Below are 103,690 nucleotides of genomic sequence, written 5' to 3' on the forward strand. Positions count from 1 at the left end.
TGTTTAGCAATTGAAGAAAATGTAAAGTTAATTAGAGAAAGAATACACTGTGATACTTTTATTGTTTTCACCTTCTAGCCATATTTCTTTTGAGCACGAAAATACGAAAATGAAGGAATAAATGTTTAGCAATGTAAAGTTAATTAGAGAGAATAAAATAAACGAGATTGAATTTTTCCATAAATGACTCAATTGTAATGGATAGAGGGAATATTTAATTTGAATACAATTGTGCGAAATAATATACTAGAGCATACATATGTTATTAAAAGAGGATTGCATCATCTTGTGCACTTTCATCTTGTGACTCAATTGTAATGGGACAGAGTGAGCATTTAATTTAAATTTAATTCTGTGAAATAATATACTATTACATGCAAATGTGGTCCGTTTATCTTATCCGGAAAAATGAGGTGGCTCCAATTGTTTCATGCCACGTGTGATGGTATATCTACGTTCGATTAAATAATTGCCGTTCCCGATTTGTTGTGTTGGGGCTTATTTAGGCCTCGAGGCAGCCCAACGTTTGCGTAGGGCTGAAAGAGACGATAATTTGATTGGAAAAGAAGACATACCATACTTGAAGTTCTAGGGATGGCGTTCTCTTACTATTCCTAAGTAGTAATATAGGGTGAATTTGAAAATTATGGAAGAGAAGAAACCAAAACCCTAGTTGAGGTGCTAGGGTTTTGAAGAATTGTGGATGAGAAAAATAATCTTTATTCTTAATAATTCTAACACCTAATGGAATAATGGATTATTATATTTATAGAATCTTAACCCTGCTTGATTCAACACGACTAGAGAAAAAATTAAGAAGATAAAAGGAAATCTAACAGTAAGGTAAATATATGAAAGAGATTTACAAAAAGTAGAGGTGAAATCTTTGTATCTTGCGGGTCTCGAAAGAAGTAAATGCCGGTGAAGAAGATTGTGAAGAAACGGCAGAACAAGGAAAGAAGAGAAAAGAAAAGAGGGGAATAATATTTATTGATTAGATTGTGAAAAAAAGTACAATATCCAAATTACAATAAAAGGCCTTATATAGAGGCTGAGAAAGGTGCTAAAGAGTGGAGATAGTTTTTTCACACACTTTATTAACTGATACAGTACTTGAGCATTCTGTTGCGTTTAGGACTCCGTTGATACCTTATGAAGGAAATCTATAGATAAAGTCGCTTGAAGGAAGTGAGCTCGAGGGACGACGGCGCGAGCTTGGAGTAAACAATGGCCTCGAAGTTGTCGCGATCGCCGCTTTCATCCCTCGTAGTGAACACCAGCTGGTAATTCGTACCGTTCACCACCTGCGTCTCAACACTTTTCACAGTGTCCAAAATCCAGGATTTACTATTCTGTTTGTTGTATTCCGACACCGCGAATGTCGCCAGTATAATATACTCCGGTGCACTTGGATTCTTCACCGGTGTATACCCGCCGGGAATCCTAAAAAAAGTGTAGTACATTTTTAAGATTAGATTAGATGGATATAAATAATAATAGTATAAACAATTCAATATTTATAATGAACCGTACGCTGTCGCGGCTTTTGTGACGGATGATGCTGCTACTGCTGCCATCCCCGCCAACACGAGGCCCCGCCTCGTGTTGGTGGTCTCTGCAGTTGCTTCCACCACCTTCTCCAAGTCCATCGAGGCCCTCACCGCCAGCTGGCTGGGACGGGTGGTGGCTATGGCTGGCTTTGTGGCGACGGCGCCACCAAAGAAGGAGGTGGTCATGGTCATGGATGATGCCATTGGGAATTGATAGTGTAATTTAATTAGAAGTGTGTATGTGTTTATGTGTGTTGATTTTGTGATTAACTGTTTAATATGTAACTCTTATATATAGAAGTTGGGAGCTAGGGTTTCATGCAAAATTTATTCTATCCGGAAATGTGAGGTGGCTCCAGTTGTTCTGTGCCACGTGTGAAGAGAATCTAGGTTGGATTAATAATTGGTTTTCTGCTGTGAATTTTTTTGTTATGTATTTTTAGCACGTTTTTAGTTGTGATTGATACATGAGTGTTCGAGGCAGCTCTGACGGTTTTCTCCACTCAATTTCTGTATATTTATAAATTATAGATTGTCTACGATATTTTTAGTGTATTCTCCTTCTGCCCATATTTCATTTTTGTACGAAAATTAGGAATAAATGTTTAGCTAGTGGGTTCCAATTATAGAGAATGAATCACATTGGAGTGAAAATAGAATGAATTATAGATAAGATATATTTCATCTGGTTCCAATTAATTGTCCTATTTTTACTGGTGCACGTTCTTAAAACTATTTAACTTTGTTATGATAAGTGTAAGATAAAAGTTTGTGATTATATAATTCCTAGTTTTATATATTAAGTTTATATAAAGTGATGCTAAATGACTATAAATTTGTTAGGACTGTTATACCCTTCTATTTAAAATACACTGTATTAACGATTTATTGTTCCTCATTTTTTATGGTGGGGCCTATTTTTGTTTTTTCGTGAAATTGTCACTACTCGATTTTTGTATGGATATACTGCTTTTGTACAACGTTGTTTTGCTGTGATTAAAGCACCTTTTGTGAAAATGTGTCTACATTCTCGCGTACTCAGTGGTTTATCTGTGTGGGAAATTGACTACACTCAATTTTGGTCTATTTTATAAAAGAAGTACTATGATGATTTATAAATTATACATTTTCTATGATATTTTTATTGTATTCTCCTTCTGGTCATGTATCTTTTGAGTACGAAGATTAAGGAATAAATATTTAGTGGGTTGACTAAAGTGAATATAGAATGAAAGAGGGAATAGAATAGATAAGTAAAGAGAAAAAAATACTAAGAGATAATTGAAGAAAATATAAAGTTAGAGAGAGAATAAGGTAAAGCCCATCTACGCAGGCCCAATCGACATCGAGTGAGAGCAATGAAATTGAAATCCATGAGCCCAAAGCCTGCGATCATGAGACCGGCAAGATGAAAAGATTGTGTGACCAATTAGGAAGATAAGATCGAATCTTGCTCGATTCTCGAGATTTATTATGGAGTCTGTATTAGGCTTACTTTCATGTTTAACTTCTTGGGTTTTCTTTGATTGTTCCTTCCCGAGTCATATTAAGAGAGTCGGGGTCAGGATTCTATAAATCCTAGAATTCACGATTCTCTCGTTTGTCTCTCTTCACAAGCTTTCAAAACCCTAGTTTGCTTCGGAAACGCAGATGCTCTTTCGAAGGCTAACTCGAGGCACATATCATATCCCAGCACTTTTGTGAAAATTGGAGAAGTAAAATGCCTTATTCACACACTTGGAGGTAGTTTTTTCCCACGGTTTAATAACTACTCCCTCCGTCCCTGAAAAATTATCACCTATTTCCTTTTTCGTCCGTCTATAAAAATTTGTCACCTTTCACTTTTAACATTTTTGGTAATGGACCTCACATTCCACTAACTCATTCCCACTCACATTTTATTTTAACATTTCACTTTTAACATTTTTGGTAATGGACCCTCACCGCCAGCTGGCTGTTGCGACAGGTGGTGGCTGTGGCCGGCTTTATGGTGACGGCGCCACCAAAGAATGAGGTGGGCAAGGTCATGGATGATGCCATTGGGAATTGATGATAGGTAATTTAGAAGTGTGTATGCTGATTTTGTGATTAACTGTATACTAGTATGTAACTTATTAATATGGAGTTTGTGTAAAAGTGGAGTTTTTTTTTTAGATTATTTTAGATGGATATAAATAATAATATAATATTATAAACAATTTAATATTACGTGTCAGCCGTTGCAGCTTTTGCGACGGATGATGCTGCTACTGCAGCCATGCCTGCCAACACGAGACCCTGCCTCGTGTTGGTGGTCTCAGCGGCTGCTGCCACCATCTTCTCCAAGTCCATCAAGGCCCTCACCGCCAGCTGGATGCAACGTTTGGTGACGGTCAGTGGCAGATCCAGGAATTTATATTCGGGGTACGAGTCATGTGATAAATCATTATATAACGTAACAAAAATAAAAACTAACACTAAAAAGCAATGTATTTTGAAATATTATAGTCATACGTTTCAAAATATAAAAATAAACTACATTATATCTAATTTATTTTCGACGAGTCTTCATTTCTTCAAAACGTTTCACTATATCGTCATCGGATACTTGTAGAAACACATATTTCTCAATGAAAGTGACCAAACAATCATTCAAAGGTTGATCACCCATACTATTTTGCAACTTATTCTTCACAAACGTCATTCCCGAAAACACTCTCTCTACACTCGCAGTGGCAATCGGAAGAATCAAAATCAACTTGATAAGCAAAATCACACGCCAATAAACCACATCTCTTTTTGTTTCAACAAGCTTCACCAAAAGAGAACTAATATCTGGCAAATTCTGAAAGTCTTCATCACTTCTCATATCTCCAATGAATATATCAAGTTGGCACTCAAGCTCTAACAAATCAATGTTTGAAAAATTGGAAGGATAAAAAGTGGCAAGTTTGAGTACGTTTTCCTTGTCAAATGAAGAGAAGCCATCTTTAGGATTGAAGCAAGCCATACATCTGATCAACTCCAAATTAACTTCATCGAATCGGTTATCAAGTTCTTGAAGTAATAAGTCAATCACTTTGATAAACACATCAACACGAAAATGATGAAGATATGAAACTTGTTGAACAAAACGTTTTGATCTTCCATGAGGGCTATAGTGAGCTTTCATATCTGGAACAACAATGTCATGTTTATTGCAAATTGAGATTACCTTGTTCAAGTGAATCTCCCATCCATCCTCCCTCATTTTCTGTAGTTGATCTTTGGTCAAAGTGACGAGCCTCATAGCATTAATGATATCTTGATCTCTTCTTTGCAAAGCAAGACACAAATTGCTAGTGTACCCAAATATAGTAGTCATTAGTTGTGCCATAAACACGAAATCAAATGACTCTAGTAAGTACAAAATGCCTTGAGCTTTTCCCTTATCATCGAAAGTGGAATATTTCTTTCCAATCATCGTAAGAACTTCAAAAATTGTAGAAAATAAGTCCATGATATTCAAAAGAGTCTTGTAGTGAGAACTCCAACGAGTGTCTCCGGGCCTCTTCAAATTAAGTTCTTGATTCAACCCCGATTCCCATTCAAGTTTCTTAAAAATGGTAATTGAGAGAAACGAGATTGGTATTGAGAGAAATTGTAAACAAGCGTATGAGAGAATTGGGTTTTGATTTCAGTGTGTATTTTTCATATACAATACATCCTAATATACAAGAGAGGAATACAATGTAAATATGGAAGAATATAATCTTATTTTCAGCCATACCAATTATATATTAATGTTGTTCCTTAGTGTAGCCATTTAATTTGGGCAGAAGCTTATGAGGTTTAACCAAATTTCTTGCATTTGATTATTGTGGTAAAACTTGGTTTGGTTTGCTATTACTGAGTTTGCGTGTAAGGGCAGTAGCATGTCGTTTCTCTTATTTCAAAACGTGGTAAAGCTTAAACTTGTTGTCTTAAGCATGATGTTCGAACGAGAAGCAGATGTGGTTAAAAAATTGGTTTTGTCTGTGCTCTGCAGAGTTGCCGAGTATAGTTAAACTTGGAGCTTAGGATTCCTTCCTTTGGGATTCCTATTATGCTGTGTCTTTTTCTTCAAGTGTTCATGCTTCTATGTTCCTATGATATGGAGGAAAGAGTGTTACCTCTTGAAGTAGCTATTCTTTTACAAATTTCTGCTCCTAACTCTTCCAAGATCACTTTCCACTCTGGAACTCCTTGTTGTGAAGTAAGGGAAGTGGTGAGTTTGTGTCTTAGTATGTAAAACTTGTGGGGAGGAAGGAAAGAGTTGTTACCTATGGAAAGTAGGGCTGCCTGCAGGAACTCTGTAGAAAACTCTACTCGAAGCTCTCAAACTTGCTCTCAAATTTGCTCTCAACTTGCTGAATTTCTGATGTGTGTGAAAGGGAGAAACTTATGCATATGATGGGGTTTTTATAGACCAACTTGGTGTACTTTGGGAGGATTAAATGGGCTGATTTCTCATTTTATTTTCTATAGGCAGCATATCTTCCTTTCTATGCTTCTGCAGCACTTTTAATTTAATGTAGCTTGGTGTCATTTGTAGTACTAGGTACTTGATCCTTAACTCCATTTGTTCCCATATGATTATCTAGTACTTTGGCTATTAACTTCCATTGTTTGCTTGTGGCTAGTGAGAGAAAACAGGTGCTGCCATAGTGTGGAGGATTTGCAGGCTTTGACTTACCTTTCTTGGTGAGTTTTTGGTCTTCTATTACTAAAGGAGAGTGTCCTCTATCCTTGCTTGTGTGGAGTTGAGCTTTGGCACCTTACAAGACATTATTAATATCTTTGTTGGTTTGTGCAGCACGTTAGAAAGAGACTCGGAATATTCTGCAAAATCAAGGAGAAGATCACGTAGTAAATGAGAAGATTACGTAGCATCTTTACCGCATAATTAGGAAGATTTGATTGAGATAATATCTTACCATGTATAGTGATTTATCTAGCCTATATATGATGTAGTATACCTTTGTGAATATCAAGCAATAAAATTACCCAATTCTACATGGCATCCGAGCAGGTTTGGCTCAGAAAAATATCATCATAGCCCTAGCCCCAAATACACAATTCTCGACCGAAACGGCGAGAAACCAACCACAATCAATATGACCGATGAAAATAAGGATGGAATTGAACCAATTGCCGAAAAGATCAGATCGAGCAAAAGCGTTACCGTGGCCTTCAAGTTGAATGGATCGAATTACTCACTATGGGCACGCCTGATAAAGGTGGCCATTGGCGCTAGGGGAGTCTACCGTCACATCACTGGTATCCCGACTCCACCAAGACCGGGAGAGAAGGGATACACCGATTGGGAGGAGATAGACTTGATAGTCTTCTCATGGATCATCGACAACATGGAGACGCATATTATATCCGATTTCGTGCATCATCAGATGGCGAAGTCCCTATGGGATACGCTCGCCGTGACCTTCGCGAGTTCAGCCGATTCGTATCTAATCTACGACCTGCGAGAGAAAACAAGCAGAATCGTTCAGGGAGACACAAGTTTAGAAGCCTGTTGGAGTAAACTCCATGGATTATGGATGGATATCGACCGGTGCCCACACAAAACCATCGACTGTTGTGATAAAGGAGTCTCACAGTATCGAAGCATCAAATCTGAATTGAGGCTATTTAAATTCCTCACCGGACTAAACGAGAGATACGATTGGGTCAGACGTGAAATCTTCAAAGAGGATCCATATCCCTCAATCGATGAGGCGTACGGATGGGTGAAACGGGAGGCAGCTCGATTGAAAATCATGTCACCGGCGTCCGAATCACCCACCGCCGCCGCTGGAAACGACTCATCATCGGGAGTAGGGTTCGGCTTTGGAGCCAGAGAACACCGCCAGTCGCAACCCCAACACCGCAGCCAACCGCAGCCACCACAGCCATCGATCCAGAGCACCATCCGCCGGGGAAACACCAAACCGAATAAGTCAAAAATGTGGTGCTCCCACTGTGGAATGCACAAACACACCAAAGATACTTGCTTCCAATTAATCGGATATCCCGACTAGTGGGAGGAGGAGAAGGCAGCGAAGGCGAAAGTGGCGATCGGGACAGACGGTGGACGAAATTGGGATGGAACAGGGGTGGAAGGGAACCGAGAAATGGTGCAATTCCAAGAACGGAAGCCTGAAGCCGGTGGCCTCCAGACCGGCGGAGGACGGCGTGGCGACGGCGGAGGAGGGAGAACGGCCGAGGCGATGGTGGCATCGCTCAAAATGGAAAGCGGCGCGGACGAATGAGGTAAAGGGTTGGGGGAGACTAAACCCAACCCTAATACTACTAATTTGCTATTAAGTCCCCACAAGTTTCTAAAATTTCAATTGAGTCCCCGAATCATGCCTGTTCACAAAATTAAACCCCAGACTAAGAAAGCCTTCAAAAATGACCCCCAGACTAGGAGATTTCTCGAATTTGACCTATTTTGTGTAAAAATTCGCCTGCCCCCCTAGAAAATTTGTCATATGCATTTGAGGCCCAAGATGGTGATGAATTTGACGATACATGATGGATTTTTGACTGTGGGGCCACTGATACCATGACCTACGATAAAGGGATTTTGTGAAATTTTATAAAACCCATAAGTCACATATCCAAACAGCCAATGGGGGGTTAACTCCAGTTGAAGGAGCATGGACTATAGAAATATTCCCGAATGTACAGATTACGAACTGTCTCTATGTGCCGAACGTATCTCAGAAATTAATGTCAATTAGTCATGTGACTAAGGAATTGAACTGTACCCTGCTGATGCAACCAAACTTTTGTCTCTTACAGGATATCCGGACGGGGAGGATTATTGGACGTGGCACTGAACGCCGTGGGCTCTATTTTGTAGATGAGATCGCTCGACACGATGGTATGGCGATGCTTGCTCACGGACCCACCACTCAGGAGACTTGGCTCTGGCACCGAAGAATGAGTCATACTTCTCCGGGTTATCTGAAATCTTTATTTCACAAACTTTTTGTCCCTAAAGATTTCTCTTGTGAATCGTGTGTTTTGGCCAAGATCCACCGTAATTCTTTTAAACCCAATGATACACGTGTTGAGATTGTTTTCTCTTTAATACATTCTGATGTGTGTGGGGCATGGCACCTATTGGTACTAGTTCAGGGTTTAAATACTTTGTTATATTTGTTGATGATTGCAGTAGGGCTACATGGGTATATTTTATGAAACATAAGTCAGAAGTTGTTGAGAAATTTATTTTGTTCTATAAAATGGTCCAACCCAATTTCAAACAACCATTAAAATCCTGCGGTCAGACAACGGGGGGAATTCGTGAATAATTATATGTCTCAGTTTTTTAAGGATAACGGGTTAATCCACCAAACTTCATGCCCTCACACACCAGAACAAAATGGGGTAGCAGAGATGAAGAATAGAATCACCCTTGAAATGACTCAAGCACTTCTTTTTTATTCCAAAGTCCACCAGTTTTTTGGCCTGAAGCCGTTGCTACTTCTGTTTACCTTCTCAACCACATTCCCACAAAAACACTACATAAAAAAACCCCTTTGGACCATCTGGCTACCTTAACACAAATCCCCGCAGCCTTATCTCTTCCCCCCAAAATTTTCGGTTGCACTGTCTATGTACACGTCCCAAAACAAGAAAGAACTAAATTTTCTCCGTGTGCAATTAAGTGTGTATTTATGGGGTATGGGATCAATCAGAAGGGCTATAGATGTTATGACCCTAAAACTAAGAGAATTATCACTACCATGAATTGCAACTTCCTCGAAACAGAATTCTATTACCACCTTGGGACTCAGGGGGAGAGTGAGAGACATGGGGAGACCCAAGAAAGCGACTCCCTTCGGTGGCATGTGCCAAGTCACTTCGATATGGGGCCACCAGAGCAAGTTGGTACCATCCATGAGTCAACTTTGTCTACAGAAACGAGCCCTTCGGCGCTTCCGCCGCGATCCTCTGATCTAACCGTACCGAAATCCGAGGTAATCTCTGGCACACATTCTGAGGATACGATTATTACATCTAACCCCCTGATACAGAGGAAGACACCACTATTGACCAAGACACAGGACAATACGTACTCCCGCTGCGCAGTACAAGAGGAGTCCCTCCCAAGAGATATTCACCAGAGAGGATAGGAAGAAGAAGTAGAAACTCAATAGCAAGCTTTGTTGAAGCTAATATCTCCAAAATGGCAAGGGCATTCCAAACTGCACTATACGAGGAAGAGATACCTCGAACGTTTGAAGAAGCCGTAAAAATCAAATATTGGAGGGAAGCAATGCTAGTTGAGATGAAAGCCTTGCAGAGAAATCGCACCTGGGAGATCAGTTCACTACCTGAGGGGAAGCATAAAGTAGGGTGCAGATGGGTCTTCACTATCAAAAGGAGACCAGATGGAAGTATTGAATGATATAAAGCTCGACTGGTGGCGAAATGATACACTCAAACTCAAAGTATCGACTATTCTAAAACTTTCTCTCCAGTTGCCAAAATGAATATTGTAAGAGTACTTCTATCTATAGCGGCGAATAAAGACTGGCCTCTCCATCAGTACGATGTCACTAACGCTTTTCTTCATGGAGAATTGAAAGACCCGATTTACATGGAAGCTCCACCAGGATTCTCAGAAGAGTTCGGGCGAGAGAAGGTGTGTAAGTTGAGGAAAACCCTATACGGGTTAAAACAATCTCCAAGAGCATGGTTCGGCAGATTCACAGAGGTGATGAAGAAATATGGGTATCAACAAAGCAGTTCTGATCACACACTCTTCATCAAACGAGAAGATGAGAAAATTACTTGCTTGATAATTTATGTGGATGATATGATTATTACTGGAGATAATGGCGCCGAGATAGAGCGACTAAAGGGCCTTCTAGCTACGGAATTTGAAATGAAGAACCTAGGTGACCTCAAATACTTCCGCGGGATTGAAGTACTCAGATCTGGAAAAGGGATTTTCATCAGCCAACGCAAGTATGTACTGGATCTCTTGGCAGAGATATGAATGTTGGACTGTAAGCCAGCAGACGCTCCAATCGTTCAGAATCATGGGCTCCAGATCATAAAAGGAGCAAACCCTACTGATCGGGGAAGATACCAGAGACTCATTGGGAAACTCATCTACCTATCCTATACTAGGCCAGACATTACCTACGCTGTAGGAGTCCTCAGCCAATTTATGCACAGTCCTCAAGAAGAACATTGGGAAGCAGCGCTTAGAGTGGTACGGTACTTGAAAGGAACTGCCAGACATGGAGTACTGTTTCGGAAGAATGGGCTAGACATTCACGGATATACTGATGCAGACTGGGCAGGAAACTTGATGGACAGACGATCCACCGGAGGATATTTCACCTTCATTGGAGGAAACTTGGTAACTTGGATAAGTAAAATGCAGAAGGTAGTGGCACTCTCAAGTGCCGAAGCTGAATTCCGAGGTATCAGAAGTGGCTTAACCGAAATACTGTGGCTTAGAAGATTGATGAGGGAGTTGGACTTGCAGTCACAGAAGACTTGCAAGCTGTTATGCGATAATAAAGCTGCAATCAGCATTTCAGAGAATCCAGTGCAACATGACAGAACGAAACACGTCGAAATTGATCGACATTTCATAAAAGAGAATCTTGAGGGGAAGATAGTGGAGATCCCGTATGTAAAATCAGAAGATCAACTAGCAGACATCTTGACTAAGGCCGTCTCCGCGAAGAACTTCCAAGAAGTGTTGGGCAAGTTAAGTTTTGGAGATCCCATCACTTAACTTGAGGGAGAGTGTTAGAAAGAGACCCGGAATATTCTGCAAAATCAAGGAGAAGATCACGTAGTAAATGAGAAGATTACGTAGCATCTTTACCGCATAATTAGGAAGATTTGATTGAGATAATATCTTACCATGTATAGTGATTTATCTAGCCTATATATGATGTAGTATACCTTTGTGAATATCAAGCAATAAAATTACCCAATTCTACACAGCACTCGGCTGTTGTAGAAAGGCTGTGTAGGGGCTGTTGTGAGGAGGTTGCAGGGTTGACTTGCCTCCTTTGGCAGGTCCTTGGTCCTCCATCACTAAAGAGGATTGTCTTCCCTCCTCTACCTGGCAGGCTCATGCACAAGTTCTTTAGGACTTAGTTTTTTTTTGTTTTAACATTGCAGGCATTGAAGAGTACACAGCCGACTAACTGCATCGGGGCCCGCAAGGCCGATCAGGCACGGGCCAAAAATTTGGGCTTAGAAAAAAGAGGCCCAAAGTGCAACTATTTTTATTTCCTTAAGCTTTTGGCTCAAGAGTATAGTAGTATCCCATATCCCTTTCTTCCAATTTTTTTTGTAAAACGACCATGTAAATTAAGTATTATTCGATATATATGTGCGAACACTTTCATTCGGGAAATACCTTCGTATCCTTGTACACTTTCATTTAATTATATTTTATTTATTTATTGTATATACATTGTTTTGTGTTTTTAGCTCGTCCAATTCTCTTTAAACCTTTATTTTACAAACTACGACGTTAAGCATTAACGAAAGGTGAGAATTTTAAATGTTAGGGGCCTCTGCTGTTAGATCCCTGTGGTGGGATTTTTAAATGTTAGGGGCCTCTGCTGTTACACCGCGAAAAGTTAGGGCCCTTTTGTGCAGTTCACTCTTTAAACAACGAAACAAGAGGGCTACAAAACTCTAGTTCGATAAGATCATTGTAATAATGGAGTGCTCATTTCAGTTGGAAGAAGAAGGCAGAAGAAGGAAGCTCGGCTTTGAGCTGGAACTAGCCGAGAAGGCAGAAGAAGGAAGCTCGGCTTTGAGCTGGAACTAGCCGAGAAGGGAGTTCGGTCTTGAGCCGAGAAGGGAGTTCGGTCTTGAGCCGAGAAGGGAGTTCGGTCTTGAGCCGAGAAGGGAGTTCGGTCTTGAGCCGAGAAGGAAGAAGCAACCTAGCCGAACTAGCCGTTGGAGCAGCAGTTAGTTAGCTGAGATGTAGCGGTTATTCTTCTTGTTTTCTTGATTCTTATTGTAGTTAGTTAGTAGCAGTTGCTACTTGATTGTAGAGCTTTAAATAGCTCATAAACCGTGTATGTAGTTAGTAGGAGTTTAATCAATAAAGAGTTTTCCAGTTTCTCTCCAAGATTATCATCTTCAATACTCAAAGTGTGAGTGTGTGTGTTTCTGCATTGTGTGATCTCATACAACAGTGAGTGTGTGTGTGATCTTCTTGAGTGTGTGAAAGCCTTGTGTGTGTAAAACCCAACAAGTGGCGCCGTCTGTGGGAAGGGATATTGAAGCTGATTTGCAGAGGATCAAACGGTTTCAGAGATGGCAGCAAGGCTTGATGCAGAAAAGTTCACAGGCAAGAATGATTATAGCCTGTGGAAGATGAAGATGAAGGCGGTTTTGATTCAACAAGGCTTGGCCGCAGTTCTTGCAAAACCAGAGGAGAAAGGAAAGGCTCCAGTGCTTGATGATAAAGCTCAGGCAAAGATGGAGGAGATGCAGCTCAAGGCACATTCTGCAGTGATTCTGTGCCTTGGAGATAAGGTCTTGAGGGATGTTCAAGAAGCCAAGACTGCGGTGGAGATCTTGGACAAGTTGGATGAAGTTTACTTGGCCAAATCCTTGGCTAACCGGCTGTATCTCAAGAAGAGGCTGTATGCCTATAGTTTTTCTGGAGATAGGTCCATCATTGAGCAGCTAGAGGAGTTCAACAAGATCATTGATGACCTGGGATCTGTTGATGTCAAGATTTCAGATGAGGATAAGGCCATTCTCACATTGAATGCCTTGCCTAGCTCGTATGACCAGTTAAGTGATGCAATTATCTATGGAAGAGATAAACCTATCACCTATGCAGAAGTCTATTCAGCCTTGATGGCCAAAGAACTCCAGAAGACAGCCAACAGAGGCTCTGCAAGCTCCAATGTTCAAGCTGCAGAGGCCTTGAATGTGAAGAAGTTCAAGAAGCAGAACTTCAAGAAGAAGTTTGAGGGCCCTAAACCCTCAAGTTCTGATGCTCAGAAGGAAACCAGAGCTTGCTATTGGTGCAAGAAACCTGGACATTTGAAGAAAGATTGTCATGCATGGAAGAGAAAGATGGCCTCTGAGGGACACAACCAATCTGATTGTGTGGAGAGTGCTGATCCCCCGGCTCAACTTATGAATATTAGTGACAGTGGGGTCAGTCACAGGTGGATAATGGACTCGGGGTGCAGCTTCCATATGTGCCCCAATAGAAGCTGGTTTCATGATCTTCAAGAAGCATCGGGTACGGTTGTTCTTGGAAATAATCATACTTGTCAGATAAAAGGGATAGGGAAGGTGAAGCTAAGCCTACAAGATGGCTCTGTGAAGATCCTGACTGGAGTGAGGTATATTCCAGAAGTGAAGAGGAACCTCATCTCATTGGGAATGCTGGAGCAGAGGGGGTTCACTATATTAATGAGTCAAGGAAAATTGTTTGTGAAATCTGGAGATGCAGTGATGATGGAGGCTGACAGAGAGCATATTCTCTATTATTTGAAGGCTAAGGCTGTTGATGGAGAAAGCAATGCTGTGTCAGATGATTCCCTAATGCTATGGCACAAGAGGCTGGGCCATCCAGCAGAAGGAAGCTTGAAAGAACTCATCAAGAAGGGCCTGATCTCTGGAGATTTCAACAAGATGGACCCCTGTGAGCAGTGTATACTTGGAAAAGCAAAGAAGGCACCCTATCCTACAGGTATTCACTCTTCTACAGCCCCTTTAGACTACATACATAGTGATCTTTGGGGGCCTTCACCGGTGTGTTCAATTGGTGGAGGAAAGTATTATCTAGCTATCATTGATGACTATACAAGGAAGTTGTGGGTATATATTCTTAAGGAAAAATCTGAAACACTCACTAAGTTCAAGATATGGTGTAAGGAGGTGGAGCTAGAGAAAGGAAGGAGTATTAAATGTTTAAGAACTGACAATGGCTTGGAATTCTTGTCTGCTGAATTTGATATATTTTGCAAAGAGAAGGGTATGAAGAGGCACCGTACTGTTCCTGGTAATCCCCAGCAAAATGGTGTTGTGGAGAGGATGAATAGGACTATCCTAGAGAGGGTGAGGTGCCTGCTTCTTGGCTCTGGTTTGAGCAGCAGGTTCTGGGGAGAGGCGGTGTATACAGCAGCCTATCTCATCAATAAATGCCCATCTACTGCCCTGAAATCTGAAACTCCTGATTACATGTGGTATGGAGCTCATAGTGACTACTCAAAATACAAGGTGTTTGGGTGTGCAGCCTATGCTCATGCTAGGCAAAGTAAGCTTGAAGCTAGGGCTCTGAAATGTATCTTGCTGGGATATCAGAGGGGTGTTAAGGGGTATAGGCTCTGGTGTATTGAGCCTGGTAGGCAGAAGGTGGTGGTGAGTAGGGATGTGGTGTTCTTGGAGGATCAGATGCCCTACTTGAAAGATAAGCTGGACTCCAGTAACTCCAGTGAAGTTGAGAGTGATTTCTTCAAGGTGGAGCCTATGGGAGTTGGCCTAGGAGCAGGTGGAGTCACTGACTCAGAAAATGAACCTGATCCAGAGGGTGATGGTGCTCCAGCTCAAGGTAGAAGAAATGATAAGCCCACAGCAGATCCTACCAGAGAGTACCAGATTGCAAGAGATAGGGGAAGGAGAAATGCAAAGCCTCCTGAGAAATTTGCAGATATGGTCTATTATGCACTGTGTGCTGCTGAGAGTATTGATATTGCTGATCCTCTCACCTATAAAGAGGCCATGAGAAGCAAAGACAGAGAGAGATGGATAGAGGCCATGAATGAAGAAATAGAGTCTTTACTTAAGAACAAAACCTGGATTTTGGTGGACAAATCCAAGCTGAATACAGATGGAAAGGAGAGGAAGCTGATCAGTTGCAAGTGGTTGTTTAAAAAGAAGGTAGAGACCACTGATAAAGACAAAATCAGGTTTGCAAAGTGTTGTTGCTCTCTCAACAACAGAATCAGAGTATATAGCTCTCACTGCAGCTGTACAGGAGAGCTTTTGGATTCAGGGAGTGATTTCTGACTTTGGTTTTGACCAAAAGACAATGGTGATTCATTGTGACAGCAGCTCAGCTATGTGCTTGGCTAAACATCCGGGTTTTCATGAAAGGAGCAAGCACATAGACATAAAGTTGCATTTTATTAGAGACGAGATTGAGAAGGGGAGAGTGAAGGTGATTAAGATTAACACCTTGCACAATCCGGCTGACATGCTAACAAAGTCTCTAGGTAGAGACAAGTTTGATCATTGCAAGAAGTTGATCAATGTTTGTGCAAGAACTGAGATGAGCCCTCAGGTGGAGAATTGTAATAATGGAGTGCTCATTTCAGTTGGAAGAAGAAGGCAGAAGAAGGAAGCTCGGCTTTGAGCTGGAACTAGCCGAGAAGGGAGTTCGGTCTTGAGCCGAGAAGGGAGTTCGGTCTTGAGCCGAGAAGGGAGTTCGGTCTTGAGCCGAGAAGGAAGAAGCAACCTAGCCGAACTAGCCGTTGGAGCAGCAGTTAGTTAGCTGAGATGTAGCGGTTATTATTCTTGTTTTCTTGATTCTTATTGTAGTTAGTTAGTAGCAGTTGCTACTTGATTGTAGAGCTTTAAATAGCTCATAAACCGTGTATGTAGTTAGTAGGAGTTTAATCAATAAAGAGTTTTCCAGTTTCTCTCCAAGATTATCATCTTCAATACTCAAAGTGTGAGTGTGTGTGTTTCTGCATTGTGTGATCTCATACAACAGTGAGTGTGTGTGTGATCTTCTTGAGTGTGTGAAAGCCTTGTGTGTGTAAAACCCAACAATCATAATGAAAGAGGTTAGTAAAGGGGCGAGTATTACAGAATGTGTTTGTGTGTGTTGATTTTGTGATGAAATGTTTAGAGCATTCACAATGGGACGGATGTCCCGACGGATGTCCCGGCGGACATCCCGGCGGACTTCCTAAAAACACCTCCTGCTACGTCATAAGGACATCCCACTACACAATGACGGACATCCCGACGGACATCCACAAAAAACAATAAAAAATTGGGACGTCTGCCGAGACGTCCGTCGTGTCAACGCAATGGCGGACGTCCCGGAAAGCCGCGGAACTCCGGTGTCCGCATCGGATGTCCGTATCCATATGCATGCTGCCTAATGGCGGACGTCCCGCGCGGACGTCCGACACGCCGGTCCGACGTCCTCCGGGACCTCCGCCATTGTGGATGCTGAGAAGTTTGTTTAAATGTATTCTATCCGGAAAAGTGAGGTGGCTCCATTTGTTTTGTGCCACGTGTGATGGAATATCTATGTTGTAGTTTTTTTTTTGAAATTGTCTCTACACCTTTTGTAACACGTTTTTTTGTTTTGATTAATGAACCTTTTTTGAAATTTTGTCTACATTCTCATCTACTAACTTTATCTGTGTGGGAAAATTGTCTCCACTAAATTTTTTTATGCTATATGAAATAAGTCTTATTTATAAATTATTATCTGTCAATGATATTTTTATTGTATTTTCCTTCTGCCTATATTTCTTTTGAGCAAGAAAATTAGGGAATAAATGTTTAGTGGGTTAATTTCAGATTAATCACATTCCAAACGCAGCAGAAAAAATTGAGATACAATCTAAGTTGTTTTGACGATACTATTGTCTACACAGGTTAGCTAAATATTGAAATTCTTACAACATGATATATTTGACTAGCTACCAAATCACTCCAAATAGTATTAATCTATTAATTTGGGATTAACACATATAAGAGAAATTATAAGAATAGAGAGTAGGAGAAAAGAGATTTGGCAATTTTGAGGAGATGGAAGAGAACCATAGAATGATAAATTATTTTATTAATTCATTATTCTTATAATAATCAATGACTCCACATATTACACTGTAATATATGTGGTACAAAATGATAGGGAAATAAATCAAACAAATTTGGCCAGAAAATTTTATTATTCACCTATCCTGCCAAAGTGCCAAACAAATTCATTGATGGTAGCAATAAATCACATGCTATGATTCGTCCTTACCATGGGAATAGATGCTTAGCAAGATTAATCTATTGAAAACTATTACTCTCTTAGTTTCTTCACAGTTGAGTCATTTTTATATTTCAGAAAGTTTCTTTATAGTTGAGTTCAGTGGCCGATGCAGGATTTTATCATTGGGGGTTCCAAACTATTGTTGCATATTTTTAGTGTTAATGACCACCGAACCAATCCCGATATGATGAGAGAAAAAAATTTATAATTAGCAATATAAAGATACATTTAGTGATAGTGTGGTTCTCGAAACAATTAAAAATGCATATTTATGGGGCTAAAAAAAGTTAATTTTTATTCTTCAAAGTATAAAGAATATTAGTTTGTATGTTAATTATTAAAACTTTTTATTCTTAAATGCATATTAGTTTGTATGTTAATTTTTATTCTTCAAAGTTAATTATTAAAACCTTTTTTGATAAAAGCCCTACCAAAGTTAATTAAGCAATGTTAAGTACTCCAGCTGTTCCAATGAAATTCCCAAAGGAGATTATCGAACTCAATTATTGAGTTAGGAATAATTTAACAGAAATTTATCAAAAGAGTTCAATGGTAGGAGATGAATTTGAGAGAATAGTTCAGCACATAGAATCCAAACTACATTCTCACCTACTAACTAGGAGATCGTTTTTCTGTCTCCACTCAATTTTTGTATGTTTATATAAAAAAAGTCATATTTATAAATTATCAGTTGTCTATTATATTTTTATTTGTATTCTCCTTCTGCTTATATTTCTTTGAGTATATATGAATGATTAAGGAATAAATATTTAGTGGACTAATTGGAATGAGAATAAGTTAAGAGAGAAAATGAAATAGATAAGTAGCACGTGATTGAATATTGCATATATTGAATTTTTTAAGAATGAACTAAACTGCAATGAAACGACTTAATTGTACTAGGACGAAGGGAACATTTAATTTAAGATAATTTTCTGAAATAATACCCTCCCTCCGTTTATTCTAAAAGTGAGGTGGCTCCAATTGTTTTGTGCCACGTGTGATGGTGTACCTTATTAAATTGGATTAAATAATTGGCGTTCCTCATTTGTTATGGTGGGGCTTGATTGATTTTTTTTGTAAAATTGTCTCTACTCAATTTTTGTATGGAAATACACCTCGTTTTTGTTGTGATTAGTACATGACTGTTCGAGCCAACATGCAGACTCGATTTCAACATTGTCACGTACTAACTAGGAGACGTTTTATATGCGTGGGAAATGGTCTCCACTCAATTTTTGGATGTTTATCCAAAAAGAATTCATATTTATAAATTATAGATTGTCTATGATATTTTTATTGTACGTATTCTCATTCTGCTAATAGTATTTTTTGAGTATATATGAAGATTAGGGAATAAATGTTTAGTGGGTTATTTGGAGTGGAGAGGGATAGAAATAGATAAGTACTTAAGAGATAACAAAGCATTAGATGACTGGATAAAATATAAAGTAAGAAATAATAAATCAAACGAGATTAAATGTATGGAGATTTTGCAAGATCTAACTCAATTTAAAGTAAGAAATAATAAATCAAATGAGATTAAATATATGGAAATTTCGCAAGATTTAACTCAACTGCATTGGAACGACTCAATCGTAATAGGACAAATGGAACATTTAATTTAATGATAATTTTGTGAAAAAATATACTATTACAACCATATGCGGTTCAACTCTTTTAATATGACTCAGGAAAGAACCGACAAAAAATCAAAGAATATAAATATAAATATAAATCTAATCTACTACTCAAACGGTAAAAAGACTACAATTATCACGATCTCTATGATCTAGAGCCATTATCTTTGTATCGAGTGAGAACAATGAAATCCATGAGCCGGCCCAAGCATGCGACCGTGAGACCGGCAAGATGGAAAGATTACATTACCACGTAGGAAGGTAGGAAGATAAGACCGAATCTTGCTCTATCCGAAAGATTCATATCTAGTCTAGATTAGGTTTGATTTCATGAATATGTATTTTCTTTGCCTGTATTTCCCAAGTCGTATTAAGAGAGTTAAACAAGTTTCAATAAATCCTAGAATTCTTTAGTCTTTAAATCGTTGAGAAATAAAGTTAGTACTTTAACATGACCATCGAACAAGGAAAGAGAGAAAAGTAGGGAATATCATTTATTGAATATATTGTGAAAACATCTATCTCCAAATTACAATAAAATGCCTTATATAGAGGCAAGGAAAAGTACTAAATAAACAGTGGAGATAATTTTTTTACACACTTTAAATCCGGTGATCGGAAAAGCTAGCGAAGAAGTGCCACGAAGGAAGAGAGCTGTATCGTTGTAGGCACGTTCTGGCCGTAAACAACGGCTTGGTAGTTGTTGGAGCGGCCGGTTTTACTATCCCTGGCGACGACCACGAGCCTGCAATTCACACCTTTGACCACCTGCACTTCAGCCCTTAACACAGACTCCAAAACCAAGGACCCATTGTTCTGTTTGTTGTATTCCGACACCGCGAATACCGCGATTAGAAAAATCTCCGATGTATCTGCTACGACCGGCCTCCACCCTCCGATCGTCCTACCCAACACCAAATAAAAGAGCGGTTAAAAATAATACTTGCTTCGTCAGCTAATAAATGTCCTATTTTTTACTTGCTCAGATTTTAAGATATTATTTGACTTTATAGGAGAAAGTAGTAGAAAAAAGTTAGTTTTACACTCCCTTCATTCCCTAATAATTGTCTGACATTGATTCCGGCACAGGTTTTAAGATTTAAGAAATGTAAAGGAAAGTGAATTGAAAAGTTAGTGGAATATGGATCCCACTCTTATATATTAATTAATTTTATAATAAAATGTGGGTGAAATGAGTTAGTGGAATGAGGTCTACTAATCATTTATGGTACAAAAAGTGATAGTGAACAATTAAGGAGGGATGAAGGAAAATGACAAAAGTGTGACAATTAATGAAGGAGTAATAAAATGTGATGGAAGTGATTCACAGGAATATGAAATGAGACCCTTTTATTGGTGGATGGGTTTAAAAAAAATGAGATATTTAATAGCGGGGACGAGGGAGGTAGTACTATAAACAATTCAATATTTCAATCTTTATAATGAAACGCAATAAATGGTAATACTCTTAGGCACTGTAACACAAATAGGCGCATACGTGTTATTAGTATCGTCGGCCGATGCGACTTTCGCGACGGATGACACTGCTGCTGCGCCCACGGCCGCCATCACGATGCCCCGTCTCGTGTTGCTGCTCTCGGCCACCGACTTCTCCAAGTCCATCGAGGCCCTCACGGCAAGCGGGCCGCGACGGGTGGTGGAGGAGGCCGGCTTCGCGGCGACGGCGCCACCAAAGAACGAGGCGGTCAAGGTCATGGATGATGCCATTGGGAATTGATAGGTATTTATTTTACAAGTGTACGTATGTGTGTGTTTGTGTTGATTTTGTGATTAACTGTTTATGCTATTTATAGAATTTGGGGGCTGGGGTTTCATGCAAATGTGCATCGTTTATTCTATCAAGAAAAGTGATGTGGCTCCAGTTGTTTTGCGCCACGTGTGATGGTATACCTGATTGGATGAAATAATTATTCCTCAAGCTTATTTGATTTTTTTGTGAAATTGTCTCTACACAATTTATACACCTTTTGTAACACGTTTTTTTGTTGTGATTAATGCACCTTTTTTGGGGATTGTGTCTACATTCTCACGTTTATATGTGTGGGGAAATTGTCTCCACTCAAAATTTTTATGTCTATATATACAAAATAAGTTGTATTATTTATAATTTATATATTGACTATGATATTTTTTTTGTATTATCCTTTATCCATATTGCTTTCTGGTATACGAAAATTAAGGAATATATTTTTAGTGGGTTAATTGGAGTGAAAATAGAATGAAAGAGAGAATAAATATATAAGTAAGCGATGATAATAAAGTAGGAGACGATTAAAAAAATGTAAAGTAAGAGAGAACAAAATAAATCAGATTAAATATATTGATTATTTTTTATAATTGACGCTAAGTGCAATGGAACAACTCAATTGTAATGATACAGAGGGAATATTTAATTTAAAGATAATTGTTTGAAATAATACACTCCTTTCGTTTATTCTATATGGAAAAGTGAGGTGGCTCCCGTTATTATATGCCACGTGTGATGGTATACCAAAATTGGATTTTTTTTTTCATTTGTTATGGTGGGGGCTTATCTGAAATTTTTTTTTGAAAATTTGTCTCTACTCAAATTTGGTAAGGATATCCACCTTTTGTAACACGTTTTTTGTTCTGAATAATATCGGGTGTTCGAAGAGGTATATCTTTGTGGTGAAGTGATCTAATATAAAAGAAGTCTTATTTATATATATTGTCTATTACTATAATTGAATATATTTTCCTTTTGTCCACTTTTATGTATGAAGATTAAGTAATAAATATTTAGTGTATTAATTAGAGTAAAAGGAAATGAAATATATAAGCAAAGAAAGAATGAAATAGAAGAAAAAATAAAATAAATAATAAAAATAATTTAAAGTAAAAAAAAATAAAGGAAATGAGATTATATGTACTATTGAATTTTTCCAAAAGTAACTGTAATGGGCCGGAGAGAAAATATAATTTAAGAATAAAACTTACATGAACTTATTAAGAAAAATAAAAAAAGAGCCAAATAAATGGATCTAATTTTGCAAGACTATACTCGTCAAGCCCAATGTAACAGCCCATACTTTGGCCCAATTTTAGCAGGCCATATTTCCTTTACATTTTTTTCTTGTGGCATTATATTTTGGCCCACTATACTCGTCAAGCCCAATGTAACAGCCCACATTTTGGCCCAATTTTAGCACGCACAGACGCACAGCAACTGTTCGATAAAAGTCCGATTAAAACTTACTCCGTCAAGCCCACCAGCTGTTCGGTGAAATTCCCGAAGGAATCATCGAAGTCATTCATATAAGAGTTGAATGGTAGAAGATAAATTTTAGGGAATAGATAAGCAACATAAGATCCTCATATATATATTTATTTCACTTCATCTAAGTGAAGAAGATTGTAAAGAAACGGCCGAACAAGGAAAGAAGAGAAAAGTGGGGAATGTCATTATCATTTATTGACGAAGATAACTATCTCCGAATTATTACAACAAAAGGCCTTCTTATATAGAGGCAAGGAAAGGTGCTGAATAAACACTGGAGATAGTTTCTTTACACAATCTGGCGATCGGAAAAGCTAGCGAAGAAGCGGGTCGAAGGAAGTGAGCTGTATCGATGTAGGCACGTTCTGGCCGTAAACAATGGCGAGGTAGTTGTTGGAGCGGCCGGTTTTACTATCCTTGGCGACGATAACGAGCCTGAGATTCACACCTTTGACCACCTGCGTCTCAGCCTTTAGCACAGACTCCACAACCAAGGACGCATTCTTCTGTTTGTTGTGTTCCGACACCGCGAATACCGCGATTAGAAAAATCTCCGGTGCACTTGGATCTGCGACAGGCCTCCAGCCACCTAGTAACCTAGCCAACACAAAATAAAAAAGTGTATATTTTAAGATTAGTTTAGATGGTTAAAAATAATATTCTCTCCGTCTGCCATAAATGTCTCATATTTATTGGCTCCAACGTTAAGATATGTTTGACTTTGTAGAAGAAAATAGTGGAAAAATTAGTCTGAATGTAGAATACAATTAACAAATATATGTCCTATTTCTATGAGACAAAGTGAGTAATAAAATGTTAGTTAGGCGACTTAGCGTAATTTAGAGTTCATTTACCAAAAATAGTAAAAATGAAATAAAATATTTAATAGTAGACAGGTAAAAAAAAGAAAAAATGAGACATGTAACAGCTAAACAATTCAACATTTCTATCTTTATAATGAAAAATGAAATTGTAATAGTAACACTAATAGGTGCATACGTTTTATCATCGTCGGCCATAGCAACTTTCGCGATGGATGGCACTGCTGCTGCAGCAGCCACAGCTGCCAGCACGAGACCCCGCCTCGTGTTGGTGGTCTCTGCCACCGCCTTCTCCAAGTCCATCGAAGCCGTCACCGCGAGCTGGCTGCGAGGGGTTGTGACCGCGGCCGGCTTCGCGCCACCAAAGAAGGAGGCGGTCAAGGTCATGGATGATGCCATTGGAAATTGATTGGTATTTTACAAGTGTATATATGTGTGTGTGTGTTTGTGATTTTGTGATCAACTGTTTATGCTATTTATAGAATTTGGGGGCTGGGGTTTATTCTATCCGGAAAAGTGAGATGGCTCCAGTTGTTTTGCGCCACGTGTGATGGTATACATAATTTGGATTAAATAATTATTCCTCATTTGTTATGGAGGGGCTTATTTTATATTTTTGTGAAATTGTCTCTACTCAATTTATACATCTTTTGTAACACGTTTTTTTTGTTGTGATTATTAATGCACATTTTTTGAAATTGTGTCTACATTCTTATCTGTACATGTGGGGAAATTGTCTCCACTCAATTTTTGTATGTTTTTATAAAACAAGTCACATTTATAAAATAGAGATTGTTATGATATTTTATTATATTTTCCTTCTGCCCATATTTCTTCTAAGTTTTAAGTATGATGATTAATTAGGAATAAATGTTTAGTGAGTTTTTGGTGTGAGTTTATATAAAAGAAGTCTTATTTATGAATTATAGATTGTGTATGATATTTTTTTATATATTGTATTCTCTTTTGGCCTATATTTCTTTTGAGTATGAAGACTAAAAAGTATCTACAAAATAATGTATAGTGGATTAACTCCAGTGAAAATTGAACGAAAAAAGGGAATAAAATAGATAAGTAAAGAGATAATAAAGTAATAGAGGATTGAAGAAAATATAAAAGAGAATATAAAAGAAATGATATTAAATGTGTATGAATTTTTTCTATAATTGGCTGAGCTGCAATGGAATTAGTGTTTTATTGGATTTTCTAGCTAATTCACTTGTCTTGCAACTAATTCATTTATAAAATTTTATATTTTCTCAGATTAGCAATTTTATATTTTGTTTATTTTTTTCATCTGTGTAAATATTATTATTGTCAGATCTTAAAGTAATGATCTTTATAATTTAAGTTAGTCTCATAATTGTCATGTAATATTAGTAAATTAATTTTAAAGTATGCACTTTATTTTAAAAAATCTCTTCTTTATTTATTTTGAATGTGTTTAATTTTAAAGTTATGCTTTTTTCTTCAAAATTTTTTTATTCGTTCATTATTTCAACATCGATATTGTTATCGTATGTATAGTTAACTTATATTGCTCATTTTGAAATGATTTCCCTCATATTATCCGTCAATGTCGGAGCTTTATAAAATTTATGCCGGAGCTGTTTCTGACATCGTTGAGACTAAATCATGGGTTTGCCACTAATCGTGATCTCATTGGTCACCAAAGAACTAGGCGATATTGGGAATTGATACGTATTTTAGAAGCAGGGGCGGAGGGAGGGTGGGGCTAGGGGGCCCATGGTCCCCCCACTAATTCTTAAAAAACTTAGGGGTATTTTAGTAATTTCACAATAATTATAATTTATAATAAATATAATATTAGAGATAGGTTTCAGCAAAATATATATGAATCGTGCCTCTTAATTTAGCGTATTCATTCTGCCGTTCCAATCCAAGTCTGAATTTAGCGTATTCATTCTGCCGTTCCAAGTCTGAAATCTGGTAAACTAGAACTAGGTATATTCAAAACTCAAATATAATTCAATTAATTTTTCTACATAGGTTGTTTTTTTGTTTGGCTGCAATAATAATTCAAAGGGGGAGAAAGAAGATAGCTTATGTAATTCAATGGCTACGGTGGTTCTGTAGTTGGAATTTTATAACTCCAATTCTTTATTTGATGTGTGTGTTAATAGTTTTGCATACAGAAAATATCAAATATTTTGAACTTAATCAGTGTTGACTATTTTTGTAGGTATATGGATCGTTATTTCAAGAAACTTTCTTCCGTTGATTCTTCATCAGTTGAACCTTCACTTCTTCAACCTCAAGAATTATCGAATGAAGATAAAAGTAAGGTTGATTTAGAGAATCTTCCAAGTGATCCAGGAGAACGACCTGATATAATGAGTTATCCACCAAATTTAATAGAACAAGTTCGCAGAGCTTACTTACTTAAAGGTCCGTGTCAACCACGTAATCATGATTTTTGTCCTACAGTAGATGGAAATCGAAAACGTAAATTTGTCTCACATTGGTTTGATGAATTTAAGGATTGGTTGGAATATAGTGTTACAAAGGAAGCAGTTTTTTGTTTATATTGCTATCTTTTTTCAAGACTCCACGGAAATGGACAAGATGCTTTTGTATCAGGGGGATTTACGGTCTGGCGCAAGAAAGAAAGATTAAGAGATCATGTTGGAAACCATAAAAGTACTCATAACAGGTGCAGATTAGCATGTGAGGATTTGATGAATCAAGCCCAACACATTGAGGTCTCTTTGGCAAAACAGTCAACACAGTCTAAGCTTGACTACCGCCTGCGATTAAATGCAACGATTATTTCTCTTCGTTATCTTATAATGCAAGGATTGCCTTTCCGCGGTCATGATGAGTCAGAAGAATCATTAAATCAAGGTAATTTTCTTGAGTTCTTGAAAGTTATTTCTTCTTGCAATGAAGAGATAGCTAGTGTTGTGCTAAAAAATGCTCCAGACAATCTCAAACTTACATCACCAGATATTCAGAGAGATATTATAAATGCATTTGCTGTTGAGACAACGAAAGCTATTGTACATGATATGAGAAGTGAATTTTTCTCCATATTAGTTGATGAGTGTCGAGATGTATCTGTCAAAGAGCAAATGGGTGTTGTGGTGCGATATGTGGACAAGAATGGATGTGTTATAGAACGTTTTCTTGGTGTTGTTCATGTTAGTGATACAACTGCAACCTCACTTGAGAAAGCACTTGATTATTTGTTATCTACTTATGATTTAAGTATATCTAGTTTGAGAGGTCAAGGATATGATGGCGCAAGCAACATGAGAGGAGAATTCAATGGGTTGAAGAGTTTGATACTCAAGAGAAATTCCAGTGCTTATTATGTACATTGCTTTGCTCATCAGCTTCAGCTCACGATTGTTGCTGTTGCTAAAAAACATAAAATTGTCGGATCTTTTTATAATTCTATCTCTCGTTTGTGTAATACTGTTGGAGGTTCTTGTAAGCGCAGAGATATACTTCGGGAGAAACAGAGAGAGAATATTATTAAAGAGATTGCAAGTGATGAAATAAGCACAGGAAGAGGACTAAATCAAGAATGTCATTGAAGCGACCTGGAGATACTCGTTGGAGTTCACATTACGGTACTCTTGTCAACTTGATACATTTATATTCTTCTATTGTTGATGTTCTTGAGTATGTGGGGAGAATGGTCATGACGATTCAATAAGGGTTGAAGCTGATGATGTGCTAGAAATTATAAATAGTTTTGAGTTTGTCTTTGTGTTACATCTTATGAAGCAAATCTTGGGAATCACACATGAACTCTCCCAAGTGCTACAAAAGAAAGATCAAGACATTGTTAATGCGATGAATCTTGTCAAGGTAGCAAAATCACGTCTGCAAATAATGAGGGAAAAAGATTGGGATGTATTGCTTGCTGATGTTTCTAAGTTTTGTAGCAAATATGAACTGGATGTGCTTGACATGGAAGATGAGTTTGTAGCTCGAAAAAAAGGAAGACGTAGAGCTGAGAAAATGAAGAATCTCCACTATTATCGAGTTGAGCTCTTTTGTTCTGTTATTGACTTGCAAGCTCAAGAGTTGAATCAACGTTTTGATGAAGTCAACACAGACTTAGTTTTATGCATGTCATGTTTTGATCCTAGGGATTTATTTTCTGCATTTGATTTGGAGAAGCTGCTTCGTCTTGCACGGTATTATCCTTCTGAATTTTCTGAAGTTGCTTTGTCCGAGCTTAAAAGTCAACTTGAGAACTTTATTTTCGATGTGCGCATAGATGAAAAGTTTTCACAAATATCAGGAATCAGTGGTCTTGCTCAAAAGATGGTTTCTACAAGGAAACATGAAGTTTTTCCAATGGTTTATTCATTAGTTAAGTTGTCATTGATCTTACCAGTTGCCACTGCATCAGTAGAAAGAGCCTTTTCAGCAATGAAGATCATCAAGACTTCTCTACGTAATAGCATGGGAGACCAACTATTGAATGATTGCTTAGTTCCTTATATCGAAAAGGATGTGTTTGTTAAAGTTACCAATGAAACTATTATGCAGCGGTTTCAGAAGATGAATAATAGAAGACAAATGTTATGATGTGATTGCATTTGACTTTTACATTTTGAACCTTATAATTTAATTTATGTAATTTTTTTTTAAGTTTAATTTTGGACCCCCATTGTGAAATCTCTGGCTCCGCCACTGTTTAGAAGTTAGGTGATGGAATTTCATGCAAATGTGATCCGTTTATATTTAATCCAGAATAGTTAGGTGGCTCCAGTTGGTTTTTGCCACGTGTAATGGTATACGTAAATTGGATTAAATAATTGTTTTTCATTTGTGAAATTGTCTCTACTCAATTTTTGTATGGATATATTCCTTTTGTAACGCGATTTTTATTGTGAATACATGAGTGTTCGAGGCAGCATGCAAACTCGCTTCTTACATTCTGACGTACTATCTAGGACAAATGTATCCGTGTGGGGAAATTGTCTCCACTCAATTTTTGTATGTTTTTTTTATATTCTCCTTCTGCCCATATTTTATAAAAGAAGTACTATAAATTATACATTTTCTATGATATTTTTATTGTATTATCCTTCTGGCCATATATGTTTTGATTAAGAAGATTAGGGAATAAGTGTTTAGTGGGTTAATTAGAGTGAGAATAGAATGAACATGAAATAGATAAGTAAATAGATAATAAAGTAGGAGTTGATCGGAGAAAATGTAAAGTAAGAGAAAGAATATAGTAAACGAGATTGAATTTTGCCACTAACAGCCCCAATCGAATGAAATTGAAATCCATGAGCCAAAAGCCTGCGATCGTGAGACCGGCAAGATGAAAATATTATGCGACCAAGTAGGAAGATAAGATCGAATCTTGCTCTATCCGTAAGATTTGTTATCGAGTCAATATTACATTTAATTTTATGTTTATCTTCTCAAGTTTTCTTTGACTGTTCTTTCCCGAGTCGTATTAAGAGAGTCAGGGTCAGGATTCTATAAGTCCTAGAGAATTCCATAGTCTTTAAATCCTTGAGAAATAAAGTGCAACATTTTCTCATTCACCATTCTCTTGTTCTCCTCTCTTCACAAACTTTCAAAACCCTAGTTTGGTGAGGAAACGAAGGCGCTCTCCGAGGCGTGTCTTGAGATTGAATGGAAAGAGGGAAATTACTTTTATATATTGATGAAAAAAGTATCTCCAAATTATTACAATAAAAGGCCTTCTATAGAGGCTAGGAAAAGTGCTAAACACTGGAGATAGTTTTTCCACACACTTAATAACTGATAAACTTGAGCATTCTGTTGCATTTAGGACTCCGCTGGCACCTTATGAGGGAAATCTATTTAAGAAGTGGATTGAAGGAAGTAAGCTGTAGGGATGTCGGCGCGGCCTGGGAGAAAACAATGGCCTCGTAGTTGTTGGATTTGGGACGTTGATCCCTCGCGGTGAGAATCAGCCTGTAATTCAAACCAGACACCACCTGCGTCTCAACCTTTAACACAGACTCCAGAGTCAAGGGCAAGAAGGCCTCATTAATCCGTTTGTTTGCTTCCGACACCGCGAATGTCGCCACTTGAAAATACTCCGGTGCTTTGGGATTCTGCGGCGTCCACCCGCCTACTAACCTACTCGTCAACAAATCAAAAAGTAATGTATTAGAAATGGGCTACTCACCCCTTAAAAGGGAGGGTTTTTTATACTTATACAAAATAGAAGAATCTTCACCAAGTCGAGACAGAATTTAAGAGATTTTAACATGGAGGAGTATAATTTTAAGATTAGTTTAAGTGGATTTAAGTAATACTCTCTCGGTCCCACATTAGGAGTCTCATTGACTTTTCTACATTCATTTTATAAAAATTATAGGAGTAATAAATAGTTAAAGTGGAGAAATGGTAAAGTAAAAGCTCGAACAATGTAGAGAAGAGAGTAGTATAAACAATTCAATATTTATAAAGAACCATACGGTTCGGCCATCGCGGCTTTCGAGAAGGACGACACTGCTGCGGCGGCCATCCCCGCCAACATGAGGCCCCGCCTCGTGTTGGTGGTCTCTGCCACCGCCTTCTCCAAGTTCATCGCCCTCACCGCCAGCTGGCTGCGACGGGTGGTGGCCGTGGCCGGCTTCGTGGCGACGGCGCCACCAAAGAACGAGGTGGTCACGGTCATGGATGATGCCATTGGGAATTAATAGGTACTTTAGAATTGTGTATGTGTTTGTGTGTTGATTTTGTGACTAACTATTCAAGTTATATAGAGAAGAGTAACGAGGTTTAATTCATGCAAATGTGATCCGTTTATTCTATCCGGAAAAGTGAGGTGGCACCGCTTGTTTTGTGCCACGTGTGATAGAATAAATAATTGATGCTCCTCATTGGTGGTTGGGGCTTATATGTGAAAATTGTCTACTCAATTTTAGTAATAAATTTTTTTTTGCGATTAATGCACCTTTTTTGAAATTGCGTCTACATTCTCACGTACTAAAGAAGTCTCATTCATAAATTATAGATTGTCTATGATATTTTTGAAAGAAGTCTGTTTTATAGATTGCCTATGTGTGTGGGGAGGTATGTTTAAAAGAAGTCTCATTTATAAATTATAGATTGTCTATGATATTTTTTTGTATTCTCCTTTTGCTAATATTTCTGTCGGTATGAAGATTAAGGTATAAGTAAGAGATAGTAAAGTAAAAGAGATAATAAAGGAAATGACGGAATAAAGGTAAAGTAAACGAGATTAATGTATTTAATTTTGCCAGAAATAACTCAACGGCAATGGAACTATTCAATTGTAATAAGGTAGAGAAAACATTTAATTTAAGATAATTGTGTGAAATAATGTACTCCCTCCGTTTATTCTATCCGGAAAAGTGTGGTGGCTCCAGCTGTTTTGTGCCACGTGTGATGGTATAGCAAAATTTGATTTTCTCATTTGTCATGGTAGGGATTTTTTTTGGAAATTGTCTTTTACTCTATTTTTGTATGGATATACACCTTTTGTCACACGTTTTTGTTGTGATTAATACACAAGTGTGAGTCAGCATGCAATTGTCTCCACTCAATTTTGTATGTTTGTGAAACAAGTATTATTTATAAATTCTAGATTGTCTATGATACTTGTACAACTGTAATGAAATGACTCAATTATAATAGGACGGAGGAAACATTTAATTTAATTAAAGATATTTGTGTGAAATAGTATACTATTACATACAAATGTGATTAATTGTTTTTGTTATATCTGAAAGTTGGATAGTGTGGTTTCAATATTTTATGCATATGTAATCCGTTTATCCTATCCAGAAAACTGAGGTGGCTCCAATTGTTTTGTGCCACGTGTAATGGTATATCTAAGTTTGATAAATTAATCGGTGTCCCTGATTTGTTATATTGGGGCTTTGTTAGGCCTCGAGCTAGCCTAACGTTTGCGTGGGACTGAAAGAGACGATAATTTGATAGTGATTTTTTTTAAAAAAAAGTCTCATTTATGAATTACAGACTGTCTTAGGATTTAACTATTCCTAACTTGCAATATAGGCTGAATTTGAAAATCATGGAAATGATATTATATCTCAATGAATTAATTCTAGGGAATTGTATTTATAGAATTTCAACCATACGTGATTCAAAAAATTACTCCTATAAATCTAATCTACGACTCAAATAATATCTTGCAACGAAAGCAAGATGTAAAAAAGGAAAAAAAATCGAGAGATATGGTAAAGATAATAATTACAATGACTATAATCTCTATTTAGAGCTATAATCTTTGTATCGACCAGGTCTCGATACGCTTGGGGCGTGCATGGGCTGGGTTGTGGGTCTTATCGAGCTCTGCTCGGGTTGTGTTCCTTGCTCTAGCTCAGGCAGCTGGGATATATCGTGGACGGAGGGAGTATATCGAAGCAGGCTTGTTGATCTCTTCTAGCATTTTGCAATGTTTCATGTTTAGGTATCTTAGCTGAGGGAAGCATCCATGTCTTGGTTCCCAAATCACCAAATTAATCACTCTCTTCGATTCGAAGAAACTTAAGTTCCATAAGCCTTGCTCTTCGTGCTTCCCTCCGTGAACCCCAAAAGGCATAGGATCGTAGTTTCAAGGCCTCGAGAAATGGCAAAGTGTCAATGACATCCATGTTCCGTCCATGATTAAATGTCACATATTTGATCAGCAGGAGTTTTAAGAAATTGTTTGACTCTATGTATTAAAGTGAGTAAAAAAGTTGGTGGAATGTGATGCCTACTTTTATATATTGGTTTTATAATAAAATGCGAGTGGAATGAGTTAGTGGAATGTACACTTACCAATATAGTAAAAGTAAAATGAGACATTTAGTGGCGGATTGACGAAAAAGAAAAAAACTAGACATTTAATGGCGGACAGAGGGAGTATGTTTTTGTATCTAGACAAATTATAAATGTGAGTGGAGTATTTGATCAAAATTAAAAATAAAGCTATTAAATATTTTTATCATTCTCTTATTACGGTTTCTCTCTTCCTCTCAAAGAAAAACGCATTCCCGCTTTCTCTCTTGAAATAATTCTCTGATACAATTTCTAATTAATAATGCAAACGTAAACCAAGAAACCCTAGTTGGGGTGCTAGGGTTTCAAGGATGAACTCGAGGCATATCATATCCCAAGGAAAGAAGCGAAAAAAGGGAATATAATTTATAATGAAAAAAAACTATCTCCAACTTATTACAATAAAAGAAACTAGGAAAAGTGCTAAACACTAGAGAGAGTTTTTTCACACACTTGAATTAGCATGATGTTGCTTTTAGGAGCAGGAAAAGCTAGCTAAGATGTGGGTTGGAACGTGAAGAGATATATGGACGTAGGCGAGTCTTGGGTGGTGACATTTGCGGTGTACTTCTTGGGGCTTGGGTTTAAACCTTCCTGAGCCGAGATCACGAATGTGTAAAACACACTAAAGAACTCCTTCTTCTCAGCCTTTAACACAGACCCAAAAGTCAAGAGCTCCACATCCTTTTTGCCTGCTGCCGACACCAGAATCTGATTGTTGTATTCCGACACTGCGAATTTCGCAAGTGTAATGATGTCCGGTGCAGTAGGATCGACGGGGACCGGCTTGAGGTCCGGGGGAACACTACCCATCAGCAAATAAAAAGGATTTTTTTTTAAGATTAGTTCATAGATAAAAATAAGGACTAGAATAAATGATTCAATATTTCAATCTGTATAATTAATAAATGTCTAATATTTTCTTATTTGGACTGTTTCGATTATTATCTCATTTTACTTTTACTATTTTAATAGATGGACCTCACATTTCAATAACTTATTCTATTAACTTTTTTTTTACTTATTTTTCTTTACAAAGTTAAACAATTTATTAGACCTCTATTGTAAAGCAAATAGGGGCATACACTGGTAAAACGCCGGAAATGGAAAATGCGGCTTCTGCGACTTTTGTGACGGACGACGCTGCTACTGCGGCCACCCCGGCCAACACGAGGCCCCGTCTCGTGTTGCCGCTCTCCACCACCAACTTCTCCGAGTCTATCGAGGCCCTCACCGCCAGCGGGCTGCAACGGGTGGTTGCCTTGGCCGGCTTCGCGGCGAAGGCGCCACCAAAGAAGGAGGTGGTCATGGTCATGGATGATGCCATTGGGAATATTTGATAGGTATTTTACAAGTGTGTGTATTTGTTTTAATTTTGTGATTAACTGTTCATGCTTATATAGAAGTTGGGTACTAGGGTTTCATGCAAAGGTGATCTGTTTATTCTATCCGAAAAAGTGAGGTGGCTCCACTTGTTTTGTGCCACGTGTGATGGAATACCCTAATTGGATTAAATTGTTGTTCCTGATTTGTTAACATTTAATTCAAGATAATTGTGTCAAAATAATATACTCCCTCCGTTTAGTATATCAGAAAAAAGTGAGTTGCTCCAGTTGTTTTGTGCTACGTGTGATGGTATGCGACTGAATTGGACTTATTTGATTTTTTTGTAAAATTGTCTCTACTCAATTTTTGTATGGATATACACCTTTTATAACACGTTTATTTTTGTGATTAATACATGATTGTTCGAGCCATCATGCAGACTCGCTTTCTACATTCTCACGTATTAACTAGGACAAGTTTATCCATGTGGGGAAATTTTCTCCACTCAATTTTTGTATATTTAATAAAAGAAATACTATAATTTATAAATCATACGTTGTCTATGATACTTTTATTATATTCTCCTTCTAGCCATATTTCTTTTGAGCACGAAAATGAAGGAATAAATGTTTAGTAATTGAAGAAAATATAAATTTAATTAGAGATATATTCCCTCCGTCCACGATTTAAAGAACCATTTTGCCATTTTAGTTTGTCCACGATTTATAGAACCATTTACTTTATTCCACTTTTAGTATGCGGACCCCACATCCACCAACTTTTTACACTCACAATCGAATATAAAAATAATACTTTAAATGAGTCTCACATTCCATTCACTTTCTCCCTTTATTTTTTTCACAAAGTCAAACAATTTCTTACAATCCGTGCCGAGTCAAAATGGCTCTTTAAATGGTGGACGAAGGGAGTAATAAAATAAATGAGATTGAATTTGGCTAGAAATGACTCAATTGTAACGGACGGAGGGATTATTTAATTAGAAGATAATTGTGTGAAATAATACACTAGAGCATACATGAGTATGATTAATTGCTAACTTTTTAAGTGGCTAGAGGTCAGCCCATAAACAAGCAACAACCCAAGCCTAGATGTGGAAAATGTCATGACGTCCAGAAATGCTCTTTCGTGGTGAAATTGTCTCCACTCAATTTTTGTATGTTTATACTCCCTCCGTCCCAAGATAAGCAACTCATATTCCTTTTTTGCACGTCCCAAGATAAGTGAGCCATTTCCTTTTTTAATATTCTCTCTCTTACTTTTTCTCTCTATTTTATTAACTCTCTTACTTTATTCACTTTCCACTTTATTAACAAAACCTCAACAAAAAAAGTATCTCCAAATTAAATTACAATAAAAGGTCTTACATAGAAGCTAGGAAAAGTACTAAACAGTGGAGATAGTTTTTTTGACACACTTGAATAACTGATACACTTGAGCATTATAGGGGAGGTACATTATATGAAGGAAGTGAGCTGTAGGGATGTCGGCGCTGCCTGGGAGAAAACAACGGCCTCGTAGGTGGTGGATTTGCGGCGTTCATCCCTGGCTTTGATAAACAGCTTGTAATTCACACCAGACACCACCTGCGTCTCAACCTTTGACACTGACTCCAAAGTCAAGGACTCATTAATCCGTTTGTTTTGTTCCGACACCGCGAATGTCGCCAGTATTAAATACTCCGGTGCACTTGGATCCTTTACCGGCGTATACCCGCCGGTTTTCCTACTCATCACCAAATAAAAAAGTGGAGTGTATTTTTTAGATTATTTTAGATGGATATAAATAATAATAATAATATAATAATAATATAAACAATTCAGTATTACGTGTCAGCCGTCGCAGCTTTTGCAACGGATGATGCTGCTACTGCGGCCATCCCAGCCAACACGAGGCCCCGTCTCGTGTTGGTGGTCTCAGCAGCCACTGCCACCACCTTCTCCAAGTCCATCGAGGCCCTCACCGCCAGCTGGCTGCGACGGGTGGTGGCTGTGGCTGGCTTCGTGGCGACAACGCCACCAAAGAACGAGGTGGTCATGGTCATGGATGATGCCATTGGGAATATTTGATATGTAATTTTAATTAAAAGTGTATGTGTTTGTGTGTGTTGATTTTGTGATTAACTGTTATGTTATATATAGAAGTTGGGGAACGAGGTTTCATGCAAATGTGATCCGTTTATTCTATCCGGAAAAGTGAGGTGGCTCCACTTGTTTTGTGCCACGTGTGGTGGAATAAATAATTCATGCTCCTCATTGGTGGTTATATGTGAAAATTGTCTTTAGCTACTCAATTTTTTTAACACATTTTTTGTTGCGAATAATGCACCTTTTTTGAAATTCCGTCTGCATTCTCACGTACTAACAAGGAGAGGTTTATTTGTTTGGGGAGGTATGTTTTAAAAGAAGTCTCATTTATAAATTATAGATTGTGTATGATATTTTATTGTATTCTCCTTCTGCTCATATTTCTTTGAGTAGGAAGATCAAGGTATAAATGTTTAGTTGGTTACTTGGATTGAAAATTGAATGAAAGAGGAAATGAAGTACTCCCTTCGTCCCATAAAGTTTGTCCCAGCTTGACCTAGTGTGAATTTTAAGAAATTGTTTGACTTTGTATTAAATGAAGGTGTGTAGTCAGGGGCGTAGCTAGCCTATGTCTAGATGGGGAAATTGCCCCTCCTCATCCCCACTCATCCTTCTATAATTTGATACAAATTTTCAAATATATATCAACTTTTTCACTAAATGCCCCCTTATTAAAATTCATAAAATTACTTTGGATATAATTTTGCCCCCTGTGGCGTGATTTTCTGGCTTGTGTGTAGTGGAATAATGGTCTCACATTGATGAGGTTGAGAGTGTATTTAATGTCTATTTTTGGAAAGATTCCAATTGGGACAAACGAAAATGGTAAAATGGGACAAACTTTATGAGACGGAGGGAGTAGATAAGTAAGACATAGTAAAGTATATAGATAATAAAGGAAATGACGGAATAAAGGTAAAGAACAAGATTAAATGTATTGAATTTTTCCAGAATTAACTCAACGGCAATGGAACTATTCCATTGTAATGAGGTAGAGGAAACATTTAATTTAATTAAGATAATTGTGTGAAATAATGTACTCCCTCCATTTCTAGTAACTTTATCCACGTATTTTCTTGCACAAAGTCAAACAATTTCTTAGATATTGTAAGCGACTTTCGCGATGGACGACGCTGCTGCTGCGGCCATCCCTGCCAACACGAGGCCCCGTCTCGTGTTGCTGCTCTCCGCCACCTCCTTCTCCATGTCCATCGAGGCCCTCACCGCCAGGTATATAGAAGTTTTGTTACGGGGTTTCGTGCAAACGTGACCCGTTTTTACTATCGGGAAAAGTGAGGTGGCTCCATTTGTTTTGTGCCACGTGTGATGAATATCTTAGTTCGATTAAATAATTGGTTTTCCTCATATATTATGGTGGGAATTTTTTGTGAAATTACTCTATTTTTGTATGGAACATGATATACACCTTCTGTAACGGGTGGTGGCTATGGCCTGCTTGGTCGCGACGGCGCCACCAAAGAAGGAGGTGGTCGTGGTCATGGTCATGGATGATGCCATTGGGAATATTTGATAGGTATTTTACAAGTGTTTGTGTGTTTGTTTTGATTTTATGATTAACTGTTTAATATGTTACTCTTATATATAGGAGTTGGGAGCTAGGGTTTCATGCAAAATGTGATTCGTTTATTCTATCCAGAAAAGTGAGGTGGCTCAAGTTGTTTTGCGCCACGTGTGATAGATTATCTAAGTTGGATAAGGGATTGGTTTTCCTTATTTGATATGGTAGATTTTTTTGTGAAATTGTCTTCTACTCTATTTTTGTAAGGATATATACCTTTTGTAAAACGTTTTTTTTGTGATTAAGACATGAGTGTTCGAGGCACCATGCACACGTACTCAATTTTGTATGTTTATATAAAAGAAGTCTTATTTAAAAATCATAGGTTGTCGCAATTATATTTTTTTTTAGTATGAAAATCAAGGAATAAATGAATAATGGGTTGAATGGAGTGAAGTAAAAAAAGATAATAAAGCAAATGAAATTGCATGTTTTGAATTTTGGCATAATTGATTCAACTGCAATATAAAGATTAAACTGTAATAGGAGGGAGGGAACATTTAGTTTAAGATAATTGTGTGAAATAACACTCTCCCTCCGTTTATTCTATCCGGAAAAGTGATGTGGCTCCAGTTGTTTTGTGGCACGTGTGATGGTATGCCAAAATTGGATTTCCTCATCTTCTACGATATTGTCTCTACTAAATTTTTGTATGGAGATGCACCTTTGTAACACGTTTTTGTTGTTATTAATAAACCATTGTCCTAGTCAGCATGTACGTTTTCCTACATGGCTTCTAACTAGGAGGAGAAGATTGTCTCCACTCAATTTTTGTGTGTTTATATAAAACAAGTCTTATTTGTAAATTATACTTAGATTGTCTATGATACTTTTATTATGAAATGTTTAGTTAGGGAATGAAATTGATAAGTATGAGATAATAAAATAGAGATGATTAAAGAAACTGTTATAATCCAAAATAAGTTACAATACTTCAGTACATGTGACAACACAATGATGATTCATTTTATGGAAATCAAACCAAAATACCAAGAAATCACTGAAGTTGTTCTTTAATTCGTTGAGAAAATTCACACTGTGAGTTACATGTGGATTACATCAGAGTTAAAGCCTCAAAGAGGTCTCTGTTAAGAGCCTCTTACTCTCAACGCGCACACACACCACAAGATTGATATCTCCGATCGATTGTCCGACGTCCAAGACTGGATCGGCGGCTGATAGAGGTCGACTGTGCGTGGGTTTCGTCCTGTCGGGCAGCTCGACGTCTAGGTTTTCAGTTTGTCAACACGAGATGGGCCAATAATTAAGTTTATTCATAGTTTGGAAATATGAACAAAGGCCTATTTATAGACTAAGGACCCTAGGGTTTGGTTCGACTCCTAAACCTAGTTCATCTCAGGAAAGAACCAACAAAGAAAACCCGAAATGGAGCTTATAATTACTCTCGACACTGACGTAAATTAAATAAATAAAACAATATTCTTGGAAAGGAAATAACTGAAGAAACAAAGGAAATAAAATAAAAGGTAACATGCACGCCTATTTGGAAACAAAATCTCCAAGCCTCTCGGGGGGGACGTCGAAGCCTCACTGGCCTCGTCGCGGCGACGGACGTCCTCTGCTGCTGCTGCTGCTGCTCATCGCGCTCCGACTCTCCCTCCTCAGAGTCCCGCGACGCCTCTACTACCGCCTCATGATCAGGGCGTTTAGGGTCCGTATCTGTCTCCTGCAAATCAAAAGTTGATTACATCACTTTTGTTCACTTTCAACTACTAAGAATCATATCTTTTGCTTAAGCTTACCAATCTTCTTCAACACTCCTCTCCCCAAACAGCCAATCGGGCATTTCATCACAACATAAATGAGTTTCAAAAATTACAAAGTTCATCATTTTAAGGGAGTATGATTCTATTTGGACTAACCTTTCAAATTTGGTAGTTGTCGGTTTCTCGTATAAAGAAGAAGATCCAATAACACGAAGCGTATTAAACCGTCCTAGTTTGTAATGTTTCTGATGGTTGGACGAATTTTTGATGGTAATAAATGCAGGTAAAAAATATAGATCACGACACAAGGAATTACGTGGTTCGATTTACTGAGGTAAATCTACATCCACGGGAAGAAAGGAGGGCAAGATTGTATTGCTTGATCTGGTTTACAGCTTACAAATACAGACTTGCTATATGATATTTGATGTCTAGAGAGCTTTTTCCTCCTTTAGTCTATCTGATCTAAGTTCTATTTATACATTGAACTAAGATCGTGGCTTGCATCACCACTAACTAGGTCGTGGATGTCGTGGAGGTCATGAGATCCTGCATGGGTCCACTATCTCTTTGTTTGGTCCGCTATCCTGCATGAGATTCTGCATGAGTTGACACCACTAAATAGATCGTGTAGTGGAGGTCGTGGAGGTTCTGCATGAGTCCACTATCTCCCAGTTCGGTCGAATACTGAGACCGAACTGCTGAACTATTGCCGAGCAGCTTTTGCCGATCTGAGAGTAGAGCTTGATTGGTCGGCTTTTACCGAGCTGTAGGCTGGGGCCGAACTCTTTGGTAATGCCGAACTGATACTCTTCCTTGGGCTGATGGGCCGTCACTGCTATTGGGCTTGTTTAGTACGTACCCCATCACTACCCCCCCGAAAAGCGAAGTGAATCACTTCGGCGAAGCGAGTCACTTCGGCATTCTGGATAAAGGTACGGGGGAGGCTGACGTCAGGGGACGTGCCTTGCGCGTGACTGCATTAAATGCGACAGTAAAATCCGGCCGTTGAATCCTGATAAGGTGGGATTCGAAACGGTGCGATGATTTTGAAATCTACTCCGAATCTGATAAATACGTCCTTTCTTCATCATTTGAACACTTTTGCTATTGCTTCTTCTGCATCCTCTCTCTTTTGCGTAAAAATTTCCTTCCGCTTTCAAGAATTTCTTCAGAATTTCTTCAGACTTTCAAAGAGTAAGAACCATGTCTTCTTCTTCTTCTTCTGAGTCAGGTAGCGGTAGGAAAGGGGGTAAGGGGTCTTCTAGCCGGAAAGAATCCGGGGAGAAGACCGTAGAGTATTTTCACAGCATCTTGAGTAAGGATACTGTGATATCCCTACACGAAAAATATTTTTTTCCTGGGGGGAAGGTTGCGATTCCCGACGACCTTCATAGGGCTGACTCGCCGCCGGAGGGTTACGCCACCGTTTATGAAGCCGGCTTGGAATGCGGGCTTCGTTTCCCTCTTCCCCCTGCCTTTGTAGAGCTGCTTGATTTTTTTCAACTCCCTTTAGGTCAGGTGACTCCGAACTCTTGGAGGCACTTATCGGCCTTTGCTACCGAACTGCGTAGGCTAGATAAGGATCTGTCTCTGAGGGCAATCCTTAATTTTTTCCAGTTTAAGAGAAAAGGATCTTGGTTTTACTTGATCCCTTTACAGCCTTTTAGGGCCTTCTGCAAAACCAAGTGGCCAAAGTGGCAACATCGCTTCTTTTTTTATAATAGGATAGCGGCTCCGGGCTTTCCCTGGAGAGGGCCGAAGTCCGTGATTTCTCATCCTCGGTTAGAACCGTTGGACGAGCTCGAGGGCGAGCTCAATAAGATTCCTATGATTAGGAAGCAGTACCTGGAGTCTGAGCTCGTCAAGGGCGACTTCGTGTTCGACTCCTCGTCTTCGGACGAAGAGACTGAGGGTGAGGAATTCTTTTTTGTGCCTTACTGCTTTTGTGGCGAAAACTAACCTTGCTTTCTTGCTTTTTGGCAGTGAACTTGCTAAATAAGATTAGCCGCAAATCCTCCGAATCTAAGGAACCGGAGAGGCCGAAAACCACCAGCTCGGCGTCTGATGCCGAGAAGAATCCGAAGAGGCAAAAGACCTCTTCGGATCCAAAGAAGCCGGAGTCGACTTCGGCAAATAGGAAGGCGAAGCTTCAGAAGCCCCCAAGAGCGCCAGAGAAAGACGTGGTCTTGGCGCCTCCTTCGGAACATATCTGTGAGCCCTTTTTATGGCCCACGGACTTCGCCGAGGTGAATTCTCTTCTTGATTTTCTGGCCTTGCTTTTTTCCTGTATTTTTTGTGGCCCCTCGGTTGACTTTTTCCTTTTTCCATTTTCAGAGGAACGATATGCTCAGCAAGCTCGTCGCAGTTGAACTCTCTAAAGCGTCCAGCGACTATGCTGAGATGCAGAGGAAGTTGACTGCTGCTCGTCACCAGGCCGAACAGGCTCGGGCAGACTTTGAGGAGGCAAGGGCCGCTAGGATCTCGGCTCAGGATGAGGCACAGCGGGCAAAAAACGAGCTCATCATCCAGAGAGAGCAGTCGAAACAGAGGGAGGCTGCTGCCGTGGTTGCCCAAGGGGAGGCTCTCCGTGCTTTCGCGGAGAAACTCTTTTTGAGCAATCAATTTTCGGCCTTTGTCGGTGATCTGCTGAAACTGATGACCGATAATGCTGAGCAGGGACCCGAAGTCGTCCTGCCGCTGTATGGCCGAGAAATTGCAGCTCGTCTCCAGAGTCTGCCGCTCCTTGACGAGCTCGCGTCTTCCTCGGTCCTGCTTTCTGCTGACCGAGTCCGTAATTGCCGAGCTGACCGGGACGAGAACATGGAGGCCATCTTTGCCTCCTTGGGACCTGTTTCACCCGCTCCAATTTTCCAAGGAGAGGGTGAGCAGGAAAACGAGGCCGGCAAGGAGACCGAGCAGCCGGATCGGCAGACCGGCGACGGGCAGGCCGAGCAGGAGGTGCAGCAGATCGGCTATGGGGGCGCCGAGCAGGCTGGGGGGAGTAGGGAGGCTGAGGCTGAAGCCGAGGTGGACAAGGAGGGAGAAGCTGAAACCCGGAGGGGAGCCGGAGATGAAACTGGCGGAGTATGATTTCATCTCCCTTCTCTTAGTTTAGTTTCTTTCTTCCTTCTTGTAAAATGGCCTTGAAGCCCTCCTTGTGTAAAAAAATTTTTTTCTTATGAATGAAAAAATTTTCTTTCTACACTCGTGTCTTCGTATGGCTTTTCTTGATCTCTTTTACTCCTGTTGTGGTTTACTGCCTGCTCGGTAAGCTGAAATGCCGAACTGACCTAGCTGCTTTGTATTCTTTAACTCTAAGGAGCTGGAGGTACTTCACTGGAAGCGGCTATACTCTTCGGCTTTAAACGAAGCTGAGAAAAAAGCCATAGAGGACCAGATGAAGTATGACGAACTCTTGGCTCGTTCAGCGGAGCTGGAGTCCGACAATAAGGACTTAGAGTCCATAAGGAAGGATCTGGAGGCCGAGCTGGATATTGTCGTCGCTGAGAGGACTGCATATGATGATTTCATCTGCGGACGCGGGGGAATGAGCATATCTGAAGTTCAGAATCAAGTTGATGAACTGTGGGAGGAGCTTCATGTACTCCGGAGGAACAATGCGCTGGAGAGCTCGGCTTGCCAACAAGTTGTGAAATCATTGCGGCGCTGGGCTTCTCGGTACGACATCATTCTTTCCCGGCGTCCTTCAATCGAGAGATTCCTTAGGCATTTCCCGCCAACAGATGCTCACACTCCAGCTCAAACCTCTGATCCACTTGCTCAAAATCCTACTCCAAATCAGCAACGAACTCAGGAGCAACCGGAAACGTCAAGACGAGAACGGACTCAGGAGCAACCGGAAACGTCAAGACAAGGACGGACTGAAGTTCGTAGAGGAGCTGTGATTATGAGTGAGCAAGATCAACAAATGCTTCGTGAAGAGACTCTTCGCCGCCGAGGTGCCAGAACTTCCCGGGCTCAGGGAAGAGGCGGTAGGTCGATTAGAGCATCTCGTCGACCTGCTTATTCTTCAGCTGCCCGGAATGGCCGAACTCGGCTTCACGAGGATTTTGTGAATAGATGGCTCAACTTTAGCAACCATGGACAGTAGAATAGTCCTTTGTAATGGCGTAACGCCTTCTCGTAGGGTAGCAGAATTATATGCCGAACAAGTTTTAATAAATGAAATCTTCATTTCGCTTCTATCACTGCGTATTTACAGCTCAGCGAAAAAATTTCATCGTGCTCGTCCTCGGTCTTATGAAGTAAACTTCTTTGACCGGACTCGTCCTCGGTCTTATGAAGTAAGCTTCTTTGACCGGACTTGTCTTTGGTCTTATGAAGTAAACTTCTTTGACCGGACTTGGTCCTCGGTCTTATGAAATAAACTTCTTTGACCGGACTCGTCTTTGGTCTTATGAAGTAAACTTCTTTGACCGGACTCGTCTTTGGTCTTATGAAGTAAATTTCTTTGACCGGACTAAGCTTGTGTCCTAATTTGGCGAGTTTTATCGCTCGGATCGGACTTTCCCTTGTCCTAACTTGGGGATCGGACTTTCCCTTGTCCTAATTCGGCGAGTTTTATCGCGTGGATCGGACTTTCCCTTTGTTGCAGTTCGTTTCAGACGAACTGCTTGTTTCTTAAGCTGAATTGTGGTCTTGTATCCTCCTTAGAAGCTTGGACTCACAATCGTTGGCTTATATATGTTCTAAAAAGGGGATCAGCCTTCGAAGAACAAGATACCTCAGTAACATTTGTAAGAGACGACACGCACATAGACAGACAAAACGCACATAGACAAATAAAAAAGACGAAAAACAAGTAAAAAACAAAGAAAGCACATACCTCTAGGACCGAACTAGACACAAGACTGACTGACCGGACTGTCTCTTACAAATGGAACTTCTTGAGGTTGGAAATGTGCCATGTTCGGGGTACTTGTTCTCCTGACACGTGAGTCAATTTGTAAGACCCTTTGCCGAGGACTTCTGACACCCGATATGGACCTTCCCATGTGGGTTCGAGTTTGCCCAGCTTTTCTGCTCGGCTTACTTCGTTGTTTCTCAAGACGAGATCTCCCACTTGAAATTGCAGCTTTTTCACCCTTTGGTTATAATACCGGGCTACTTGCTCCTTGTACTTGGCTGCTTTTATGCAGGCCAATTCTCTTCTTTCTTCGGCCAGATCTAGTTCGGCTCTCAGTCCGTCATCATTCATTTCTGAGGAGAAATTTAGAGTTCGGGGACTGGGTACGCCGATCTCAACCGGAATCACGGCTTCAGTGCCGTACACCAGACTGTACGGAGTTTCACCGTTGGAGGTTTTGGGTGTAGTTCGGTAGGACCATAGGACTTGAGGGAGATTTTCTACCCATTGTCCTTTGGCTTGTTCTAACCGAGCTTTTAACCCTTTCACCAAGATACGGTTTGTTACCTCCGTTTGTCCGTTTGCTTGTGGGTGGGAGACCGAAGTGAACCGCTGTTGAATATTCAGCTCTTGGCACCAATTCTTGAATGTCTTGTATGTCCCTGATCGCCAAAAGGAGTTCGGCGAGGATGTCCCTGATCGCTATGATCGGGCTTCCTCCTGTCTCCTCGGGATGAGCTGTCTAAAGACCGTTTGCGACGGTCTGCCTCATCGGCACGGGAGAACCGGTCAGCAATGTCCCACATCTCTTGAGCTGTTTGCGGACTGCATTCCACGAGCTTTCTGTAGAGAGCTCCGGGCAGGATTCCATTTTGGAATGCCGAAATGACAAGTAGATCATTGAGATCATCTACTTGTAGGCATTCCTTGTGGAATCTCGTCATAAAGTCGCTGATCTTTTCGTCGCGACCTTGACGTATAGAAAGCAGCTGAGCCGAAGTGATTCGGGCTTCCGCTTTCTGAAAGAACCTCCTGTGGAAAGCATCCATTAGATCTCGGTAAGATCTAATGCTGCCTTGGGGGAGGCTATCGAACCACCTTCTCGTGTTCCCGATAAGCAGCTCGGGAAACAGCTTGCACATATGGACCTCATTGAGACCCTGGTTCGCCATGTTATACTGATAGCGTCCCAGGAAGTCATGAGGATTCACTAACCCGTCATAAGTCATCGACGGAGTTCGGTAGTTCTGTGGCAAGGGAGTTCGGGTGATATCGTCCGAGAACGGAGTCTTCAATGCTCCGTACATGGCGAACCCGACATCTCTTCGGTATGGAGGAGATGGAGTTCTCCTGTGATTCCGGTACCGAGGAGGAACAGGAACATGTCGGGGTTGAGGATTCTTCTTCCTGGAAGACACGGCACTACTGCGGTAGTGACTTTCATGTCTGGATGAGGAGGGAGAATCCACCGTTTTCGTCTCCGGCTTTTGGCCCTTTTGCAGGAAAATTAAGAACTCTTCCTGCTTCTCGGCCAAAAACAACTTGACAGCCTCGTTCAAATCGGGCTGCTGGGAAGACTCGGTGCGATGAGTCTTTGAGCGGCTTGTTCCTTCTCCGTGAGAACTGGAAGTAGATTTCTCCCGAGGCTGTTTTCCAGACCTGCGGGCTGGACTAGCTTCCTCATGGTTATCACGAACGGTATTATGGGTGTTACGTGATCTGGTATGCATTTTTTTTTATTTTTTTTTTTTTTGGGGTGGAAAAAGGGTCAAAAATTCGCTTTATCACAAATTTGGTTCTCTGTTTCCCACAGACGGCGCCAGTGATGGTTGGACGAATTTTTGATGGTAATAAATGCAGGTAAAAAATATAGATCACGACACAAGGAATTACGTGGTTCGATTTACTGAGGTAAATCTACATCCACGGGAAGAAAGGAGGGCAAGATTGTATTGCTTGATCTGGTTTACAGCTTACAAATACAGACTTGCTATATGATATTTGATGTCTAGAGAGCTTTTTCCTCCTTTAGTCTATCTGATCTAAGTTCTATTTATACATTGAACTAAGATCGTGGCTTGCATCACCACTAACTAGGTCGTGGATGTCGTGGAGGTCATGAGATCCTGCATGGGTCCACTATCTCTTTGTTTGGTCCGCTATCCTGCATGAGATTCTGCATGAGTTGACACCACTAAATAGATCGTGTAGTGGAGGTCGTGGAGGTTCTGCATGAGTCCACTATCTCCCAGTTCGGTCGAATACTGAGACCGAACTGCTGAACTATTGCCGAGCAGCTTTTGCCGATCTGAGAGTAGAGCTTGATTGGTCGGCTTTTACCGAGCTGTAGGCTGGGGCCGAACTCTTTGGTAATGCCGAACTGATACTCTTCCTTGGGCTGATGGGCCGTCACTGCTGTTGGGCTTGTTTAGTACGTACCCCATCAGTTTCATACTCAAGTATTTAAGCCAACAAAAGCTTTTGTATCCTGGTTTCCATTGCACCAAATCACTATCTTCAATTAGGAGAAACTTAAGGTGAAATTGTGTTTCCAATTTTAACCCCGAAAGGCATTGGATCGCAGTTTGCATGAGGACTTCAAGAAATGGCAAAGAGCCAATGACATCCATGTATTCCCACGGAAAACCCATGCCACTCAAATGTAACTTTTTCAAACCATGTGGAAACATCAATATTACATAGCCATACTTGATTAAATTACAATAAATGACCTTATATAGAGGCTAGGAAAAGTACTAAACACTGGAGATAGTTTTTTCACACGAGGTGGCCATGGTCATGGATGATGCCATTGGGAATTAATTAATAGGTATTTTTGAAGTGTATGTGCCTGTGTGTGTTGATATTTTGATTAACTATTTACTAGGTTATATATAGAAGTTGGGTTTCATGCAAATGTGATTGGTTTAGTATAGGGATAATAGTCCATTAATTCATTAAGTTTGGTTAAATTCTGATTACTTCCACGACCTTTGAAATAGGAATGAATATTAAATCAAGAAGTTTCAGTTTTTCTCAAATTGTCGCACAAATCATCGTCTTTTGGCGATGTTAAAATGACAATATTTCAATAAAATAAGAAGAGAAATAAGAAACTAAAAGAATGTATAAGAAAAATATTTATTTTAATGAAACACGTAGTTTATAAAATGACACTTTTTGCATGAATAAGACAATTAATAAAAATTGAAAATTGGTGATTTAATAATATTTAAAGTGGAAAATGTGATTGAATATTTTTAATGAGGAGAGAGAGAGAATGAGACAAATTAAAAAAGAAAGGTGGATATCTTGAATGAGACAGATGGAGTATTAAATAATTGGTGATCCTCATTTGTTATGTGGGAATTTTTTTGTGAAATTGTCTTCTACTCAATTTTCGCATACCTTTTGTATCACGTTTTTTGTTGTGATTAAGACATGAGTGTTAGAGTCAGAAGTTTATCTGTGTTGGGAAATTCTCTCCAGCCACTGAATTTTTGTATGTTTAAAACCAGTCTTATTTAAGAATTATATAGATTGTCTGTGATATTTTTATATCATTGTTCATAGTATTTCTTTTTAGTACGAAAGTTAAGGATTAAATGTTTTTAGTGGGTTACTTAGTGAAAATATAATGAAAGGGGGAAAGAAATTCCGAGAAAATAAAAACAAATCTAACCTAAGAATATCTTGAAGATTAGTCAAGATATTTAAATAGAAATAATTCAACATATAAGGTAAAATAAATAAAAGAGATTTACACTGGCACAAAATAATTGGATGACTTTTATATATTAGTTTTATAATAAAATGTGAGTGTGATGATTTAGTCAAGTGTGACGTCTAATTAGTAAAAGTGAAAAAAAAATGAGAATTTAAAATGTGGACATACAAAATAGCAAAATGGGACATTATTGTATAACTTTGTTCTCATTCACGATTCTCTCATTGTTCTTTCTTCACAAACTATAGAAACCGTAGTTTGCTTAGGAAACGAAGGTGCTCTCGAGGACAAATGGGAGGCATTTCATATCCCAAGCTCTACTTACTTTATGATCCTATAAAAAACATTGCGAAGAAAATTATGAAGAAATGGAAAAAAGAGAAAAGAGGGGAATATCATTTATTGAGTGTCTCCGAATTATTAGTACAATAAAAGGCCTTATTTAGAGGCTAGGAAATTAAACATTGGAGATAGTTTTTCACACACTTTAATAACTGATACACAATCTAGTTACTGAGTGGTTCGAAGGAAATGAGCTCGAATTTTTTAGACCCAAATGGGCAGAAAACAACGGCGACGTAGTTGCTGATGTTGCCGGTGCGAGTATCCTTGGCGGCGATCCCAATCTTGTAGTTGAAACCAGCTACTGGCGCGGTTTCAGCGCTTGTCACATACTCCACAACCAAGGCCGCTTTATTCTTATTGTTGTATTCCGACACCGCGAATTTCGCGAGTTCTAAAATCTCCGGTGTACATGGATTCACCGGAGAATACCCGCCGATTAACCTACCATCACCAAATTAAAAAAAAAAGTTGGGTATATTTTTAAGATTAGTTTAGATGGATAAAGATAATAATAGTATAAACAATTCAATATTTATAATGAACCGTACGGTTCAGCTGTCGCGGCTTTTGCGACGGATGATGCTGCTACTGCGGCCATGCCTGCCAACACGAGGTCTCGTCTCGTGTTGGTGGTCTCTGTGGCTGCCGCCACTGCCTTCTCCAAGTCCATCGAGGCCCTCACCACCAGCTGGCTGCTGCGACGGGTGGTGACCGTGGCCGGCTTTGCGGCGACGGCGCCACCAAAGAAGGAGGTGGTCAAGGTCATGGATGATGCCATTGGGAATATTTAATTTGATAGGTAATTTAATTACAAGTGTGTGTGTGTTGATTTAGTGATCAACTGTTTATGCTATTTATAGAAGTTGGATACTAGGGTTTCATGCAAATGTGGATCGGTTATTCTATCCGGAAAGGTGAGGTGGCTCCAGTTGTTCAGTGCCACGTGTGATGGAATAAATAATTGGTGCACCTCATTTGTTATGGTGTGGGGGTTAATTATCTGTGAAATTTTCTCTACTCAGTTTTTGTATGGATATACACCTATTGTAACACGTTTTTTTGTTGTGATTAATGCACATATTTTTAAATTGTGTCTACATTCTCACGTATTAACAAGGAGAGGTTTATCTGTGTGGGGAAATTGTCTCCACTCAAATTTTTAGTACCATGATTTATAAATTATTGATTGTCTATGTTGTTGTTTTTTACTGTATTGTTCTTCTTGAGTATGAAGATTAAAGAATAAATGGTTACAGATTAATTGGTGTATTCCTGATTTGTTATACCCTAATGTTTGCGTGGGACTGAAAGAGACGATAATTTAATAGGAAAAGAAGAACAAACCCTAGACAGAGTTCTGCATACTCTTATGCTTCAACTATTCCTTATTTGCAATTTGGACCGAATTCGAATATTATGGAAACAGAGGAGACAAAAGAATTCTAGGGATGTGCTTAATTTCTTGACGGCCATAGAATTCTAGGGATGTGCGTGCTTAATTTCTTGACGGCCGTTTCCTCAGTTTCTAGAATTTGATCTTTTTATGTCCTTTTTCAGGCTCTATTTTTCATACAACAATTTCATGTCCAATTATTTAAATATTTTGATGACCAATAATTTGAGCGTATATAATATTATTCAAATATTTTGATATTCAAATTTTAAATCAACATACTCCCCTTGTCCAAGGTAGTTGAGTCATTATTTTTTGCACTCAATTTTTATAAAAATGATACTAATAAATAGTTAAAGTGAAGAGCGAGTAAAGTAAGATAAAGAATAATATAGATGAGACTCTTCTTTATATTATTTTCTCTTTTAACTTTAATTATTTATTACTCCATTATTTTTTCAAAATGGAGGCACAAAAGAAATGACTCAACTACCTTGAGACCGAATGAGTATTTAATTATATCATGTTGTGCTAGAATTTAATCTTATGAAAATACTCAAATATGTTGAATTATTAAAATTAAAAGTACTCGTATCAATAAATCTATCGGCCATCTATGGTAAGAAGCAAAACTTGTAAAAACAAAAAAGACCCAATTAAATGGATCCAGTTATACTCGTCAATTTAGGCATGGGCCCAATGTTACAGCCTAAAAGACCCACATTTTGGCCTATATACATTTTTTCTCGTAGCAATATCACTGATTTCTTTAATTTCATTTAGCTTGCTTAATTTTAGACTAAAGTCCCAAAATGGTCCTTAACATATTGCGATTTTTTTATTTTGGTCCAAAACATTATCTTTTGAATTATTTGGTCCCTTACATTTGAAATCGGATCGAATTTAGTCCGAAATGGACGGAACCGTTAAAATGTAACGGTCAACGAATTTTAAATTGATTTTGACCGGATTAAGAGTTATAAGTATGTTTTATTAATGTCTAATATTGAAAATAATTAATGTCTAACAACCTAAAGGCGATTAAGAGTTATAATTATGTTTTATTAATGTTTTATTAACACAGAAATTTGTGTTAATAGGCCAGGCGCCACAACACATCCAGGAGACTTCTCTCCCCCTCTCTCTCCATCTCCTCATCCCCTCACACTGCTATGAACTATAATATCACTAGGAATCTCCCACCTCTTCTTCACACGGCCCTCGCCCTCATTAGCCCTCGTCTTCCCCACAGAAAAAGACAGCGTCTTGTCAACCCTTTTTCATGCATCACCATCACTCTCCGGCAGAGATATCTTCCTCATTGCCGAAGCCTGAGACGCGCCCTGATTATACCTACTCGCCACCACTCTCCCCGGCCTAGACGCCTTCTTGTTTGGAACCGATTTCTCGCCATCTCTAAACAGCTTCTTCGCTGGACTGTGCTCAAAACAGATTCTTCCTTCTTCACAGCCTTTCTTGAACCAATGGTGGTCACAGCTTGCCTCGATTTCGTAGCAAATTTCCTTGATTTCAGGCTCAAACTGCAACTCTCCACCCTCTCCTCATCAATCCCTGCAGCTTAAACAAGCAAGACTGCCTCCTACTCTGCAGAGGGGTGTTATTGATCATCACCTGGCTCGATTTCGCTGCTCCGAAAATCTCAGAAGGCCCCAAACTCATCCATCTACGCCCTGCAGAGAGGATTTCTGCTGGCCCTAAACTAATCCCTCTTCTGTTAGCCTTTGTTCTTACGCCCAAATTCGAAATCTCATCATTCTTGCCGCTCTGTTTCTGCTCCATGAACTTCGCCGCAACGAATCTCCCTCTCTTCTCCACAGCTCCCGCGCTTGCCTTCTCAGCCTTCAAAGCCTCCAATATCGAGTTCAATCAAGTGATTTGCAACTCAATTTCTTCAATCTCCTATTTTCAAGACTGGATTTTTCTCGAAACTCTTGTCCGCGATTGCTCTCATTTTCAATCTCTGAACTGATTCGACCGCTGTGAGCGGCTTAAACGGCGTCGTCGAGGCCGATCTGGGGAAAGGGGAAACAGGGTGGAATTGATTTTGATTCTCCGATGCGAAACCTTGATTTTCTTTATCCGGAACAGAATCGAAAGATGAATTAGGGTTTCCGAAATTAGTTATTTAGGTTAATTAGATATTAGACATTAATAAAACATAATTATAACTCTTAATCCGGTCAAAATCGATTTAAAATTCGTTGACTGTTACATTTTAACGGTTCCGTCCATTTCAGACTAAATGTGATTCGATTTCAAATGTGAAGGACCGAATAATTCAAAAGATAATGTTTTGGACCAAAATAAAAAAATCGCAATATGTTAAGGACCATTTTGGGACTTTAGTCTTAATTTTATCAACACTTTTCTTAATTTTATCAGGTTTTGTTCAATGAAATTCACAAAGGAGATCATCGAAGTCAATTATTTAGTTAGGAATAATTTAATAGAAATTATCAAAAAGAGAAGAATGGTAGGAGATGAATTTTAGAGAATATTTAAGCTCATAAAATCCAAACTACATACCCTTGAATCGGAATCGGAATCAAAATCGAAATACCAAGAAATCGATTGTTCACAAAGATGAAGCCCAACAGAAACAAACATTAAAATGCTCAAGTAATATGTTCAAGCTATAAAGCTAGAAACTAGAAAGCTACTACTGCAATTAATCTTAGTTCTTGCAAAATATTCCCATGTATAATACTACCTTCAAAATCACGGACTTTGTCTGGATCTTCTTCCTCTTCCTCATCATCTTCGTTGTTGGAACTATAGTAATGAACATTGTACAGTATTAAAATTGAACAAGAAACAATAATTTGTATGTTTTCAGGGTTCACATCTTTTTGGTTAAAGGAACAAAAGAGAACTTTCGTTTGGAAACTGATTTGTTTGCTGTCCTTGTTCTATTATATTCCTCAAATGCAAAACATCAGTTACATGAATCATATTAACAATTCAAAACAACAGTATATATAATGAAATTAGTCTGTGATAACAAATTAAGCCAAAATCATGCATAACACAAGAAAGATTGAATCACAAACTAAATGACAGAATCTAAAATCTATGATATTTTTATTGTATTCTTCTTCTACCCAAGTAATGTTTTCAATCAAATCCAACCCATAACAATATTCAATCTAAACATAATCCACTCAAGTTATAATCCTCAAAAGAATCCAACATAAATTACAATGCTTAAATTCAGGCGACAACGCAATAACACAGCACTGTTGATGATAATTTATTAGAAATCAAACCAAAATATCAAGAAATCACTGCAGAAGTTGTTGAATTCGTTAAGAAAATTCATACTTTGATTTCTATGTAGCAACACATTCAAAGCCTCCAAAAAGCTCTCCAGCAAATCAAAAATGGATTACGGTTTTTGCTTGTACTGACCTTGTTGAAAGACAGTGGGTCACCACTTTAAAACTGATTGCAATGGCAATATTGTAATTCTAAAAAATAATGGCCCATAACTGTAGATGTGTCTTTTAAAATTAATAGTTATTCTTAATCAGAGTAATAGTTGATAGATAAGAATTACCTTTTCTCTACTTATCTACTTGTGTTTCTACTCTAGAAAAAAGTTTACGAACTCACATGATCCTTGATGTCTGTGCACTCATCTGTTTCCTCATGATCATACGTATATTCATCATCATTCTCTTCCACATCCTCGTCACATGTATAATCACCAATGTCCTAGCCTATATCTGCCGATTTTTCAAGTAGAATTTGAAAGATGATCATTGTACAAAGTTACTACTTTCTTAATATATCCAAAGCATTCACATGAGTAATACCTTCACCATCTTCTCCCCAGTAGGCATAATTTCAAAATCATTCTCTGTCTGTATCTTCACTATCAGTCATATCTTCATCATCATTCTCGTCCTCAGTTTCCAAAATGGATCTGCAGTAATGAATTTGAAGGAGTGTAACAAGAAACCATAATTAATATGTTCTCAGCGGTCACATCTTTTTGGTACAAGGAAATGAGAGAGAGCTTCCATTACCAAAGGGATATGTATGTAGTCCTTATTCTAAGCCTTGAATGCCAAATTTTATTTAAATCAAAACAGCAGTATATGTATTATGTAATGAAATTACTTTGTCAAAACAAAGATCAAATCATGCATAACAAAAAAAAGATTACATACCTCTCACCTTTTTAGCTCGGATAATAAAATTTCATAATCTATGCAACAACCTAATAATACAACGATTGATTTTGAACATACGGAAAGAAAACGTGGTGTCTCACCTTTCAAGCCCAGATATATAGTCGGCTCCATCCCTGAAAATTGATACATGAATATTGTTAGCCTAATTAGAATTAGAAATCTCACAGTTATCTTGCAATGTATGATTTGATTACTAACCTTTCACATTTGAAGGTTGTTGGTTTCCCGTAAAAAGAAGAAGAGTCAGTAACACGAAGCCTAACATCATTAGTTGGTTGCAATTGGCTGGCACACGTCAAAGCTAAAGGATTGCAGTCCTCCAATTCAATCTCTATGATCATTCTTCCAAATTCTGCATACACAGAAGCAGGCCTGTGGATCTCTTTTAGTTTGTAGCAATGTTTTAGGCTCAAGTATTTGAGCCTAAGGAAGCTTAGGTATGCTGGTTTCCATTGCACCAAATCACTTTCTTCAATAAGAAGAAACTCAAGACTCGAAAAACTATGCCTTTTCACTTTCCAATGAGAACCACAAAAGGCGTATGATCGCAATTTGAGCACTTTAAGACTTGGCAAAGAGCCAATGACATCCATGTATTCCCAGGGTAAACCAATGCCACCCAAATGTAACTTTTTCAAATTACGTGGAAACCTCAATTTCTCGGGAGTCACCGAGAACACCAGACTATGCTTGATCACAGGATTTGTGATACTGAATTTGAGTGTCTCCAAACTTCCAAGTGTTGAAATGCAATCAAAGCAACTCAAAAGGTCGTTATGATCATCATAAGGTGTAAGCTCAATGTGTAGTCCTAATTTCTTTATGCTAGGAATTCTTCTCGAAAGTTCCAAGAGAGTACAAATGCTAGCATTTGCACCAACAAGTGTTGAGAGCTTTTTCAAAGAAGCAACATGAGATGGAGCTGCAAGGCTCTTTCCCGTTATCTCAATATGCTCTAACTCTTTCATGTCCCATATTTGTATTGGTACATATGATGGAGCCTCACAACGTCTAATGTTCATATGTGGATGCATTACCAAGACTCGAAGATTGAAAAGTTTGGATATAGTTGCAGGAAGATCACCGTTACAAGTTAAAGCAAGGTACTTAAGTTGGACTAGTGACAAAATTTCTATTGGAAATGTATAGAAACGTTGTGTAAGAGCATCTATTTCCCTTAGCAACATGAAACCAACATCTATAGAGATTGGATATTGGTGGTAAGGACCATATAAAAGGAGAGAACGTGTAGAGGATGCACAATTCAATCTCACCGAGTCTCGAAACTCTTTGATGCCAAATAAAATGTTATTTTCGAGACACAAGCTGCGCTGGCCTTTTAGAGCTTTTTCTTCGGCATGAATTAACTTATTTAAGACAAGATAAAACTTGTTCTTACTAGCTTCTCCTCTACACACATGCCGCCATGAAGAATGAAGCCAACAAGTTTTAAAATCACTAACAGACACCTCATGTGAAGATTTAAACACGCTCTTCAAGTTGCGTAAAACAAGACTGTAGTAGAAAGCTAGCTCTCTTAAACATTCCCGATCATACCACAACCCCTCAGCAGTCAACATATCAATGATCTTGGAAGGGGGTGTGTGATAATCTTGAGGGAAAACTCCCATAAACATAAAAGGCATTTTCAGATATTGAGGTAAGTACTCGTAACTTGGGAAAAGTACCTTTGATATTCGATTATATGCATCCGTGAAGACTGAATTTCTCCTTTCTGCTACTTCATGCCAGTAGGTTGGGAATCTGTTATGCTCGGATTTGGATAGGATATCAGCAACAGTTAGTATCAAGAGAGGGAGACCTTCACAAAGCTTGGCGATTTTGGTGGCAGCTTTGTGAAGTTGAGGAGGGCAACTCTCATCACCAAACACCTTCTCACATAATAGATCCATACTCTCTTCTTCATTCAAAAACCGCACCTCGTGCCAAGTTCCATAAAGAAAGCTATTCAGCAGTTTTCGATGTCGACCAGTAAGCAAGATATGAACACATCCATTTTTTATGTTCAGAAATGAATCCTCCAAGAAATTCGATGTCTCCCAGACATCATCCAACACAATGAGGCATTTCTTGCCATACAATCTCTCTTCCAAGTAGTGATCACTTATATCTTCATCTCCTTGTGTAATTCCACACAGTTGAGCTAGAATGCCTCGTGCAATTTGGCTGATCGGTTGAGGTACTCTGCCCACGGTAACCCACGCGCGACACTCATATTTGCTCTGAATTTGTGAATCTTCATAAATTTGCATAGCAAGAGCAGTCTTACCAATGCCTGCCGTGCCATAGATAGAGTACTCAAGCCTCCACGGGAGATCTCCTCGCAAAAGATAGGCTTTGACTTGCTCGAATTGATCTGATAATCCAATCATCTTCGAGTTGCTTCCATGGAAACCAATTGATGAGGAAATAGGTTCGTCTTGAGGCATATTCACTACTTCATCAATGTACTCCTCCTTCATATCATCGAGCTTCTGGATCAACGAATTCGCATCATTTTCGAGACTCTGCAGATCAATGGAGACTATCTCTGGAAGAATTTCAGATTGTGAAGGAATGTGTTGAATGAGAAGAGATTCCAATGAGTCTTCAAATCCCCAAATTGCCTCTTTGATTCTTCCATCCAAAGCATTCACCTTCTTCCTGCTTCTGCTTGGACTTGTGCCGTCCAATTTTTCCAGAATTTGTTGCAATGGATCCAACTCGTTGTACACGACATCTATGATTTGTCGAGAGCGATCTACGAGGCTGAAACGAGAACAACAGAGAATATTGTCAATTGTATTCCTAAGAGAAAGAACACCACCAAAAGCCGTCATTCTTCAGATCTGAGGGTTTCTGGTGGTGGTGGAGTGGCGGCGGGAGGAAGAAAGGGGTAAGGTTGAAATAATGTGTGAATTTGACTTCAGTTCAGTCCAATTTAGCTAGCCAAGAAAAATACTGTATAAGTATTGACCATGGAATATTTTATTATAAATGGCGAGGCCAAAAAAAATCGTCTCTGTGTAAACATTTTGCCGAATTAGATCTGTAAGCTGCAACAATGGCCGGAAAAGGAAAGTTTCCGCCCATCGGAATCGATCTCGGAACCACATATTCCTGCGTCGGCGTGTGGCAGCACGACCGTGTCGAAATCATCCCCAATGAACAGGGAAACCCAATCACGCCGTCTTACGTCGCCTTCACCCGTTCCGGCCGTCTCACCGGTGACGCTGCAAAGAATCAGGCCGCCGTGAATCCGATCAACACGGTTTTCGGTACGGATTTATTCTAATTTGATTGACTGAATTCATCTGCAGGATCTGCATTAGATTGTTGTTGAGCTGATTAATTGTTTCTGGTTGGATTTGGAGTAGTTTTGGATTGGGTATAATGTTTTAGTCAGTCTGTTTAGTGATTATTTCTCAGATGCTAAGAGGTTGATTGGAAGGCTATTTAGTGATTCATGTGTTCAGAGCGACATGAAGTTGTGGCCATTCAAGGTTTTCTCCGGACCCGATGACAAGCCGATGATCAGTGTTAACGACAAGGGTGAGGAGAAACACTTCACTGCTGAGGAGATTTCATCCATGGTTTTGATGAAAATGAGGGAGATCGCCGAGGCATACCTTGGCACAGCAGTGAGGAATGTCGTCATCGCTGTTCCAGCTTACTTCAACGATTCCCAGAGTCAAGCCACCAAGGATGCTGGACTCATTGCTGGCCTCAACGTGATGCGGCTCATCAAAGAGCCTACTGCTGCTGCCATTGCTTATGGTCTTGACAGGAGGACGACGAGCGTGAAGCATGTGTTAATCTTTGATCTTGGAGGTGGTACTTTTGATGTCTCTCTTCTCGCGTTGGACGAGGGTGTCTTCGAGGTGAGTGCCACCGCTGGCGACACTCACCTTGGTGGCGAGGACTTCGACAACAGAATGATCAATCACTTCGTTCACGAGTTGAAGATGGAGAACAAGGACATCAGTGGCAACCCGAAGGCCCTGAGAAGGTTGAGGACAGCCTGTGAGAGGGCGAAGAGGACTCTTTCGTTTGCTGCTGAAACCACCATCGAGATCGACTCTCTCTACGAGGGAATCGATTTCTACGCCCCCGTCACCCGTGCTTGGTTCGAGGAAATCAACATGGACCTCTTCAGGAAGTGCATGGAGCCGGTGGAGAAGTGCCTGAGGGATGCCAAGATTGACAAGAGCTCCGTTCACGATGTCGTCCTCGTCGGAGGATCCACGAGAATCCCCAAAGTTCAGCAGTTGCTGCAGGAGTTCTTCAACGGGAAGGAGCTTTGCAAGAGCATCAACCCGGTCGAGGCAGTCGCCTATGGTGCTGCTGTCCAAGCTGCGATTTTGAGCGGCGAGGGTGACGAGAGGGTTCTAGACCTATTGCTTCTCGACGCCACTCCTCTCTCTCTTGGTGTGAAAACCGCTGGAGGCGTCATGACGGTTTTGATCCCAAGGAACACCTCCCTTCCCACAAGGAAGGAACAGGTTTTCTCGACTCACTCGGAGAACCAGCGTGGAATGTTGATTCAGGTGTACGAAGGTGAGAGAACGAGGACGAGGGAGAACAACTTGCTTGGGAAGTTCACAATCTCCGGGATCCCTCCTGCTCCGAGGGGCGTCCCTCAGATCACTGTCAGCTTCGACATCGATGCCAGTGGGATCTTAAATGTCTCTGCAGAGGACAAGAGTACAGGTCAGAAGACCAAGATCACCATCACCAAGAGTAGACTCTTCAGACCACAAGAAGGCCGACGAGGTTAAGTCTTTTGGGCTAAGTTCTCCGCTCTTGATGAATGGCGTTGGAGAAGTACTTGTGCATGAGACCTTAATGATGACTCCATGGTTAAGCCAATGCATTGGCTTACCGAAATTTGTAGTGTTTAAAAGGGAAGGGACACTCTCCTTGACAAAAATGCCCATTCATATAACAAGCCAATACTTTGAATCAAACTCAACCTATAATAATATGCATAATCCTCTCAAGTTATAATCCACAAAAGAATCCAACATAAATTACAATACTTCAGTTCATGTGACAACCAAATAATTCATTTATTGGAAATCAAACCAAAATACCAAGAAATCACTGAAGTTGCTGAGAAAATTCATGTGCAACACTCTGTAGCAGCAGACTCAAAGCCTCAAAGAGGTTTCCTGCAAATCAAAAGTGGATTGCATTGCATCACTTTTGTTCACTTTCAACTACTAAGAATCATAGTATAATGTTTTAGAAAATACCTTGAAGCCCAAACAACCAAGCACAACATCAAATAATGTCCATATGAACGCACACGCTCCCTGTCATTGGTGCTTCGGCATAAGCCTGCCATCTTCTTCAAAACTCTGCCCAAACAAACAAACACAGCATGAAATAAAAACCACCTTCTTAATTGCTTCACACAATTTATGTATATAATACTACCATCATTTGATCTGAAATTTCTTCAGTATAATCCTCTTCCGTTTCATCCTCATGATTATATGTACATTCACCATCTTCTTCAACGCTCGTCTGCCCAAACAACTAAACACTGCAGCAAATAACAAACCACATTCTACAATATAAAACAAACAAGAGCATCTACTATATACTGTAGTAGTAGTAGATATATCTACATATTTCAAGAAACTCCACAACACTCTCTCTTTCTCTTCTCTCCTTGTGATTTATATTGATTTTATGGAAAAATACTGCCACTCATTTAGACATAAAAAACCAACCCAAAATCACAAGTTACAAGTTTACACTAAAGAAGATCACCTAGCGTCTTACTTTCTCATGCATTCACATCTTTCTTACAAAGCTTCTACTCTCTTAATCGCTTCACAACATTGACATGTATAATACCTTCATCGGGCAGTCAATAATTTCTTCAATATCGTTATTCTCTTCCTCATCGTCAGCGCTGCAGTACAAAATTTGAAATTAAACAAGAAACAATAATTTATATGTTTTCAGTGGTGAATCCAACAGTATTGAAATTACATGAATAATGCAAGAAATTACTTTGTGAGTTAAAAAAAAGTGAAATCATGCATAACACAAAAAAGATTGCTGGCCTTGAATCACAAACTAAAGGACTAAGGCTCTCAGCCCAATTAAACTGATAACTTTGGTTCTGTATAATTTACTCAACTTATAATACCCAAAAAATCCAAAGTAAGTCACAATTCTTAAGTTCATGTAACAACCCAATAATACAATGATTGGAGGACTAACCTTTCAGATTTGAAAGTTGTTGGTTTATTGTAAAATGAAGAAAAGGCAATTACACGAAGCGTAGAACCAACACTTGGTCGTAATTGGTCTGCCCAAGTCAAAGCTAAAGGATTGCATCCACGTTGGTCTAGAAAAGCAGGCATGCCGATCTCTTTTAGTTTGTAGCAATGTTTCATGCTTAGGTATGAAAGCCTAGCAAAGCTTCCATATCCTGGTTTCCATTGCACCAAATCACTTTCTTCCATTAGAAGAAACTTAAGACTCCCAAACCTTCCTTGTTGTGTTTCCCAATGAGACCCTTGAAAGGCGTAGGAACGCAATTTGAGCACTCGAAGATATGGCAAAGAGCCAACAACATCCATGTATTCCCAGGGAAAACCCATGCCACTCAAATGAAACTTTTCCAAACCTTGTGGCAACTTTAGTGATCCACGAGTCACCAAGAAAACATTACCATGATTGACTACGGGATTTGTGATACTGAATTTGAGTATCTTCAAACTTTCAAGTGTCGAAATGCAGCCAAAACAACTCAAAAGGTGTCTATGGTCTTCATTAGGCATCAGCTCAATCTGTATTCCAAATTTCCTTATGTTAGGAATTCTTCTTAAGAGTTCCGAGATGGTACAAATGCTAGCGTTCACACCCACAAGTGTTTTGAGATTTTTCAAAGAAGCAACATGAGGTGGAGCTACAAGGCTCTTGCCCAAGATCTCAATATGTTGTAACTCTTGCATGTCCCATATTTCTATTGGTACATATGATGGATGGATAATCAAGGCTCGGAGGTTGAAAAGTTTTGATATAGTTGCAGGGACTTCTCCGTTACAAGTTAGAGCAAGGTACTTTAGTTGAACTAGTGACAGAATTTCATCTGGGAAAGTATAGAAACGCAGCTTAAGAGCATCTATTTCCCTAATCAATCTGAAACTAACATCTATAGAGATCGGATATTGGTGGTAAGGCCAATAGAAAAGGAGAGAACGTGTGGAGAATGAACAGTTCAATCTTACTGAGTTGCAAAACTCTTTGGTACTGAATAAAATGTTATTTTCAAGACACAATCCACGCTGACCTTTTAGAACTTCTTCTTTGGCATCAATCAACTTATTTAAGACGTGATAAAACTTACACTTGCTAGCTTCAACTCTACACACGTGCTGCCATGAAGAATGAAGCCGACAAGTTTTAAACTCACCAATATATTTCTTATTGATATTTTTATTCACGCTCTTCATGCTACATAAAACAAGACTATAATCGATAGCTAGCTCTCTCAAACAATCCCAATTACCCCACAACCCCTCAGCTTTGAGCATAAGGATGATCTTGGAAATGGGTGTGTAATAATCTTGAGGGAAAACTCCGATAAACAGAAATAGCATTTTAAGACGTTCAGGCAAGTAGCGGTAACTTGGTAAAAGTACCTTTGATATTTTGATTATATGCATCCATAAAGACGGAATTTCTCTTTCAGTAGGTTGGGTCTCTATTATGCTTGGATTTCCATAAGATGTCAGCAACAGTGAGTATCATGAGAGGGAGACCTTCACAAAGCTTGGAAATTTTGGTGGCAAGTTTTTGAAGTTGAGGAGGGCAACCCTCGTCACCAAACACCTTCTCACATAATAGTTCCATGCTTTCTTCTTCCTTCAAAAACCGCACCTCATTCCAAGATTCATAGCTCATCCTGAGGGATGGATGCATCTCATATCTCAGACCCTTCATCAATTTTCGATGTCGACCAGTAAGCAAGATTTGAATACCTCCAGTGTTGATGTTTGATAATGAATGTTCCAAGAAATCTTTTTCCTCCCAGACATCATCCAACACAATGAGGATTTTGTTACCATTCAATCTTTCTTCCAAGCAGTCACCTATTTCTTCATCTTCTTCACACACAGAGTCAGTTCCACACAGTTGAGCAAGAATGCCTCGTGCAATTTGACTTGTCGGTTGAGGTATTCTGCCCACAGTGACCCACGCGCGACACTCATATTTGCTCTGATTTTCTGGATCTTGATATATTTTCCTAGCAAGAGCAGTTTTCCCAATTCCTGCCGTTCCATAAAGTGCATGGAAATGAATCCAGCTGCCGGATCCAACATTTATAAGGTGGGTTTTGAGTAGTTGGAATTGGTCTGATAATCCAATCATCTTTGAGTTGGTTCCGTGAAAACCAATGAATGAGGAAATAGGTTCGTCTTCGGGCATATTGAGGACTTTATCAAGATAGTACCTATCCATATGCTTGAGTGTCTTGATCAAGATATTTACATTACTTTCCAGACTCTGCAGATCAATGGAGACTGTCACTGGAATAGTTGAAGGAATGTGTTGAGTGAGAAGGGATTCCAATGAGTCTTCAAATTTCCATATTGCCTCTTTGATTACTTCATCCAAAGCATTCAACTTCTTCCGACTCCTGCTTGGGCTAGTGTAGTCCAATCTTCCCGGAATTCTTTGCAACGGCTCCCTCCAACTTCTGGTACATGAGTTCTATGATTTGTCGAGAGCCACCAACGAGGCTGAAACGAGAACAACAGAGAATATTGTTAATTGTATTCCTAAGAGAAAGAATAGCACCATGAGTATGTGTAATCTCCCACACATTATCCAACACAATGAGGCATTTCTTGCCATTCAATCTCTCTTCCAAGCAGTGATCACTAATTTCTTCATCTCCCTGTGCAATTCCAAAGAGTTGAGCTAGAATGCCTCGTGCAATTTGGCTGATCGGTTGAGGTACTCTGCCTACGGTAACCCACGCGCGACACTCATATTTGCTCTGAATTTGTGAATCTTCATAAATTTGCATAGCAAGAGCAGTCTTACCAATGCCTGCCGTGCCATAGATAGAGTACTCAAGCCTCCACGGGAGATCTCCTCGCAAAAGATAGGCTTTGACTTGCTCGAATTGATCTGATAATCCGATCATCTTCGAGTTGCTTCCATGGAAACCAATTGATGAGGAAATAGGTTCGTCTTGAGGCATATTCACTACTTCATCAATGTACTCCTCCTTCATATCATCGAGCTTCTGGATCAACGAATTCGCATCATTTTCGAGACTCAGCAGATCAATGGAAACTATCTCTGGAAGAATTTCAGATTGTGAAGGAATGTGTTGAATGAGAAGAGATTCCAGTGAGTCTTCAAATCCCCAAATTGCCTCTTTGATTCTTCCATCCACAGCATTCACCTTCTTCCTGCTCCTGCTTGGACTTGTGCCGTCCAATTTTTCCAGAATTTGCTGCAATGGATCCAACTCGTTGTACACGACATCTATGATTTGATTAGATCGATCAACGAGGCTGAAACGAGAACAATTGAGAATATTGTTAATTGTATTTCGAAGAGACGCCAAAAGCTGTCATGACTCTTCAGATCTGAGAGTTGGCGATGGCGGTGGAGTGGCGGAGGAAGGGAGAAAGGGGTAAGGTTGAAATTATATGAGAATTTGGCAATAAACATTGTGTGATTATTGACTATGGAATAGTTTACTATTATAATCGGTGAGGCCTAAAAAGAAGTCGTCTCAGTTTAGATCTAAATTCTGCTTGTGAACATTTCGCCGATTAGATCTGTAAACTGCAACAATGGCAGGAAAAGAGTGGCCGGCGATAGGAATCGACCTCGGCACCGCCTATTCCTGCGTCGGCGTGTGGCAGCACGACCGTGTCGAAATCATCCCCAATGAACAGGGAAACCCAATCACGCCGTCTTATGTCGCATTCACCCATTCCGGCCGTCTCACCGGTGACGCCGCGAAGAATCAGGCCTCTATGAATCCGATCAACACGGTTTTCGGTACGGATTTTTTTCTAATTTGATTGACTGAATTTATCTGCTAGATCTGCATTTGATTGTTGTTGATCTGTGATGGGGTACGAACTAAACAACTAAACCCTAGTTGCGAGCCCAATAACAGTGACGGCCCATCAGCCCAAAACCCAAGAAAGAGTATCAGTTCGGCATGACCAAAGAGTTCGGTCATAGCCTAAAGCTCGGTAAAAGTCGACCAATCGAGCTCAACTCTCAGATCGGCAAAAGCTGATATCAGTTCGGCACAACCAAAGAGTCCGGTCACAGCCTATAGCTCGGTAAAAGCCGACCAATCGAGCTCAACTCTCAGATCGGCAAAAGCTGATCGGCAAAGTTCAGCAGTTCGGTCTCAGTATTCGACCGAACAAGGAGATAGTGGACCCATGCAGGATCTCCACGACCTCCATTACACCCACGATCTATTTAGTGGTATTAAGCAGTTATCAACCCCACTACCAGGGCTGCAAACCACGATCTTAGTTCGAATGTATAAATAGAACTTAGATCAGATAGACCAGGGTTAAGCTCTCTAGATCCTGAATCTTATAGCAAATCAGTATTGTAATCTGTAAGCGAGACCAAGCAATACAAATTTGCCCTCTTTTCTTCCCGTGGACGTAGATTTACCTCAGTAAATCGAACCACGTAATTTTCCGTGTTGTGATCATTTATTACTTGCATTTATTCCCATCAAAAATTCGCCACATCATCACTGGCGCCGTCTGTGGGAAACAGAGAACCAAAACTGTGATAAAAGCGAGTTTTTGATCCTCTTCCACCAAAAAATGCATACCAGATCACATAATACCCATACTTCCGTCCGTGATGAACGTGAGGAAGCTAGTCCAGCCCGTAGGCCCGGAAAACAGCCTCGGGAGAAATCTGCCTCCAGTTCTCACGGTGAAAGAACAAACCACTCCAAAAGTCATCGCACCGAGCCTCCCCAGCAGCTCGCTTTGAATGAGGCTGTCAAGTCGTTCTTGGCTGAGAAACAGGATGAGTTCTTAACATTCCTGCAAAAGAGCCAGAAGCCGGAGAAGAAAACGGAGGATTCTCCCTCCCCCTCCAGACATGAAAGTCACTACCGCAGTAGTGTCGTATCTTCCAGGAGAAAGAATCCTCACCACCGACATGTTCCTTCTCCTCCTCGGTACCGAAATCACAGGAGAACTCCATCTCCACCATACCGAAGAGATGTCGGATTCGCCATGTATGGAGCGCTGAAGACTCCATTTTCGGATGATATCACCCGAACTCCATTGCCACAGAATTACCGAACTCCGTCAATGACTTATGACGGGTTAGTGGATCCTCATGATTTCCTGGGACGCTATCAGTATAATATGGCGAACCAAGGTCTCAATGAGGTTCACATGTGTAAGCTGTTTCCTGAGCTGCTTATCGGGAACGCATGAAGGTGGTTTGACAGCCTCCCTCAAGGGAGCATTAGATCTTACAAAGATCTAATGGATGCTTTTCACAGGAGATTCTTCCAGAAAGCGGAAGCCCGAATCACTTCGGCTCAGCTGCTTTCTATACGTCAAGGTCGCGATGAAAAAATTAGCGACTTCATGACGAGATTCCACAAGGAATGCCTACAAGTAGATGATCTCAATGATCTACTTGTCATTTCGGCATTCCAAAATGGAATTCTGCCCGGAGCTCTCTACAGAAAGCTCGTTGAGTGCAGTCCGCAAACAGCTCAAGAGATGTGGGACATTGCGGACCAGTTTTCTCGTGCCGATGAGGCAGACCGTCGAAAACGGTCTTTAGACAGCTCATCCAGAGGAGACAAAAAGAAGCCCGATCATAGCGATCAGGGGCTTCCTCGCCGAACTCCTTTTGAAAGAATTCAAAGGGCACCGGTACAAGGCAGATTGGGACCACGTCTCGATCTTGAGAAACCGCCCGCTCAGTTCGTACCATTGAACAAGTCGAGAGCGGAAATTTTCGAACTGCATTCTGATATGTTCGAAAAACCAAAGCGGATGACGAAATCAGCCACGCGCCGAAGTCAGGATACGTACTGCTCCTACCATCAAGACCACGGTCACGATACCGAGGAGTGCCGAAATTTGGCAGCAGGTATTGATGTTCTTGTGAAAGCAGGGACGTTAAAAAAATACCAAAGCAAGCTGCCGAAGAAGAATAAGAAACAGAGAGGTGCGAACTGCGCTCCTCAGGATCCTAAAAGGCAACAGGATCCCGAAGACGAAGACGAGCCGCAATATGACGGAGTAATCCAGACTATTGACGCTCTCCCAGCCGGGAAGACTAAGTCGTCTCTAAAAGCAGAACGCAGAGGCGTCAATCGAGAGGAGCCTATGCATAAAAGGCTGAAGAAGGAGGAAGTAATCACGTTTTCAGATGCAGATCCCGTCCCGGCCATTTCTCCTCATCAAGACGCGATTGTCATTCAAGCCGGAGTGGCAAACAAACTGATCCACAGAGTGTTTGTGGATACAGGAGCGTCGGTTAGCATTCTTTTTAAAGAATGTTTTGATAAACTGGAAGTGGATCCAGCTCGGCTCAGTCCGGCCCCACTTCCTCTGAAAAGTTTCGCCCAGGAAGACACCCGCCCTGAAGGTACTATCAGCCTTCCGATTACGGTGGGAAGAGCGCCTACTAGCTCCAGTACGATGATCGAGTTTTTTGTGGTAAAAGCTCGGTCCCCGTATAACATCATCCTGGGAAGAGACTGGCTCAACACAGTTCGGGCCATTTGCTCTACTTATCACCTCACAATCAAGATCCCCACTAAAGGAGGGATTGCAGTCATCCGAGGTGATCAAAAGAGAGCAAAAGAATGTTTGCAGATTGCGCTTAAAAGTGCCGAGCAATCAGATCGGCACCATCAAGCATAGCAATCACAGCAGCCGGAGTCAGAGGCAGGAGAAATGACCGAAGTCACACCGGAGCCGAACTCGATGACAGTTCAGTTATACGAAGATGATCCATCCAGAACGGTCAAGATCGGTTTCGCGGGAACACCTCTGCTCCGGGAAAAGACCATCCAGCTCCTCAAAGAGTACAAAGATGTCTTTGCGTGGTCTCCGTTGGACATGACCGGAGTGTCTTCCGAGGTAATTACACATCGGTTAAATATTGATCCCTCAGTCCGGCCTATAAAACAGAAGCAAAGACTCTTTGCGGCAGAAAGAAATCAAGTCATCCATGACGAAGTCCGCCAATTACTGAAAGCGGATGTATTATTCGAAGTAAAATATCCTTCTTGGGTGGCCAATCCTGTGATGATCAAGAAAAAAGAAGGATGGCGGATGTGCATAGATTTTACCGATCTAAATAAGCACTGTCCTAAAGATTGCTACCCCCTTCCGAACATAGATAAAAAAGTAGAAGCTTTGATAGGCTTCGAAATTTTCTGTTTTCTTGATTTGTATAAAGGATACCACCAAGTTTTAATGGATGAGAATGATGCTTCAAAAACGGCTTTCATTACTGACTTCGGCATTTTTGCTTATAAAAAGATGCCATTCGGTTTAAAGAATGCCGGAGCCACATATCAAAGGATGGTAGACAAGCTATTTCGGCACCTGATCGGAAAAGAGGTTGAAGTCTATGTTGACGACATAGTTGTTAAAAGTAGAAGCACTTCGGATTACGAAGACAATCTCAAATCAACTCTCGACGTGCTCAAAAAAGCCAACCTCAAACTCAATCCCCAAAAATGTACATTTTTGGTAGATTCGGGAAAGTTTCTGGGTTGTTGGGTTTCAAAGGACGGACTCAAGGCAAATCCCCTAAAGGTTCAAGTTGTTCAGAACATGGCAATGCCGAAGTCCATACATGATGTGCAAAGGCTAACTGGATGTCTAGCCGCACTGAATAGATTCCTTTCCCAAGCAGCCGAAAAGCAACTGCCGTTCTTCAATGTTTTGAAGAAGGCACCAAAGTTTGAGTGGGGAGCCGAACAGAAAAAGGCTTTTGACGAACTCAAAAGTTATTTAGCCGAACTCCCTATTCTCTCTGCTCCAACAGATGCCGAAGTGATATTCTTATATTTAGCGGCATCAGATCAAACCATTAGCGCGGTACTTGTACGAGAAGAAGGCCTAAAGCAGCGTCCTATCTACTTTACAAGCCGAGCATTAAGAGGTCCCGAAACAAGGTATCAACCTCTGGAAAAAATTGCTCTGGCATTAGTAAATGCAGCAAGGAGACTGCGGCCATATTTCTATGCTCACAAGGTATGCGTCTTAACCGATCTTCCACTTCGGCAAGTTTTGACTAAGCCTGAAGCATCAGGCAGAATTGCCAAGTGGGCCATAGAGTTGGGAGAACATTCAATAGAATATCTACCTCGGAAAGCCATCAAGGGACAAGCCTTGGCAGATTTTCTGGTAGAGGCAAAGTTCGATCAAACAATCCCTATTATTGCCGAACAGAAAAGCCCTACCAATGATGAACCAACACAGCCCCAGGAACCCGAAGTAGAGCCGCCGGACTGTTGGATTGGATTCGTAGATGGAGCTTCGAATAAGACGGGAAGTGGAGCTGGTATTCTACTTATCGCTCCCGACGGACACGAGGTAACTTATTCACTTCGGTTCTTATTCCCAACCACTAATAACGAAGCCGAATACGAAGCCCTTCTTGCCGGACTTCGGTTAGCGCAAAGTCTATTTATCAAATCTCTCAAAATCCATTGTGATTCACAAGTCATAGTGAATCACATGTTGGGTACAAGTGAAGCCCGAGATGAAAGGATGAAAAAATACTTGGACAAAGCGCAAAGCATTAGCCGAAGTTTCTCTTATTTTCGGATAATCCGCATTCCCAGAGCGGAAAATGGCCGAGCAGATACTTTAAGCAAGTTAGCCTCATATCCGAGCTCAAAAGTGGAGGAATTACCGCACAGAAGCATTGATGATGCTGAGGTACTTTCAGTAACCAGCTCGCCGAACTGGATGACGCCAATATCAAAGTATCTAGATCAAGGACAACTGCCCGAGGATAAGAGAGAAGCTCGGAAAATCACATGCCGAGCACTTCGGTATGAACTTCATGAAGGAGTCCTATATAGAAAGTCATACCTTCAACCGTTATTGCGATGTGTAGGAGCAGAAGAGACGGACTACATCCTTAGAGAAGTTCATGAAGGATCGTGCGGCAGCCACATCGGAGCTAGAGCTTTAGCTAAAAAAGTTCTGAGATGGGGATATTATTGGCCAACATTGGTACAAGAAGCAGTACAACTCGTTAAGAAATGTACGAAGTGCCAAATCCATGCAAATATCCCAAGGATGCCGCAGACCGATCTATGTGCTATGCAAAGCCCTTGGCCTTTTATGCAATGGGGCATAGACATAGTAGGACCACTACCACAAGCTCCTCGGCAAATGAAATTCTTGATCGTTGCCGTGGACTACTTCACAAAGTGGGTGGAGGCTGAACCATTAGCTACGATAACGAGCTCGAAGGCATTGGATTTTGTTTGGAAGAACATAGTTTGCCGATTTGGCATACCCCATATCCTCATTTCGGATAATGGGACTCAGTTCACCGACAAGACATTCAAGAATTGGTGCCAAGAGTTGAATATTCAACAGCGGTTCACTTCGGTCTCTCACCCACAAGCAAACGGACAAACGGAAGTAACAAACCGTATTTTGGTGAAAGGATTAAAAGCTCGGTTAGAACAAGCCAAAGGACAATGGGTAGAAAATCTTCCTCAAGTCCTATGGTCTTACCGAACTACACCAAAAACCTCCAACGGTGAAACTCCGTACAGTCTAGTGTACGGCACTGAAGCCGTAATTTCGGTTGAGATCGGCATACCCAGCCCCCGAACACTCAATTTCTCAACAGAACTGAATGATGACGGACTGAGAGCCGAACTAGATCTTGCCGAAGAAAGAAGAGAACTGGCCTGCATAAAAGCAGCCAAGTACAAGGAGCAAGTAACCCGGTATTATAACCAAAGGGTGAAAAAGCTGCAGTTTCAAGTGGGAGATCTCGTATTGAGAAACAATGAAGTAAGCCGAGCAGAAAAGCTGGGCAAACTTGAACCCACATGGGAAGGTCCGTATCGGGTGTCAGAAGTCCTGGGAAAAGGGTCTTATAAATTGACTCACATGTCAGGAGAACAAGTACCCCGAACATGGCATATTTCCAACCTCAAGAAGTTCCATTTGTAAGAGACAAGGTCCGGTCAGTCTTGTATCTAGTTCGGTCCTAGGGATATGTGCTTTCATGTTTCTATTTGTCCTTTATGCTGGTCGTTTTATAAAAGTTTAAAATCTTTTTCGTCTTTTTTATTTGTCTTTATGTGCGTTTAGTCTCTATGTGCGTTTTGTCTCTTATAAATATTACTGAGGTATATTGATCTTTAAAGGCTGATCCCCTTTTTAGATCATGTATTAAAGACAATTGTGAGTCCAAGCTTCTAAGGAAGATACAAGACCACAATTCAGCTTAAGAAACAAGCAGTTCGTCTGAAACGGACTGCAATAAGCCGAAAACCACTTCGGTCAACCAGGGAAAGTCCAATCCAAGCGATAAAACTCGCCAAATTAGGACACAAAAGGAAAGTCCAATCCAAGCGATAAAACTCGCCAAATTAGGACACAAAGGGAAAGTCCAATCCAAGCGATAAAACTCGCCAAATAAGGACACAAACTAAGTCCGGTCAAAGAAGAGTTTACTTCATAAGACCAAGGACGAGTCCGGTCAAAGAAGAATTTACTTCATAAGACCGAAGACGAGTCCGGTCAAAGAAGAGTTTTCTTCATAAGACCGAAGACGAGTCCGGTCAAAGAAGAGTTTTCTTCATAAGACTGAGGACGAGTCCGGCCAAAGAAGAGTTTTCTTCATAAGACCGCGGACGAGTACAATAAATGAAATAAAAAATCGCTGAACTGTAAAATTTCATTTATTAAGTCTTGTTCGGCATACAATTTCGCTGCCCTACGAGAAGGCGTTACACCATTACAAAGGACTATTCTACTGTCCACGGTTGCTAAAGTTGAGCCACCTATCCAAAAAATCCTCATGATGCTGAGTTCGGGTGTTCCGAACAGTTGAAGAATAAGTAGGTCGACGAGATGCTCTGATCGACCTACCGCCCCTTCCCTGAGTCCGGGAAGTTCTAGCACCTCGGCGGCGAAGAGTCTCTTCACGAAGCATCCGCTGATCTTGCTCACTCATAATCACAACTCCTCTACGAACTTCAGGGCGTTCTCGTCTTGACATTTCCGGTTGCTCCGGAGTCCGTTGCTGACTTGGAGTACGTTCTCGTCTTGACGTTTCCGGTTCATCCTGAGTCCGTTGTTGGTTTGGAGTAGAATCTTGAGCAAGTGGATTAGAGGTTTTGAGTTGGAGTGTGAGCATCTGTTGGCGGGAAACGCCTAAGGAATCTCTCGATTGAGGGACGCCGGGAAAGAATGATGTCGTACCGAGAAGCCAAGCGCCGCAATGACTTCAACAACTTGTTGGCAAGCCGAGCTCTCCAGCGCATTGTTCTTCCGGAGTACATGAAGCTCCTCCCACAGTTCATCAACTTGATTCTGAACTTCAGATATGGTCATTCCCCCGCGCCCGCAGATGAAATCCTCATATGCAGTCCTCTCAGCGATGACAGTGTTCAGCTCGGCATCCAGATCTTTCTTTATGGACTTTAAGTCCTTATTGTTGGACTCCAGCTCCACTAACCGAGCCAAGAGTTCGTCATACTTCACCTGGTCATCTATGGCTTTTTTCTCAGCTTCGTTTAAAGCCGAAGAGTATAGCCGCTTCCAGTGAAGTACCTCCAGCTCCTTAGAGTTGAGAATACAAAGCAGCTATGTCAGTTCGGCATTTCAGTTTACCGAGCAGGCAGTAAACCACAACAGGAGTAAAAGAGATTACGAAAAGCTATAAAGAAGACACGAGTGTAGAAAGAAGAATTTTTTCATTCACAAGAAAAATTTTTACACAAGGAGGGCTTCAAGGCCATTTTACAAGGAGAGAAAGAAACTAAACTAAGAGAAGGGAGACGAAATCATACTCCGCCAGTTTCGTCTCCGGCTCCTCTGTGGGTTTCAGCCTCCTTCTCCTTGCCTACTTCGGCTTCAGCCTCGGCCTCCCTACTCCCTCCAGCCTGCTCGGTGCCCCCATCGCCGATCTGCTGCACCTCCTGCTCGGCATGGCCCGTCGCCGGCCTGCTGATCCGTCTGCTCGGTCTCCTTGCCGGCCTCGTTTTCCTGCCCACCCTCTTCGTTAAAGATTGAAGCGGGTGAAACAGGTCCCAAGGAGGCAAAGATGGCCTCCAATGTTCGCGTCCCGGTCAGCGCGGCAGTTACGGACTCTTTCAGCAGAGAGCAGGACCGAGGAAGAAGCAGCTCCTCAAGGAGCGGCAGACTCTGGAGACGAGCTAGAAATCTCTCGGCCATACAGCGGCAGGACGACTTCGGTCCCTGCTCAGCGTTATCGGTCAATCAATTTCAGCAGATCACCGATAAAGGCCGAAAATTGATTGCTCAAAAAAGAGTTCTTCTTCTCCGCGAAAACACGGAGAGCCTCCCCTGAGCAACCACGGCGGCAGCCTCCCTCGTTTAGATTGCTCTCTCTGGATGATGAGCTGGTTTTTGGCACGCTGAGCTTCATCCTGAGCCGAGATCCTAGCGGCCCTTGCCTTCTCAAAGTCTGCCCGAGCCTGTTCGGCCTGGTGACGAGCAGCATTCAACCTTCCTCTGCATCTCAGCATAATCGTTGGACGCTTTGGAGAGTTCAACGGCGACGAGCTTGGAGAGCATATTGTTCCTCTGAAAATGGAAAAAGGAAAAAGTCAACAGAGGGGCCACAAAAAATATAGGAAAAAAGCAAGGCCAGAAAATCAAGAAGAGAATTCACCTCTACAAAGTCCGTTGGCCATGCAAAAGGCTCACAGACATGTTCCGAAGGGGCCGCCAAGACAATGTCTTTCTCCGGCCGCTCTTGGGGGTTTCTGAATCTTCCCCTTCCCCTTTGCCGAAGTCGACTCCGGCTTTTTTGGATCCGAAGAAGAGGTCTTCTGCCTTTTCGGATTCTTCTCGGCATCAGACGCCGAGCCGGTGGCTTTCTGTCTCTCCGGATCATTAGATTCGGAGGATTTGCGACCGAGCTTGTTTAGCATGTTCACTGCCAAAAAAGCAAGAAAACAAGGTTAGTCTTCGTCGTTAAAGCAGTAAGCATAAAAAAGAAATCCTCACCCTCAGTCTCTTCGTCCGAAGACGAGATATCGAACACGAAGTCACCCTTGACGAGCTCAGATTCCGAGTACTGTTTCATAATCATAGGAATCTTATTGAGCTCGCCCTCGAGCTCGTTCAACGGTTCTAACCGAGGATGAGGAATTACGGACTTCGGGCCCTCTCCAGGGAAAGCCCGGAGCCGCCTGTCCTATTGTAAAAAAAGAAACGATTTTGCCATTTCGGCCATTTGGTTTACAAAGGCTCTAAAGGGCTGTAAAGGGATCAAGTAAAACCAGGATCCCTTCCTCTTAAACTGAAAGAAATTAAGGATTGCCCTCAGAGACAGATCCTTTCCTAATCTTACGCAGTTCGGCAGCAAAGGCCGATAAGTGCCTCCAAGAATTCGGAGTCACTTGACCTAAAGGGAGTTGAAAAAAATCAAGAACGCTCTACAAGGCAGGGGGAAGAGGGAAACGAAGCCCGCATTCCAAGCAGGCTTCGTAAACGGTGGCGTAACCCCTCCGGCGGCGAATCAGCCCTATGAAGGTCGTAGGGAATTACCACTAAACCCCTAGGTAGAAAATAATTTTCCGTGTAAGGATATCACAGTATCCTTACTCAAAATGCTCGGAAAATATTCTACCGTCTTCTCCCGGACTTCTTCCGGCCAGAAGACCCCTTACCCCCCCTTCCTACCGCTACCTGATTCAGAAACAGATTCAGAAGAAGAAGACATGATTCTTACTCTCTGATGGTCGAAAGTCTGAAGAAAGTCTTGAAGAAGCGGAAGAAAATTTTTCGAAAAAGGGAGAGAATACAGAAGAAATATCGCAAAAGTGTTTCCAATGATGAAGAAGGAAATATTTATCGGATTCGCAAAGGCATTTCAAATCCGTCGCGTCGTTTCAAATCCCACTTTTTCTGGAATTCAACGGCCGGATTTACTGTCACATTTAATGCAGACACGTGCAGAGCACGTCCCCTGACGTCAGCCTCCCCCTTACACTTATCCAAAATGCCGAAGTGATTCACTTCGCTTTTCGGGGGGGGGTGGTGATGGGATACGAACTAAACAACTAAACAATAATTGCGAGCCCAATAACAGTGACGGCCCATCAGCCCAAAACCCAAGAAAGAGTATCAGTTCGGCATGACCAAAGAGTTCGGTCATAGCCTATAGCTCGGTAAAAGTCGACCAATCGAGCTCAACTCTCAGATCGGCAAAAGCTGATATCAGTTCGGCACAACCAAAGAGTCCGGTCACAGCCTATAGCTCGGTAAAAGCCGACCAATCGAGCTCAACTCTCAGATCGGCAAAAGCCTGATCGGCAAAATTCAGCAGTTCGGTTCTCAGTATTCGACCGAACAAGGAGATAGTGGACCCATGCAGGATCTCCACGACCTCCATTACACCCACGATCTATTTAGTGGTATTAAGCAGTTATCAACCCCACTACCAGGGCTGCAAACCACGATCTTAGTTCGAATGTATAAATAGAACTTAGATCAGATAGACCAGGGGTTAAGCCCTCTAGATCCTGAATCTTATAGCAAATCAGTATTATAATCTGTAAGCGAGACCAAGCAATACAAATTTGCCCTCTTTTCTTCCCGTGGACGTAGATTTACCTCAGTAAATCGAACCACGTAATTTTCCGTGTTGTGATCATTTATTACTTGCATTTATTCCCATCAAAAATTCGCCACATCATCAATCTGATTTATTGTTTCTGGTTGGATTTGGAGTAGTTTTGGACTGGGGATAATGTTTTAGTCAGTCTGTTTAGTGATTATTTCTCAGATGCTAAGAGGTTGATTGGAAGGCTGTTTAGTGATTCATGTGTTCAGAGGGATTATGAAGCTGTGGCCGTTCAAGGTTTTCTCTGGATTTGATGACAAGCCGATGATCAGTGTTAACTACAAGGGTGAGGAGAAGCACTTTGCTGCTGAGGAGATTTCATCCATGGTTTTTGATCAAAATGAGGGAGATTGCGGAGGCGTACCTTTGGTTCACCGGTGAAGAATGCTGTCATCACTGTTCCGGCTTACTTCAACGATTCCCAGCATCAAGCCACAAGGATGCTGGAGTCATCGCCGGCCTCAATGTGATGCGTCTCGTCAAAGAGCCTACTGCTGCTGCCATTGCTTATGGTCTTGACAAGATAACAAGCGTTGTTGCGAAGAATGTGTTAATCTTAATCTTGGAGGTGGTACTTTTGCTGTCTCTCTGCTCGTGTTAGAGGAGGGTGTCTTTGAGGTGAGTGTCACCACGGTGGTGAGGACTTCAACAACAGAATGATCGATCACTTCGTTCATGAGTTGAAGATGAAGAACAAGGACATCAGAGGTAACCCGAAGGCCCTGAGAAGGTTGAGGACAGCCTGTGAGAGGACGAAGAGGACTCTTTCGTTTGCTCCTGAAACCACCATTGAGATCGACTGTCTCTATGAGGGAATTGATTTTTATGCCCCCATCACTCGTGCTTGGTTCGAGGAACTAAACATGGACCTCTTCAGGAAGTTTATGGATCCGGTGGAGAAGTGCCTGAGGGATGCCAAGATTGACAAGAGCTCTGTGCACGAAGTCGTCCTTGTCGGGGGATCCACGAGAATCCCCAAAGTTCAGCAGTTGTTGCAGGAGTTCTTCAACGGGAAGGAGCTCTGCAAGACCACCAACCCGGTTGAGGCAATTGCTATGGTGCTGCTGTCCAAGCAGCGATTTTGAGTGGCGAGAAGGTTCAAGAACTATTGCTTCTTGACTCCACTCCTATCTCTCTTGGTTTGAAAACTGCTGGAGGTGTGATGACTGTTTTGATCCCAAGGAACACGCTTATTCCACGAAGAAGGAACAGGTGTTCTCGACTTACTCAGACAACCAGACTAGTATTTTGATTCAGGTATACGAAGGTGAGAGGACGAGGGCAAGGGAGAACAACTTGCTTGGAAAGTTTAAGCTCTCCGGGATCCCTCCTGCTCCGAAGGGGGTTCCTCAGATCACTGTGTGCTTTGACATTGATGCCGATGGTATCTTAAATGTCTCTGCTAAGGACCAGAGTACCGGCCGGAATAACAGGTCACCATCACAAGTCAAAAACAAGAAGGTCGAGGCTAAGAAGTGAGCCTAAAACATGAGGAACACCGTGAAGGATGAGAAGATCGCCTTATAAAGCTCCTGCTGATAAGATCAATGGAAGACTATCTCTGTAAGAGTTTCAAGTTGCGAAGAAATGTTTTGAGTGGGAAGGGATTCCAATGAGTCTTCAAATTGATTCTTCCATCCAAAGCATTCATCTTCTTCAAATTTGATTCTTCCTGCGAGTTGGTCGCGGAATGGTTCAATGGTGATATAATATATATGATGAGCAACTTGCAAATTTCAGTAGAGAGGTGCAATTATGTAGTATTACAAAACCAAGAGAGAAGAATAGATAAAATGGTATTTCATCCGATCATTGGTGGTTGAGAATGTGGTTGTGGTGGACATGCGAAAACTGTGATTCTTCACATCTGAGAATTGGTGGTGGCAAAGGAACTGTTGAAGTCGCTCGTGGTGATGGAAAGAACAAAGTTGGTGGTGGCGACGGAGTAGTTGCTCTGTTATAAGCCATAGGTTTGATTTATAACACTATTCTATGATAGAGAATTGGTCTTCCTTGTGACTGGAAGATAGATCATTCTTGTTTTGATTATTTCTCAGATGCTAAGAGGTTGATTGGAAGGCGGTTTACCGATTCATGTGTTCAGAGAGACATGAAGTTGTGGCCATTCAAGGTTTTCTCCGGACCCGATGACAAGCCGATGATCAGTGTTAACGACAAGGGTGAGGAGAAGCACTTTGCTGCCAAGGAGATTTCATCTATGGTTTTGATGAAAATGAGGGAGATCGCCGAGACATACCTTGGCACAGCAGTGAGGCATGTCGTCATCGCTGTTCCAGCTTACTTCAACGATTCCCAGAGTCAAGCCACCAACGATGCTGGACTCATTGCTGGCCTCAACGTGATGCGGCTCATCAAAGAGCCTACTGCTGCTGCCATTGCTTATGATTCTTGACAGGAGGACGACGAGCGTGAAGCATGTGTTAATCTTTGATCTTGGAGGTAGTACTTTTGATGTCTCTCTTCTCGCGTTGGACGAGGGTTATCTTCGAGGTGAGTGCCACCGCTGGCGACACTCACCTTGGTGGCGAGGACTTCGACAACAGAATGATCAATCACTTCGTTCACGAGTTGAAGATGAAGAACAGGGACATCAGTGGCAACCCGAAGGCCCTGAGAAGGTTGAGGACAGCCTGTGAGAGGGCGAAGAGGACTCTTTCGTTTGCTGCTGAAACCACCATCGAGATCGACTCTCTCTACGAGGGAATCGATTTCTACGCCCCCGTCACCCGTGCTTGGTTCGAGGAACTCAACATGGACCTCTTCAGGAAGTGCATGGAGCCGGTGGAGAAATGCCTGAGGGATGCCAAGATTGACAAGAGCTCCGTTCACGATGTCGTCCTCGTCGTAGGATCCACGAGAATCCCCAAAGTTCAGCAGTTGCTGCAGGAGTTCTTCAACGGGAAGGAGCTTTGCAAGAGCATCAACCCGGTCGAGGCAGTTGCGTATGGTGCTGCTGTCCAAGCTGCGATTTTGAGCGGCGAGGGTGACGGGAGGGTTCAAGACCTATTGCTTCTCGACGCCACTCCTCTCTCTCTTGGTGTGAAAACCGCTGGAGGCGTCATGACGGTTTTGATCCCAAGGAACACCTCCATTCCCTCAAGGAAGGAACAGGTTTTCTCGACTCACTCGGAGAACCAGCGTGGAATGTTGATTCAGGTGTACGAAGGTGAGAGAATGAGGACGAGGGCGAACAACTTGCTTGGGAAGTTCCAAGATCTCTGGGATCCCTCCCGCTCCGAGGGGCGTTCCTCAGGTCACTGTCAGCTTCGACATGGATGCCAATGGGATCTTAAATGTGTCTGCCGAGGACAAGAGTACAAGCCAGAAGACAAAGATCACCATCACCAAGAGTAGACTCTCCGGACCACAAGAAGGCCGAGGTTAAGTCGTTTGGGCTAAGTTCTCCGCTCTTGATGAATGGCGTTCGAGAAGTACGAGACCCTAATGACTCCATGGTTAAGCCAATTGCAATGGCTTTCCGAAATTTGTAGTGTTCTTCACCTTCAAACCCGTGATCCATGTTTAAAAGGGAAGGGACACTCTCCTTGACAAAAATGTCCATTCATATAACAAGCCAATACTTTGAATCAAATTCAACCTATAATAATAGTCAAATGCATAATCCTCTCAACTTCTAATCCACAAAAGAAACCAACATAAGTTGCAATACTTCAGTTCATGTGACAACCAAATAATACAACACAAAGATGATTCATTTATTGGAAATCGAACCAAATACCAAGAAATCACTGAAGTTGCTGAATTTGTTGAGAAAATTCAGGTGTAACACTCTGTATCAGCAGACTCAACGCCTCAAAGAGGTCTCCTGCAAATCAAAAGTGGATTACATCACTTTTGTTCACTTTCAACCACTAAGAATCATAGTATAATGTTTGCAAAATACCTTGAAGCCCAAACAACCAAATACAGCATCAAATAATGTCCATATGGACCCACACGCTCCTTGTCGTTGGTGCTTCGGCATAAGACTGCCATCTTCTTCAAATCTCTGCCCAAACAAACAAACACAGCATGAAATTAGTATAGAATACCATCATTTGATCTGAAATTTCTTCAGTATAATCCTCTTCCGTTACATCCTCATGATGATATGTACATTCATCATCTTCTTCAACACTCTGTCTGCCCAAACAACTAAACACAGCAGCAAAATAACAAACCACATTCTACAATATAAAACAAACAAGAGCATCTACTATAGTAGATATATCTACATATTTCAAGAAACACCACAACACTCTCTATCCCTCTCTCTCTCTCTTCTCTCCTTGTGATTTATATTGATTTTATGGCAAAATACTGCCACTCATTTAGACATAAAAACCAACCCAAAATCACAAGTTACAAGTTTACACTAAAGAAGATCACAAAGCTTCTACTCTCTTAATCGCTTCACAACATTAACATGTATAATACCTGCATCGCGCAGTCAATAATTTCTTCAATATCATCATCGGCAACTCTACTGTATAAAATTCTGTATTAAACAAGAAACAATAATTTATATGTTTTCAGTGGTGAATCCAACAGTATTGAAATTACATGTATCATGCAAACAATGCAAAACAACTACTATATATGTATTGAAATTACTTTGTGAGCTAAAAAAAAAGTGAAATCATGGATAACACAAAAAAAAGATTGCTGGCCTTGAAAGACAAACTAAAGGACTAATACTTCCAGTCCAATTAAACTGATAACAACTTTGGTTCTGTATAATTAACTCAACTTATAATACCCAAAAATCCGAAGTAAGTCACAATTTGTAAGTTCATGTAACAACCAATAATACAAAGACTGAATTTGAACATGCAGATAGAAAACATGGTCTCTCACCTTCGTTGCTGAACTATGATATCGCCTCCGTACCTGAAAATTAATACATAAATTCGAAAGTCATAGCAACCTAAAACTCACACTTATCTGAAATATATATTATGAATAAGACATATTATTTGATTTAGTTGGAGGACTAACCTTTCAGATTTGAAAGTTGTTGGTTTCTTGTAAAATGAAGAAAAGGCAATTACACGAAGCGTAGAACCAATACTTGGTCGTAATTGGACAGCCCAAGTCAAAGCTAAAGGATTGCAGTCCTCCAATTCAATCTCTATTGTACGTCCATGTTGGTTTAGAAAAGGAGACCCGTGGATCTTTTTTAGTTTGTAGCAATGTTTCATGCTTAGGTATTTAAGCCTAGAGAAGCTTCCGTATCCCGGTTTCCATTGCACCAAGTCACTTTCTTCAATTAGAAGAAACTGAAGACTCCTAAAACTTCCATCTTGTGCTTCCCAGTGTGACCCTTGAAAGGCGTAGGAACGCAATTTGAGCACTCGAAGAATTGGCAAAGAGCCAATAACATCCATATATTCCCAGGGAAAACCCATGCCACTCATATGTAACTTTTTCAAACCTTGTGGAAACTTCAGTGACTCACGAGTCACCAAGAAAACATTACCATGATTGACTACAGGATTTGTGATACTTAATTTGAGTGTCTTCAAACTTTCAAGTGATGAAATACAATCAAAACAGCTCAATAGGTTGTTATGGTCGTCATAAGGCGTTAGCTCAATCTGTATTCCTAATTTCCTTATGTTGGGAATCCTTGTGGAGAGCTCCAATACAGTACAAATGCTAGCATTCACACCTACAAGTGTTTTCAGATTTTTCAAATAAGCAGCAACATGAGATGGAGCTCCAAGACTCTTTCCCAATATCTCAATATGCTCTAACTCATGCATATCCCATATTTGTATTGGTACATATGATGGAGATTCACAACATATAATATTCAGATGAGGATGGATAATCAAGGCTCGGAGGTTGAAAAGTTTTGATATAGTTGCAGGTACTTCTCCGTTGCAAGTTAGAGCAAGGTACTTTAGTTGAACTAGTGACAGAATTTCCGTTGGGAAGGTATAGAAACGCAATTGAAGAGCATCTATTTCCCTTAGCAACATGAAACTGACATCTATAGGAATTGGATATTGGTGGTAAGGACCATAGAAAAGGAGAGAACGGGTAGAGAATGCGCAGTTCGATCTCACCGAGTTGCAAAACTCTCTGATACTGAATAAAATGTTATTTTCAAGACACAATCCACGCTGACCTTTTAGACTTTCTTCTTTGGCATCGATCAACTTATTTAAGACATGATAAAACTTGTACTTGCTAGCTTCTTCTCTACACACGTGCCGCCATGAAGAATGAAGCCGACAAGTTTTATACTCACCAATATACTTCTTAGTATCATTTTTATTCACGCTCTTCATGCTACATAAAACAAGACTATAATCGATAGCTAGCTCTCTCAAACAATCCCAATTATCCCACAACCCCTCAGCTTTGAGCATAAGGGTGATCTTGGAAATGGGGGTGTAATAATCTTGAGCGAAAACACCGATAAACAGAAAAGGCATTTTAAGACGTTCAGGCAAGTAGTGGTAACTTGGTAAAAGTACCTTTGATATTTCATTATATGCATCCTTGAAGACTGAATTTTTCATTTCTGCTACTTCATTCCAGTAGAATGGATCTCTATTGTGCTCGGATTCCGATAGGATGTGAGCAACATTGAGTATCAAGAGAGGGAGACCTTCACAAAGCTTGGAAATTTTGGTGGCAAGTTTGTGGAGTTGAGGAGGGCAACCCTCATCACCAAACACCTTCTCACACAGTAGCTCCATACTTTCTTCTTCGTTCAAAAACCGCACCTCATACCAAGATTTAATACTCATCCCGCGTGATAAATCTATCTTATATCTCAGACCGCTCATCAATTTTTGATGTCGACTAGTAAGCAAGATTTGAATACCTCCTCCTCCAGTGTTGATGTTTGTTAATATATCTTCCGATAAATTCCATCTACGTGTCTCCCAAACGTCGTCCAACACGATGAGGCAATTCTTGCCATGCAATCTTTCTTCCAAGCACTCACCTATTTCTTCATCAATTCCACACAACTGAGCAAGAATGCCTTGTGAAATTGGAGTCATCGGTTGAGGAGGTACTCTGCCTACGGTGACCCACGCGCGACACTCATATTTGCTCTGAATTTCTGGATCTTCGTAGATTTTCATAGCAAGAGCGGTCTTCCCAACGCCTGCCGTGCCATAAAGTGCATGGAAATGAATCCAGCTGCCAGATCCAGCAGTTATAAGATCTCTTTTGAGTTGTTTGAATTGGTCTGATAATCCAATCATCTTCGAGTTGGTTCCATGGAAACCGATTATTGAGGAAATAGGTCCGTCTTGAGGCATATTATCTACTTCATAACTGTACTCCTTCTCCATAACCTTGAGCTTCTGGATCAAGGAATTTGCATCATTTAGCAGACTCTGCAGATCAATGGAGACTATATCTGTTTCAGGAATGTGTTGAGTGATAAGGGATTCCAAAGAGTCTTCAAATTTCCATATTGCCTCTTTAACTCTCCTATCCAAAGCATTCACCTTTTTCCGACTCCTGCTTGGACTAGTGTATTCCAAGCTATTCACAATTGTTTGCAGTGGCTCCAACTTCTGGTGCACAAGTTTTATAATTTGTTGAGAGCGACCAACAAGGCTAAAACGAGAACAACGGAGAATATTGTTAATTGTATTCTTGAGAGAAAGAATTGCACCATAAGTTGTCATGGTAGTGGTGGAATGGTGGTGAAGTGGTGGCTGTTGCTCCTGCTATTCACCTATTTCCTGCAAAAGTCTTTCTTCCAGTCTACCAAACAAATTTATTGATGGTATCTGAAATCACATGCCTACGGTTCGTCATACTACTTGAAAGATTAACATCGATCAGATTAATGCTTTAGTCCATATCAACTTTATTGTCCTGCAATCTTGACCATACGCATCTTAGTCCAACGGCTTAGATTTTCCTACTGAAATGTAAATATTCAACATAAAATAAAATGTCATTCCTATTTTTTTTTAATTTATTCAAGCAAGTTGGGGGCCTTTTTAAAGTCAATGGAAGGCCTATTATTAGGGCATCCGCAACGCGTCTCGTTGTGATCTTTATCTCGTCTTGGAGAGACGAGACGGCAGGCAGACAGAGTTGCGAGCTCCGTCTCGTCCCCAGCCCGTCCTCATCTAGTCCCGTAACTCGTCGCGGAGAGACACTCGGCGAGCTATCTCACCACAGCGACGTGGCGAGCTGCGGTTCGTCCGTGACGCCCACTCACGGGCCCGTGAGTGGGCGTCGTTTATTTCCGTTGAAAATGTATTTTTTATTTTTTTTTTAAATTCAGAAAAAATTCGAAAAATAAAAAAATCATCCCAAAATTATACTAGCCGTTTATAGCCATTTTTTACAAATTTTTTATTTTTTTAAGCCTCCAATCACTTCTATAAATATCAAATCATTCCCACAAATTAATCTACAAAAAAACTCTATATTCTCACTCAAACACTCTACATTCTTCATCTCAAAACATTATTCTTCTCCCAAATTTAATCCATTCATGGATCAATTTGAGCACATGCGTCGAATAATGGAAGAATCGCTAGCAGAAGATTGACGTCGGGAAGAGGAGGAAGCCGCGGCGCCTCAAAGGTGACCCCGGACTTACATCCATCGTAACCGGGAGGAAGCCACCGCAAGGTTGGTACGCGACTACTTTTGTGACAACCCGGGGAGAGACCTACTTCCGTCGCCATTTCCGCATGCGGAAACGGCTATTTATGCAAATCGCAAATACATTGGCAGCCCGGGAAGAGTTCTTCCAAGAAAGGTTCGACGCCGTTGGCCTTCTCAGTCACACGACGCTGCAGAAATGTACTGCAGCAATCCGTCAGCTTGCTATTGGACAAATAACGGATGTGTTCAACGAATACCTGCACATTGGGGAAAGCACTGGGAGAATGTGTTTGATAAACTTCTGCAAAGGCATCCGGGCAGCCTTCACCGACGAATTTCTCCGGAAGCCAAGCACGGCAGATTGTCAGTTTCTGCTCCGACTTCACGAAGAAGTGCACGGATTCCCCGGGATGCTTGGCAACGTCAATTGCATGCATTGGCAATGGAAGAATTGTCATGTGGCATGGGGGGGTCATACACGAGCGGTCACAAAGGCACCCACCCCACCGTTATACTCGAGGTCGTTGCCGACTACCGGCTATGGATTTGGCATGCGTATTTTGGGGTCCCCGGATCGAACAACGACGTCAAGGTGCTCAACCAATCCGACCTCTTCGCCGAAGTTTTGGATGGTAAAGCACCGGCCATCAACTTCATCGCTAACAACCGGCGGTATAAAATGAGGTACTATCTTGTCGACGGCATCTACCCGAAGTGGCCAACCTTCGTGAAAACGTTCAACAGGCCAGTGAACGAAAAAGAGGCTCTTTTTGCGCAGAAGCAAGAGGCTGCTCGCAAGGATGTGGAGAGGGCGTTCGGGGTTCTCCAAGCAATCTTCAACATTATCAAAGCTCCTGCTCGTACGTGGTTTATGGAGAATATGGTCGACATCATGTATACGTGCATAATCTTGCACAACATGATTGTCGTCGACGAAGGCCCTGGGGCGGGAAATTGGTTCGACCCTGAAACCCCCGAAAGCTCTACCGCAAGTAGTCCGCCTCGCAGTGGAGTGCATCCGTCTATGCAAGATCGGTTGTCTATTCGGGAAAGGACACGTGATTCTAACGCGGGTGGAACTAGGTTTTCCGAGCCGTCCATGTAGAGTACACAATGAAAGACACCAGTTGTTAAGGTTATGCATCCTTAACGTGCGAATTCCGTCCACGATCAAGAAACAAGTACCGAAGGAATCGAGCGCCCAACACTTGGGTCGGCGATTACTCCGGAAGAGGGCGGCTGAGCGCGAGAATAATCTCGTCGGCAGCCTTAAGAGAAGTTTCTTGAGTGCTAAGCAATTGAGCCAAAATAATATGTACATTTGATTGATAATAGTAAGTTAACAATTTGGCTCTATTTATATCTAAACCCTAGGGTTGGTTCGACCTATCCTAATACGTTCGGGAAAGAACCAACTAAGAAAACCCGAACGGGGCTTATAATTCGCCCGACTCAATTGCAAATAAAATAATAATATTCCAAAAATAAAAAGGAAAGAAAACGTGAAAATAAGGAATGCAAAAAAAAAGGAAAATAAACGTAACAATAAGGAAATCTATTCCGCGAGTCTCCGAGGTGCCTTGATGCGGTTCCGTGGCCTCAACGTCCGCGTCGTCGCTGCTATGCTCTGTTCCTGTTGGTTGCGCGAGGGTGTCTCGAGCGCAGCCTCCCGCTCCGCTTCCTCGGCCTCCTCCTCACTGCCACCATGCACACTCGTATCATAATACGCGCCAAGCATCCTACCATCAGCAAATAAATATATATATATATATAAGTAGAATATATTTTTAAAAATTCAATATTTCAATTACTATTAAATTGTATGGAATTGTAACACAAATAAATACCCTATTTTAGGATTGTCGGCCAGTGCGACTTTTGCGACGGACGAGGCTGCTGCTACGCCCACCCCTGACAACACGAGGCCCCGTCTCGTGTTGCTGCTCTCTGATGATTCCGCGAATTGTTGATGTTAGTAAATGCAGGAAAATACAGATCACGACACAGAGAATTTTACGTGGTTCGATTTACTGAGGTAAATCTACGTCCACGGGGAGAAATGGGGGCAGGTTTGTATTGCTTGATCTGGAATTACAGCTTACAACACAGACTTGCTATATGGTATTTTTCTCTAGAGAGCTTCCCCCCCCTTTCTACCAGATCTAAGTTCTATTTATACATTGAACTAAGATCGTGGCTTACATCATCACTCTAGGTCGTGGAGGTCGTGTAGGTCATGGCCTAAGATCGTGGCCTGAGTTGACGCCACGTGGTAGTGGGTGTGTTGGAAGTTGTGGAAATCCTGCATGGGTCCACTAACTCCTTGTTCGGTCGAAAACTGAGACCGAACTGCTTTGGTTGCCGATCTGAGAGTAGAGCTTGATGCCGACCTAAGAGCAGAGCTTGATTGGTTGGCTTTTGCCGAGCTGTAGGCTGAGGCCGAACTCTTACTGAGACCGAACTGCTTTGGTTGCCGATCTGAGAGCTTGGTGCCGACTTGAGAGCAGAGCTTGATTGGTTGGCTTTTACCGAGCTGTAGGCTGAGGCCGAACTCTTTGGTAATGCCGAACTCATACTCTTCCTTGGGCTTTGGGCTGATGGGCCGTCACTGCTGTTGGGCTTGTTTAGTCCGTACCCCATCACTACCCCCCCCCGAAAGACGAAGTGAATCACTTCGGCGAAGCGAGTCACTTCGGCATTCTGGATAAAGGTACGGGGGAGGCTGACGTCAGGGGACGTGCCGTGCACGTGACTGCATTAAATGCGACAGTAAAATCCGGCCGTTGAATCCTGAAAAGGTGGGATTCGAAACGGTGTGACGATTTTGAAATCTTCGCCGAATCTGATAAATACCTCCCTTCTTCATCGTTTGAACACCTTTGCTATTGTTCTTCTGCACTCTCACTTTCTATCTTTTGCGTGAAAGATTTTCTTCCGCTTTCAAAAATTTCCTCAGATTTTGCAAAGAGTAAGGACCATGTCTGCTTCTTCTTCGTCTGAGTCTGGTAGCGGTGGTGAAGGGGGTAAGGGGTCTTCTAGCCGGAAAGAATCCGGGGAGAAGACCGTAGAGAGTATTTTCACAGTATCTTGAGTAAGGATACTGTGATATCCCTTCACGAAAAATACTCTTTTCCTGGGGGGAAAGCGGTGGTTCCCGACGATGATCATAGGGCTAAACGCCCGCCGGAGGGTTATGCCACCGTTTACGAAGCCTGCTTAGAATGCGGGCTTCGTTTCCCTCTTCCCCCACCTTTTGTAGAGCTTCTTGATTTTTTTCAACTCCCTTTAGGTCAGGTGACTCCGAACTCTTGGAGGCACTTATCGGCTTTTGCTGCCGAACTGCGTAGGCTAGATAAGGATCTGTCTCTGAGGGCAATCCTTAATTTTTTCCAGTTTAAAAGGAAAGGATCTTGGTTTTACTTGATCCCTTTACAGCCTTTTAGGGCCTTCTGCAAAACCAAGTGGCCGAAATGGCAAAACCGTTTCTTTTTTTTTTATAATAGGACTTCGGCTCCGGGCTTTCCTTGGAGAAGGCCGAAGTCCGTGATTCCCCATCCTCGGTTAGAACGTTGGCCGAGCTCGAGGGCGAGCTCAATAAGATTCCTATGATTAGGAAACAGTATTCGGAAACTGAGCTCGTCAAGGGCGACCTCGTGTTCATATCTCGTCTTCGGACGAAGAGGCCGAGGGTGAGGAATTCTCTTTATCTTTATGCTCTACTACTGCTTTAACGAAGAAAACTAACCTTGTTTTCTTGCTTTTGGCAGTGTTCATGCTGAACAAGGCTACCCGAAAATCTTCGGAGTCCCCAGGAGCCGGAGAGAGAGAAGGCTACCAGCTCGGCGCCTGATGCCGAGAAGAATCCGAAGAGGCAAAAGACCTCTTCGGGTCCAAAGAAGCCGGAGTCGACTTCGGCAAGTAGGAAGGGGAAGGCCCAGAAGCCCCCGAGAGCGCCAGAGAAAGACGTGGTCTTGGCGCCTCCTTCGGAGCATATCTGTGAGCCATTTTTATGGCCCACGGACTTCGCCGAGGTGAATTGTCTTCTTGATTCTTTGGCTTGGCTTCTGTCCTGTATTTTTGGTGCCTCTGTTGACTTTTTTCCTTATCCATTTTCAGAGGAACGATATGCTCTCCAAGCTCGTCGCAGTCGAACTCTCCAAAGCGTCCAACGACTATGCTGAGATGCAGAGGAAATTGGCGGCTGCTTGTCACCGGGCCGAGCAGGCTGGAGGCAAACTTTGAGAAAGCCAGAGCTGCTAGGATTTCGGCCCAGGATGAAGCTCAGTTTGCCAAAAACCAGCTCGTCATCCAGCGAGAGCAGACGAAACGGAGTGATGCTGCCGCCGTGGTGCCCAAGGAGAGGGTCTCCGTGTTTACACGGAGAAACTCTTTTTGAGCAGCCAGTTCTCGGCCTTTGTCGGTAGTCTGGTAAGGCTAATTGCCGATAAGGGCGAGCAGGGGGCCGACGTCGTGCTGCTGCCTCTGTACAGCCGAGAGATAGCAGCTCGGCTTCAGAATCTGCCGCTCCTTGAGGAGCTCGCTTCATCCTCGGTCCTGCTTCTGCAGACCGAGTCCGGAGTTGTCGAGCTGATCGGGACGAGAACCTGGAGGCTATCTTTGCCTCCGTGGGACCCGTTTCACCCGCTTCGACTTACAACGGAGAGGGTGAGGCCGAGCCGCTGGAGCCGGAGGCCGAAGTCGAGCGGGCCGGGCATCGGAGGAGGAAGCCGATCAGGAGGCGGAGGCGAGGCCGGCAGGAGGCGAGGCCGAGGCTGAGGTAGCCCAAGAGAAGAAGCTGTACCAGACCGAGGAGCCGGAGACGAAGCTGGCGGAGTATGATTTCGTCTCCCTTCTCTTAGTCTAGTTTCTTCCTTGTAAAATGGCTTGAAGCCCTAGTGTAAAAAATTTTCCTTGTGAATGAAAATTCTCTACACTTGTCTTCGTATAGCTTTTCGTACTCGCCTTTACTCCTGTTGTATTTTACTATCTGCTCGTACAGCTGCCGAACTAATATAGCTGCTTTGTACTTAAGGAGATGGAGATACTTTACTGGAAACGGCTGTACTCTTCGGCTTTAGACGAAGCTGAGAGAAGAGCTATAGCCGATCAGACGAAGAATGACGAGCTTCTGGCTCGTTTAGTGAAGCTGGAGGCCGATAATAAGGACTTAGAGTCCGATAAGAAGGATCTGGAGGCCGAGCTGAATACGACCATTGCTGAGAGGACTGCGTACGAGGATTACATCCGTGTGCGCGGGGGATTGACCATATCAGATGTTCAGAACGAGTTGACGAACTGTGGGAGGAATATCATGTACTCCGGAGGAACAATGCGCTGGAGAGCTCGGCTTGCCAACAAGTTGTGAAATCATTGCGGCGCTGGGCTTCTCGGTACGACATTGTTCTTTCCGGCGTCCCTCAATTGAGAGATTCCTCCGGCATATCCCGCCAATAGATGCTAGTACTCCAGCTCAAACCTCTGGTTCCCTTGTTCAAAATCCTACTCCCAGCCAACAACGAACTCCGGAACAGCCGGAAACGTCAAGACGAGAACGGGCTCAGGAGCAACCGGAATCGTCAAGACGGGGACGGACTGAAATTCGCCGAGGAGTTGTGACTATGAGCGAGCAAGATCAGCAGATGCTTATTGCAGAGACTCTTCATCGCCGAGGTGTTAGGACTTCTCGGGCTCGGGGAAGAGGCGTTGGGTCGAGGATAGCATCTCGTCGACCTGCTTATTCTTCATCTGCTCGGAACAACCGAACTCGGCTTCCAGAGGATTTTGCAGATAGGTGGCTTAACTTCAGCAACCCTGGACAGTAGAATAGTCCTTGTAATAGCGTAACGCCATTTTGTAGGGTAGCGGAGTTGTATGCCGAACAAGATTTGATAAATGAAATTTTGTTTTCGCTTCTAACACTGTATTTACAGCTTAGCGAAAAAATTTCATCGTACTTGTCCTCGGTCTTATGAAGTAAACTTCTTTGACCGGACTTGGTCCTTGGTCTGATGAAATAAACATCTTTGACCGGACTCGTCTTTGGTCTGATGAAATAAACACTTTGACCGAACTCGTCTTTGGTCTGATGAAATAAACATCTTCGACCGGACTCGTCTTTGGTCTGATGAAATAAACATCTTTGACCGGACTTGGTTTGTGTTCTAATTTTGCGATTTTTGTCGCCGGGATCGAACTTTCCCTTGTCCTAATTCGGCGAGTTTTATCGCGTGGATCGGACTTTCCCAGTTAACCGAAGTGGTCTTATGCAGTAAACCTCTTTGACTAGACATGGTCGTCCCGGTCTTATGAGGTAAACTTCTTTGACCGAACTTGGTCGTCCTAATTCGGCGAGGTTTATCGCGTGGATCGGACTTTCCCTAATTGCAGTTCGTTTCAGACGAAGTGCTTATTAAGCTGAATTGCGGTCTTGTATCCTCCTTGGAAGCTTGGACTCACAATCGTTGGCTTATTGCAGTTCGTTTCAGACGGACTGCTTGTTAAGCTGAATTGTGGTCTTATATCCTCCTTAGAAGCTTGGACTCACAATAGTCTTTAATAATCGATCTAAAAGGGGATCAGTCTTTAAAGAACGATATACCTTGGTACCATTTGTAAGAGACGACAAGCACATAGAGACAAAACACATAGAGAAAAAATGAAAAAGACGAAAGAAAAAAACTTTAAACTTTTTATAAAACGACAAGTAAAAGGTACAAGTAAAAAACAAACAAATAAAAACACATACCCCTATGACCGAACTAGACACGAGACGGACTGACCGGACTTGTCTCTTACAAGTGGAACTTCTTGAGGTTGGAGACGTGCCATGTTCGGGGTACTTGTTCTCCTGACATGTGAGTCAATTTATAAGACCCTTTGCCGAGGACTTCTGACACCCGATATGGACCCTCCCATGTGGGTTCGAGTTTGCCCAGCTTTTCTGCTCGGCTTACTTCGTTGTTTCTCAAGACGAGATCTCCCACTTGAAATTGAAGCTTTTTCACCCTTTGGTTATAATACCGGGCTACTTGCTCCTTATACTTGGCTGCTTTTATGCACGCCAATTCTCTTCTTTCTTCGGCGAGATCTAGTTCTGCTCTCAGTCCGTCGTCATTCATTTCTGAGGAGAAATTTAGAGTTCGGGGACTGGGTACGCCGATCTCCACCGGAATTACGGCTTCAGTGCCGTACACCAGGCTATACGGAGTTTCACCGTTGGAGGTTTTGGGTGTAGTTCGGTAGGACCATAGGACTTGAGGGAGATTTTCTACCCATTGTCCTTTGGCTTGTTCTAACCGAGCTTTTAACCCTTTCACCAGAATCCGGTTCGTTACTTCCGTTTGTCCGTTTGCTTGGGGATGGGAGACCGAAGTGAACCGCTGTTGAATGTTCAGCTCTTGGCACCAATTCTTGAACGTCTTGTCGGTGAACTGAGTCCCATTATCCGAGATGAGGATGTGGGGTATGCCAAATCGGCACACTATGTTCTTCCAGACGAAGTCCAATGCCTTTGAGCTCGTTATCGTAGCTAATGGTTCAGCCTCCACCCACTTCGTGAAGTAGTCCACGGCAACGATAAGGAATTTCATTTGCCGAGGAGCTTGAGGAAGTGGTCCCACTATGTCTATGCCCCATTGCATGAAAGGCCAAGGGCTTTGCATAGTGTATAGATCGGTCTGCGGCATCCTGGGACATTTGCATGAATTTGGCACTTCGTACACTTCTTGACGAGCTGCACTGCCTCTTGTACCATGGTTGGCCAATAATATCCCCATCTCAGAACTTTTTTAGCTAAAGCTCTGGCTCCGATGTGGCTACCGCACGATCCTTCATGAACTTCTCTGAGGATGTAGTCCGTCTCTTCTGGTCCTACGCACCGCAATAACGGCTGGAGGTAAGACTTTCTAAAGAGGACTCCTTCATGAAGTTCGTACCGAAGAGCTCGGCACGTGATCTTCCGAGCTTCTCTCTTATCCTCGGGCAATTGTCCTTGATCCAGATACTGCAAGATCGGCGTCATCCAGTTCGGCGAGCTGGATACAGAATGTACCTCGGCTTCATCAATGCTTCGATGCATTAATTCTTCCGCCTTTGAGCTCGGATCTGAGGCCAACTTACTTAAGGTATCTGCTCGGCTATTTTCCGCTCTGGGAATGCGGATTATCCGAAAATAGGAGAAACTTCGGCTGATGCTTTGCGCTTTGTCCAAATACTTCTTCATTCTCTCGTCACGGGCTTCACTTGTACCCAACATGTGATTTACTATGACTTGTGAATCACAATGGACTTTGAGAGATTTGACGAGTAGACTTTGCGCTAACTGGAGTCCGGCCAGGAGGGCTTCGTACTCGGCTTCATTATTAGTAGTGGGGAATAGGAAACGAAGTGAGTAGGTTACCTCGTGTCCGTCGGGAGCGACAAGTAAAATACCAGCTCCACTTCCCATCTTGTTTGAAGCTCCATCTACGAATCCGCTCCAGCAGTCCGGCGGCTCTACTTCGGATTCCAAGGGCTGTGCTAGTTCGGCATTGGCAGAATTCTTCTGTTCGGCAATATAGGAATTGCTTGATCGAACTTCGCTTCTGCAAGAAAATCTGCCAAGGCTTGTCCCTTGATGGCTTTCCGAGGTAGATATTCAATTGTGTGCTCTCCAACTCTATAGCCCACTTGGCGATTCTGCCTGATGCTTCTGGCTTGGTCAACACTTGCCGAAGTGGCAGATCAGTTAAGACGCATACCTTGTGAGCATAGAAGTATGGCCGCAGTCTCCTTGCTGCATTTACTAACGCCAGAGCAATTTTTCCAGAGGTTGATACCTTGTTTCTGGACCTCTTAATGCTCGGCTTGTAAAGTAGATGGGAAACTGCTTTAGGCCTTCTTCTCGTACAAGCACCGCGCTGATGGTTTGATCCGATGCCGCTAAGTATAAGAATAGTACTTCGGCTTCGGCTGGAGCAGAGAGAATAGGAAGCTCGGCTAGATAACTTTTGAGCTCGTCAAAGGCCTTTTTCTGCTCGGCTCCCCACTCGAACTTTGGTGCCTTTTTCAACACCTTGAAGAACGGCAGTTGCTTTTCGGCTGCTTGGGAAAGGAATCGACTCAGTGCGGCTAGACATCCGGTTAGCCTTTGCACGTCATGTATGGACTTCGGCATTGCCATGTTCTGAACGACTTGAACTTTTGAGGGGTTTGCCTTGAGTCCGTCTTTTGAAACCAACAACCCAGAAACTTTCCCGAATCTACCAAAAAGGTACACTTTTGGGGATTAAGTTTGAGGTTGGCTTTCTTGAGCACGTTGAGAGTGGACTTGAGGTTGTGCTCGTACCCGAGGTGCTTTTGCTCTTGACGACTATATCGTCAACATATACTTCGACTTCCTTTCCAATCAAGTGCCGAAAAAGCTTGTCTACCATCCTTTGATAAGTGGCTCCGGCAATTCTTTAAATCCGAATGGGCATCTTTTTATAAGCGAAAATGCCGAAATCAGTAATGAAGGCCGTTTTTGAAGCGTCAATCTCATCCATTAAAACCTGATGGTATCCTTTGTATAGATCAAGAAAACAAAAAAATTTCAAAGCCCTATCAGAGCTTCTACCTTTTTTATCTATGTTCGGAAGGGGATAGCAATCTTTGGGACAGTGCGCTATTTAGATCGGTGAAATCTATGCACATCCGCCATCCTCCTTCCTTTTTCTTGATCATGACAGGATTGGCCACCCACGAAGGATACTTCACTTCGAATAACACATCCGCCTTCAATAATTGACGGACTTCGTCATGGATGACTTGACTTCGTTCTGCCGCAAAGAGTCTTTGCTTCTGTTTTATCGGCCGGACCGAAGGATCAATATTTAAACGATGAGTGATTACCTCGGGGGGCACTCCGGTCATGTCCAACGGAGACCATGCAAAGACGTCTTTGTACTCCTTGAGGAGCTGGATGGTTTTTTCCCGAAGTAGAGGCGTTCCCGCGAAGCCGATCTTAACCGTTCTGGATGGATCGTCTTCGTACAGCTGAACTGTCATCGAGTTCGGCTCCGGTATGACTTCGGTCATCGCCTCTGACTCCGGCTGCTGTGATTGCTATGCTTGGTGGTGCCGATCTGACTGCTCGGCACTTCTAAGCGCAATTTGCAGGCATTCCTTTGCTCTTTTTTGGTCACCTCGGATGACCGCTATCCCTTTTTTAGTGGGGATCTTGATGGTGAGGTGATAGGTGGAGCAAATGGCCCGAACTGTGTTGAGCCAGTCTCTTCCCAGGATGACGTTGTACGGGGACCGAGCTTTTACCACGAAAAACTCAATCATCGTACTGGAGCTAGTAGGCGCTTTCCCCACCGTGATCGGAAGGCTGATAATACCTTCAGGGCGGGTGTCCTCCTGGGCGAAGCTCTTCAGGGGAAGCGGAGCCGGGCTGAGCCGAGCTGGGTCCACTTCTAGTTTGTCGAAGCACTCTTTAAAAAAGAATGCTGACTGACGCTCCTGTATCCACAAACACCCTGTGGATCAGTTTGTTTGCCACTCCGGCTTGGATGACAATGGCGTCTTGGTGAGGAGAGATGGCCGGACGGGATCAGCATCCGAGAACGTAATCACTTCGTCCTGCTTCAGCCTTTTATGCGTTGGCTCCTCTCGATTGGAGCCCCTGCGCTCTGACTTCAGGACGACTTGGTCTTCCCGGCAGGGAGAGCGTCAATAGTCAGGATTACTCCATCATATTGCGGCTCGTCATCGTCTTCGGGATCCGGCTGCCTTTTCGGATCCTGAGGAGCGCAGTTCGCACCTCTCTGCTTCTTATTCTTCTTTGACTGCTTGCTTTGGTATTTTTTCAATGTCCCTGCCCTCACAAGAACATCGATACCTGCAGCCAAGTTTCTGCACTCCTCGGTATCGTGACCGTGGTCTTGATGGTAGGAGCAGTAGTTATCCTGGGGTCGGGCGCGCGGCAGATTTCGTCATCCGCTTTGGCTTTTCGAACAGGTCGGAGTGTAGTTCGAAAATTTCCGCTCTCGGCTTGTTCAGCGGTACGAACTGAGCGGGCGGCTTCTCGGGATTGAGACGGGTCGGATCGGTCAATCTGTCTTGCACCGGAGTCCTTTGAATCCTTTCAAAAGGAGTTCGGCGAGGATGTCCCTGATCGCCAAAAGGAGTTCGGCGAGGATGTCCCTGATCGCTATGATCGGGCTTCCTCCTGTCTCCTCGGGACGATGAGCTGTCTAACGACCGTTTGCGACGGTCTGCCTCATCGGCCCGGGAGTACTGGTCCGCAATGTCCCACATTTCCTGAGCTGTCTGCGGACCGCACTCAACGAGCTTCCTGTAGAGAGCTCCGGGCAGGATTCCATTTTGGAATGCCGAGATGACAAGCAGATCGTTGAGATCGTCTACTTGCAGGCATTCCTTGTGGAATCTTGTCATAAAGTCGCTGATTTTTTCGTCGCGACCTTGACGAATGGAAAGCAGCTGAGCCGAAGTGATTCGGGCTTCCGCTTTCTGAAAGAACCTCCTGTGGAAGGCATCCATTAGATCTCGGTAAGATCTGATGCTGCCCTGGGGGAGGCTATCGAACCACCTTCTCGCGTTCCCGATGAGCAGCTCGGGAAACAGCTTGCACATGTGGACCTCGTTGAGACCCTGGTTCGCCATGTTATATTGATAGCGCCCCAAGAAATCGTGAGGGTCCACGAGCCCGTCGTAAGTCATCGACGGAGTTCGGTAGTTCTGTGGTAGGGGAGTTCGGGTGATGTCGTCCGAGAACGGAGTCTTCAGTGCTCCGTACACGGCGAATCCGATATCTCGTCGGTATGGAGGAGATTGAGTTCTCCTGTGATTCCGGTACCGAGGAAGATCAGGAATATGTCGGGGTTGAGGATTCTTCTTCCTGGAAGACACGGCACTACTGCGGTAGTGACTTTCATGTCTGGATGAGGAAGGAGAATCCTCCGTTTTCGTCTTCGGCTCTTGGCTCTTTTGCAGGAAGGCTAAGAACTCATCCTGCTTCTCAGCCAAGAACAGCTTGACAGCCTCATTCAGATCAGGCTGCTGGGAAGACTCAGTGGGACGATTTTGGAGCGGCCTGTTCCTTCGCCATGAGAACTGGTGGTGGATTTATCCCTAGGCTGTTTTCCAGACCTATGGGATGGATTGGCTTCCTCCGGGTTCTCACGGGCAGGAATGCGGGTATTCTGCGATCTGGTATGCATTTTTTGGGTGGAAAAAATGGATCAAAAATTCGCTTTATCACAAATTTTGTTCTTCGTTTCCCACAGACGGCGCCAGTGATGATTCCGCGAATTATTGATGATGATAAATGCTCGTAAAAATAAATCACGACACAGAGAATTTACGTGGTTCGATTTACTGAAGTAAATCTACGTCCACGGGAAAAAGGGAGGGCAAGATTGTATTGCTTGATCTGTTTTCTACAGCTTACAAATACAAACTTGCTATTTGCTATATGGTGTTTTTATCTCTAGAGAGCTTAACCTTCTTCTATCAGATCTAAGTTCTATTTATATAATGAACTCAGATCATGGCTTGCATCACCACCCTAAGTCGTGGATGTCGTGTAGGTTATGGCCTAAGATCGTGGGTGAAGCGTAGGTCATGGCCTACGATCGTGGCCTGAACTGACATCACGTGGTAGTGGGTGTGTTGGACATCCGGTATGGGTCCACTAACTCCTTGTTCGGTCGAATACCGAGACCGAACTGCTTTGGTTGCCGATCTGAGAGTAGAGCTTGATGCCGACCTGAGAGCAGAGCTTGATTGGTTGGCTTTTACCGAGCTGTAAGCTGAGGCCGAACTCTTTGGTAATGCCGAACTGAACTCTTGGGCTTTGGGCTGGCCGAGCTGTCACTGCTATTGGGCTTGTTTAGTACGTACCCCATCACATCTCATTGTGGATGCTCTAAGATATTACAATAGTTCTTCGGTAGCCAAAAAAAGTTGGTTTTGCAGCCACTGTCAGAGTTGAGAGAGCAACGCTTTATCTACGTACTCAAGACTCAAGAGAGAACTAGAGGAAATATAAGTGAGAGAATTGGATAGATATAAACTAGAAGGAGAAATGACCAACCACTAAATAGGTCCATACTAAAAAGAACACTTGTATTCATCAAGGACATTGAGGTCCAAAAAATCTAAAATTGTTTTGTTTGAAATTGGCGCATTTAATAATGAATGTTGTAGAAGTGAAATATGATAGTATACTACTACATTCGAAAGGTAGGCAGCAATATGGTTTGCATCCTTTGTTGCTTCGGAAGGGACAAATAATAGGAGCAGTGGCGGACACACAGCCAAGGGAGGAAGGGCTTAAGCCCTCCCCAAATTATATTTTTTTATATTTCGTACTTCAAAAAAGTTTAAAATATTTTTAAAAATATCTTTAGCCCTCACCAAACTACTGTATCTAAAATATAAAATGTAAAAGATTGAATAAGAAGAAGGGGCTGAAACTTGAAATTGCAGAAGAAAGTTTTAAAAAAATGGATGTCGTTGCCGCTTGGAGAAGAAGATGAGATAACCAAGGCTAATTAAATTAATAATAATAGTAAAATTTGCAAATGTCAAGTCCCCTACCTATAGGCTACACCCATATCGTGTTGGGTTACAAACCCATCCCACATCGGATGAGTATGGGAAGTTGGAAGGTGTATATAATTCATGTCCAACCCCAATTAGTTTGAGGCCTTTTGGGAGTGACCCAAAAATAAATCCGTGCGGGCTTGACCCAAAGCGGACAATATCAAACTAATATTGCAGTCGACGATCCTAACAAGTGGTATCAGAGCCCAGGTGGCTATGGGTTGTGCCTGGATGAGCCCCGGTTAGGGTCGCGCCCTGAAGGACTCGGGTTAGAGTCGGGCCCAGGATGACCCAGGGGCCAGGGCTGGAACGACCCATGTTCGTGTCAACTGCGTTCCCGATGTGGTCTCGGTTTGAGGGGAGGTTTGTTGGGTTACAAACCCATCCCACATCGGATGAGTATGGGAAGTTGGAAGGTGTATATAATTCCTGTCCAACCCCAATTAGTTTGAGGCCTTTTGGGAGTGACCCAAAAACAAATCCGTGCGGGCTTGACCCAAAGCGGACAATATCAAACTAATGTTGCAGTCGACGATCCTAACATATCGCGTGTTCTACATTTATTAGTACGTTTTAGTGTTTTACATATGTTTAATTGTTGCACTGTAATTTAAAAATATTAGTCCCTCCGTCCTAACTAAGTTGAGACAAAACTTTTGGATACGAAGATTAAGAAATTGTGTTGAAAAGTAGGAGATAGAGAATAAAGTAGGAAATATAAATACAGAGTAAAGTAGATAATGGAATAAAGTAAAACTGATTGAATATTTTATTTTTTGTTAAAAAATAAAATGACTCAACTTAGTTAGGACATCTGAGGAATACGACTCAGAGAGTACATGTTTTCACTACTCTTATTATAAATACAGTTAAATATGGTAAGTTCAAATATTTATCTTTTGATTCATTAGTCATTTAAAAATTTTGATAACATTTTTATCATATATTATAATTTATTAATGGCGTGGATTCCATCCACTACAACTAATACTATTTCAACTAGTTTATCAATTTATGTTTCATACTATATCAATTTCACTATAAAACTCGTGTAGCTGCAGAAATCTCTATTTTTAAATGACGAAAGAAGTATATACTCCATCCGTCCCTAAAGAATATGCAATTTGGATTCGGTAAGGGTTTTAATGCAAAATTAGTAAAGTAAGAGAGATACAGAAAGAAAAAATAATTAAAGTATTGTTAGCGGAGAATCGGTCCCACCTCATTAAAGAGAAAAGTGTTTCCAAAATTATAAAGTGTATATTCTTGTGAGACGAGCTAAAAAGGAAAGAGTACATATTCTTGTAGGAGGAAATGAGTATTAACTAAAAAAATTTACTGTACAGCCCCTCCCAGAAAATATTTCTGCGTCCGCCACTGAATAGGAGTAATATAACAATGGAATCAGTTGACATAGCGTGTGTGGACTAGTGAAGCGAAATGGACATGTGAAATACTAAATGAAAAAACGCGTACCAAGAAATTGCTCCGGAATAACGCTAACTAAAACAACTACTCTACTTACTATATCTCATTGAAGAAGAAATTGCATCGAAACAACGCAAAGAGGGTCTATAAATATTGGCGTATATCATCACTACTTCCTCACACGAAAAATATAATATGATAAGCCTGAGCGCCCAAACAGAGAGAATGGCCGAGAGCCTGGCCGCAATGACCGCCCAAACAGGCAAAGCCTTGGCCGGCCTCACAGTAATGTTTGCCATGTTCCAAAACTACTTTCCCTGCGAGCTTCGCGTCATAATCATGGACTGCTATGACAAACTCGTCAATTTCGTCTATCCATACATCCAGATCACTTTCCCCGAGTTCCAAGGCGACGGCTTCCGCCGAAGCAAAGCCTACTCCACCATCGAGAGGTACCTCAACGCCAACTCCACCAAGCAGGCCAAACGCCTCGACGCATACGTCTTCGACGACTGCGACTCCGTAGTCCTCTCTGTCGCCAACAACGAGGAGGTCGCCGACGAGTTCAAAGGCATCAAGGTCTGGTGGACCTCCCGTGAGCATAACCCCAATAAGCAGTCCATCTCCTTCTGGCCGAGGTGGGATGAGAAGAAGTACTTCCGCCTCACTTTCTACCGGAAACACCGCCACCGCATCACCTCCGAATATCTCAAACACGTGATGGAGGAGGGGAAGGCCATCACAGTGCAGGAGCGCCGCCGGAAGCTCTGCACCAATAAGGCCGGTGACGGCGGATCCGGCCTCGGAAATGGTTTCCGTGGCGGCGGGATCTGGAGCGAGGTGGTGTTTGAGCATCCAGCAACATTTGCTACTCTGGCCATGGATCCGATCAGGAAAGAGCAGATAGTTAGGGATTTGATGTATTTTTCGAAATCGGAGGATTATTATAAGAATGTGGGGAAGGCGTGGAAGAGGGGGTATCTTCTGTACGGACCTCCCGGTACTGGAAAATCCACCATGATCGCTGCTATGGCTAATCTGTTACAATACGACGTGTACGACCTCGAGCTGACGGCGGTGGACAACAACACTGAGCTGCGGAAGCTGCTGATCAACACCACCAGCAAGTCGCTCATTGTGATTGAGGACATTGACTGCTCGATCGATGTGACAGCGAAGAGAGAGGACGAGGACGAGGACGGGGAAGAAGGAGAAGAGAAGAATCCTGTGAATGAGGAGAAAAAGAAGAAAAAGAAGAAAAAGAAGCAGAGTAAGGTGACTCTTTCGGGGCTACTGAACACCATTGATGGGCTGTGGTCGGCGTGTCCGGGCGAGAGGATTATCGTTTTTACGACGAATCATGTGGAGAAGCTGGATAAGGCACTGATAAGGAGGGGTAGAATGGATGAGCACATAGAGCTGTCTTACTGTGGATTTGAGGCATTTAAGATATTGGCCAAGAATTATTTGGAGGTTGATTCGCATGAACTGTTTGCTAAGATTAGGCAGCTGCTCAACGAGACGGAGATGTCGCCGGCCGATGTGGCCGATAAACTGATGCGGAAATCTGATGGGGAAGATGTGGATGGTAATTTGATGAGCTTAATCAAGGCGTTGGAGGAGGTACAAGAGAAGAACAAGGCTGCTAAACTAGAAGAGAAAGAGAAGAAGGTCGCAAAGGAAATGAGAGTAGAGAGTAGCGATCAGCTTTGGAAGAAAATGGTCACATGATTAAATTGTAATCTCTGTGTGTGCTGTGTAAGCTTAATTGATCCTAGTTTGATATGTATGCAATATGCATTTTCTATCAGAAGACTGTATTAATGACATCTTAAGTATTATAAAATAAATTATTTCTAATCATACATAAATGTGGGATGTTGAATTAATTACTTGGCTTCGTATTTATAGTAGTTGGTTATTTTCAGATTAGTTTTATGCATACGTAACACATCACCAACATCTTTTAAAATATAGTCTCATCTAAGAAATTGCGTAAGACATGAAATTGCAAAGTATATATATATATATATATATATATATACGTACGTGTACTTATTAAATTGAACCTAATAATTGATGTGTTGCATGCAATCAATTTTATGGGACTGGAAAGTCAAGAGGTGAATTTAAATAGTTGTATTTGTTTTGTTATTTGTTTTATAGAAAGTTGAGTCATCTATTTCCACTCTTCTTAACTTAAAAATTGAATTAAAAGCATAAATAACTGACTCCATGTCCGGCATGTATTAAAAAAGGGACTAGATGATTGTCACTTGTAGTATTAAGTCCACGCCAGGTATGCATTCAAAAGTACTACTCCCTCCCTCCATCCCACCAATAGGTGAGTCAATTTCATTTTTGGTTGTCCAATAAGTGATTATTTTTCAATTTAAGTAAAAAATTATCTTTCTTACTTTATTCTTTTTACTCTCCTATTTTTTTCTCTCTCATACTTTTCGCTCTCCACTTTAACTTTTTAAAAATCAATTTCTTAAATCTTGTGACAAAAGAAATGATTCGCTTATAGAGAGAGTATAATAATTGATCCCAAAATTATTGCGATCTTACGCTAATGCGGGTTTCAAAAATAAATTATAACCTCATCAATAAGCCTTCAATTAAGTAAGTAAAATCACATTATAAGTTTTCTCTACTTTTTATATACTCGTATTTAATTGAAAAGTCCCTAAATATGTTATAAAGGTATTTTCGACCTTTTTCTTCCTGAATTTCCTGCTACGTGCAACATGCTGACAAAAACTAACATTGATTTAGAGTATCCACGGCAGACAGCCAAAATAGCCCCGTCCCCTTTTTTTTCCACAACCCCAATTTGTTTGTCCGCGCCGACAAAAAAAATTGTCCGCAGCTATAAGTTGGACACTTCCAATAGCCCCAAAATTTTGTATCCACTTTTCATTTAATTTTATTTTTGTTTATTTTAAATCAATTATAATAAAAAAATTATCAGAATGTAAATAATTAGAAAACGAGATAATTGAGACCGAATATTCGTTGTATTATGGAACCGGGAAAATTTTACAACGAACATTTAAAAACAATACAAATAAAAACGCCGCCACCGTCTACTCGGTGGCGGAGTCGGATTCCTCCTCCTCTCCTCCGCCGTCTCCTCCGCTTCCGCCGGCCGCCCCTGCTAATCCTCATCAGACAAGCCTAGACGGCGCTGGATCCGACCTATGAGTTTTCAGTATATACCCTTGTTGACCGGGTCAGTTGCGGTCTCGTAGCGGAGGCAGTTATCATGCAGTTGTTGCATCAACTGCACATCTAGGTTCTCCCTCAAGACCTCGTGGGGACCAGGGGCCATGGGCTGCAGTATACGGGCAGACTGCGGGATGCGCGATCCAGACGCGGCCGATGATAGGCGGGAGGAACTTCCAGCCACTCTAGCGCTTCAGATAGAGGCTTGTTGTCCCGGAGGGCGTGGGCGCCTAGAGTGCGTAGCAGAGGGCTCTTCAGTTTGCTCGTCGTTGAGGTCGATTGATTGCGAGCCGCTGCCGCTGCTGTAGTCCCCGGCTATGTTGTGTCTAGTACGCTTCGCCCCAAAAGCTCCTGCCCGCTCTTGCGCACAGATGGCCTTGAATTTTGGACAGTGCTCGAGAACAAGATACTCCTCCACATTGTGAACTTCGGCCAGTTTTCCGTGTTGAATTGGCTCATAGACAGTGCCTTCACGTCGGCTTTGCTTCGGCCACTCTCAGCATTGAGCAGGTTGTTCTTGTATATGCCCGCAAACCGCTTGGTGGCCGTCAAAATCCTAGACCACTTTTTGCGGAGCTGTTCCTCGTCACACGGTTTGGCGCCTTGAGGTTTGAACTCGTTGTATGCCAACAGGACGCGCTTCCAAAAGCTCCCCTCGGTCTGATCGGTTCCCACTATGGGGTTCGATGTGACGGCATCCCACGTCCGCGCCACAACAATGGACTCCGCTTTGGTGTAAAGCGTGGTCCGTTTACCGCCGGCTTCTGGCGCAGCTGCCTCGCCGCCACCGCCGGTGCTGCCCACGCCGCTGCCCGCGCCGCCGCCGCCTTCCTCCTGCTGCGCTGCTACCACCGCGGCTGCCGCCTCTTCCGCCGCCCCCGCCGCCACTGCTTCCACCCGCTCTCGTCGGAACAGGCGTATCCACGCGCGCTGCCGGCGTATCCGTAACTATCTGCTCTTTCCTGATCGGATCCATGGCCAGAGCAGCAAATATTGCTGGATGCTCGAACACCACTTCGCTCCAGATCCCGCCGCGGCTGGACCGGATGGGCCGTTTCCGGCTTTATTAGTACAGAGCTTCCGGCGGCGCTCCTGTACAGTGATCGCCTTCCCCTTTTCCATCACGTGTTTGAGATATTCGGCGGTGAGGAGGTGGCGGTGTTTCCGGTAGAAAGTGAGGCGGAAGTACTTCTTCTCATCCCACCTCGGCCAGAAGGAGATGGACTGCTTATTGGGGTTATGCTCGCGGGAAGTCCACCAGACCTTGATGCCTTTGAACTCGTCGGTGACCTCCTCATTGTTGGCGACAGAGAGGACTACAGCATCGCAGTCGTCGAAGACGTAGGCCTGGAGGCGCTTGGCCTGATTGGTGGAGTTGGCGTTGAGATACCTCTCGATAGCGGAGTAGGCTTCGCTGCGGCGGAAGCCATCGCCTTGGAACTCTGGGAAGGTGAGCTGGATGTATGGGTACATGAAATTGACGAGTTTCTCATAGCATTCCATGATTATGACGCGACGTTCGCAGGGGAAGTAGTTTTGGAACATGGCGAACATTACTGTGAGGCCGGCCAAGGCTTTGCCTGTTTGGTCGGTTAGGCTCATCATAGAGAGAGATTGATACCCCTCTTCTGCCTTGCTTGTTTCGACGCAATTTCTTCTTCAATGAAATATAGTAAGTACAGTACTTGTTTTGTTAGCCTTATTCCGGAGCAATTTCTTTGTATGCGTTTTTTCATTTAGTATTTCACATGTCCATTTCAGTCAACAATTATAACTGCTTCCATTTTAATATTATGTAGTACTACTATCATTTGTCCTTCGGAAGCAACAAACCATATTGTTGCCTAGCTGTTGAATGTTTATCATATTACACTTCTACAACATTCAATTTTAAATGGGGCAATTTCAAACAAAATTTAAGATAACTAATATAAATTCAATAAAGATTTTTTGGAGCAGAATGTCCTTGATGAAGACAAGTGTTCTTTTCTTTGGATTTTTTTTTAAAAAAAATACTCATAAGCAAAACAATTTACCTTTAAACAACAATCTATGTTATTCAAGTGAAAAAGTATTTAATCGTATACCATCTAGAATCATTTATTTGCTTATGAGTATTTTTTTTAATCCAAAAAAACATGTTTATATAGAAGAGCAACAACCAAAACTCAACTTCCACAACTCCTTCCACAAAAGCATAGATTCATAAAATCATATAGCTGCACAAAATACTTCCACAAAAGCATAGATCATCCATGAACATGATCACTAAATTGACTTCCTTGGAGTGAGTTTCTTCTTCATACATATTTCCATTGTACGTCTTCTAGGTTTAGGCTTTCCTCTTGTAACACTCTGACTTTTTCTACCGCTTTTAATTGTTCACGTCGAATTCACTTTTAAAAATTATGGGAAGGAGGAAGTATGTTTTATTTTTGGATATAATATTTTTAGCCTCTCTTTGAAATACATAAATAAAAAATCTAAATAAAGCTCAGCCCAGCCCACTTTCCTAGTGGGTTTGGGCTAGGCCAGGCCTAGCAAAATGAATAAAAACCCGGAGCCTCAAAACCTCAATTCGCCCTAG

At 41.7% G+C, this 103,690-nt stretch overlaps 14 protein-coding genes and 3 pseudogenes across 25 annotated transcripts; 5 read left to right on the top strand and 12 right to left on the bottom strand.

The window, feature by feature from the left end:
* Positions 1–972: 972 nt before the first annotated feature.
* LOC121761129 (cysteine proteinase inhibitor 5-like) lies at positions 973–1,809 on the bottom strand. Its single transcript, XM_042156726.1, has 2 exons — positions 1,534–1,809; positions 973–1,443 (listed from the first exon to the last, which is right to left on the bottom strand). The coding sequence occupies exons 1-2, from the start codon at positions 1,752–1,754 to the stop codon at positions 1,164–1,166; spliced, it is 501 nt and encodes a 166-aa protein (XP_042012660.1). The 5' UTR covers positions 1,755–1,809; the 3' UTR covers positions 973–1,163.
* A 1,946-nt stretch (positions 1,810–3,755) lies between these two features.
* On the bottom strand, positions 3,756–4,992 carry LOC121760964. Its single transcript, XM_042156549.1, has 2 exons — positions 4,138–4,992; positions 3,756–3,899 (listed from the first exon to the last, which is right to left on the bottom strand). Exons 1-2 carry the CDS (start codon positions 4,990–4,992, stop codon positions 3,756–3,758), a joined length of 999 nt encoding a protein of 332 aa, XP_042012483.1.
* Positions 4,993–19,685: 14,693 nt separating this feature from the next.
* LOC121761152 (cysteine proteinase inhibitor 1-like) lies at positions 19,686–21,006 on the bottom strand. Its single transcript, XM_042156751.1, has 2 exons — positions 20,713–21,006; positions 19,686–20,118 (listed from the first exon to the last, which is right to left on the bottom strand). Exons 1-2 carry the CDS (start codon positions 20,940–20,942, stop codon positions 19,839–19,841), a joined length of 510 nt encoding a protein of 169 aa, XP_042012685.1. The 5' UTR covers positions 20,943–21,006; the 3' UTR covers positions 19,686–19,838.
* Positions 21,007–22,635: 1,629 nt separating this feature from the next.
* Positions 22,636–23,752, bottom strand: LOC121761316 (cysteine proteinase inhibitor 1-like). Its single transcript, XM_042156968.1, has 2 exons — positions 23,473–23,752; positions 22,636–23,070 (listed from the first exon to the last, which is right to left on the bottom strand). Exons 1-2 carry the CDS (start codon positions 23,691–23,693, stop codon positions 22,788–22,790), a joined length of 504 nt encoding a protein of 167 aa, XP_042012902.1. The 5' UTR covers positions 23,694–23,752; the 3' UTR covers positions 22,636–22,787.
* Positions 23,753–26,104: 2,352 nt separating this feature from the next.
* Positions 26,105–27,860, top strand: LOC121760965 (zinc finger MYM-type protein 1-like). The gene is made up of 2 exons (XM_042156550.1): positions 26,105–26,846; positions 26,944–27,860. Exons 1-2 carry the CDS (start codon positions 26,105–26,107, stop codon positions 27,858–27,860), a joined length of 1,659 nt encoding a protein of 552 aa, XP_042012484.1.
* Positions 27,861–28,921: 1,061 nt separating this feature from the next.
* On the bottom strand, positions 28,922–29,995 carry LOC121761253 (cysteine proteinase inhibitor 5-like). Its single transcript, XM_042156885.1, has 2 exons — positions 29,741–29,995; positions 28,922–29,399 (listed from the first exon to the last, which is right to left on the bottom strand). The coding sequence occupies exons 1-2, from the start codon at positions 29,953–29,955 to the stop codon at positions 29,114–29,116; spliced, it is 501 nt and encodes a 166-aa protein (XP_042012819.1). The 5' UTR covers positions 29,956–29,995; the 3' UTR covers positions 28,922–29,113.
* A 2,427-nt stretch (positions 29,996–32,422) lies between these two features.
* Positions 32,423–33,431, bottom strand: LOC121761532. The gene is made up of 2 exons (XM_042157174.1): positions 33,164–33,431; positions 32,423–32,883 (listed from the first exon to the last, which is right to left on the bottom strand). Exons 1-2 carry the CDS (start codon positions 33,403–33,405, stop codon positions 32,574–32,576), a joined length of 552 nt encoding a protein of 183 aa, XP_042013108.1. The 5' UTR covers positions 33,406–33,431; the 3' UTR covers positions 32,423–32,573.
* Positions 33,432–34,742: 1,311 nt separating this feature from the next.
* LOC121761549 (cysteine proteinase inhibitor 5-like) lies at positions 34,743–35,515 on the bottom strand. Its single transcript, XM_042157192.1, has 2 exons — positions 35,252–35,515; positions 34,743–35,147 (listed from the first exon to the last, which is right to left on the bottom strand). The coding sequence occupies exons 1-2, from the start codon at positions 35,476–35,478 to the stop codon at positions 34,880–34,882; spliced, it is 495 nt and encodes a 164-aa protein (XP_042013126.1). The 5' UTR covers positions 35,479–35,515; the 3' UTR covers positions 34,743–34,879.
* An 11,939-nt stretch (positions 35,516–47,454) lies between these two features.
* LOC121761541 (cysteine proteinase inhibitor 5-like) lies at positions 47,455–48,566 on the bottom strand. The gene is made up of 3 exons (XM_042157183.1): positions 48,306–48,566; positions 47,912–48,198; positions 47,455–47,801 (listed from the first exon to the last, which is right to left on the bottom strand). The coding sequence occupies exons 1-2, from the start codon at positions 48,533–48,535 to the stop codon at positions 47,919–47,921; spliced, it is 510 nt and encodes a 169-aa protein (XP_042013117.1). The 5' UTR covers positions 48,536–48,566; the 3' UTR covers positions 47,455–47,801; positions 47,912–47,918.
* A 1,864-nt stretch (positions 48,567–50,430) lies between these two features.
* LOC121760966 lies at positions 50,431–53,013 on the bottom strand. The gene is made up of 4 exons (XM_042156551.1): positions 52,987–53,013; positions 52,784–52,885; positions 50,783–51,010; positions 50,431–50,691 (listed from the first exon to the last, which is right to left on the bottom strand). The coding sequence occupies exons 1-4, from the start codon at positions 53,011–53,013 to the stop codon at positions 50,431–50,433; spliced, it is 618 nt and encodes a 205-aa protein (XP_042012485.1).
* Positions 51,625–56,362, bottom strand: LOC121760296 (putative late blight resistance protein homolog R1B-12). 5 transcript variants are annotated; one of them, XR_006041868.1, is made up of 6 exons: positions 53,566–56,362; positions 53,448–53,480; positions 52,987–53,096; positions 52,784–52,896; positions 52,493–52,574; positions 51,625–51,943 (listed from the first exon to the last, which is right to left on the bottom strand). XR_006041868.1 is itself a non-coding variant. In XM_042155952.1 (4 exons), the coding sequence occupies exons 1-3, from the start codon at positions 56,205–56,207 to the stop codon at positions 53,024–53,026; spliced, it is 2,748 nt and encodes a 915-aa protein (XP_042011886.1). In that variant the 5' UTR covers positions 56,208–56,362; the 3' UTR covers positions 51,625–52,896; positions 52,987–53,023. The 5 variants fall into 5 exon arrangements, 1 of the variants encoding a protein (XP_042011886.1); XR_006041865.1 differs by lacking the exon at positions 52,493–52,574; XR_006041866.1 differs by having other exon boundaries at positions 51,625–52,574.
* A 43-nt stretch (positions 56,363–56,405) lies between these two features.
* On the top strand, positions 56,406–58,297 carry LOC121760298 (heat shock cognate 70 kDa protein 2-like). Its single transcript, XM_042155961.1, has 2 exons — positions 56,406–56,645; positions 56,797–58,297. Exons 1-2 carry the CDS (start codon positions 56,432–56,434, stop codon positions 58,143–58,145), a joined length of 1,563 nt encoding a protein of 520 aa, XP_042011895.1. The 5' UTR covers positions 56,406–56,431; the 3' UTR covers positions 58,146–58,297.
* LOC121760297 (probable disease resistance RPP8-like protein 2) lies at positions 58,288–63,202 on the bottom strand. 7 transcript variants are annotated; one of them, XM_042155956.1, is made up of 6 exons: positions 62,440–63,202; positions 59,605–62,132; positions 59,233–59,290; positions 58,807–58,908; positions 58,623–58,727; positions 58,288–58,538 (listed from the first exon to the last, which is right to left on the bottom strand). In XM_042155956.1, the coding sequence occupies exons 2-5, from the start codon at positions 61,053–61,055 to the stop codon at positions 58,686–58,688; spliced, it is 1,653 nt and encodes a 550-aa protein (XP_042011890.1). In that variant the 5' UTR covers positions 61,056–62,132; positions 62,440–63,202; the 3' UTR covers positions 58,288–58,538; positions 58,623–58,685. The 7 variants fall into 7 exon arrangements, with proteins under 7 accessions (XP_042011890.1, XP_042011889.1, XP_042011894.1 ...); XM_042155955.1 differs by having other exon boundaries at positions 62,216–63,202; XM_042155960.1 differs by having other exon boundaries at positions 59,605–60,176; positions 61,032–63,202.
* On the top strand, positions 62,899–75,717 carry LOC121760967 (annotated as a pseudogene).
* Positions 75,699–77,851, top strand: LOC121760300 (annotated as a pseudogene).
* On the bottom strand, positions 77,827–82,043 carry LOC121760295 (putative late blight resistance protein homolog R1A-10). 2 transcript variants are annotated; one of them, XM_042155951.1, is made up of 6 exons: positions 81,905–82,043; positions 79,258–81,803; positions 79,117–79,149; positions 78,697–78,757; positions 78,164–78,268; positions 77,827–78,085 (listed from the first exon to the last, which is right to left on the bottom strand). In XM_042155951.1, the coding sequence occupies exons 1-6, from the start codon at positions 81,905–81,907 to the stop codon at positions 78,065–78,067; spliced, it is 2,769 nt and encodes a 922-aa protein (XP_042011885.1). In that variant the 5' UTR covers positions 81,908–82,043; the 3' UTR covers positions 77,827–78,064. The 2 variants fall into 2 exon arrangements, with proteins under 2 accessions (XP_042011885.1, XP_042011884.1); XM_042155950.1 differs by having other exon boundaries at positions 79,258–82,040.
* A 16,023-nt stretch (positions 82,044–98,066) lies between these two features.
* Positions 98,067–99,550, top strand: LOC121761713 (annotated as a pseudogene).
* Positions 99,551–103,690: the final 4,140 nt, after the last annotated feature.

This window comes from Salvia splendens, chromosome 13 (genome assembly GCF_004379255.2).
Source record: "Salvia splendens isolate huo1 chromosome 13, SspV2, whole genome shotgun sequence".
NCBI lineage: Eukaryota > Viridiplantae > Streptophyta > Magnoliopsida > Lamiales > Lamiaceae > Salvia > Salvia splendens.

Coding starts and splice junctions, on each gene's coding strand:
- LOC121761129 (XM_042156726.1), bottom strand. CDS start 1,754: ATGGCATCATCCATGACCATGACCACCTCCTTCTTTGGTGGCGCCGTC. Junction 1,444..1,533: donor GTCACAAAAGCCGCGACAGC/GTACGGTTCATT, acceptor CACTTTTTTTAG/GATTCCCGGCGGGTATACAC.
- LOC121760965 (XM_042156550.1), top strand. CDS start 26,105: ATGCAAGGATTGCCTTTCCGCGGTCATGATGAGTCAGAAGAATCATTA. Junction 26,847..26,943: donor AAGAGGACTAAATCAAGAAT/GTCATTGAAGCG, acceptor GATGTTCTTGAG/TATGTGGGGAGAATGGTCAT.
- LOC121761549 (XM_042157192.1), bottom strand. CDS start 35,478: ATGGCATCATCCATGACCATGACCACCTCGTTCTTTGGTGGCGTTGTC. Junction 35,148..35,251: donor AAAGCTGCGACGGCTGACAC/GTAATACTGAAT, acceptor GGTGATGAGTAG/GAAAACCGGCGGGTATACGC.
- LOC121761541 (XM_042157183.1), bottom strand. CDS start 48,535: ATGGCATCATCCATGACCTTGACCACCTCCTTCTTTGGTGGCGCCGTC. Junction 48,199..48,305: donor AAAGCCGCGACAGCTGAACC/GTACGGTTCATT, acceptor TGGTGATGGTAG/GTTAATCGGCGGGTATTCTC.
- LOC121761253 (XM_042156885.1), bottom strand. CDS start 29,955: ATGGCATCATCCATGACCGTGACCACCTCGTTCTTTGGTGGCGCCGTC. Junction 29,400..29,740: donor AAAGCCGCGATGGCCGAACC/GTATGGTTCTTT, acceptor GTTGACGAGTAG/GTTAGTAGGCGGGTGGACGC.
- LOC121761316 (XM_042156968.1), bottom strand. CDS start 23,693: ATGGCATCATCCATGACCTTGACCGCCTCCTTCTTTGGTGGCGCGAAG. Junction 23,071..23,472: donor ATGGCCGACGATGATAAAAC/GTATGCACCTAT, acceptor TGTGTTGGCTAG/GTTACTAGGTGGCTGGAGGC.
- LOC121760297 (XM_042155956.1), bottom strand. CDS start 61,055: ATGCATATAATCAAAATATCAAAGGTACTTTTACCAAGTTACCGCTAC. Junction 59,291..59,604: donor ACAACTTTCAAATCTGAAAG/GTTAGTCCTCCA, acceptor TTTGTACTGCAG/CGCTGACGATGAGGAAGAGA. Junction 58,728..58,806: donor AAATTTCAGATCAAATGATG/GTAGTATTATAT, acceptor TTGTTTGGGCAG/AGTTTTGAAGAAGATGGCAG.
- LOC121760298 (XM_042155961.1), top strand. CDS start 56,432: ATGGCCGGAAAAGGAAAGTTTCCGCCCATCGGAATCGATCTCGGAACC. Junction 56,646..56,796: donor TCCGATCAACACGGTTTTCG/GTACGGATTTAT, acceptor ATTATTTCTCAG/ATGCTAAGAGGTTGATTGGA.
- LOC121760966 (XM_042156551.1), bottom strand. CDS start 53,013: ATGCCTACTGGGGAGAAGATGGTGAAG. Junction 51,011..52,783: donor GCACAGACATCAAGGATCAT/GTGAGTTCGTAA, acceptor GAGGCTTTGAAG/GCTGAGAAGGCAAGCGCGGG. Junction 50,692..50,782: donor GAGCAGCGAAATCGAGCCAG/GTGATGATCAAT, acceptor GGAGAGTTGCAG/TTTGAGCCTGAAATCAAGGA.
- LOC121760964 (XM_042156549.1), bottom strand. CDS start 4,992: ATGATTGGAAAGAAATATTCCACTTTCGATGATAAGGGAAAAGCTCAA. Junction 3,900..4,137: donor AGAAATATGTGTTTCTACAA/GTATCCGATGAC, acceptor CGTTGCATCCAG/CTGGCGGTGAGGGCCTTGAT.
- LOC121761152 (XM_042156751.1), bottom strand. CDS start 20,942: ATGGCATCATCCATGACCTTGACCGCCTCGTTCTTTGGTGGCGCCGTC. Junction 20,119..20,712: donor GCCGACGATACTAATAACAC/GTATGCGCCTAT, acceptor GGTGTTGGGTAG/GACGATCGGAGGGTGGAGGC.
- LOC121760295 (XM_042155950.1), bottom strand. CDS start 81,917: ATGACAACTTATGGTGCAATTCTTTCTCTCAAGAATACAATTAACAAT. Junction 79,150..79,257: donor ACAACTTTCAAATCTGAAAG/GTTAGTCCTCCA, acceptor ATTAATTTTCAG/GTACGGAGGCGATATCATAG. Junction 78,269..78,696: donor TTATTGACTGCGCGATGCAG/GTATTATACATG, acceptor TTGTTTGGGCAG/AGATTTGAAGAAGATGGCAG.
- LOC121761532 (XM_042157174.1), bottom strand. CDS start 33,405: ATGGCATCATCCATGACCATGACCACCTCCTTCTTTGGTGGCGCCTTC. Junction 32,884..33,163: donor ATTTCCGGCGTTTTACCAGT/GTATGCCCCTAT, acceptor GCTGATGGGTAG/TGTTCCCCCGGACCTCAAGC.
- LOC121760296 (XM_042155952.1), bottom strand. CDS start 56,207: ATGACGGCTTTTGGTGGTGTTCTTTCTCTTAGGAATACAATTGACAAT. Junction 53,481..53,565: donor ACAACCTTCAAATGTGAAAG/GTTAGTAATCAA, acceptor ATCAATTTTCAG/GGATGGAGCCGACTATATAT. Junction 53,097..53,447: donor TATATATCTGGGCTTGAAAG/GTGAGACACCAC, acceptor TCATTACTGCAG/ATCCATTTTGGAAACTGAGG.